Here is a 117,536-nt window from a genome sequence, read left to right as displayed (position 1 = left end):
GGTGATCCATTTTGAATTATTCTTTGTATACAGTGTAAGGAAGGGATCCTAAGTTTATTCTTTGGATGTAGGTATCCAGTGGTCCCAGCACCTCTTATTGAAAAGATTATCCCCATTGAATTATCTTGACATCCTTGTCAAAAATCTACTGACTGTAAGAGTAAGGATTTATTTCTATTCTTTTGGTCTGTTTCATTGATCTATGTCTGGCTTTATGCTGATACCACATTGTCTTGATTGCTGTAGCTTTGTAGAAAGTTTTGAATTCAGGAATTGTGAGTCTTCCAACTTTATTCTTTTCCAAGGTTGTTTCAAATTTTCTATTTCTTCTTGAGTCAGTTTTGTAGTTTATGTCTTTTTATAAATTTGTCTGATTCATCTAAATCACCTAATTTTTTGGCATAGTTGTTCATAGTATTCCTTTAAAACTTTTTTATTTCTGTAAAGTCGGTAATGATTCCCCCTCTTTCATTCTTGATTTTAGTAACCTGAGTCTTCTCTCTTTGTTTCTTGGTCAATATGGCTAAAGATTTGTTGATTTTGTTGATCTTTTCAAAGAACCAAATTTTGGTATCATTTATTTTCTCTATTTTTCACTATTCTTTATTTCATTGATTTCTTCTCATATTTATTTCCTCTGCTTGCCTTAGATTTATCCATAATATTTAAAATGTAATGTTTTCTGAATTATTTTTCACAGGACCAAGAATATCATTTGGTGAAAAAAAAGGATTTTTGTTACCAAATAGTTTGGGAAACACTGAATTTAATCATATTAAATCAATTCTATTTTTGATCTTACCTATGGAGCTTCCCAGGAACTTTGCTATTTTTACCAATATTGTGAATTTCCAAGAGGGACTTTAGTATTCAGAATCTTCACTATATATAGTTATTCAATGAGGAAACTTTTTTGTAAGGTAACTTTGGATTCTGGGATTTTGTGAAACTCTAAAGTTTCCTGAAGTTTTACCATGCACAAAGACTTTATATGGCTAAGATGTAGACTGACTGTATAATTTATCATCCAAACCAGCACACTTTTGAGACCAACGGGTGTGGCTACTAATAATTATGATGGAACAGCAGGTGTAAAACCTAAACAATCCTGGGTTTTAAACCTGGAGAGATGGCCTCACAACAGAGAGCTAGACCACCTGTGTTTGACCCCAGGTCCATCATATCCAGTCATGTGACCCCAGGGGGAAATTATAATAGTACTTCCTTTTGAGTTAATGCACTTAAAGAACAGCTTAGTAAGAAGTCTAACATTAGCCACTATCATCATCATCACCAGAACCATATATCATTTGGATCTAATGGATAGAGCTGAGATTGGGACCCCGTCTTGTTTCTTTGTTATATCTCCAGCACCTGAAACAGTGTGTGTGTGTGTGTGTGTGTGTGTGTGTGTGTGTATTACATTGCAGGTGCTTAGTAAACATTTCTTCAATGAATTCATACCAGTGAATAGATGAAAGAAATATGAGCACAGTAGGGCTTTAGTTTAAGAGTGGATGGCAGGCTTCCCTGGTGGGGCAGTGGTTAAGAATCCACCTGCCAATGCAGGGGACACAGGTTCAAACCCTGGGCTGGGGAGATCCCACATGCCGCAGAGTGACTAAGCCCATGTGCCACAACTACTGAGCCTGTGCTCTAGAGCCTGTGAGCCACAACTACTGAAGCCCGTGCACCTAGAGCCTGTGCTCCACAACAAGAGAAGCCACCACAATGAGAAGCCTGCACACTGCAACTAAAGAAAGCCCGTGTGCAGCATCAAAGACCCAATGCAGACAATAAATAAACAAATTAATTTTTTAAAAAAAGAAAGAAACTTTAACATATAAAGTCATGAGATTGTGTGTTAGTACATTACTGCAGCATAATCTAGGGTATTCTGACTAATTCATCTGGTTGAGTTGGAGTGAAGACCCAACGCAGCCAATAAATTATTTAATTAATCTTTAAAAACAAGAGTGGATGGCAATGTCAAATGCTGGTGAGGATGTAGAGCAACAGGAACTCATTCATTGCTGGTGGGAATTTTAAATGGTACAGCCACTTTGGAAGACAGCTTGGAAGCTTCTTACAAACTAAACCTACTCTTACCATACAATCCAGCAATCATACTCCTTGATGTTTTCTCAAACGAACTGAAAACTAATGTCCACACAAAAAATCTGAACGTGGATGTTTATAGCAGCTTTATTCATAATTGCCAAAAACTTTGAAGCAACCAAGATGTCCTTCAAACTCTGGTACATCAAGACAATGGCTCTATGGCTCTAGAAGGAGCACCAACAACATACCTGGCATACTTCTGAGCTTTTAAAAACAAACTCATTTAACTCTCACAACGACCCCTTGAGGTCGGTACTATTATTATCCCCATTTACAGATGAGGAAACTGAGGCACAGAGAAGTGAAGTCAGTAGCCCAAAAGCCAATCAGCTAACAGAGATCTGAGCCAGGTTGTGAACCCCAGCAGGCTGGCTCCAAGGCCCAGGCTCTTGACTGCCATGTGTTCTCTGTTTTTTGTGGACAGTACTTTACGGGTTGCAAAATGCGGTCAGACATGCACTATCTCATTTAAGCCTCACAACAACCATTAGAGGTAGGTAGGGCAGCTATTACTATCCCTATGGGGAGTGGCAATGAGGGGATGGCAAATGAGGAAACTAAGCCCTGAAAAGGTGGGTGATTTGTTCAAAGTCACATGATACACAGAACAGGACCTAGAGGCAGATGGGCTGTGTTCAAACCCCAACACTGTTACTGACTGGCCACGTACCATGGTCAAGTTAAAGCATACCTCTGTACCTCAGTTTCCCCATCTTAGCATTCTTATGAGGATTAAGTGCACTAATACATGGAAAGCACTTAGAAGGGTACCTGGAACCTGGGCTGGGACTAGAGTGAGGCAAACAAGGAACTTGCTTTGGTGCAAAATTTAAGGAGGCACCAAAAAACTTGGTGATTAAGATAAATGATATTTGTTATACCTTTTTTTGTTTTTTTGGCTGCGTTGGGTCTTCGTTGCTGCATGAGGGCTTTTTCTCTAGTTGCAGTGAGTGGGGGCTACTCTTCATTGTGGTGCACAGGCTTCTCATTGCGGTGGCTTCTCTTGTTCTCTTGTTGCACAGCATAGGCTGTAGGCGTGCCGGCTTTAGTAGCTGTGGCGCATGGGGTAAGTTGCTCCGAGGCATGTAGGATCTTCCCCAGCCAGGAATTGAACCCATGTGTCCCCTACATTGGCAGGCAGATTCTTAAGCAGGTACCACCAGGGAAGTCCTAATACCATATTTTAAAAAAATCAAAGTGATTGTTAAAACAAAAAACCCCAGGATGGATAAAAATATCCAACATTTTAAATAGAGAGGAGCAGTACTACAGACTTTAACTCTCGTCTCAGGCTCCAATAGGGCTACACATGGCACTGTTACTGACCCTGTCCTTACAGAAAATGTTGGTATTTTGTTCATTATGGATTTTTTGCATTCATTTTGATTTTTGTACATATTGCATTAGAAATATCATTTCTCCCAATCACGGGGATTTTTCGGCACCCCCTTCAACTTTGCCTGGCTTGCTTCCATCTACCTAGCCCCAGCCTTGTTTTGCGTAGAGGAAGCATCCCCTGCACGTCTGCCATTGTTATTGCTACTGAGGGCTAACTCTGCACCAGGATTGTTGTGAAGAGTTTTATAAATATCTATCAGCTCCACAAGAAGAAGAAAAACCAGAAACAAAGTTGGAAAGCAAGCGACAGGATGAGAGAAAATATTTGTAGCTCATACAAGCAAAGGATGAGTGCCCAAAATATCGAGAACGCCTACAAATTCAAGATGGGGGAGGGGATTAAGAAGGACAAACTACTAGATATAAAATAAATAAGATATAAGGATGTAGTGTACAGCACATGGAATGCAGACAATATTTTATGATAACTTTAAGTGGAATATCATCTATAAAAATATTGAATCACATGTTGTACACCTGAAGCTAATATACTATTGTAAGTCAACGGTACTTCAATATAAATAAATAAATAAATAAATAACCTTTAAAAAAACAACCACAAATTAATTTTTTAAAGGACAGATGACCCAATACAACAGCAGGCAAAGGAGAGAAACAGGCAATTCACTGAGAAAGGAAAACCGATGATCAACAAATATATGAAAAACTTTGATCTCACTAGTTATGAAATATACATTTTGCAATTGATGTTATCAAGCATTGGCAAGGGTATAAGGACACGGGATTATAAACTGATAGCAGCCTCTTTGGAGGGAAATTTGGCATACCTAGTAAATTAAAATTGCACACACCCTGCGGCTGAACTATTCTACTTCCTTCTACCCCAGGGAAAAACATGCCCACGTGCGCAAGGATGTTTATTGAGACTTTGCTCGTAATGGCAATAAACTGGAAACACCCCCAAATGTCCTTCAAGAAGAAAGCTGATAAAAAAACGCGATCTGGCCAGCAAGACCACTCCTACTAGGGGGCCCAGGTCTACGGTAGCATCTCCTCTCACCAGCCCTGATCTACAGAGGCCAGCTCCCCGGAGCTTTCCACCTGCACATCTCCCCTGTGCAGAGAAGTGGAGCATTTCCTGGGCCCATCTGCAGAACAGACTTGCAGGGCGGGGTTTCAGGGTCCTCAGGCTTACAAATCTGCTTTTCTGGGCCTTGCCTGCCTTCCTGCTTGGTCTGCTGGGGCAGTTCTGGCACTTCTACCACACACTATTTTTCAAGCTGCCCTCCTGGGAGGGTATGAGCATCACCCATCTCCTGGGGAAATGCCAAGGTATCAAATCACAGGAAAACACTCACCAGTGGTAAACTTGCTCCTATGCAACATCATGTTATCTCCCTACACCCCGCCCCCGATCCAGAGCCCTCTGGACCAAGTGCATCCACACTCTCCTGGCTCTGGTTGGTACGTACGAAACTGATGGTGCAGCCCTTCCAGTGTCTAATCCCCCTCCTCCCTTAGCAGCCCAGATCATCCCCCAGTGAGGCTGCACTGCAATTTGGCTCTTAGAGATGGGGGTGGATCCTGTTGGTTGGACCTCCTCGTCTAGAAGTGTTCAAGAGAGGTTGGGGACTTCCTAGGTGGTGCAGTGGTTAAGAATCCACCTGCCAATGCAGGGGACACGGGTTTGATCCCTGCTCTAGGAAGATCCCACATGCCGCGGAACAACAAACCTTGTGTGCCACAAGTGTTGAGCCTGTGGTCTAGAGCCCGTGAGCCACAACTATTGAGCCTGTGTGCCACAGCTACTGAAGCCCATGCAACTAGAGCCCTGCTCCACAACAAGAGAAGCCACTGCAATGAGAAGCCCGCGCACCACAATGAAGAGTAGCCCCCACTCACAGCAACTAGAGAAAGCCTGTGTGCAGCAACGAAGACCCCATGCAGCCAATAAACAAATAAATAATAAATAAATAAATAAAGGGTTTTTTTTTTTTAATGGTTGGAAGAGTGCTCAGCAAGACGCTGTCAACTCTAGCCTCTGCAATCACACAGCCCTGGGTTCAAGCTCAGGAGCTCAGCACTTCCTAGTCGTGTGGAAATTCAGTCACCTTCTGTGAGCCTCTGTCTCCGCATCTGTGAAGGGCAGGGAGTGGCACCGGCCTCATGGGGTTGTTGTAAAGATTAAGTGAGGTAGCACCTGAATAGCTCGCTGCAGAGCGCCTGCCTGGCTGGGCTGAGCCACTTAGCTGCGCCCTTCCAAACTTGAGATACTGTAAATAGGAAGACATGCTTCCCAGAAGCCAGTGGGGAATTGAAAGCAGTGTCAGGCATTGGGGGAGGGGAAGAAAGGGACTTGAGGGGGAAAAGGAAACATACACTGGGTTCTGTTGCAGCTGTGGGCTATGCCTGGGGTTCTCTCCAGATACTTCTCTGTTGCGGGTACCGTCCTGTGCACTGAGGGGTTAGTTAACATCCCTGGCCTCTACCCATTGGGTGCCAGTAGCACTCCCATCCCACTTTGTGACAACCTAGTATCCCCTGGGGAGCAAAGTCATCCCCAGTTGAGAACCACTGCTGCAAAACGAATTAAGCCTTCTGGTAAAACTGGGATAATAACATACTGATATCTGCCTTGTATGGCAGTGGTACAGATTGTGGTTATTATGATGTGTTTATTGAGCACTTACTACATGCCAGTGTCTGTGCTAATGCTTTGGCATTCATCAGCTCATCTAATCTTCAAGCCCATCCTACTTGCCACTGCTTCTCTCATCCTCACTGTACAGATGAAAAAACTACAACCTCCTCTCTTTTCTTCAAATTCAAACTCAACCAACACCTCCCAAAGGCCTGTTATGTGCCAGGATTTGGGGAGGTATTGTGCATGTATAATCTCATTCATTTCTGGGTGGATTCCACTAAATGGGAGGCAGTGGCTGGAGACTGGAGGATGAAAGGAAGAGAAGATCCAGGGCATGTTTCCTCCTCTCTCTGCCTCCAGCAGCATCTCCAGCAGCTGCCGTGTCTCCTCTGTGGTTCCAGCTCCTGCCATACAGCCCCTCCTTCATGGGTCCTGGCTCTGGCTACCTGTCCAAGCTTCCACCAGGTGGCCCAGGCTCCAACGCCACCATTAACACCAACCCCTGTCTTTCCTCCTCCCTCTACAAGGGTGGCAGCCTCTTCCTGCTATGGCTAATCACCCAGCTGCCTAATATGCCCTGTTTGGCTTCTCAGCTCTTCCATCACCCACATAACCAAGTCCCTGTATTATATTCCCTCAGTTTGAATACCTAGAGGTATTTCTGCTTCTCTGATTGGACTCTGACTGCTACAAACTGGATCTAGTTTCCTTCCATGCTCTTAGATCAGAATGATGAGCTTGGGCAATACATGGAGTATATCTCCTGAATACAAGAATAAACGTGTTTGATAAATGTATTAGTCAGGACTCTTGGTTGCAAGTGACAGAAAACCCAACCCCAAACACTTTAAGCAGCAAAAGGGAATTTATTAGCTTACGTAACTGAAAAGTCATGGGGATGGACTGATTTCAGGCACAGTTTGATCCAGGGACTCCAATGCTATTGTCAGCATGAACACGGATGTTTACAGCAGTGAGAAGGCCCATGTAAACTGTAAACTACTGTGGGAAAGGCTGTGAGTATTATCCCAGTGGCTTTTTCTCCCCTTCATCCTGAGTTAGGCACAGGGCTGTCTGAAATCAGACTACATTTCCACAAAGCAAGTGATTTGGTGATCTACCTAAATGGTCTACTTTTTATATTGCTCAGTAAAGACTTTAAGACAAAAGAAAAGTAAAGAATTCTTTTCATCATTACTTCACAAAGAAAGGACATTTAAGCACCACTAACCCCCTCCCCCAAAAAAGGGAAAGAGAGGAAAACATTAGAATAAACAGCGATTGTTTAAGTTTACAAAAATTTCACTACCTTGTTGTTTACCCCAAAGTACCATGAACTGGTTAAAAGAAAAAAGAAAAAACAAAACCAAAACCAAACAAAACAAATTCTCCTCATTGTCTAGCCAGGGTGTGTGTGCGTGTATATAGTGGGGGATGTTGGGCACCCCAGCTCTAGAAATTTCTGAGATGCATAAAAAGTGGTTCTTGCCCTAAGGAGCTTCAGGTTCCAAGAAGAAGAAGAAGAAAAAAAACCAGGATAATTGCTTTAATAGAGGCACGAGCAACAAGAGGACCCAGAGAGAGAAATTAGTTCTGACTGTGGGAAATCCAGGTGGGGAGCGGAGATCTGAGCTGGCTGAGATGAATTTTATGCGCCCATAAGTCTGGGAGATAATTTTTACCAGACGAGAGAGAATCTGCAATTCCTAGAGTCTTGGTACCTTTAGGAGCAGAGATTCTATTGCCAAGTAATCTCTCCCAGTTGGAACATTAATGAAAACAGTGGGAGGGTTTGGTCCCGTCTCCTCCTGGGCCCCAGAGGCTCTGAGAACTATCACCTCTGATAGGATCCTGCTTGGAAATTAGCCTTAAAGTGCCGGCCACCCGGGCAGGTTTGAGAAGGAAGCAGCAGCCCCCAGAACGGTCAGGAGACGTATGGGGTCCTTGCACCATCATGAAGGTACATAAGGTACCTGAGAGAGCAGACGTCAGAGGACTGGGCTCCGTGAGACTCTGAGACCCTGCGCCCCTTCCCCCACACCCAAAACCCCTTGGAGAATTCAGGGGTTACAGGGCAGTTGTAGCTGAACTCATTACGGGGAGGAATCATCCTCTTAGGTTTCCAGTCCCAAAGCTCACTGCTGGAAGCACAGAAATGAGAAAAGGCAGCAAAAGAGAAGGTCATAGATGGGGGAGGTGGGGTGGGGGGCAGTCATAAAGAGTATAGGGGAAAAGAGAAAAACAAACAAAAAAACAAATACTGTATGTTAACTCATATATACGGAATCTAAAAAAAATGGTACTGATGAACCCAGTGACAAGACAAGAATAACGATGCAGATGCAGAGAATGGATTGGAGGACACGAGGTTGGGGGGGGCAGGGGGTGAAGGGGAAGCTGGGACGAAGTGAGAGAGTAGCATAGACATGTATATACTACCAACTGTAAAATAGATAGCCAGTGGGAAGTTGCTGTATAACAAAGGGAGATCAACTCGATGATGGGTGATGCCTTAGAGAGCCGGGACGGGGGAGGTGTGGGGGAGTCGAGGGAGGGAGGGAATATGGGGATATGTGTATAAATACAGCTGATTGACTTTGGTGTACCTCAAAAACTGGTACAAGAGTGTAAAGCAATTATATTCCAATTAAAAAAAAAAGAGTATAGGGAAGAAGTGTCAGTCTATCAGAATCAGACTTGGCTGACTGCCACACAAGACTGGCAATGAAAAAAGAAAAAAGGAAATGTTTCCAGATTTTTTAAGATGGGCTCGTGGAAAACTGTGCTGAGGGAGATCTTTTCTGATTAGCTCCGGAGAATCAAATAAGCCAGTACCACACTCACGCATGACATAGCTATTAGATGTTCTTCTGGTGCCAAGGTAGCTCATTTGAATGATCCTAAGGCAAGAGGAGGAAGCCAAAACCTTTTTCCCCTTTTTTTTCAGGGAGTGAAATAGGACCAGGTGGTGAGTCCATCCGAACTGCCTGAACATTGGCGCCCTCTGATGGCCAATACATAAATTGCATGGAAGTTGAGGATGCCTGGGGAGGGGTGAGGGTCTTCTTTCCCTTTTATGAAATTTCGAGAAAGGCTGGATATACTAAGGCGTTTTGGAGAGGGTGGCATTGCTTAAGAGGAACATCCACTGGAAGGGGTAATCTTGGAGTTGGAGTCCATAACATCCTTCACCTTCTGAAGCCACCTTTTCCCGTATTCTCTGGCTCGGTAAATGGCCTCAGTAGCTATTTCCCCAAATAAGAAACATGGAGGTCGTCCTAGACACCCTACTCTCCCTCATCTTCACATTCAGGTAGTTCCTGACATCTGATCTTTTAATCTTCTAAACTTGAATCTACCTGCTTTTCACCCCCTCTCCTGCTGTGGCTCCGGTCCAGGCCACCAACCCCTGTCAGCTGGAAAACAACAGAAGTTTTCCTGTTTTGAGTATTCTCTCTTAGACCCATTCTAGCAGGGTGATCTTTCCCTTTGTTGTCGAATTATTTTTGATTAAATAGCTGTTCTGGTTACTGTGCTGCAGAACAAATCACCTCAGAACTTAGTGGCTTAAAACAATAATCAGTAGCTCTCGCTGTTTCTGTGGGTCAGGCATGCAGCAAGGGTGTGGTTTGGCAGCTCTGGCTGGAAATTTCTTCTGTGATTGCTGTGAGACAATGACCACAGTGACTGGAGCTGGGACAGTGGGAGCCAGAGCAGCTGGGGAGGTGGGGAGCTTAGCATCTTCCTCTCTCCACCTGAGCTCTCCAATGTGGGCTGCTTGGGCTTCCTCACAGCATGGCAGACTCAGGGCAGAGTGCCTGGTTACACGGCAACTCAGGGCTCAGGCACAAATGTTCCTGTGAGCAAAGGGGAAACTGAACCACTATTTATGATCTAGTCTCAACAATACATAGCATCACTTCTGCCCTACTCTGTTAGTTGATACAGTCTCAAAAGCCCACCCAGTTTCAAGAGTTGGGACATAGATCTCACCTCTCAATGGGAAGAGTGTCAAAGAATTTGTGGACATATTTTAAACCTGCCACAAGAACTAATTCTTGGTAAAAATTTTAAATATAATACAGGTGTCTTCAACCACCCTCCTCCCCGCCCCCCCACATTAGTGTATATGTTTATTGTCTGGCTTTCCACATTAGAAATTAAGCTTGATGAGGGTAAGGACTTGGGCATTTTGTTCACTGCAGTGTCCCCAGTGCCTGAAACAGGGTGAGATAACAATAGGGTGATGGGACAAAAGGAAGTGTCTGTCACTCTCCTCTCTGCCTAGATTAGACCAAAGCGTCCTCCGCCATCCAGCTCACTCCCTCCTCTGTGACTCTCCCAAACTCCTGCCCAGTCACTATATTAAGTTGCCACATCTTAAAACACAGCACCCTGTAGAGATGTGCGCAGCTGTGGGAGCCCGCCAGCCTGGATTCAAATCCCAGTGCTCATGTGAACCTGTGTGTGACCTTGGACAAGAAACCTCACAAAGCCTTAGTTTTCTCTTCTGTAAAAAGGAGGTACTGTTACTACGTATCTCCTAGAGTAGTGTTGAGTTAATTTAAGCAAAGCACTTAGAACAGCATGGCCAGGGGGAGGTACCATGTGTATTATCCACTATCAGCTCTCATATTTCTGCATTATTAGTTATTTTTCCAGTGTATTTTCTTTATTTTTAAGACAGCTTTGTTGAGCTTTAATTCATACATCATACAATTCACTCATCTAAGGGTTACAGTGGTTTTTAGTGTATTCACAGACTTGTGCAACCATCACCACAATCTAATTTCAGAGCATTTCCATCAGTCTCCAAAGAAACTCTGTAGCCATGCAGTCATTTCTCAAACCCCCTCTCCCCAGTGCCTGAAAACCCCTAACCTACGCTCCATATCTATATATCTGCCTATATCCATGATATTTTATTTCTTGTATTGTTTCACCCTTGACTGTGTCCTATTTCCACCCCAATTATAATAAAGCATAAGATCCCAGAAACCCTGCCTTCTTCTCTTTGGTGTCCCATCTTGAACTTCAAACTGTTCTTCATCTAACGTATATCTACTGATAAAGTAATAAACGGGTCCTTTGAGTGAGAACAAATACAGAACACCTGCTACATGCTAGGTAATGTGCTAGGTGCTTTACATACATTGACTTATCCTCACACAAACCCAAGAGGCAGGCACTGTTATTATCCCCATTTTACTGATGAAGAAACTGAGACACGAGAGGGTGAATGACTTGCCCAGAGTGACGCAGCCGGCAAGCAGGGAAAGTCAGAATTTGAACCCAGACCATTTATGTCTGGAGTCTGCATGCTTTACCGCTGCACCATACTTTCTCTTTTGAGGCCCTTGCACCTGGAAGGGCCACCTTGTCCCTCTGATTTATCTAAAGGTTCCTGTGGGGAACATGTGCCATGCTTTTGGCCACGCTGTCTATATTTGGGGGATTTCCCACCTCACTAGTGGCGGGCAGAGCCACGCCTGCTCTCCAGCCTCCTTTGCAGCAAGGGGCTGGCACGTGGCCTTGGCTTTGCTAATCAGCCACACCCACACTGGCCTTCAATTTAGAGGTGAGTGACGTGAAGAAGGCCCACCTAAAATGCATCTGGTAAGAGTAGCAGAGAGGCCTGCAGTTTGCAGAAGTGGGGGTCTTGGAGATGGCATCCCATATGCAGTCTTGACCGTGGAGCATGTACCCCAGGATGGTGGCAGTAGATCTTTCTGGGATAGCCCAGCAGTGAAATGTGGACATTGCATCTGGCTGCAGGGCCTCCAAACTTGATTTTCTGACCCTCCCAGAGTTTCTATCAGGTTCTCGGTATATTTTAATGAAACCCTTTTCTGCTTAAATTATCTAGAGTGAACAGGGTTGTTCACAATTCAGAACCTTGTCTGATACACTCACTGTCTAGGTATTGGTTTCTTCTGGCTGCTGTAACAAACTGCCACAAATGTAGTGGTTTACAATACCAGAAACTGAGTATCTTACAGTTCTGGAGTCCAGAAGTCTGAAATGTGTCTCACTGGGCCAAATTCAAGGTGTCAACAGGGCTGTATTCCTTTCTGGAGGCTCTAGGGAAGAACCTGTTTTCTTGCCTGTTCCAGATTCTAGAGGTGGCCCACATTCCTTGGCTTGTGGTCCTCTTCCATCTTCAAAGCCAGCAAGGGCATCACTCTGACCCCTGCTTCTGTCATCACATCTCCCTTCTCTGGCTCTTACTCTTCTGGCTCCCTCTTTCACATATAAGGACACCTGTGATTATGTGCAGCCCACACAGACAATCCAGAAGAGTCTTCCCATCTCAAGATCCTCAATTTATACACCTGAAACTAACACAACATTGTGAATCAACTGTACTCCAATGTAAAATAAATATTGCTTAAAACCCTCAGTTTAATCCCATCTGCAAAGTCCCTTTGGCCACATAAGGCTACATTCACAAGTTCCAGAGATTAGCATGTGGGTGGCTATCTTTGGAGAGTTACCAGTCTGTCTACCACAGCTGGGTTCCCCAGAAGCTCATTCATTCTGAGATAAGGATTTGGATGCATGTGGTTTACTTGGGAAGCAACAGTAGGAGAGAGGGGAAGTGAGACAGGGGAGGGAAGGAAGCCATGACAGTGTGTGCGGCCAGAGCTGTCTGCTCACCATTGAGTAGCTCTCCCCAGGATGTCAACCCACTGGACCTTCTGGTCTGCCCTGGGCTCAGCCAAGCACACATCTGTGTCCAGGGAGAGCGCTCAGGCCAAGGGTCTGGGATATTTAAAAACAGAAAATACCAAAACATCATGTAGCAGACACTGTCAGTGCCCCAGGCGTTGCCCTGGGTACTCGCCTCTCCTTGGCTGCAGGAGGCTACTTCCCATATGCCACGTTGCTTGGCCAGCCTGTGGGCAGGACACAGTGTCAGAGCTGATGCCCCCAGAAGCAGCCCTTAGGCAATGACGGGTGGGAAGTAGGTGAATGGATATCTTGCTCCCCCATCTCTTGGCTGGGATACCTCTGAGACATGCTACACTGGCTCCCAGATTTTTCCAGGGGATGGAGCCCCAAATGCTCTCAGTGGTGACGGGCTTGATATCATACCTGTGTCTGCTGCATCCCTACTCCTCCGCTGCTGTGTCCTGGCATCACCTCCCCAAACACACTTGAATCCTTGTCTGGGGTCCTCTTCTCAGGGAGCCCAAACCAAGATCCAGGGACAAACAGACAACAAAACCCCACAACTGTGGTGTCTTAAATATTTACATTGGGCAAGTGAACACTTTTTTAGTGCAGCTGGACGCATGGACACAAGCAAGCAGCATATAATTGCCGTGTACATAACCTCCTTCGGGGAGAATCTCGAAAGTCTACACTTGAGGCTTTCCCTAAACATGAGGCGCCCAACCAAGAGGTGCTCCTGCTTCAAGCCCCTTCCCCAGCCCCGCTGACAGGCATCAAGGAGGCTGCACTTGAGTTTGGCCTTAAAGTAGAGACATAAAATAAATTTGTTTCCAGGGGAGCAGTGACACACAGAGGCACTGTAGGAGCAGGGGCGGGTCACCCAGGACGGCTGGGCTTATAAAGAGGCTGTGTATCGTGGGAGAAACCAGACCGGCAGCTGGAAGGGCGGGTTGCAGGCACGGCCACAAGGGCCTTAAATGACTGGTGCTTGTTACCAAGTTGAGACATTACTCAGAGGAAAGCAGGAGTCAAAGCAGCCAGTGTGGGCTGCCAGCTTCACCCTCCAGGACTAGGTTCAGCTGTGAAAGATAGGGAACAGAATACAAAAGGTGCTTAGTTCTATCTCATGTAAAAAGCCAATGGGTCAGCATCCCAGAACTGGAATTGCACCCCAGAATCGGCATGACTCTCCAAAACGTCAGGGACCCAGGCATCTTCTCTCTTGTTGCTCGGCTGAGAAAAACTTCTGTCTCAAAGATGCCCTCATGGGTCCAACATGGCATGGCTGCTGGACAAAGAGGGCTGGGAGGTGGATGGCTAGACAAAATGCAACGTATCTTGTTAAATTTATTTACTTATTTATTTATTTATTTAGGCTGTCTCCGGTCTTACTTATGGCCCGCGGGCTCTTCATTGTGGCACACAGGCTTCTCTCTAGATGTGGCGTGCGGGCTCAGTAGTTGTGGCGTGCAGGCTTAGTTGCCCCGTGGTGTGTGGGATCTTACCTCCCTGACCAGGGATCAAACCTGCGTTCCCTGCATTGGAAGGTGGATTCTTTACCACTGGACCACCTGGAAAGTCCCTCGTTAAATTTAAATTTCGGGTAGACAGCGAATACTTTAAAAAATATAACTATGTCCTAATGATTGCATTGGACCTACTTATACTAAAAAAAAAAGGATTTCTTGTTTAGCTGAAATTAAAATGTAAAGGCTATAACAAATGACCCCAAACTCAGTGACTGAAAACAACACACATTTAGGCTCTCACAGTTTTGGAGGTTGGAGTGTAAAGCAGATCAGCGGGGTGGTGTTCCTTGCAGAGGCACTCAGAGCACTTGTTTCTCTGCCTTTTCCAGCTGCTAGAGGCTTGTGTTCCTCAGCTTGTGGCCCCACCATCACTCCGACCTCTGCTTCCACCAACACATCTCCTCCTGACTCTGATCCTTCTGTATCCCCCTTATAAGGAGTCTTGTGATTCCACGGAGCCAACAAGATAATTAGGATAATTATCCTATATAATTATCCTATTATAATGCCCACCTCAAAACCCTTAACTTAATCACATCCACCAAGTCCCTTTGACACTCTGACATAAAACATTCACTGGGGATTAAGAGGTGGATACCTTTGCGGACCATTATTATGCCTACCATAGAAATATAGAAGTTGCCCCCCCATAACTTGCTGATTAGATACGTTCTGTGAGCCCCAATCCAGCTCCCTCCCTCCATTCGCTCATTCATTCATTCATCCCATAAGTAGTTATTGAGCACCTCCTATGTGCTCTGGGCACAGAGCTGTGAACAGGACAGACAATGTCTCTGCCTTCACGGATGCACACTCTACCTCCGTTAATTATTCTGAAATGAAATTCATAGGTAATGAAGTCTTCCTACACATATAATTTTTTGGAAAAGATAACGACCTAATAGAGATGAAATAAAAGGAAAGCAGTGTGTAATTTGCAGATTTTATTTCAATGTATAAATGTTCAGGCACAATTACACTGAGATAATATAATAAAGGATTCAGCTGCTAGAACCTGAGTCGAAACCCCTAGATTACGACAGCTGCAAATGACAGGGAGTCATTGGGGGAACTCAAACACCATGGTTGGCCTACATGTTGGTGATGTGGTTTTGAAATGGTGAACAGCATTTGGTAATGTTCCAGAAAAAATAGTTTTCCCTTGAATTACAATCACAGTTCCATTCCTGGAAAGCTCAATATATATTAAAACCGCACCAAAAATGCTTTGTGATTATATGTAAAGCAGATGCAGGTTCTAGGCTCAGATCACCATCAACAGGTTTTTCACCTCCAGGAATGTCCAGTCCAGCCATGTGGGATGTGCGTAATTCTTTGCTATCTGGGAACATCCAGCTCTCTGCAGGATGTAGACAAGCATTCCTGCTCGCCCTATCATGACAATAAAAATATTTCCTCCACAAAATTTCAAAAATGTCCCTGGGGGTGATACTGCCCTCAAGGAGAAGCAATGATTGAGAGGAGCAGAGGTGCATAAGCCAAGCTCTTGACAGGACCAGAAAGCAATCCAGAGTGGCCGGAGAGTCCTGACGAGGAGGAAAGGGGGAGAGAACTGAGGCCAGAGAAGTTACCCGCAGTGAGGCACATAGACTCAATTCCAAGGGCAATGGAGAGTGATGGGGAGTCACTGCAGGGTTTTCAACAGGGGAATGGTAGGCTTGACCTTGTCGTGGGGGGCATGACTCAAAACATGTTATTCAGTAGGTTGTACTGCATCTTCTGAGTTTCACCCAGTTATTAATTCATCCACTAGTTCATTCAATATATGAAGATTAAGGAGTGTCTCAGTGATGTATGTACTGCTGTGTAACAAGCTACCCCCAAATGTAGTGGCTTAAAATAACAATCATTTGTTGTTTTCTCCGAATCTGTGGGTTTAGCTGGGCAGTTCCTCTACTGGTCTCACCAGGGTTTCTCAAGCTGTTGAATTCAGCTGGTGGGTCAGCTGGGGGCTGGGCTCAGCCAGGAGCGCTGGGATAGCAGGCCTTTCTCTCCATGGACTCTTCCATCCAGATGTTCCTGCACACCTGAAGGCCTCATGATGCATGGGTTCTGGAAAAGCACAGCCTCACTTCCACCACATTTATTGATCAAGGCAAGTCACAAGGGGGTGGAGAAACAGACTTCACTTCTTTTTTTTTTCTTTTTTTTCTTTCTTGAGATAACATTTATTCATTTAAAGCCAACCCTATTCCAGAAAAGCTTTTTTAAAAAAAATTTATTGAAGAATAGTTGATTTACAATGTTGTGTTAATTTCTGCTATACAGCAAAGTGATTCAGTTATACGTATACATTCTTTCTCATATTCTTTCTATTGTAGTTTATGATTGGATATTGAATATACTTCCCTGGACTATACAGTAGGACCTTGTTGTTTATCCATCCAGACTTCACTTCTCAGCAGGAGGAGCTGCAAAGTCTCGAGACAGCAGTGGAATTTATGGCCACAAAACCTTCTACCTGGCTCCAGACCAGGCCCTGGGGATTGCAGCCTGCCCGTCTGCGGCCTTCACCCTAGTCAGATGCCAAACAAGTCAACAAGTGAAAAAGGTCAGAAAGTGCTGCAGGGAGAGAGGAGCTACTTTAAACACGGTGATCAGGGAGGGCCTCCCTGAGATGTTTGAGCTGAGATCTGAGCATCTGAGCATGACTGCGTCAGAAGTTTCCGAGATTCCAAGAAAGACACTGTCCTTGCATGAGCCCAACAGCAACATGGCTCCCTTGGGGGAGGCGGGCAGCGTGAAAGAAGGGCTCCAGTGGACATCACCGACGGTGTTGTGATATTACTGGCAGTAGGAGAGAGTGGAATATCTGTCTCCTTACCCTCACTGGCAGGCTGTGTGACACTGGCCATCTATGTTTCTTCCCCTGTTTGACGCCCCCAAATGTGCCCTGCCTGACTTACTGCACTGGGAGGACCCACAGGTTTATGAAATAGATGGATATACTCCAGAGGGAGGTGCACTTGGGGTGGTCCTTGCTGGCAGCACCGTGCACAGATGTGGCACTGGACACAAAGAAGTTCCCTGCACTCGATGCCAGGAGTCGGGTCTACTCCAGGGACAGGAGGGTTGTGTGGAAGGTGTGTGTCTTGCCACAGGGGTGGTGAAATCCAATTTCTGGAGAGTGTGAATGAACACCCGCCCGCCTTCCCTTCCCCCCTCCACAGGCTCCTTTCTTTGCTCTCTCCCTCTCTCAGCCTGTTTTCTTGCCTTTCCTCCTCCCCCCTCACCTCCCTCCCACACCACGTCTTCCTCCACTCCTCCCCCTCCTCCTAACTCCCCCCTCCCTTTCTTTCTTTCCCTCTCCTCCTCTTCGCAGCCCCTTCTCTGCCCTGCTCCTGATCTTTCCTCCTCCTCCCTGCTCTCTCCGCATCTCCCCCTCCCTTTCCCCTCACTTCTCTCACCATCCACCTCCCCTCCTCTCACCACCTCACCCGCTCTTCCAATCCTCCTCTAGCTTCCTGTCTTTTCTCCTCACCTCCCCCGACTCCTTAATCGCCTCTCTCTCTCCCTCACCAACTTTCTTCCCATCCTCTCTCTCTCCCTCACCTCCGCTCTTTCCTCCTCTTACCCTTTAGCATCTCTCGCTCTCTCTTTTTTCCGGTCTTCTTATTCCCCTTTCTTCCTTCCTCTCCTCCCGTCTCCTCCGCCGGTATCACTCCTCCTTCCTCATCTCTTCTCTGACCCTGTCATCCCCACTCTCACGCTCCTCCTCATTGTCTCTCTCCTCACACCCCCATCACCACCCCTCCTCCCTTCTCTACCCACCCCTGCTCACCTCCGCAACTTTCCCCCTTCTTTTCTCCACCCGCTCCGCTCCGCTCCCCTCCCCTCCCCTCCCCTCCCCTCCCCTCCCCTCCCCTCCCCTCCCCTCCCCTCCCCTCCCCTCCCCTCCTCGCCCACCTGGCCCCGCCCCCCAGCCATAGGCCCCGCCCTCCAGGGTCACGGGGTCGGCGGACGTGTAGCGGCCCCGCCAGTCACGTGGTCACGTGACGCGCTCCAACATGGCGGCGCCGTGGGGCCGCGGCGTCGCTTCCTGACTGGGCGGCGCGGACGGACGCGGCTGGTGCCGGCGTGGACGCCGAGCCCGCAGCCTAGCTCGCCCGCCCGCTCGCGCCGTCCGCCCGCGGGGCTGCCAGCCCCCGCTGGGCCGGGGCCATGCAGGAGAGCCAGACCAAGAGCATGTTCGTGTCCCGGGCCCTGGAGAAGATCCTAGCCGACAAGGAGGTGAAGCGGCCCCAGCACTCCCAGCTGCGCAGGGCCTGCCAGGTGGCGCTCGGTGGGTGAGCCGCCCCGGCCCGGCCCCGCGCCGGCCTCCCCACGCCGGCCGTTAACCCAACCTGGCCTCAGCCCGGCCTCCTGGGCGCCACTTCCCTACGACCCCGAGTCCCACCCTCCCGGCCTCCTCATTATACCCCGGGGGAAACTAACGCCTTGACAGCTCGGGACTGGCCCAAGGTCACCCAGCAAGTTGGTGACAGCCAGGGCTGGATCGCCAGCCTCCCAGCTTAGGGCTTTTGCCACGACTCCTTGCCGTCCTGTTTCCTGATTCCTTTCCTCGTCACCCTCAGAAGCAGCAGCCCTTGCCCTTAAGTTTTTTCTTAACCTGGGTTCTGCTGGTTGGAGTTCCCCCATGTGAGCAGAGCAGGTGGGAAGAGCTGCCCAGCTGGTTTAGGGAAATCCCTGAGGCCTGCTTTGGAAGTGCCCAGTTGATGAATGTTTTCCTTTCATTTGGGGATCGCTCATAACTCCCTCCAGGAGGGAATGTAGAGGTTATCCTGCACCTTCCAGGTATTGTAGTGTGCGAGAGATCTGCTCGTCCCGGGCGGTCGGCTCAAATAGAGGGTCTGTCAGGGTAGAGACACTTGTCTATTTTATTCACTGCTGGATCCCCTGCACCTGCTACAGTGCCTAACACACAGTAGATGCTGATTGAATGGACCCACAGATGACTGAAAGAGGGGAGAGGTCTGATTCATCTCTACTTAAAACTTTGGTGGTTGATTCCATCATCAGCATCCTGTGTTTAAGTTTCAGTCACTCAACAAATATTTATCAAATGCCCACTGTGTACCAGGCACGGTGGCAGGCATTGCGGATACAGTGGGGAATGAGACAGACAAGGTATTTGCCCTTACAGAGTTTCTGCTCTAATAGGGGAGACAGAGTAAGTAAATTTAAAAATCAATGAGACATTTTTGAATGCTAATGGATACTTTTGTAAAAGTAATTTTTTCGTGATTACTTTTGTAAAAATTTTTTGTAAAAGTAAAAGAAGTGAGCGCAATGTGATATAGAGGGCCTGAGGAGTGCTTTCCATAGGGTGGTCAAGAAAGTAATCCTTTCTGAGGGATTGACATTTGAGCTGAGTACTGAAAAGCAAGAAGTATTCACTATGTGGAATTTCAGGAGAAGAGAGTTCTAGGTGGTGAGGATCAGTACATTTGACCAGAGTTGGCTTCAGGTTAATTCACCAGCCTAGTGCCTTTGGTTTGGAATCTGTGAAAAGACCTGTTTTCCCTAACAAATGACCGAGTAAATGGAAAGTTTGATTTTCTATCACAGAGTTTGAGGTTACCATTACCTTTCTCCCTTCATTTGATGCAAGGTACTTTGGGAGTCTTCTCTTGGGGCCTAGGAATGGGTTTGTGAACTTTGCATTTATTTCTCTGGGAAGAAAGCCATGGCTTTGATCAGCTGCTCAGAAGGGTCTGAGACTCCCTCAAGGATCAAGAACTATTGATATAAAGGTTGTTGTTGTTGAGGAAATCTGGAAACATGCTAGTCCTGTTAAACTGAGGATCAATTGGAGGAATTTCCTGAGATTTAGATTTGTAAAGCTTTTTTATTCAGAAAACCGAGGCTAAATGTTGGATATTGTCTTATCAGGAATGCAGGATAAGCACTACAAAGCAGTTTGTGAGTTAGGCAGCAGCCTGGTACTTACAACTCCGCTTTGAAATCTGCCTGAGTTCTATCCTCTCAGTGTTACTTTTAGTGAATTGTTGTGGAAGTTTCAAAGTAGTTATTTGGCAGAAAAGTTTTCCTTCCCCCTTCGGAAAACTTCACATCAAATTTTCCCCAAGTTGTATATCACTTTGTTGGAACCTACTTTTAACATCATTACATGGGTCATAAAGACCCTTAACATTGAGAGCTTTTTTTTTTTTTTAATTTTCTTAATTTCTTTTTTTCCCCACTGTGTTGGGTCTTCATTGCTGCATGTAGGCTTTTCTAGTTGCAGCCAGTGGGGGCTATTTTTCATTGTGGTGTGCAGGCTTCTCAGTGCGGTGGCTTCTCTTGTTGTGGAGCAACAGGCTCTAGCCACACAGGCTTTAGTAGCTGTGGCGCTCGGGGTTGGTTGCTCTGCAGCATGTGGAATCTAACTGGACCAGGGATCAACCTGTGTCCCCTGCACTGGCAGGCAGATTCTTAACCACTGAGCCACCAACGAAGTCTCCATTGAGAACTTTTTAGATATTTTTGGATCATATCTTTGTTGAGAAGTTTGGATTTTTCCAACCAAATTGCAGAATGCACATTCAGTGTTTTGGTAGTGAATTGTAAGAAATAGCCTATATTGGAAATTTAAATTCTCCATTAAAAATATTTTTCTTGTCAAATAAGTAAAATATCCCCTATAATGTTATTTAAGAAAAAAAAAAAGAAATGGCCTATAAAAGAAGTAATTTGACCACAGGTTAATTTAATAGCAAATTGTCGTGGCTCGTCATCATCAAATTGAGTAATTATTATAAGGGAACCTGTGTAAAGCATTGAGTTAAACCGGCCATCTTTTTTTTTTTTTTTTAAAGATAGTACTTGTGTGTCGTTGCTGTTAAATAAAAATGATTGCAGAAGAAAGCATATAGCAAAGTATCTAGTGATATTTCACTCTGCATCTTAAGGCCCAGTTTTGTGTCCAATAAAAGTAGCCGAAACAAGCCTGTGTGCAAGAAGTATGTGGCAAGTGTTTTAGTGATTGCCATGTATAGATTATCACTCATTTTGATAAGAGGAACTGTAAGTGACCCATCAAAGTTGAAATGCTAGACTGATAGGAGTACTTTCAGGAAACAGCTTCTGTGACCTTCCACCAGTGTGGCATGTTAGGGGGAGGGGATCGAGGATGCAGGGGCTGTGTAGTGTAGGGATTTGGTGTGTGTTCTCTGGACTCAAGACCATCTGGGTTCAGATCCCTTGCCTTCCAGCTTACTATCTTTGTGATCCTGGACAGATCTTATACCTTCCTGATGGGGTTATTATAAAAATGAAGTTAGTTGACATGTACAAAAAAACTTGACGTGTAGTAGGTGCTCTGTAAAGGCTAGCTCTGTTATTTATTTTTATTATTTTGAGCTGCGACAAATCACAGACACTATAAGCACCCTGACTTGATGTTCTTAACTTAGGTTGGTTTCTCGTTCAGGAATGACTTACTGCTCTATTTGATTTGTAGATGCAATAAATAAGAATGTAATTACAAGACTAAAAGGCTATGTTTATTAGAGTATTAACTTGCTAAGCTCAATGAAGACAGGGGTTGTTCCTTGTAAAAGCAGTGATTATCAGGATGGAATAGGTTTGGAGTAATCTCAGGGATTCATCTTCACTAAATGCCAAATGCATAGGTCGGGTCTGGGCTTAGAGGATCGTGGCCTTCCGGTCTCTACTGAGAAATCAACAGAGCCTGTGAGAGTGTTCATTACCCCAAGGACGTTGTTGCTCTTTACTTTCTTAATGAAGTTTTGATATATATTAATAATCTTAAACCTTTCAGCCCTCCAGTTGAGGCACATAATTATATTTTTAAACCTCCCTTTCACAACTGTCTTAAGAGCTGTTCTCTCTTGATCTCTTTAAATTATATTTGTGGTCTTAAACTCTATCAGTTTAGAGACTTGAGAAGATAATCTGAGTGTTTTAAATGGTGTGGAAAATTTTGGAAATCTCAAACTTTAACTGAATTGTTCTCACCATACTCTTCATGTGTGGTGAGATGCAGTATCTTATTTAATAATTCAATACCCACAAAGTGCCAAGTAAGGGCTAAATGCTCTGTAATTACCAGCTGTCATTAAACATACCTATATTTTTCATATGAAATTGAGTGACTGATTTTTACAGCAGTTTTAGATTCACAGCAAAATTGCATGGGAGGTACAGAGAATTCCCATACACCCCCCCCACCCCCTCCCCAGCCCAGACACACATAGTCTCTCCGTTACTAACACCCCTCACCAGGTGGGACATTTATATAGTGAAGAACCTCACGTTGACACGTCATTATCACCCAGTCAAGTGAGTGACTTTTTAAAATCACATGTTATGTAATAACTATATGATATCAACCAGATACTAAGCACTTGTGTTCTGGGCACAGTGCCATGTGCTTTACATGCAGTTTAGTTCTTACTGTTATTATCTTCATTGAGGCCTAAAGAACTTGGCCGACGTAACTCAGCCAGGAAGCAGTGGAGCCAGCCTGCCTCCAGAGCCCAAGATCTTAACCGTCACTACCATCGCTTCTCTGTAAGAAAGTTCTTGTGTTGTATAAAATACTCAGTGGAGTCATAAACAATCATTATAGTGCAGTGAAGTTTCTGTGCAGTGAAGTTTTGGTGATGTTTCAGTAAGTAAAGCATTCAGTAAGTAAAGAGACCATGTTTTTTGTAGTTGAATTTTGAAAGGTAATATTGGAAAGCCTCTAATCAAAAAGATCAGAGCTTTTTCTCTGCAGCTTTTTACTGCAGGTGTCTTTGGTTTAATTTAGGGACTAACAGCAAGAAAGAAATGAGGGTAAAGAGCTGGTTTCCCATAAGCTTCATTTGAGGTATTAAATCTTTCTGATTTATGACCTCTCTCTTTATCAGCAGTAAACTCCCTCTTATTCATTCTGCAGTTGTGACACAATTGATGTCCATCTTCGAGTACAGCAGGCAAAGGGAAACCAAGGCTCAAAGGGCAGCTTGCCCACATCTGCACAGCCAGGTGGGAAACAACTACAATATGTAGCTGACATATAAATCACAAAATCCACTTCTAGATTTGCTACTCTGTTTAATATATGGGATTTAGAGACAGGTGGGTCATTGGTGCTCTTAGCTTGAGCTGTTTTGGTGGCTCGCTGAAGGTGAAAACCAGACTGGGATTGGTTGAGGCATGAGTGGGAGGTGAGGAAATAGATGGTGAGTGCAGAGGACTTTCCCAAAGTCTGACTGTGCTGTGAAGGGGAGGAGGGAGATGTGGATCATGGGAGTTCTCTGGTTTTTTCTTTTTCTTTTTTTAAAGGTAGAAAAGATTCAAAGTTGTTTAAATGTCATTAGAACGAAGCCAGTTAAGGGAGTATATAATAGTTGCACATTAATATACAAAAAACACTCAGCACTCACATGTCCATATACTATATGGTAAATTGCTTTTTCCTGTGTACGACGCTGTTTTAACTTTGATGTGTTTGAAATAACTGTTCTCAGTATTAGGAGAAACATAAGTGCAAAATTTGAAAAATATCAAAAATATCCCTAAATTGTCATAAGTAAGGCTTTCAGTTGAAGTACAAAATAAAACCTTTAATGTTAGCAAAATCTGGCATTTTGATTAGACATCTTGTTTATAAGTGCTGTACATTATAAAAATTTTGAGAAATAACAGGGCTCGGGACCCTGACATTACTTTTTGTTGAAAAGCTTTATAATGATTCTTCAGGAGGAGCTTCTCAGTCTAGAAGCATCACTAAAAATTGGATTTTGATTATTGAAAAGCATTTATTTGTTGGATTGGCAGAAGATTCATTGGGAGCTGCCTTTGAAACTGTGCTTATTGATTAGTCTTGTGATCCGGGACTAATCATTTAGCTTCTTGGAGCCTTGGTTTCCTGGGATGAGAAAGGTGATAATACCTTGTGTCACAGGATTACTGTAAAGGTTGCATGAACTAACCCAATACATAACTGGCAATGGTACCTAGCACCTAACATGACCTACTAAAATTCAGAGCCATTGGTGTTACCGTATTTAAAGGAGAAGGAACTGAATACTTGTTCTCCTGTGCCTCCCTTATTAGTTGGTTTATGGACATCTTTGCCGGTCTCTGACATTTTGACACAAGTGAGGCAAGTGGTTGGAAGAATTTAGAGCCCTGTCCTGTACTTGTAAATCTCAGGGGAGACTCGAAGCAGTGCTGGGGAAAACAGTAAGACCATTCTTTATAGAAAAGAGCAAACTTGTGAAAACGTGTACTTAATCAGCAAGTACATGGAGTCTCCTATATAAATAGCTCAGAACTGTGTTTAGTTCTTACCATTTTCACCAGGCTTCGGGGGCCTGCCAGGAAAATACTTGACTTTCTTTCCAGCAAGGTTATCTTAGAAAATACTTAAATGTTTGCCGATTCATTCCTGCAGTCTTCCTGTAAGAAGCTTGTTTGGGTTTACTGTCTTGGTTATAAATGAGTCTTTTAGCTTTTTTGTTAGGTATTATAGACTTGTATAAGGGGAGAAGAGCCTTTTTGTGCTAGGATCTAGAATTCTTAAACTTCCCCTCAGTCCTAAGGAGTAATCAATGCATACTTGTTCTCTGTGTAGTCCTTTTGACTAAACCAGGGTGACATTCATTCAGAAGATATTTATTTGGGTGTCATACCTGGTGTCATGATGCAAGGAAAGTAAAACAAAGACCCTGTTCTCATGGAGTTTGCAGTTAATGGAGAAAAAGGGGACTGTTCAAATGATCATGTCCTCTGAGTCATACTAACAACCTGACAGCTCCTATGAAGGAGAGAAACCTGGTCCCACAAGGGGAGTGGACAAAGGGATGAAGGAAAGCTTCCCTGAGGAAGTCTTGAGAGCTAAATGATAAATAAAAATTGAATAGGTTAGGGTGGGAGGCATTTTGGCAGCAGAAGGGGGGTGGGTACAGCATATGTAAAGGTCCTGCAGCAGAGAGGACTATGACGGTTAAGGAAACTAAAAGATACAACTGCCTGTGAATCTACAGTTACCTCAAAAATTTTTTTAAGTTTTAATAATAATGTTTTAAAAAGAAACTACAAGAGGCCACTGTGTAGTTGGAGCATGGTAAATGAAGGGGGAGAGTGTTTGGGGATAAGGTGGGAGAGGTAGTCAGGGCCCCACCATGCAAGACCTTGGAGGTTATATTGAGGAGTGATTTTTAGACCAAAAGCAGTGAGATAACACTGCACAGTTCTAAACAGGGAAGAAAGTGATAGGATAAATAGGTTTGTATTTTGGAAAGATCACTTGAGCCATTATGTTCAGAACATCTTCACGGAAAACCAGAGGGAATGCCCAGGGACCATTGGGGAGGCAGTTACCATCATCCAGGGAAGAGATGTTGGTGGCCTGGACTTAGAGTAGTGACAGTAGAAAGAGAGCGAAGTGAATGTATTCCCCACTTGTTTAGAAGGTAAAACTAAGAAAACCTGTTGATGGATTGGGTAAGAACATGAGAAAGTGGATCGATAAGGCTGACTCTTAGTTTCTGACTCACCCAACTGAATGGTTGGTTGCATAGTTCTTTAAGATGGGAGTGGGAAGACCATCTGGGGAGAGGTGGGTAGAGGAGCTTGATCTGAGTTGGGACTTGGATGTATTGAGTTTCACCTGCCTTGGAGCATACAGTTGGACAGGTGGAATAGGAAGTGGATGGATGTACGAGCCTCGTGTTCATAAGACAGTCTGTGCCGGAAATCAAGTTTTGGGAGTCATCCGAACCCAGGTGGGAATTGAGGGTGCAGGTGAGGTTGCAAAGGTTTGTGGTGGGGAGGGGAGTGTACAGAGAAGGAGAGGCAGGAAAGCCTGGCCACAAGGAACCCCGGTCTGCCTGACTGGGCAGAGAAAGCAGAGTCTGCCAAAGAAATGGAGAAGAGATGGGGCAGGAAACAGAGGGCAGATGAGAACAGGTGCTTATGGAGCCAGAAGTTGAGAAAATTTCAAGGAGAGGGAGGTCAGTAAGGTCAAATGCTGCAGAGAGCTCAGGTCAGATGGTAACTGGAAAACTGCCCATCAGATTTAGACACGTGGGTCATGGGTGACCTTAGCTTGAGCTGTTTTGCTAGTGCAGTGAAGGTGAAAACCAGACAGGAATGGGTTGGGGCACACATGGGAGGTGAGGAAATAGATGCAACTCTTTCCCGGCTTTGGCCAGGGGTGTGAAGGAGAGGATGGAGATGTGGATCATGGGAGTTTGGGGTTTTCTTTTTTTCTTTGTTTAAAGGTAGAAGAGACTTGAACTTGTTTAAATGTCATTGGGAAGGGAGCCAGTGGAAGGAGAGGTTAAATAATGCAAGAAAGAGAAAGGACAGTTTATTCATTCAACAAATATTGAGTGCCTGCTCAGTGCCTAGGAATTCCTAGATGCTGGGGACTCAGCAGTGACCAGAACAGACCAAAGTCCCTGTTGTCACAGAGTTTATGTTCTACTGGGGAAGATGGAGAATGAGTGAACTGATACAAAGTATGTCAAGGGTGGTAAATGCTGTGAGGAAAGACTAGAAAAATCAGTGTAAAGTGAAAAAATAAAGTAGGTAAGGTGGGCCAGAATCACAAGGAGGGGTTGGGGTGGCAGTCTTAGGTGGCGAGGGAAGGCCTCTCTGGAGAGCTGACATTTGAAGAGCCATCTGAAGGAAGTGAGGAGCGAGCCTTGTGGGCTCTAGGGGAGGGAGGGCATTCCAGGAGGTGGGGAGAGCAAGTGCGAAGGCCCTGAAACAGAACAGACAACAAGTCAGCTGGGGCGGGCTGGGAGGAGGTGAGGTCAGAGGGATAGCAGGGGGCCAGATCTTTAGAAGCTTGGAGGCCAAGGTCCAGATCGTGAGTTTTTTACTCTGTGTGAGATGAGAAGCCAGTGGAGTTTTGCGCAAAGGAGCAGATGTTATCAAATTTACATTATGATGGTTATGGATACTCTATTTTGAGCAGATGTAATCTGATTTACATTTTAAGGGAATTTAAGGGAATCCCTCTGGCTGCTGTGTAGAGAAAGATGTGGGCCTGAAGGAAGGGTGAGAGCTAAAGCTGTGAGACCAGTTAAGAAAGAGGCTCTTGGTCCAGGTGGGAGATGATGGTAGCTTGGCCTGGGGTAATGGGGGTGGTCCAGCATGGCGAGAAGTGATCAGATTCCACATAGTTCCTCAGAAGGCAGTAGGGATAGGAGACTGCAGAGGTGGAGGGGCCTGACACTTTTCTAAAAGGAGTGAGTGCAGGCTGGGTAGAGAAGTAGGTCAGTTTGTAGATTGGCTAACAGGAAGTTGAGGGAGTCTCCTGTGGTGGCTTCTAATTTCTGCATGAAATAGGAGGCTGCTCCATTGGTTGTGAGTAAAAAGGAACGTTGATGATTAGGAGGGAGAATTGGGGTATTTGAAGAGAGTAGAGAAATGTGCAGTAGTCTTTGTGGAGAGTTAGAGAAGGTGGGCTTAACTGGCAGTATTGAGGGTTCCATCGTGGCAGGTGATTTGGGCCTTTATAGACCTACCAACTTGCCCTGTAGTCAAAGGTCTGGTTGTTAGGTGAAAACAGGAGATGGTCATATAATCTAAGTCTGAGATTTTGCCAGAAGTTAAGACTAAAAGTCAGAGGGAGTCAAGCCTGTTGTTTGGCTATCATTCAGATTCCTGTAATGGGATCCGTCCTGGAAAGTGGGAAAGGGGGAAAGTTGACAAGTTTGCCTTGTCAGGTCTGACAGGCCACAGAAGGGTCCTGTTGGGAGCAGTTAGTAAGTCAGCTGAAAGGAAGGCAAGTTGTGGGCAGAGAACAGGCAGGAGCTGGAAGTGGCACAGTTCCAAACAGGGACAAGATTCAGAGTGTGACCAGCCACACCAGGCTGACTTAGGGTGAAGGAGGAGGCCATTGGCGGGGGCGGAGGAGGAACTGAGGGCAGTGTAGGGAGAGGTATTTCAGATCAGATGTGTGAGGGGAGGTGAAGGTTCCAGGGGATGTTGTGGGGCTTTGGGGGAGTTGACCAGTGACAGCGTTGTTGAGGTTGGTCACGGTCATTGTTGAACTTAGCTTGGGAGTGGAGCAGAGAATGTGAGCTGGTGCCGAATTCATTGATGAATGGGAAGGTGCGACCTAAGAGGTTCATAAATGACAGCGATGCCCAGAAAGGATTTCCCGGGAAGACTTCGTGGCTTTTCAGCTGCAGTGGCCCCCCCTTCCCCCCTCCAGGTCTCCCTCCTTTCCAGCCTGCTTATTTATTGCTGCTAATTGCCCAGTTGGCGGTTAGGAAAGCAGTGCCTGTGAAGATGGCGGGCAATGAACGAGCAGGTGTGCCCCACCATCTGCTCCTCCTCCTTCACCCATCCTCCTCCTCCTCCTTGGCTCTGGAGCAAACAGCCTGCGTGTGAATCCTGCTGTGGCACTTCCTGGCTGTGCCTGTGGGCAGCTGACTTCACCTCTCTGTGCCCAGATTCCTCACCTGTGTGTGGTTAGGAGCTAAGTCTCTTGTCTTGAGTTGTAAGGAGGACCAAATGGGCACCTGCCCCTAGTGAATGTCAGTTGTTATGATGATGGTTTGTGTTCCACTAATTGTCTTCTTTCCCTTGGCTCTACGTAGTTCCGCTGATGGCACTAGAGATTTTGCACTATTACTGACTCCTGTTTTAAGATAAGAGCAAGAGAACTGACATTTATTGACCGCCTATGTCTGCCTAACACTGTCTTAGCCATTAATACTTTGGGTTTGTCAGGAGAATTACCCACACCCAGCTGCCTTAGTCTCTGCAGCATGTGGGGCTGCTTTTTATCATCCTCATTTTCTTTTTAGAGTAGGACATCAAGGTTCAGGGAGGTTTAATAACCCACCTGGCATCATTCAGCTAGTAGATGTCCATGCCAGAACCTAGTTCTGTCGGAATTTCCAACCCATTGTTGTCTTTCACCCCACCAGGCTGTGGCAGGTGTTCTGTGGGAACCCATGCCACACACCTTTTCCCTGTTTGTTTGTTTGTTTTTTCTGCCTTTTTTTTTTTTTTTGGCTGCGCCGCATGTGGGACGTGGGACCTTAGTTCCTCAACCAGGGATCAGGCCTGCCATCCCCCAGTGGAAGCACAGAGTCTCAACCACTGGACTGCCAGGGAAGTCGCCTGCCTCTTTCTAATGGAAAAAAATATTGTATTGTCCAAATATATCTAGAAACCAACTGTTAGTTCAGACTAAATGAAGCTAGCACCGTCTGGCCTTTTCCAGCTTTCGCGTGGCTCGTGCTGGTCCTTCTCTCACTCGCCCTGGCCTGGCCCCCACTAGTGCTGGCCTGGGTTATTAGCAGCAGCTTCTTGATTGGCTTCCCTGCTTCTGTCCTGTGCACCCTCCTGTTTATACTCAAACTGCAGCCAGGCAGATCTGTCAAAACATAGGTCAGCTCAAGCCCCTCCCCCACTCCCCTTCAAGGGCTTCCCATCATCTGGACCCCTACTGGGCCCGATGGAAAGGGTTTTTCAAATTTTTCAAGTTTTTTTCCTTTAACAAAGAGTCTCCTAGAGAGTGCAACAATTCCTCAAACTTGTGGGAATACTTAAGTATAGGTTAAGAAGACTAGAGGAAATCTGTGATCACGTGGCCTGTGACTGCTGTAGCTACTGCTTACTGTGGAGGGCCATGCCCTGCCCTGCTCAAGTCACACTGGCCCTTGTTCATGCCCATCGGAAGACTAGGGTGCACCTTCCTGGTCCTGTCCGTCAGGCCAGAAAAAGAGGTGGGGGGGGGGGTTACAGAGCCTGGGTCATAAATAGGCTCCCCGAGGCCGGACGGGGCTCATGGAGCAGTAAGAACACCAAGGCTTCCAACTGTGGTTGCTGCATTCATGCTTTGAATGAATGACACAAAACCAACGTTTATATTGTTTTGCATTTATAGGTTACAGAATAACTCGGCATGCTTATTTGAGAGCCAGGTTACCCAAGAGGTTATGCACACAGGCTTGAGAGCCTGATTTTCTGAGTTCAGGTCCCAGCTCCACCTCGCACTAGCATGTAACTGCTCTGGATCTTGTTTCTTCATCTGTAAGATTTAGCAGAGTTTGGCCTTGAACCCTGGTCCTCTGGCTCCTTAGTTACTCTTTGTAACAAGAGTTACTCGTAGTAACTCTTTGTCCAGGCAACATTTTGCTTGTATGAAATGTGAATGTTTTGTTTTCTGTGTGCTGGTCACAGTCCTTAAAAGCCACTTTTATCCCCAGTAGTTGGTTTTCTGCAGCCAGTGAAGTACTTTCTCCTCTATTCTTCCCTATCCCTTAAGACAAAGGTTGCAAACTGGTAGTCTAAGGTCAGGGCATCTTGCAAACCAATTTTATTTGAGCATATTTGTGGGGAGAGGAGAGGCATGCTTTGGGCTTCCGGGATCTTAGTTCCCTGACCAGGGATCAAACCTGCAGTGGAAGCCTGGTGTCTTAACCACTTGGACCACCAGGGAAGTCCCTGATCAAAACTTTTTTAAATAGTTGAAATTACTTCGAATTACAGTTGGAGCTTTCACTTAAAATCCAGATTTTGACTTCTGGAAAAATTGGAACAGTGGGCACCTCTGGGCTCAGTCAGCTTGCACTGAGACCCTGCTGCACTGCTTGCACTATTGGGCGGGATGGGGTCCTCCCTGCCCCTGATGTCTCACACCCGCTGTGTCTCTCCGGGAGGTTCCCTGCCTGTCCTACATAGGACTTTGATTTTATTACCCTCAGTGCCTCAGTGAGTAAGTAGCAGTCCTGGTGACTGATTCGTTGACTGGTGGATTGGCACCAGTGGTGTTCCAAAACAGACTACTTTAGAGCTCAGAGGTCAGCACAGACTCTAACAAAGGCCCAATTGCTTCAGATACACTTAACATCTAAACTTAACTCCAGTAAGGTAACCACGACTGGAAGGAACCCTTACATTTGAGTTTGGGCAGCAGTTCTGCATGTTGTTTTCTGCAAGTGAAAAGCTTGCCCCCACCCCCCCTCCCCACCCCTCCTGGGCTGGATTTCCCCAGCCGCTCCCCCAGCCTGGGGCCTCAGCTAGAAGAGGCCAGAGCTGCTTCCTTAGTGGATTCTTGTCCCAGAGGGGCAGGAACCACATCACAGAGCGCCCTTTAGCAGACCCTGTGTGTCACAGGCCTCACGGTACATGAGCGAAATGTTTGATATTAGTCATCTGGGTGTTTATCTTCTGTTTTCTTATGTGTGTAGTAAAAGGACATTGGAAGATTGGCTTGAAGATTAAAATTGCCACCTCTAGTGAGTCCAGTTACTTGGTTTTCACTTCCTAAAGGTCAGTCTAGAATAGAGTTGTCCAGGAAAAGGAAATTCGTCACTTCCAGAACTGTGTTCTGGAGTCGCTAGGATAACTAATGCTATCTTCAAACCACTGTCTCTCAAGAGATTGTGTAAAGAAGGCTGGCCTTTCGGAGATTATCTGAATACATGGCATTCAGGTAGACCTGCTTCCTTGGCCTGCTTTGATAATACCGTGAGCCTGCCAAGCCTGACACATAGGAATACACTCGAATAAGTGGACATGGGGGAATCAGGCGTGTTTAGATAGGATGTTCTTGTCTCAGTGGCACAAGATCTTGTTCTCCTGGAAATATGACTGTATCTTTGAGATTGTGACTTCTGAGTGTTGACACTGTATCCATAACTGTAACCATGTAGTTATTGTACCCTCCATGGTAAAGGTTTATAAATTAATTTTAATTCATAAAAAATATATATGCCTTAGCACAATAGAAATGTACTTACTGCCACTAAACTGTACACTTAAAATAGTTAATGTGGTAAATTTTGTTACGCATATTTACCACAATTTTTTTAAGTGCTAAAGAAACAATATATATGTATCATAGAAAAGGTGGAAAAGAGAGAAATATGATCATCCCCCTACTTAGGTAGCTTTCAATATTTTGTTATATTTGTTTTCTTTTATATACATATTGCACACTCCTAACACGCCTCTCTTTCTTCCCCACCAGATGAAATTAAAGCAGAAATAGAGAAGCAGAGGTAAGCCTGGGCACGTTCTCCTTGCTGCAGGGAAGTATGAAGGGAGTAGGTGGTGGCCGTGGGAACCCCTCTCTCTGCATGTTTTCTCATATTGCTGACCCTCAGGGGTGGCACACCCTCTCCTAGCATAATGCTGGGCACACGGCAAGACTCTGTATGTGTTTGAACTGATACCAAGTTAACAGGTCACTGGCTCAACAACTGCATATTTGGAGGAAAGGGTAAGGAAGTCAAGTTAAAGCTGTTGTACCTTCTCTTGACAGAAGAGGCAAAGCCCTTCTCTTTTATGTCATGCTTCCTCAGGCAGAAGGACAGCTTATTCAGTTAAGGGGCTGCTCTTCATCTTCGTAGTAACGAAGCCAGTGAGTCCTGTTTCAGAAATGCAGCTGTGATGTGGCAGGCACCAGCGTTCAGTCCAGGCCGCTGATGATACAGCTTACTCACTAGAGACCATGTTCTCTGCCTGTGGCCCCTTGGTGTTTTTTCCTGAAGCATGTGTTTAAACTTTTCATTGTCTAGCCCCACAGATGCAGTTTGCAGTCACTTTCAATTAAATGATTGCAAGTGGGATGGGAAGTTAGAGTGGGGGGTTAGGAAAAGCAAGCTCTTTTTTCTTTTCTTTTTTTTTTTTTTCATTTCCCCTCTCCGGCCCTCTCCTGCTTTTTTCCTAGGCTTGGTGCCGCTGCACCACCAAAGGCAAACTTCATTGAAGCCGACAAGTATTTCCTTCCATTCGAGCTAGCTTGCCAGTCCAAGTCCCCACGGGTGGTCAGCACGTCCCTCGACTGTTTGCAGGTACCATGTTTCAACTTGGTGGTATGGAGGGTGTTTTCTCAAGCCACAAGTGGTCCTTTACACAGGAGCTATGCCCGTGACCCCCTGGTACTTAGAATGCTTTCGGTGGTGGTGGAGGAAGGAGCATTTCAACTCATTCTTTATGGAGGTCTTTTGAGGGAGGGAAGAACCTCTTTACCTAGAAAAGACCTGAGAGAGGGCTGACCTCTTACCTAAAAAAGAAGTTATTTTCCTACAAGTATTGTATTGATGTCTCTCGTGTATGTTTTTCTAAATGAAACTTTTAGCATTGATTGGAATATTTGGTACATATGTGGACACATAAGATATTTTATGCAACTTCTCTATCGATGGTATTAATATTCATAATATCAAGTAAAGAAGTAGGTATAATCGACTCATTATTTGTGATGATAGTCTGTAAAATCGCTGTGAACACAGAATTAGCAAATCCTGAAGCATTGTTCCTGGAGGAAATACAGAGCTAGGTTCCTGTGAGCCTCTTTGGTCACATGTTCATCAGCTGATCAATACATAACTTTATTCTTTGTGTGTCTGTTTAAAGACACCTAATTTAAGATATATTGTTGGTTTGTTAGCATTGAACTCATGGTCAGCAGTGCTATGACACACGCCTGAAAAAAGCTGATCACACGTTATTTCTCTGTAGGGTACATGTTCTTAGCAACATTAGCACTTAGCACTGCACGTGGGGGCCATTTTAAATGGCGAAATCACCAACGATAAGGACAAAAATGTGAAAACCATGGCACTAAATAGATCGCAAAAAAGACACTGTTTATGGTATGAGAGCTGACACGGGAAGGCAGAGCGTCTCCCTGTTCCACCTCAGCCGGGAACTTGTGCATCGAGTGATTCAGATTTTTCAGTGTGCTGCGGGTGTCCGCAGGTGACCACAAAAGTGTCCCAAGTATTGATTGGGGACTTACAAATAAATTTTAGTGAGTGGGTACATTCACAAGTACAAATCTGTGAATAATGAGAATCGACTGTATTGAGAGCCATAAGTAACCTTGTGATAAATTACTTTTTACTGATGAAGACGCAGCCGTGGAGAAGTTAGGGTGACTTGTCCAACAACATGCAGATAGTGAGGGACATTAACAGGACAACAACTTGGGCTTCTTAATTCCCGGTCCAGCATTCTTATATTTTTCCTAAGATCTACTCATGAAGCTTCTGGTTACCTCAAAGAACATTTTTTTTTTTTAAACTCTTTATTGGAATATAATTGCTTTACACTTTTGTGGCCAGTTTTTTTTTCTATACACCAAAGTGAATCGGCTGTATTTATGCATATATCCTTATATGCCCTCCCTCCCGTAACTCCCTCTCACCCTCCCTATCCCAGCCCTCTAAGTCATCACCCATTATCGAATTGATCTCCCTGTGTTATGAAACAGCTTCCCACTAGCTATCTGTTTTATATTTGGTAGTGTATATATGTCAATGCTACCCTCTCCCTTCGTCCCAGCTTCCCCTTCGCCCCTGCCCACCCCGCGTCCTTAAGTCCATTCTCTACATCTCCATCTTTATTCTTGCCCTGTCACTGGGTTCATCAGAACCTTTTTTTTTTTCAGATTCCATATATATATGAGTTAGCATGCAGTATTTGTTTTTCTCTTTCTGGCTTGCTTCGCTCTGTATGACAGTCTCTGGGTCCATCCACCTCACTACAAATAACTCAAGTTCATTCCTTTTTATGGCTGAGTAATATTCCATTGTATATATGTGCCACATCTTCTTTATCCATTCATCTGTTGATGGGCATTTAGGTTGCTTCCATGTCCTGGCTATTGTAAATAGTGCTGCAGTGAACACTGGGGTAAGTGTTTCTTTTTGGATTATGGTTTTCCCTGGGTGTATACCCAGTAGTGGGATTGCTGGGTCATATGGTAGTTCCATTTTTTAGCTTTTTAAGGAACCTCCATGCTGTTTTCCATAGTGGCTGTAGCAATTTACATTCCCACCAACAGTGCAGGAGAGTTCCCTTTTCTCCACATCCTCTCCAGCACTTATTGTTTCTAGATGTTTTGATGATGGCCATTCTGACCGGTGTGAGGTGATACCTCCTTGTGGCTTTGACTTGCATTTCTCTGATGATTAGTGATGTTGAGCATCTTTTCATGTGTTGTTGGCCATCCGTATGTCTTCTTTGGAGAAATGTCTATTTAGGTCTTCCGCCCATTTGTGAATTGGGTTATTTGCTTTTTTAGTATTAAGCTGCATGAGCTGCTTGTATATTTTGGAGATTAATCCTTTGTCCGTTGCTTCATTGGCAAGTATTTTCTCCCATTCTGAGGGTTGCCTTCTTGTCTTTTTTATGATTTCTTTTGCTGTGCAAAAGCTTTTAAGTTTCATTAGGTCCCATTTGTTTATTCTTGATTTTATTTCCATTATTCTAGGAGGTGGGTCAAAAAGGATCTTGCTTTGATTTATGTCATAGAGTGTTCTCCCCATTTTCCTCCAAGAGTTTTATAGTGCCTGGCCTTACATTTGGGTCTTTAATCCATTTGGAGTTTATTTTTGTGTATGGTGTTAACAGGTGTTCTAATTTCATTCTTTTACATGTAGCTGTCCAATTTTCCCAGCACCACTTATTGAAGAGGCTGTCTTTTTTCCATTGTATATTCTTGCCTCCTTTGTCAAAGATAAGGTGACCATATGTGCATGGGTTTACCTCTGGGCTCTCTATTCTGTTCCATTGATCTATATTTCTGTTTTTGTGCCAGTACCATACTGTCTTGATCACTGTAGCCTCGTAGTATAGTTTGAAGTCAGGAAGCCTATTTCTACCAACTCCATCTTTCCTTCTCAAGATTGCTTTGGCTATTCGGGGTCTTTTGCATTTCCATACAAATCGTAAGATTTCTTGTTCTAGTTCTGTGAGAAATGCCATTAGTAATTTGATAGGGATTGTGCTGAATCTGTAAATTGCTCAAAGAACATTTTTTTAACCCCAATGAGCAACCTACAGCAATGAAAAGAGCTTGATACATTTAAAAAATTACAGTGGAGGACTTCCTAGGTGGCGCAGTGGTTGGGAGTCCGCCTCCCAATGCAGGGGACACGGGTTCCATTCCTGCTGCAGGAAGATCCCACATGCCATGGAGCAACTAGGCCCGTGGCCACGACTACTGAGCCCGTGTGCCGCAACTACTGAAGCCTGTGTGCCTAGAGCCGGTGCTCCGCAATAAGAGAAGCCACTGCAGTGAGGAGCCTGTGCACCACAGTGAAGATTAGCCCCTGCTCGCTGCAACTAGAGAGAGCTCGTGTGCAGCAATGAAGACCCAATGCAACCAATAAATACATAAATGAAAAATTAAAAAAAAAAGTTTAAAAAATGTGTTAAAAAAAAAATACAGTGGAGAGTTCCACAATTTACCAGTACTTTCTAGAACAGAAATAGTGCATAGGTTCTATATGATGATCGCTTAGAAGCTGTGTCGAAAAAATATCTGGAGCATCATCTGGAAAGAGTGCCGTGATCGATTGGTTATGTCTGCTGAGGCACAGGACTGCAAAGTGGCGGTGGGCATGCCACATTGTTGGCATCTCTAGTCTAATATTTACTCTATTAATCTCTCTTTGATATATCTGTACTTGAGAATTGATAACAATTTCTTCACAGAAGCCCCTTTTCCAAGTGAAAAGCCATTTTCTCATTCAATATAATTCTGTACAGATTGTCCTATGCAAAACACGTGATGAGCCAACAGTTTTAAAGTGACAGGCTCCAATCCTGCTCCCATCCTAAAATATCTGTTGCTGTGAACATTTTCTGAGGAAATTTGGCAGAAGTGTAATTTCAGTTGTTTTGTCCTTATGTTAATGGTGCTGACAGTTAACATTATTGATGTGCTAGACAATGGCTAATGTATTGAGCACTCAGCCTGCGCTGGGCCCTGTGCTAAGTGCTTTATCCCCATCATCATGTTTAATCTTCCCAACAGCCGTCTGAGGATCTTACTCTCATCCCCATTTCAGAATCAGTGAAACCGAGGCATAGAGAATAAAGTGACCAGCCCTGCCAAGTTCCCCTGGCCAGGCAGTGATGGGATTGGGTGGGTGTCTCGGACTTGTTTACCCCAAGCCCATGTTCTTAATCAGGGGTCCTTAAACCACAGCCATGAGCCACATCTGGCCTACAGCCTGCTTTGGTAAATAAAGTTTTATTGGAACATAGCTCCCTTAATCTGTTCAGACTGATATAGCAGAATACCAGAGACTGGGTGGCTTAAACAAGAGACATTTATTTCCCACAGTTCTGGAGGCTGGGGAGTCCAAGGTAAGGTCCCAGCTGATCAAGTTCCTGATGAGCCCTCTTCCTGGTTTGTAGACGGCCAAGTTCTCACTGTGTCCTCACGTGGCAGACAGAGCAAGCTAGGTGTCTGGCCTCTTCTTATAGGGCATTAATCCCATCGTGAGGACCCCACCCTCATGGCCTCATGACTTCAGCATAGGAATTGGGGAAACACAAACATTCAGTCCATAGCAACTGTGCCCTTCCGTTGATCTGTTATCTGTGGCTGCTTTCCAGCTACTGTGGCTAAGTTGAAGAGTTGGAACAGAGACCATATGACCTGCAAAGCCTAAATATTTAGCATGTGGTCCTCTATAGAAAAAGGCTGCTGACCTCTGCTGTTAACCATTACCCTGTAGTTCTGGCCTCTTTAATTAAAAATATACTGTTTTCTGGGAAATAATCTGTTTCTGAAACTCTGTGTTTGGATGATTTCTGATGGAAACATAGATGTCCTGCTTTACCTCAGTGACTTGAGTGCAGTACCTGTCTTGAGGCTTCTGGCATGTGGTTAGCTCTCTTTTTCAGAATGAAGTCCTCTGTAATTTGATAGGTACACTAAGATTTCTTTGGTTAGTGTACAAAATGCAAAATGTATTGTCCTTTTTATGACATTAGAAAGTGGCTGGGTGCTCCCTGGAATACTGAATGAAAAAATTCATTTCCTCTTGGGATTGGCCTTGCAGAGCCTGTTCGACTGGCTTTTCCCAGTGTGGGCGAGGTGACTTCTGCCTTGGAAATGGAGGGCCAGTGTCTAGGAGTGAAGGTTGGTTTTGGCAGGGCTGGAGCCAGCTGCGGATGCATCCATATTGTGCCCTGGGTATTTTAAGGCGTCCCTTTTTGAGCCTGGAGGGATGCTGGGGTAGCAGAGGTGCTTCCGGGTTTGGTTTGCTGTGAGTATAGAGCTCAGCGTTCCCTCCCCGACAGGGAGAAACCCAGAGCTTCCCTTGCTTCTCACTTCTCCCAAGTGATAAAGATTCTCCGTATTCCTTGCCTTCAGCACCTGGTCTCCACACAGTCCCCCGACGCCAGGACTAGGGGAAAGAGGGTTAGTTTAGTCTTGTCTAAACTAGTGAGTGATCTCCAAGTGTTTCTGGGCACATACCAACAACAGAAATTATTTTTGAGAATATTCTCTCAGAATATTCATATTTCTTCAATTATAAGATTATATACATGTACTACTGTTATTAGGTTACATATATTATAAACCATACAAAAATAAACCTTTTTAAAAAGGATATGACAAAAAAATAGAAACAGAGTTCTAATATTTTCTTTTCTGTGTAAGGCTATAGAAAACACTTGTCTAAGCCATCTGGTTTGTACCATGAGCATTATCTTTTAGCTCTTATTTCTAAAAGACTTTGGATTTTTTAATGCACATTTTAAAATCTATTTGTAATAAAATAAGTTGTACATCACTACATTCTCTGTTAGAAAAATTTCTTTTAGAACTTCACAAAGAGGGCTGAAGTCCCTCCAGCTGGTAGCCCCAAACCAAGTTGCCTGTTTAGGTGTATCATTTTCTCTCGCTCTTTTTTTTTTTTTTAACATAAATTATATCATTTATGATACCATTTTTCTGTAGAGAACCACATACTAAATATGTAGGCTTTGCAGGTCATATAATCTCCGTTCCAGCTCTTCAACTCAGCGGTAGTAGCTGGAAATATCATATATCATTTATACTTGTACAAATTTTTCTATGGCTTGCTTTTTACAACAGTGTTTTTAATGTCTGGAGAACACTGCCTGCAAATAGAGGGCATTCCTGTGGACTGGTAAATGATATGTTATGCCACCCTTTTTATAATCCCTCCCCCTCTAGAGGGGCATTGACAAGTAGCATCCCTGTGCAGGCAGCCTCCTTGGACACAAGTGTCAGTGAGCCAGCTGCCCAGAGGCCTCCCTCCTCCGTCCTTCTTCCCATCCTTGCTTCGCATCAGGAAGAAATAAGGCAGGAACTTCTACTCTCTCTCTCTGTCAGTCCCTCACAGTCCAAGCCGCCAGCATCTCCCCCCAGACAGCTGAGGTGGCCTCGTCATGGGTGCCCCACTTCCACTCCTGTTGCCTTCCAGCCTGTTCTCCACTCAGGAGCTGGGTGGAGGCTTTAGAAATGTATCCCACCGTGTTCAACCGTTGCTTACACCCGCCAGTACTTCTGCCTCACTCACTGTGCAGAGCACTTTCCACAAGTGCGCCTGCCAAGCATGCTCCTGCCCCTCTGAGAAAAAGGACCATCTTATCTCTATTGTACACCCAGTGCCCAGAACAACATCTGGCACAAGGAAGGGTGAGAAGGCAGAACTAGAAAGACCCCCAGGATGCAGGAACTCTGCTTTCCTCCGGCCCTGCCTCACAAGGGAGTAAAATTATACTTAAAACCCTTTTCCACTTGAACGGTAACGTGCCCTTTAAGGAGTGCAGAGAGGGGTGAATACTTCCAATCTTTTTTTATATTTGATTTAAACATCCGTAATTCACCTCCGTCTTTGCACCATCAGCGTTGGGTTCTGTGGGGCCTGCTTTTCAGCATTCACGTTTTAGGAGTTCATAGACCATCCCACTCATGACCCAGTGCTCAAAACGGACTTGAGTCCATTAGGCGTAAGGAGTCAGCAGTGTCCAAAACCAGAGCTCATTTACCAGGTGGCCGGCGCTGCCCTCCCAGGAAGCCTGCAGGTGGAGCAGCTTTGAGAGTAGACAAAAGGCATCTGGACTTGTGCTTCAGAAACTGACTTGAGCACCTCCTGCCTCCGTCTGGAGCTCTCTGGGGTTGGTATTGAGTAGCAGAGTGTGTGCAGGCCTCTCTCGCAGTCACTTGATCAGCAGTGTCATATTTCTGCTCCCGTCACTCTCTCAATCTGTTTATCTTTCTGCTTGGTGAATGGCGGCGCTTTTGAGGCTGATGATGGGGAGAAGCCATTGAGAAATGGCGTCAGGCCTCGGCAGCGCAGCATGTCTTCTGTCGCAGTGGTGACAGCACTGTGGATCGCCTCAGGAGCTGTGTCACTCTGGGCAGGTGGATCAAGAATGTGACGTGCCGGAAACCAACAAGATAAAGAACAGAACAGCGTTTGTCAGAGTCTTTACTGAGTCACTGGAAGCAGAGGGTGCCTTAGAATTCACAGATCCCAGAGGGGCTGTAGCAGATGAGTGGTTCTTTTTATCTGCTCAGCCATCAGAATAACCTGGAAGCCTTGGAGAGAAACCGCAGTTCTTGGGCTCCGCCTGACAAGTTCTGGTAGAGGAGGTCTGTGTTGAGGTCCAGGAATCTGTGTTTGTAACTAGCTCCCTCAGGTGACCCTGGATCTCAGCCAGGCTTTGAAACCATCCTGACCTTTGAGTTCCCTTCCAGCTCTCAGATTGTCCCTGATGAAATCCAGGTCAGGAGCGAGGTGGCCCAGGCAGGCAGGCAGCCCCTGTCCAAGCTGATCTGTCACCTGACTGAGAAGCTCATCTCTTCAGCCGCACGGGTGACATGCAGTTTGACAACGTAGGTGTGGAATTCTGTTAGTGTTTTTACTTTAGTTTTTGCAACAGAAAATATATTAACATGATTCAACATTCAAAAAGAATGAAAGCCTGCCCTACCAAATGTCTTAGTCCCACCCCTGCCCACAGCTGCTTAGTTCTCCCTGGCCTCAAGCAAAACATGTTATCATGAGTTTTTTATGCGTCTTACCGTTAGGGAAAAAAAAAGGTTTTTAACAGCTTGAGATATAATTCACATGCATACAGTTCACCCGTTTGAGGTACACAAGTCCGTGATTTTCGTATAGTGACAGAGCCGTGCAGCTGTCTCCACAGTCTAGTTAGAGACCATCTTTAGCCGCAGAGAGAAGCCCCGTTTGTGCTCGTCAGCAGTCACGCCCTTTTCCCTGGGTCCCCCCTGCTCCAGGCGGCCGCCTGATACTCTCTGTCTCTATTATGTGTAGTTTTTATATCCCTGCACTTTTTACACAAGTGATTGTGCCCTAGGGGCTGTTCTGCATGTGCCTTTTCCACTGGACACTCTCACCGTCATGGGCTCTTCTGCCATTGGGAGTCAGGCCGGATGCTGTGCTCTCAGGGTGCCTGTGCCACCTGCACCCACAGGAGGAGAGGGATCAGTGGAAACTGGAAGTTAAAGGCCAGGCCTACTCCTGCCTTTCACTGCGGTGGGCACCCTCATCCCTGGCCAGGCAGAAACTTCTCATGTCTGTGCTTTCTGTGTTTAGAAACTCATCGCATATGGGCACATCACCGGCAACGCCCCCGACAGTGGAGCCCCCGGGAAGCGGCTGATTGACAGAATCGTTGAAACCATTTGCAATTGTTTTCAAGGCCCTCAGACCGATGAAGGAGTTCAGTTACAAATAATTAAGGTATTTCTGTCTGTCTGCCTGGTCTGGATTTTAAATGAGAAAGCTCGTCGCCCTTGGGGATTTGGATTTCTAATTTACCATGTGTTAGTTGTCTCAGGAGGTGCTGAGCTGGAACAGAAAAATGTAACCATCACTTAGATCTTTTGTTAAGTGTCAGAATTGATTAGCGTGGACTGAGACAAGAAGAGTGGAACTAGGTGTGTTTTCAAAGTAAACAGTTCCGCTAATAACTAGGTAAATTGCTTGTGAATTAAATTGACTTCAAATCCTCTGCTCTTTCCCCTTGATATTCTGGATTCCCAGACTGCCATTTCTCAGCAGGTTCTTGTGTTGATACTTTTATCACCAATTTGCCCCTGTCCTCTTATCCTCCCTTTCCATCGCCCTGTTCCATTTCTGCTGCCAGGAATGGTTTGGAGTGGGGTGGTCCTGCCTGCTTGTCAGAGAACCGTTCAGGATGGGTGTGGTGAGCGTTTCAGATGCTAAATCCTGGGTGTACTAGCTTTGTGAGGGACGGCTCTGTGTTAGCTGCACCTTTCCTAAAGCTCCCTTGAAAACCCACCAGGAAATTGGGAAACTGACCCCACCCCCACCCCCCCATCAAAACGTGTATATTTTGTGATTGGCTTAGGTGAGATCCTGAAAGAACTGTCTGTGTTTTGGGATTTTTTAAAAGTAAGCTGGTAGAAAGCCCACATCAACACAACTTAAGTACTTTAAACAACTTGAAGTGTATAGAGTTAATAATTGTGTTTAAATTAGGAGCAGTAGGGAGTTGGCTTTTGGTACTAATCATCCAGTTTAATTTGCAGAGCCATCTTCTTAAACCAAACCAAATGAAAGTAAAGCCAAACCCTGTAGAAAAGTTTGGTTGTGAGAGAATGGGCTGTGGGTGCTCGTGAAGGTGAAGGTTTCGGATTTCTGTTTTAGGCTCTTCTGACTGCGGTGACATCCCCACACATTGAAATTCATGAGGGCACTATCCTGCAGACGGTCAGGACATGTTACAATATCTATTTGGCCAGCAAAAATCTCATCAATCAAACCACTGCCAAGGCTACCCTTACTCAGATGCTGAACGTCATTTTCACCCGCATGGAAAACCAAGTGGTGAGTGGTAGCAGTTCTCAGCTGCTGGGGGACGGACACCATCCCATGTTGTGAACTGTTTCATGTGTGGCCTTGGTGCCTGGTGAAGATTCATAGCATTTTAAAATTAATCCCTTCCTCTTCTGAGTTCCCTGCACTCTGTTTTTATCCTTGCTTTAAAAAGCAGAGAGAGAATCTAGCATGAGGTTTGAAATTTGCATTCAGAATTTGCTTTGAGTTTGTTGAAGGAGTTTATTTCCTTTTTTAAATTCTGTCCTGTTTAGAAATTTTTTTCCTTATCAAAACACTGAATCCATTTAGATTGAATCCCTTTTTTGTTGCCTTTCAGTTGCAAGAGGCCAGAGATTTGGAAAAACCAATCCATTTGAAACCCCAGTCCCCTGTAATCCAAGCTGCAGCAGTGTCCCCAAAGTTCAATCGTTTGAAGCAGGGCCAGGCACACAGCAAACCAACAACTCCTGAAAAGACAGATTTAACCAATGGTGAACATGCCAGGAGTGGTTCTGGAAAAGTGAGCGCAGAGAACGGAGACGCACCCAGAGAGAGAGGCCCGTCGCTGTCAGGTACGGCCCATGGGCTTCCCTATCCAGCAGTGATGGGGGTCATCCTGTATCCGAGGGGCAGGTGAATGAGTTGTCTGGTGTCATCACAGGAAACCTCTGATAGCAGCTCTTCTATTTCTGGGCCTCCCCCTTGACTTCCCCTTTGCTTTTCTCTTATGAAACTCAGCCAGCGAGGCATGGTGTCTCAGATTGCATTGTCAGTTGTGCAGTTCTCTCTGGATAGTTCCTGGGATGTATCTAGCCACTGCTACTTGATGTCAACTTCAATGCTGTGGGTTCACTCTGGAGCACTTGTCTCCAGGAGTTAATTGTTTGGGTGGTTGATCATTCAGTGTCTGTTTTATCTCCCCGAGAAGGACGAGGACCTCATCTGTCATGTGTACATAGGATCTCCATGTTTTGCGCACTGCTGGGCAGTTAGTTGCTATTTATGGACATCTGTGAAGGGAGCCAAGAAGTGGGTGGGTGGGTGGGTGGGCAGATTCATAGAGGAACAGATACACAGATAGCTTTGTTTTCTTCTTCTGAGACCAAGTACACTACTTGGTTGTGTTTGCTTTTTTAAATGAAAGAGATATCCCACACCCGATGGTAGTCTTAAGGTATATAAAACAATAGGCATGAAATTTGGGGTTGGGTTGTCATATAAGATTGTTTCTGAATGTTTGCATCTCTCTCTGGGCAGTTTGTACAAACCAGATCCTAAATTGATATATTTTTCAAGAATGTACCTTTTTCCCAAGTGATTCTGCCAAATAATTCTTCAGTCTAGTTGATGGTAAAAGTCACATAATATAAAACATACTATTTTACATATTTAACTGTACAGTTCAGTGGCACCAAGTACATTCACATTGCTGTGCAACTGTCACCGCCACCCATCTCCCAAATATTTCACCTTCCTAAACTGAAACTCTGTCCCCATTAAGCACTCCCCATTCCCCTTCCCCGCTCCCCCCTCGACCCCTGGCATCTACCAGTGTACTTTCTGACTCTGTGAATTTGACTATTCTAGGTACCTTGTATAAATGGAGTCAAACAGTGTTTATCTGCACCTAATGTATACTGGAAAGCATTTGTAAGGTTAACTTAATATATGTCCTACAAACAGCTTGTACCTCCTTTTTTTCCCCCTGTGCTATACGTAGGTTCTCAGTAGTTATCTGTTTTATACATAGTGGTGTACATATGTCTGACCCACCTTTATGATTGGTGTCATAGCATCTTCTGCCCCATTATTTTTAATGACCTCTGTTGATAATACATTCATTACCAGAAGGCCCATACCTGAGCAGTTTTTGTCCATCTGTAATTATCCAGTACTTGGCATAGGTAGGAACAGACCAAGTGTTGTTGCTGGAATGTTATTCTAGATCAGTGCACCCAAGGCAAGGATCAAAGAAAAAGTTGCCACAAAGAACTGTGTGTGTCTCAGGGTGAACTCTGCTGCAGGCTACTCATTCCCTCTGTCATGTGTCTGGGAAGGTGCTCAGCACGTCCTGGCCCACCCTCTGTATCTGTCATCATCTTTGCCTTATTAAACTCTCAGGGCAAGGACCAGGCAGGTTTTTACTGTAACCTTTATCAGACCGTGGCCAGTCAATAAATATCAATATTTAAACACACTGTAGTGAGTGTAGCTGTGCAGATGTAAAAGCAAGTCCCTTTGAGCTGCATTAAAGTGCTTCCACTGCAGCCCATTTTCCACACGGCAGCCCAAGCAATCCCTTAAAAGCATGAATTAGATCACGACCCTCCCCTGCTTAAACCCTTCATAGTTTCCCATCCCGTCCCATTCAGAGTGAAGCCTATGCCTGCCCCATCCCCACGGCTTCCACAGCCCTGTGTGGCCTGGCCCCGCCCACCTCCCTGTACCCTTCTCACACTGCCTTTCCCTTTGTTTGGGCAGCGTTTCTGGATCTTGAAAGTGAGATGCATGATCTTGGTGCCTTTGCACTTACTGTCCCTTCCTTGACCCCCCTTTGTCTTTAGGTCCCCCAGTTCTACCTGATCCCCCTCTCTGAAGCTCCCTGTTGCTCTGTCCCATCAGCCTCTTATTTTCCTCATAGCACTTATTACCACCCCAAATCACTGGAGAGTTTGTGTCTACTTGCTCCTGGTCTAAGCCCTCGGCCACCTTGTTCACTATATTCCCAACACCTGGTCTGGGGCCCAGCACATATGCTCAGTAAATACATTTGTAATGAATGGGGGTGGAGTGGGGATTTGATTTCTAAAATACGGTTTTGCAGAAACACAGCAACTTAAAATTCTGGTCTAACAAAGTGTGCTTTACACTTACTATATTGGTGTGGATTTTGTTGCCAGTATGATATACTCTGTAAGGCTTCTCCCAAGAACATGGGCATCAGATTGCCTGTAGAAATCAGACCGCAAACCTACAAATGGTAGGTCAGAATGGAGGTGCACTGTCACCCTTAAGAAGAGTGACTGGCTATCAGTTCTCCAGATGTGGCTGTAAAGAAGGAACGCGTCCTTCAGGAGAACCGGTGAGGAGCCTGGGAGACCTGGGAGGAAGGGCAGCCTGCGAGGCAGATGGTGGAGGTGCCGGCCAGGGGGACTCAGCGCCCTGGGCTGGAGTCCAGGCTGCCGAGGCCCCGGGCTCCAGTGCCTCTGTGACAGAGACGACACATCCAGCTCTCCTGTGGGGTCTATCCTGTGGAATGGCCATCGCGTCATTACCCCTGGCTGGGCAGTCGCGGTGCCAGGCACGGTGCTCGCTACCTGGGTGCTCCACATGCGTTGTCCTGTTTCACTGGGAACCCTTCCCGGGCCTTCCTGGGATAATGTGCCTCCCAGTGAAATCTCTGCGGATGACAGTTCACCGACAGACGAGAGCATCTTTCTCCCCTCAGCGATTTTTCATCCCTAGTTGATAAATTGACTGTTTGTCAGTCTCATCACCCTGTCCAAGAAGTGGATCAGATCACTCTTTGTAAATTCTCAAAATGAGATTTTTGAGCTTGCGACATGCTAGCTTATGTGAATTTTAGGGTGTGGCCAGCAGCCTTCCCTGGGGACCTCACACCCCTCCGATGGCCCAACTATTCTTGTAAATTTTGTTGAAAACAGCTTTATTGAAATACAATTCACTTTCCATAAATTCACCTGTTTAAATTGTACAGCTCAGTTCTTTGTAGTACATTCACAGAGCTGTGCAATGGTCACCACGGTCAATTTCAGAGCATTTTTATCACACCCAGAAGAAACCCTGCACCCATGAACAGTTGCTTCCCATTTTCTTTTAAGTTTATTTTTAACATTGTGACTTTTTAACTCCCAGCATTAGACTTTAGCATTTTTACATGTATACAGCTAATATTGTATGCAGCTGTTGTAGGTACACAGTTACTAATGTGTTCACAGATTTCTTAGCTCACTTTTTTCGTCTTGCATACCATTCTTTAAGGGAAAAACAACCCAACTCTTAAGTACCACAAAATAGAGAAAATGTATCCTCCCTCAGCCAGGGTGGAGGTTCTGATCAGACAGCCTGGGTTCAGATCATGGCTCCACCACTTAGTAGCTCTGTGACCTTGAGCAGAATCTTTAACCTCTCTGAGCATCAGTTTCCTCATCTTTAAAATGAGAATACAACTTGTACTTATGGGTTTGTAAGAATTAATGAGAGCAGTGTCTGGCACTCAGGGTTCAATAAGTGTTTGCTGTTACTGTCTTTCAGATAAGTTTCAGCTGAAAAAATGAATTTAGAAAAAAAAATTGCAATATTTCAGATGGTATTTGGATGTGAAGGTGATGGGAACAGTGCAGTAGGATAATATGAGCCTATTTTCCATGTTAATGATACCAAATCTTCTGCTTTAGGAATTTTATTATTCTTGTTGACCAAAAAAAGGGGATGGGGGGGCTTCCTAGGTGGCGCAGTGGTTAAGAATCCGCCTGTCAATGCAGGGGACACGGGTTTGGATCCCTGCTCCAGGAAGATCCCACATGCCGTGGAGCAACTAAGCCCGTGCGCCACAACTGTTAAGCCTGCGCTTTAGAGCCCGTGTGCCACAACTATTGAGCCTCTGTGCTGTAACTACTGAAGCCCACGCACCTAGAGCTGGTGCTCCACAACAAGAGAAGCCACGGCAATGAGGAGCCCACCCATCACAATGAAGAGTAGGCCCTGCTCACTGCAACTAGAGAAAGCCCGCGTGCAGCAAAAAAAGACCCAACACAACCAATAAAGTAAATTTAAATTTTAAAAAAAGGGGGGAGGGTGGGAGGAATTACCTGGCGATCCAGTGGTTACCACTCGGAGCGTCCACTGCAGGGGCATGGGTTCGATCCCTGGTCAGGGAACTAAGATCCTGTGTGCCGCACAACACCATGTGGCCAACAAAAATAAACCAGAAAAAGGTCTCAGACTAACACTTTATCAAAACAGCAAAATGAACCCACAGGTCCCCCTTCTTTCTGACTTGTTTCTGACGCAGCCTGCTTTACAAGGAGGCTTTCCAGCTCATTGGCTTACATTTTTATTAGCTGTGTAATGGACATTTATTTGGGAACAATAAGTTGCCCAGTGTATTTCTTACTGTTGAGGAACCATATTGGTGTGTGGCCAGAATGTGACAGCAAACGGCTTTGTGCCTTGGTTTTTTTCCCTTTAGTTTTCTTACACATTACTAAATGCTTGGATGCTGGACCTAACCAAAGCCTCGTTTCTAGGAAACAGGTGTGTGTCATATTTCACTGTCACCACCTGCTCACGCTTGCCCCTTGTAATGCCAGGTCTCCCTTCTCCCACTGTTCTGTTTCCCTAGCACTGTAGCAGAGAGTATAATTTACTTATTTATTATCCCAGCTCAGAGATAAGCACCACGAGAATAAGGATCTTTGATTAATTTTTATTTTTTTAATTGAAGTATAACTGACTTAAAACCTGATTATTAGTATCAGGTGTACAACAGTGATTTGATATTTTTAGAGGTGACACACTGTACAGAGTTATCACAATATTATTTATTGTATTTCCTGTGCTGGGCATTACATCCCTGTGACTTATTTATTTTATAAGTGGCAGTTTTAACCTCTTAACCTCCTGTACCTATTTTGCCCCATACCCCACCCCCATCCCCTCTAGCAACCACTAGTCTGTTCTCTGTATCCGTGAGTCTGTTGCTATTTTGTTATATTTGTTCATTTGTTTTTTATATTCCACATATAAGTGAAAGCATACAGGATTTGTCTTTTTCTGACTTACTTCACTTAGCATAATACCCTCTAGGTCCGTCCATGTTGTCACAAATGGCAAGATTTCCTTCTTTTTTATGGACTAAAGGACTCCCAGTGGAGTCAAGCCCCTTTCTAAGGAGCTTCCTGGAAGTCTGTGGCATCCCCGTTACTTAGGCTTGCCCCTCATTGGCTAGAACTGGGTCACATGGCCACTCTTTCTACTAGGAAGGCCAGGGAGTGTAGGCACAGCGCCTTCCAAAACAGAACGAGAGCGCTGTGAGGAAGAAGGATGTGAATTAGGTAACTAACTGGCAGTGCCTGCCGCAGGGGTTGTCCAGCTGGCTAGGGAGGGAGTGGCAGCGAGGGTTTCTTCTATCTGAACCTAGTCATGGTGTCCATCTTATTTTACTTGGGGACAGAGGCTGTGAAACAGGTAGGGTCTGGTACCCAGTTAGTAACAGCCAGGTGGTAGCCACTGGACTTCCCTATGAACCGGCAAAACCAGTGTTTTTTTTTATTTTGTTTTTTTTAATTTTTTTCATCTCTATTGGAGTATAATTGCTTTACAGTATTGTGTTAGTTTCTGCTGTACAACAAAGTGAATCAGTTATATGTATACATATATCTCTATATCCCCTCCCTCCTGAACCTCTCTGTCCCACCCTCCCTATCCCACCCCTTTAGGTCTCCACAAAAGATACATGTACCACAAAACCAGTGTTTTTAAGTATACTCTGAACCTTACAAGGATTTGATTTGATTTGGTTGTCTAACATTTTCACAGCAGGCTTGAACTTAAACACAGCAGACTTCTTAGTGGTCGTTACACCACCCAGGAAACCCTCTTCTGAGCCCTGCAGGCCATCCTGTCAGCAAGGGAAGTGGTCCACAGCTACTGTGGGGAGTCCTGCTGCTTCTGGGCCTCTAGTGGGTTCCTCAGCGGCAGCTCCCTCTGCAGGAACCTTCTGCTGGAGTCAGGACTTCCTGACTCCCCCACCCCTTCATAGCCTGAGAAGACTTTGATTTTGCACAGGGGCTGGTATGGATCAAGCCTGTCAAGAGAATGGGTTAAACACTCTTATCCCTCTAAAAAATGGTGATCCTGATGCTGTTTAAATGGAAAAACTGCAGTGAAAGAAAGGGAAGATCCATGTTGAAATGGAAATGTTATTTTTCTCTATAGGAGTGAAAGATAGTGAAGGCTTTAGCTGAAACGGCTTTCAACATGACTAGTTGGGAAATTTCAATATGGACTTAGTCTCCAAGGCCAGGCAGATAGCAGAAACGAGATGGCTTCTATCACGAGCACATGGTCTTAACGTGACTACGCTCTGCATATAAAATACACATGCCTAAGAAAAATTAACATTTGAGTACTCTTCAGGCATCCTTTTAAATGCTTTACGTGTTTTATCTTATTCAGTTCTCATAAACCCTGTGAGGTAGGTGCAGTTGTAATCGCCCTTGTTTACTGCTGAGGAAACCAAGGCTCAGGGAAGTTAAGTAACTTAAGTCCCCACATTGGGAAGTGGCAGAGCAGGATCTGAACCAGGCACACTGGCTCCAGAGCCCTCACTCTTAATCACCGTGTTGAGGTCACTTCCACAAAGGCACATTTTCTCTCAGAGATTCTTAAAACACCCTACCCTGTCAGCCTCCCATTTTTACCACTCTTGACAGAGACATGCCACTGGGCGTGTGTCCCTTACCTGCTCACTGTGCTTGGCCTCAGTGGAGGAGAGACAGTTGGGAGTGGCAGTGACCTAGGCAGCAGGACATCTGCAGGGTTCATGTCCGGGTTCCAGCCAGTTGGGGGCCCAGTGTTGCCAGATATTCTTTTTTTTTTTAATAGTGAGATCTAGATTTTTATGACGTCTGCCAGTTTTTAAATGTTCACAGCTAATTCAAAACTTTTAAGAAGCAGTGCATAGGCACAGCAAAGGAAGCAGTCAACAGAGTGAAAATGCAGCCTATGGACTGGGAGAAAATATTCGCAAACCATATATCTGATAAGGGGTTAACATCCAAAATATCTAAGAAACTCATACAAGAATAAAAAACCACAAATAACTGCATTGAAAAATGGGTAGAGGACCTGAATAGACGTTTTTTGAAAGAAGGCATACAAATGGCTAGCAGACATTTAAAAAGGTGCTCAACTTCGCTAATAATCAGGAAAATAGAGATCAAAGCCATGATGAGGTGTCACCTCACGCCTGTTAGAATGACTTTCATCAGAAAGAGTTGGTGAGGATGTGGAGAAAAGGGAACCCTTGTACCCTGTTGGTAGGAATGTAAATTGGTACAGCTGTTACAGAAAACTGTGGCAGTTCCTCAAAAAGTTAAAAACAGAACTACTTTATGACCCAGCAATTCTGTTTCTGAGTATGTAGCCAAAGGAGGTGAAATCAGGATCTGGAAGAGATAATCTACACTCCCATGTTCGTTGCAGCATTATTCCCAATAACCAAGATGTGGAAACAACATAAGTGCCCATCAACAGATGAAAGGATAAAGAAGATATGGTTATATACATACAATGAAATATTGTTCAGCCTGAAAAAAGAAGGATATCTTGCCATTTGTAACAACATGGATGGACCTGGAGGGCCCCATGCTAAATGAAAGAAGCCAGCCACAAAAAAGACAGATACTGCCTGATTCCATTTACATGAAGTGTACCCAGAGTAGTCAGATTCATAGAGACAGAGTGTAGAATGGTGGCTGGGGAAATGGGAAGATGTTTGTCAAGGGCTGTGAAGTTTCAGTTATGCAAAATGGCTGAGTTTTGGAGGTTTAATGTACAACAGTATGACCAGAGTTAAAAATATTGTGCTGTACGCTTGAAACTTGCTGAGTGTAGATCTTAAGTGTTCTCACCAGAAAAAAAAGTGGAGGGGGGGTGGGAAATAGGTAACTATGTGAGGTGATGAATGTGTTAATTGGCTTATTTGTAGTGTTTATTTCACAGTGTATACAAATAGCAAATCATCAGGTTGTACACCTCAGATATATATAATTCTTGTCGGTTATACCTCACTAAAGTTAGGGGGTGGCAGGATGCAGGGCGTAGACTAAACAGTGCACACCTGCACACCAGATGTACCCATAGCCACCACTTCACAGCCTCTGATCTAACTCAACAAGCCTGCAGCTCCTCTGATGAAATGTATTCATCAGGCTGATATTTCTTGGGCATTTAATGTATACAAGGGACTTTGGAATGTATAATAGAGATTAGAAACTGTCATCATATTTCTGTTAAGTCATAGCATCAGAGAATGTTGGAACTAGAAAGGAACTTGGAAATATCTAGTCGCGTGTTTACCAAATCATGGTCGAGACAAGATGATTTTAGATGGCTCATAGGTGAATGATTTTTATTTCAATAGTTGTACATTTGTTTTACACACATTCAGAAAGTATGATTAGTTTATGAAGCCTGTGATTTTGTGAATATTAATTATTGCTTAAAGTGAGTTAAAGAACACTTATGTATGTAATAAATAAAATAAGTGGTGCACAAAAATGGTAAAAATTATGAAGGTTGTATGAGAATGAGTGAAGCGTGGGTGATACTGATCTAGACTAAATCATCTTATTTAGATGAAGAAACGGATTTAGAAGATTTTGCTTGTGGTTCTGGACTTTTCTAACTTCCATTCAGGTTCTTTTTTTGCCCTCTAAGAAGAACATATAACATCAGTATTTTCCACATAAACTTATCCATTTAATTAGTTATGATGGTTTTATTTGTCAGTTAGCCCTCGGTGAAGCTGAAGGCTAAATAAATATCGACTGAAAAGAACAGCCTAAAAGTTGAGAGTTATGTTTTATTTGGTGGACAAACCTGAGGACTTAAGCCTGGGACGCAGCCTCTCAGATCACGCTGAGGAACTGCTCCGAAGAGGTAAGGGAGGAGCCAGGATATATAGGAGTTTTTGCAACAAAGACCAGGTAGTCGGAACTTCAGAAGATTACTGTTAACTAAAGAAAACCAGACATCTCAAGTTAATGAGTTTAGTACTTTTCTGTGTATGGGAAGAGGCAAGAGTCTGGGCTCCTTGAAATCATCCCTTTGATATGTACCTCAGCTATCCAGGGCCAGTGTCCTGTGCTTCCCCATCCTGAGTCCCCTCAGGGTGCACTGTTTGGGAGTGGCTGCAGTGGCTGAGGGCATGGCATCATTTGTCTCCATCCTGAGTCCCCTCAGGGCTCACGGTAGGGGGCGTCTGTAGTGGCTTGATGGCGGCAACATCCTTTGTTTACTGATAGGATATGTGGGGCAACATTTTTCATTAATGTGGGTTAAGTGCTCAATGGAAATGAAAATACTTGATGTTGCTTCTCCAGGACCAAGCACAGAACTCATAAAAATAGTGGCCTGGGGCTTCCCTGTTGGCTCAGTGGTTAAGAATCCTCCTGCCAATGCAGGGGACACGGGTTCGAGCCCTGGTCCAGGAAGATCCCACATGCCATGGAACAACTAAGCCCGTGTGCCACGACTACTGAAGCCCACATGCCTAGAGCCCGTGCTTCGCAACAAGAGAAACCACTGCAATGAGAAGCCCATGCACTGCAACGAAGAGTAGCCCCCGCTTTCTGCAACTGTAGAAAGCCTGTGAACAGCAACGAAGATCCAATAAATAAAAATAAATAAATTTAAAAAAATAGTGGCCTGATTGAAAATCCTCATTAAGGAAAAATTTAAAGGGTTATTTTGGTTTTATTTAACATGATGGCCTTTATGACAATGATGTTTTACAAAGCAATAATATTTACTTCAGAAAGTCTAGTCAAGTGCTGTTTACTAGTTCTCCCAAAACTACTTTTCTACAGAAACAACTGGTCCCGAACCTCTTCCACTTAAACAGTTAACATTTTACAGAATAATTCAACTTAAAATTTAGTAAGTTCTCAACCATCACGTTAGAAATCTTATGCTAAGTTCTGGGTGTACACGGTGGGAAAACGAAGCAGCAGAAGGCATGTCATTTTCCAAGGCTCTGTGGTATGCAGGGTGAAGGGACCAGATGACACTCCTTCTTCTGTTCTGCCAGGAACCAGAGCTGGATAAGATCCAGCTCCTGCCTCCAACCCTGGGGCTGGTGGAGAGCACCCTGGGCCAGCAGCTGTGACTCAGGAAGGAAGAGTGTATGAGACAGAGGGGTCTTAGTGTTCCACAGAGGGAAAACTGAGTCATAGCAGATGCCGCCTGCGAGTTTCCAGGTTTCCTGGGACACGATCAGATTTGGCTTTGGAGAGGGCTTTCTTGCACACTTGCCTTCCGACTGTGACTCTGGAGAACATTGACTTAATCTCCTTCTCCACCTTCCTTAGTTTTCCCTGGAAATGCCCACATGTCTGTGTTTGTGTTTGTGTATTTGGTGTGTGTGTAGGGACTGAAGATGGAGCCCAGGAGGTGGTGAAGGAGATCTTAGAAGATGTGGTCACATCCGCAGTTAAAGGTAAGAACCAGGAACCCAGCCTTTCTTCCTCCTTGTTCCTTCCCAGAAGTCCCCAGCCAGGCATTTTAGTGGAGGGGTGCCCACCCCCAGGGAATTCATGAAACTGAGTCTACCGTGTCCGCCCATCTTTCATATGGAATTCAGAAATTACTTGTTGTTAGTGATTGGTGTTATTCTCACTCGAGTTGGGTTCAAGAAACACAGTCCAACAGTGTTAGAGTTGTGGGTTCCACATGGAGATGTAGAGGGCCACTCCCATGTACAGCCCGGTTTTTCCAGGAGTGGGTGGGGAGCCCTGAGGTGGTGAATTTTCTTGGCCAGCCATTGATGTGTCCAAGGGACAGTCCCCATGTCAGTAGTTAGCAGATGCACAGGGAAGCTTTGTCAGTTTTGTTAGACTTCATTTATAACTCCCTCAGTTTTTGGTGTAGTTTCAGTGGAATTAACCTTGCAAAGCTCAGAATGACTACTGGATGATTTATCCTTTGTTTTTACCCAAAATCTCAGGTCAGTGGTTATGTGCTCAACACTCTGCTCCAGTGCCAATAAACCGTTAATGGGTTGAGAAGGCAATATATTAGTGGGTTGCAATCAGCATTTTCTAAATGGAAGAGAATAAAATGAAAATAGTTACAAACTAGATGTGTCGCATATAGTAACGTTAAGCAGTTTCGTGAAGTGTGTTTCAGTGATTTATTTATGTGCACACATGTATACTGGGTCATGGGTTTTAAAATGGATTTCTTAGTGAGGGTCGTGGTCAAAGAAGTTTGACCCGCTGCTCTAAGCCCTATCTTTTTGTTAATTTAGGGTACCCCCAAGCTATATTCATAGATTTCATTATTTGTTTAACGCGTTGTAGAAATGTCCTTAAAATAAAATAATTTTATTTCATACTTTTGGATTTTTTTTTCCTGGGGCCGGTATAAGAAGTCCTCACATAATGAACACCTATCTATCTTCATTGCCGTATCCCCCAGCCCTTAGCACAGAGCCTGGCACATGATAGGCACCCAGTAAACATTTGTTGAATAAACATATGCTTCGAAAACCGTTACTGAAGATTGTGCTTATTAAGTTGTTTGGTGTCCCTTAAATGTGTAATGATCCACACAGTAAATTCCTCATAGAGTTCAGCTGTTCTGCTAATCATCAGTTATGCTTTCTTTCATTAAATGATGGAATCTGTTTAATTTCCTTTTTCATACAGCTGCCAGGAAGCTCAGGTCTACATTTTTTTTTTCCTGTGACTGAGGCTTTCTATCATAACTATCAAACTCTTGTTCTCTAAGCTCTATATTAGTAGCCTTTTAAAAAAGTCTGTGCTTTTTATGTTTAGCTGGTTCTAATCTTCTTCGGAAGTAGGTTGGGGTGGGCAGGACTGCTATATTGCACAATCCTGGAGGCACCATTGACTTGGACCACAGTATGAAGGAAGCCACCTGGGATTGGGGATGTGGGTAATGGACACACAAAGCCAGAGCAGGGCAGTGGCTCAGAAAAAGGGAAAAAGCAGTAGCTGAAAGGTTATATGAATAACTTCTTGGTTTCAGGCCACCTTTTAGGGTAAGTACTGACTTGGTGTTGACTTCTGCATTGTATTTTAAAGAAGCAGCACAAAAGCATGGTCTGACAGAGCCTGAGAGGGTCCTGGGTGAACTGGAGTGCCAGGAACGTGCCGCCCCCCCAGCAGCTGAGGAAAACTCACAGACCAATGGGATAGCGGATGACAGGCAGTCCTTGTCATCGGCAGATAATCTGGTATGTTGGTGATCTTCCTATTAGGCTCGTTTTGATGTTTACTTTTTTAGAAGATACAGAATTAAATCTCTATCAGAAGAGGTGAGTGAAAACCAGCAAGCGCTGTTCAGTTATTTAGTCACACCATCCTGGCCTGATAGTCTTTGTGTTAGTAGGTTGCATCCTCAGAACATGCTAATGATGGTGGTATATAACGTTAGTAAACCCTTTTTATTCAGAATTTTAGAAACTTATATTTCCTGCCCTTTTTCTTTTGTCTCAAAATGGTGTACATTCATTATAGAAAAATAAAATATAGAGAAGGAAAAATAGGGAAATAGAAGTCATCCATAATCTTCTCACCCAGAGATAGCAGTTGTTAACATTTTACTTTTACTCTAGATTTTTCTCTCCCTCCCATGTTTTTTTTTTTTTATCACTTAAAGGTAGTAACACAACATACATACTGTTTCATAACCTGCTTTTTAAATTTAAAGTGTATATATATATATTTTTTATTTTGTAATCTTTTTTATATTTATTGGAGTATAATTGCTTTACAATATTGTGTTAGTTTCTGCTGAACAACAAAGTGAATCAGCTATATGTATACATATGTCCCCATATCCCCTTCCTCAATTTAAGGTATGTTATGAACATCCTTTCAGGCCCCCATAAGTGTGTCTGCTACATTCTTATTGTTGCTTTTTTTAGATAGCTTTGTTGTTCTCTTGAAAACACTATATATAAATATTCAAAACAGAAAGAAATATGATATTAACATCTCACGTGAACCCACTCCCTCTGTACCTTTTCACCAGTGTTTCTCTTTTAAATGATCTCTCTCTCTCTCTCTCTCTCTCACACACACACACACACACACACACACACACACACACACACACACCACACACACAGAGAGGAGCCTTTTTATGTATTTCTTTTTCCTATTCATCACCCTGTTTCATGAAATTTTAAAGCTGTTGATAAACACGATACTTGTTTATGTACTGTATACATATCTGTGCTTTATACATAAAAAGAATAAGATTTTTTCCACAGCCATCCCCCCCACCAACCAACTTTTGCACCTGTCTTAGTCTGTTTAAGCTGCTGTAACAGAATATTGTTTACTGGGTGTTGTGTAAACAACAGAAACGTGTTTCTCATATTCTGCAGCCTGGGAAGTCCAAGATCATGGTGCCAGCAGTTTCAGTGTCTGGTGAGAGCCTGTTTCCTGGTTCACAGACAGCTGTTTTCTTACTCTGTTCTTCTGGCAGAAGGGAGGAGGGCGCTCTCTGGGGCCTCTTTAATAAGGTCACTAATCCCATCCGTGAGGGCTCCACCCTCATGACTCATGACCTAATCACCTCCCAAAGGCCCCACCTCCAGATACCATCATATTAGGATTAGGTTCCAACATATGAATTGGTGGGGGGGGGGGGGCGGGGAACCCAGGCATCCAGTCTATAGCAGTCCAGTTGGGATTATATCATCCGCATTAAGAATGCACTTATAGGACTTCCCTGGTGGCACACTGGTTGGCAGTCTGCCTGCCAGTGCAGAGCCCTGGCCTGAGAAGATCCCACATGCTGCAGAGCAGCTAAGCCCATGCACCACAATACTGGGCCTGCACTCTAGAGCCCATGAGCCACAACTGCTGAGCCCATGTGCTGCAACTACTGAAGCTCGTGTGCTCCACAACAAGAGAGGCCCTTGCTTGCCACAACTAGGAAAGCCCAAGCACAACAACAAAGACCCAACACAGCAAAAAAAATAAATAAGGGGAAAAAAAAAGAAAGCACTTATAGAGACTTCCCTGTTGATTCAGTGGTTAAGACTCCGTCTTCCAATGCAGGGGGTTTGGGTTTGATCCCTGATCAGGGAGCTAAGATCCCACATGCCTCATGGCCAAAAAAAAAAAAATTAAAACATAAAACAGAAGCAGTATTGTGACAAGTTCAATAAAGACTCTAAAAATGGTCCACATTAAAAAAAAGAAAGAATGCACTTACCTAGAGATGTACTTAAATCCACACAAGGTATTTGTGTGTTATATACTAGGCTGCAACTTGCTTTGTTCATTCAACACTGTTTTATGGACATCTTTTCAGAACAGTAGTACGTATATGTCTACCTAATGTTTTTAATGGCCATGTGACATTCTATCATAGATTGCCATAATCTATTTAACCAGTTCCCTGTTAGGTTTTTGGGTTATTTAAGTTTAATCACAAGAGACAGTTCTACTGTGAACATCCTTGTAGATAGATCTTGTGTCCATCCTTAATTCTTCCCTTACGATAAATTCCTGCAAGTGGTATTGCTGGGTCGGGAGTTGGAAGCGTCAAGGCTTTTGTTCTTTAACATCAAATTAGCTGCCAGGAGGGCATCAGTGCTTGAATTCCTACCCATGTGGAGGCTCTCAGCGTCCATTTTCCCATTCCCTCATTAAAACTGGGTAGTAGCATTCATTCAGATCTTTGCTGTCTGATGGAAGAAAGATACTTTGTTAGTAATTAGTAGTAAGGTTGTTTTGGTTTGTCTGTTGTTTGCATTTTTTGGTGAATTGCTTACTCATGTTTTTTGCCTGTTTTTCATCCGAGAGTAGGGTTTCCATATTTCCTTAATGAATTATGAGAACTTTTTATATGTTGAGGATATTAATCTTTATTGTATGTTGCAAATATTTATTCTAAAAAAATTTTATGTAGCTTACATTTTAAGAGAAATTTATTTTAAAACACCTATCATTTTTTTCCCATTTACCCTGCAGTAGTATTCTTAGAAATACCTTTTTTATCCAAGCTAATATAATTACCTATTTTTTTTTATAGTTTAACCTTTACTCATTTATCATTTTAAACCATCTGCACCCACTTCTTGAAGGACAAGGAATGAGGTTGTAGAATTGCTGTAATGACTCCCCCATAAGCTTCTGTTTTGACATATTGTTTCCTCCCCCACATCCCTCACTTCCCCATTGAATAAATAATTTAAATTTTCATGAGTTAATTACATTTCTTAATTTTAAAAGTTATCCTTTTGTTTAGACCCTTTCATTTTTCTCATCTTGTTTCTAATCTTAGGAATCAGATGCACAAGGACATCCAGTGGCCGCCAGGTTCTCGCACATTCTGCAGAAGGATGCCTTCCTGGTGTTTCGCTCTCTGTGCAAGCTGTCCATGAAACCCCTGGGTGAAGGCCCCCCAGATCCAAAGTGAGCAGACAGCAGTTCTTGGCCGTCTATAACCCAAATGACCTACAAAGATCTTGGGGGCTCCAGGAAACCCCAGTGCCTTGTCCCCTGGTTGGTGTTAATGCAGGAATTTAGAGGATGGTTTTACACCTTCTTCAGGCTCATGCAGGTCCCCTAGTCCTTTCTTCATGAATATCTCTCTGTTCCCACCAACCAAGGTTATTGTGCCCAGTTTTGCCTTCCTTGGTTTATATGCTAAAAATAATCTCTTTGCTGAACATTCACCCTCTTTTTCCTGACTAATGAAGTTAATCTTCTGATGGGGGGTATTCCCCTGTCAGTATGCATACAAACCTCAGTTTCTTGCCCTGCTTGGAAACTTGCGTTTTGTGAATACAGGTGTAAGCCCCAGATGCAACTCAGAGAAGCCAGACTTTAGTGTTTAGGGTGTACCACAAGAATGGTAGTGCTGCGGAGGGTCAAAGCAGAAGTTCTGGAGCCGCGGGGAGTTGCATTCAGCCCTGGCTCACTTGAGACCAACTTCATGGCCGAATGAGTTACTGAACCTCATCTGGAAAATGGGAATATGGGAAGTCAGCTCACAGAATCAGTTACATGAAGCGATAGAATGACATCCTGAGGGCAGGGCCTGCTGCTTCACGGGAGTTTTATAGTCACTACTATTAACGTCGTTATTGTTAGTCTCTAATAATAACCCTCACTCTTCTGCTGAGGATATGATGACCATTAGGGAAAAGGCTCATGAAAGTTTCCCTTTCTTTCCATCCCAATGGAGCCTGAGACAGGTGGATGAAGAGCACTGCTCTGCTTGTCTCTAAAGGCAGAGCGGGACAGATGTTTCAGTCTCACATGATGGATGTGAAGTAATTGATACTATTAGATGAGTTGCAGAACCAGCTTTCCAGAGTCAGTTTGCACTTATTTTGCTCGTGCTATGTTCTCTGCTTCCTGTTGGGGGAGAAGGGAATATCAGTTGGCAGCTCTTCATTCTCCCAGGGCCTGCAGGTTCTGTGAGAACCCACCTCGTGCCATCTGCCCTCGTCCTCTTGACATTCAGGGACTGTTGCCAATTCTTAGCTCCCTGGCTTCTCAGAAAATCCTGCTCACTGGTAGAGGAGTGAGACCTTCTCAAGAAATGTCCCAAACGTCCTTTCTAAAATTTTACCTCTCAGTGCCGTCCTTGTCTTCCATTTCCTTTGCCAGATCGCACGAGCTGCGCTCCAAGGTGGTTTCGCTGCAGCTCCTCCTATCCGTGTTGCAGAACGCCGGCCCGGTCTTCAGGACCCACGAGATGTTCATCAACGCCATCAAGCAGTACCTCTGTGTGGCGTTGTCCAAAAACGGCGTCTCTTCAGTGCCCGATGTCTTTGAGCTGTCTCTCGCCATTTTTCTTACTCTTCTTTCAAACTTTAAAATGCACTTGAAGATGCAGATAGAGGTACGGACTCCAAATTGACTTCTTTTTTTTTAAGTTTGATGACACTTTTGCATGATGCATTAACTGCTGGTGGCATAGTCACCAGGAACTAGCGTTATACAGTCCACTTGCCGGTGCCCCAAAAAAGAATTTTTTGAGCAAGAGAATACCTTTTCATAAAAAGTTACTGCCTCCAAATCTTGTATACCTTTCATTTGAATCAAAGGTTTCAATTGTATGGTCTGTGTGTTGAGCTCAGTCCCCAAACATGTGCCTGTAAATTGTTTGGGATAACTTGAATTCATTTGCAAATTGAGATTCTCCATGAAAGTCCAGATTTGTGATTTCTCTCAAAAAAACACAACCCCCCCCCCCCCCCCCCCCCCCCACATCCTGCCTTTGCATGTGGCAGCTACTGGTGGTTTCTAAGGAGCAGCCACTCCCTCTGATGGGGCTGTGTTAGTTCATGGTGTCCCATGCTCTTAGCTCTTCCCACCCGGGGCCGGGGTTCCAGTGCTGGTCAGTGGTGTGTGTGCCCCCCTATCCTCCTGCCCCGGCTGCTTCACTCCTAGGCTCTGCCTGTTCTTCAGAGGCTTTGGGGGTTTTGAACCCTAATTTAGACTATTAATTAGTGTCCTCCTCTGTCTTCTTGTCATATAGGTCTTTTTCAAAGAGATCTTCCTGAACATTTTAGAAACATCAACAAGTTCTTTTGAGCACAGGTGGATGGTCATTCAGACCCTGACAAGGATCTGTGCAGGTATGTCCACCCTGAGGGCGCACATCCATTTGACTTGTCCAGAACCACTTTCGATGCTTTCATTCTCCAAAGTCCAGATTAAGACCTTTAATTCCTCCTTTTAGAGTTTTAATGAAGTGCTGAGAAAATCATTACCTTAAAAGCTACTGCTAACCTAATGACCAGCTCAGGCTGGTTCGCCCAGGACTTTCTGATTCTAACATGGAAAGCCCTACATCCTGGGAGACCCCCTAGTCCTGGAAAACCAGGACACTTGTTACCCTACCTATAAGCTGAACATGGTTTGTAAGTCCCAGGGTCCCAGGTATTGGTGCTGCCAAACCTTGATTGGATGCTAAGGTAAATTTGGCTTTCCCTTACACTCTACAGTTGTGTGGCTGTAAACCGAGCCTGTATTTGTCACCACACATCACTTCATAAAAGTTACACAACCTAAGAGTTGGATCAGGCAGTTGTTTTCCCTTTTTTGATGAGGAAAGCGGGCTGTTGAGAGGTGGAAGAAGCTGCCTAAGATTTCAGTTAGTACCAGGGCAGGCCTAGAAAGAGGACCTCCATGACCCTAGTCCTTCCGACATGCATTTCCTGAGTGAGGTGTGTCCAGCCTGAGTTAGTAATTCACTGGGAAAAGTTTTTGACCAAGGAATATCATTTAATAAGAAAACATAACTGCTCTCTGTGTTCAATCAGAATTTCTAATATCCGTGTGTTATTTCCCAAGATGCCCAGTGTGTTGTAGATATTTATGTCAACTACGACTGTGATTTAAATGCTGCTAACATTTTTGAGCGCCTCGTAAACGATTTATCCAAAATCGCTCAGGGAAGGAGTGGACACGAACTGGGAATGACACCGCTGCAGGTAAAAACACTGAGAACACTCATTAATATTTAAAGTTCATTCATTTCAATAAACATTTGTAGATCACCACCATGTGCCGGGCACTGTCCTTGGTGCTGGGAACACAGCAGTGAACAAAACACAGACATGCACGTCCGTGTGCACAACTGCTGTGGTCCCAATGCTTAAAAGCAGACAGTGAAGAAGTAAGCCACAGAGAAGAATAAAGCAGGGACGATAGAGAAGGGGTGTTGGAGGTGAGGATGGTGCCATTTTCAATGGGGTCATCAGGGTGGTCTCCCTGAGAAGGTGACATTTGAACTGAGATATTTGAACTGAGACCTGTAGGAAGTGAGTTCACCCTGTCACCTTTCCATAGATCATGTGAAAACAAAGTCCCAGACTCCAGTAAAGGTAAAGGGGGTTGCGTCTTGTTAGAGCGCCTACAGAGAGAATAGGGTTCTTAATCTGAGGTCTTTGAGGAAACTGGTCAGAAGATCTGTGAGCCACTTGGAATCATATATAGAATTTTTGGGTATAGACATTTTTCCTAGACGAAGGTCCAGGCTGCCATTAGATTTCACACAGAGAGCCATACCATTTTAGATGCTGTTTTGAGTCTAAAATATTTGTGTGTGTGTGGTTTTTTTTTTTTTTTTTTTTTTTTGGCTGCACTGCACATCTCGTGAGATGTTCCCTGACCAGGGATTGAACTTGGGCCCCAGTAGTGAAAGCCTGGAGTCCTAACCACTGTACCACCAAGGAACTCCAACATTTTTAAAGCAATTACAACTCAAATTCAACTTTTTGTTTAAGAAATCTACTTTAAAAAAATAGTATTTTTATTTACTTGCAGAGTAAGCCTTAAAATGGAATGCTTTTGTGGGCGTTTAGAGGATAATGGTTTGTCCACAATCATTCATTTGCTGCATAAGATAAGATTCTTTTCTCTTTTTTCAGGGTCACTAGTTAAGACTGTCTCTCTTTTTTTTTTTTTAAGGCATTTTTAAGTGTTTTGTTTTAATTTATATAAGCAATGAATGAGAACTTCCTTTTAAAAATCCAAATAATACTCTTTATTTTGGGAGTGCCAACATCCCATATTTTTGCTGCTAGGGAGTTTGTAATTAACACATTTAAAGATGTCCATGGTTTTGCAATGAGCCCTCAGTATTTATGTCACCTGTTACCTTGGGTTAATAGCACTGAATGTCAGTTTATCTCATGTCCTCACAGGCTTCGCGGAGCCCTCTAGATGTTTGCACTTAATTTTTTTTTTTTTTTTTTTTTTTTTTTTGGGCACACGGGCTTAGTTGCTCCGCGGCATGTGGGATCTTCCTGGAGCTGGGATCGAACCCGTGACCTCTGCATTGGCAGGCGGATTCTTAACCACTGTGCCACCTAGGAAGCCCTGTTTGCACTTAATTTATCTGCTGAGTCTCTGTGCCGTGTCGCTTTTGTCCTTTAGGAGCTCAGTCTGAGGAAGAAAGGCTTGGAATGCCTCGTGTCCATTCTCAAGTGCATGGTGGAGTGGAGCAAAGACCTGTATGTGAATCCCAACCAGCAGACCAGCCTCGGTGAGAGACCCCTGCTACAGCCCTCCCCCACCCACCTCCGCCATTCACAGTCGGCTACTCACAATTGTTGGGAAAAGCTATTCTGATATAGTTGTCTTAGAATTAGCAAAATACTTTGAGGAAATACCTGAAGTACTCTAAAGTTTCTGCTTTTTAATCCATCTGGAATTGGGGGGAATAGTGTGAGTCATGCTCTGACTTCATTGTTTCACACAGAGAGCCCATTACTCCAACATTTTTTTTGGTAGCCTTTCCTTCCCTCACTGATTTGAAGCACCACCTTTATGATAGATCAGTTCTTCTGTGTGCATAGGTCTGTTTCTGAATTTTCTTTTCTGTTCTTTTGATTTGTCTGTTCTTTCACCAAGACCACGCTTTTCCAGTGCCTAGAGTTATTAGTGAGTTTTGATACCTGCTAGGACAGGTCCCCCGTTCATTGTTCCTTAGTGTCTTGACTGGCTTTGCACTTTTATTCTTTCGTGTGAATTTTGGCATTAGCTCACCACGCTGCACAAACAAGTAAGTTGTTAAAGAAGCTGAGCGACATCGACGTGCTCGGGACGCTTACAGTGCAGACTTTATTGTTGCAGGTCTGGAAAAGGGAACCACAGAGCGAGGCCTCAGCTCAGCGTGTCTGTGTCCCGTCTGCTTATTTGGTTTCCTTTGCTTTTATGTCATTGCAGGTCAGGAGAGGCCCATGGATCAGGAAATGGGGGACGGGAAAGGCCTTGACATGGCGAGACGGAGCAGCGTGACGTCCATGGAGTCCACGGTGTCCTCAGGGACTCAGACAGCCATCCAGGATGATCCGGAGCAGTTTGAGGTCATCAAGCAACAAAAGGAGATGATTGAACACGGCATTGAGCTGTGAGTGTGGCTGTCACTCTGGCCAAATCTCTTGGGAACCTGGCATTGACTCCTCAAGACAAAATGCCTATTACAAGAGACCCGTGCCGGCATCTGTGGCTGGGCCCGGTCAAGCCAGGCTGAGTGAGTGAGTGTGTGTGTGAAAGAGAAATTTAATAGCTTTGTGTGGTTGATTCCTGGTCTTTTTTTCCCCCCTAATTAAAAAGAATTAAACCAGTTTAGAAAATATAGAAAAGTAAATAAAGCACGAATGTCAAAATCACTCACTCAGTTACTACCTAGAGGAAATCACCATTGGTAACATTTTTTTCTAACTATGTATTGTGAAAAATTTCAACATCTAGAAAAATTAACTTTTGCCATATTAGTGTTATCTATGTATTTTTTTTTTCTGAACCATTTGAAAGTAATTTGTAACCATCATAAAACTTCACCCGTACATTAGTTAAAAATAAGGACTTTCTCCCATATAACCACATCATCATCATTGTAATCACTGGTACATCAAAGTTTCTTTCCAGTCTTTTATACACAAAAATACATACACACACAATCTCACATCCTGTCCAGCTTTTGAATGATTAGTTAATTTCATAAACTCAATTTATTTTAAAAGTTGATGTTATAATACTCATTTATTAAGTGTTGATCTCATTTCTGCTCTCACCATCCCGGCATCACCCCCTGTCCCCCCGCCCCACAATCTGTTCTCCTGCAGCAGCTAAAGGAATCTTTTAAAAACTTACATCAGGTCTTATCACTCCCCTGCCTGTAGTCACTCCAGGTTTCCCATTTCCTCCTACAGCCCCATCCAACCTCCAGCCTCCCTCACTGACCTCCTCTCCTTCCAGTACTCCTGGGTCACGCAGGGCCTTTCAGTCCCTTGAACACCTCAAGATTTTTGCACCGTTGTACCTTCTGCTCGAAATATTCTTGGGTCTTTTTCATCCTTTGGGCTTAGCAAAGCATTTCTTCCTCAAAAAGGCCCCCTGTAGCCACACTCTCTGAACAGGTCCAAGGTAGGCTCTGTCCCTGCACCATGGTCATAGCCTGTCTTCACAGCCCTTGCCACAGTTCATGCTTTCATATAAAGGTCAGTCCCCATTGCACAGCCTGGTAAATAACAAGTTGAATTTATACATCAGTTAAGTTTGCCTGCCTTTAAGAGGAAATATAGAAGGAACAGTATGCTTAAGCACCATTAAAGGAAATCCCAAAGATGACAGGCTAGGACAGTTGCAGTGGGTCTTATGGACGTCAGAGATCCAGGCTCCTTTTATCTTTATGCTTCACCATCCTGAATACAGTTTTCATCTTCAGTGTTGCCTCATGGTATAAGATGACTGCTGGAGCTCCAGTCATCACACATATATTCTGGGGAAGAAGGGGAAAGAGTAAAAAATGTATACCTCCCAGACAAGTCAGCTTTGTAAGGATCCTTTTTAGAAGGATCTGTTCATCTTTCATGGACCTGAACTTTATCACATGGCCATACTTTATCGAAGAGAGGCAGGGAAATGTGATTTTTATCCCAGACAGTTGTATGCCCAGCTAAACATTTAGATTTTATTAGTGTTGGAGAAAAGGAGAATAGATATCGGGTGACAACCAGTGGATTCTGTTAGAGCTAGGTCAGAAATTAAAGGTGGAATTGAGAAAAGCTATCAGGACACACAGGACCTTCCTAGCTGATTATGGGATGACTTGTTCATGGTGTTACTGTAATTTGCCTCAAATGCCAGCTTTTTCCATCCTCCAGATTTTGAAATAAGCAACCTGTGTCCCATCTCTTCTTGAAACAGGTTCAACAAGAAACCCAAGAGAGGGATCCAGTATCTCCAGGAGCAGGGCATGTTGGGAACGTCAGTTGAAGACATTGCCCAATTCCTGCACCAGGAGGAGCGCCTCGATTCTGTAAGACTGGGGGCAGGGCGTGTGCCTGTGGGTTCTATCATGTGATTCTGAGACCTTAGTGACTTTAACCTAGATACTGGCCGACCCTGAGTGCAGTGCTGTTGTCCACACCTGTGCATACAGCCATCCTATGTATCCCTTTGGCCAGTGTTGCAAAAAGTTCTTTAAAGGGAATAAACCAGCCTCCTGGCAGGTGGTTGTGTGTTGTGGGAGTGTCAGAGCTAAAAGTGCCCCTCGGCTGCTAGAAGTTGTCCTTTCGGGTGCTCGTCTGCAGCTCACCTCCCTCCTGAGTGTGTCCCATCATTCCTCCACTTTTTAGTCTCCTTTGCCTCCTCCTGTCCCTTGTGGCTGGACAGACTGAACCTGGAATGGGTGGGTGGGTGGGCAGGCCCAGGGAGTCGCCCAGCTTTTCTAGCAGCCCAGTCTGTTCTGGGTGTTCAGAGCCAGGGCGTTCTGCCTCCCCTTTGACTGAAGTGTCTTTCACTGGGTGCTCATATTTGCCAATTCGTAGGTGTGAGTCAGTGTGTATGTTTCAGACCCAAGTAGGTGATTTTCTGGGAGAGAGCATGAAGTTCAACAAGGAGGTGATGTATGCCTATGTGGACCAACTTGACTTCTGTGAAAAGGAGTTTGTCTCAGCCCTGCGGGCATTTCTAGAAGGTTTCCGCTTACCTGGGGAGGCCCAGAAGATTGATCGGTTAATGGAGAAGTTTGCTGCAAGATACATAGAGTGCAACCAGGGGTGAGCACTATGTTTAAGTCCCTTCCACGCCATCTTTTTGCCTTCCCCAGAGCGTCAATCTTAGTGTGGTTGGGGGTTGAGTTGAATCTTCTTTAATCTGTGCCCAAGCTGTTAAAATTTCTGTTCACTGTGTGTCAGGCACTATGCTAAGGGATTATCTCATGTAAGACCTCACCGCAGCTGTTTATGTCACCTTCTACAGGAGATTGAGGACCAGAGAGGCTAAGTAACTTGCCTAAGACTGCACAGCTAGAGCCCACACTATTAATTATGACAGGATTTCAGTTTTATGAGTTGAGAAGAGGCACTCGGGCATCTCTTTCCTAATCAGGACTTAATATATGGTGTAGATCTCAAGGATTCTAGTTTTTATTTGATCTCATACTGATGAGCAGGTTACAAAAATGGCTCCATAACTAATAAAACCCCACCTAAGTACATGATTTCATCTTGGGCCTTTTTGGATAGATAGTTCATATTTGTGTAGGAAATGGAAATTGAAAGGAGAGCTGACCTTTACTAAACACCTCCTGTGTGCCAGCCATGCCATGAGTTTTACCTACATTTCATCTAATTAATGGTAAGCCCGGGAGTAGTAGCCCCGTATCATAGGTGAGGAAACGGGCTCTGAGAGAGTGAGCAACCTGTCCGAAAATTAATCAGCTGGAGAGTAGCAGAGCCAGGATTGAATATGAATTTGTCTGACTCAAAAAACCTCATGCTCTTTCCCCTGAACCTGAAGTTCAGAATGTCTGAATGTACTGTGAACATGATGTGGAAATTTTTCATAGGAAACATTTTGATAACAGTTTTGCCTCTCAGGTCAGCTTGGTTTTCATATTAATTGGTCCCAATCCTCCAAGTGCACAGCAAGCTGTGCCCATGAGATGGCATGGTCAGCAAAGGCAACATCTGATCATTTTAACCAAATGGGTATTAGAATTTGCTCTGAAGACATAATTAGATATTATTTACTTTAAACATATCTCTTATGTGGACCTAGAGACCTTGGTCTGTGTCCCCTAGTCAGTAAATATGTGACCTGATTAAATTTCACATCAGAATGCAGATCTTTTACTGTGTTCTTCAGAATTTCTCCTTCTCCTGTTGGGGGCAGTTTGGATAGACCAGTTTTTCTTCAGCCTCACATATTAGAAGGCTGTGCATCCCCAAGTTTTTGTCTTTCTTCTCTTGCCTACGGCAAAAAAAGTCAGACTTCACCAGCATATTGTTTATTAAAACAACATATGGGGGACACTCGAGGGAGGGTGGGGGGGGAGTCGAGGGAGGGAGGGAATATGGGGATATGTGTATAAAAACAGATGATTGAATTTGGTGTACCCCCCAAAAAATAATTAATAAATAAATAAAATTAAAAAAAAAACAACAACATGAATATTTCTGCTGTTACATATTACAGTGGATAAGTTAAATTTTAAACAGCTAATAACTGGGCAAGAGGTTTAATCATCTTTCCACCTGGTGCCTAGCACACGGTAGACGCTCTCAGGAACAGGACCAAGGTGAGGCGCGTGAAGCACTAAAGGGGCAAACTCTAAGGGGCCTCACTCAGGGTCACTCACTGTAGGGTCAGCACCCGGGAGTAGGGGGGCCTCGCTTGCCTCCCTAGTCTCTGGCCCTGGAGCCTCCTTAAGGATCTTCTTAAAAAATCGACTTGAGACTGCCTGATTCCAAGAAGTCTAAATCTGACGTGTATCCCTAACCAGCTTTTTCTATACTCTGGGTCGTTAGTTATCATTCAGTAATGATGAAAGCATCCCAAGGAGCATTCGGCCTGCTTGGAGCGAAGCACATCTCCTTGAGCACTGTACCCTCCCAGCCTCAGCTCTGCGTGTTCTCACATCTGGAATCTCTTTTTAAAAATTTTTTTTCAGGCAAACTCTGTTTGCTAGTGCTGATACTGCATATGTCCTGGCATATTCAATCATTATGCTAACTACAGACTTGCACAGCCCTCAGGTAAAATATTTTAATGATACATATACTGTAGTGGCTAAATAAGGAGCTTTATTTGGGCCATTGGATGTCTTCTAAATGAGTTCTTAATTGTTTTAAATTTCAGGTAAAAAATAAAATGACAAAAGAGCAGTATATTAAAATGAATCGGGGTATCAATGATAGTAAAGATCTGCCTGAAGAGTATCTCTCAAGTATCTATGAAGAGATAGAAGGCAAGAAAATTGCGATGAAAGAAACAAAAGAACACACGATCGCAACTAAATCCACTAAGCAGAGTAAGGTCTAATGGCAAATTATTTCTAATTTCTATTAATTCCAATTTTCAAGTGTATCAAAATGCATGATTAAGTTCCCTGGTGATAGATTTAATTTGCATACCCAGCTATCTGAATAAGAAATGTGATTAGTTATTATTATTACGTTGGCGCTTTCATAATATCACTTATTTTCTTGCTAGATTTGTAATTAGTTACAAGAGGGAATTTAAAATAATCTGAGAGCTAAATTACTCCCCAAAAATGTTCCTTAAAACTTTGCTGTAATACCAGTGGTGACTGTGCCAACCTTGATTACAATTCTCTTAGTTAAGACCCCTGTGAAGCTATCAGTTTCTTTATTTGAGAGGCAGCAGGGTGTATGGTTTAGAGCACAGGCTCTAGAGCCATGCTGCCTGGATTCAAGCCCCAGCTCTACTGCTATTAAATCTGTGACCCTGGGCAAGATACTTAATGTCTCTGTGCCTCATTTCCCATCAGTAAAATGGCTGAAGTGGTCCCCATGAGGAGGATTTGTGAGTTAATTGTTGTAAATCTTTTGAAACAGTGCTTGACACGTAGCAAGCACTCAGTGAGTGTCAGCTGCTGTTATTTCTTTGTAGGTGTCGCTAGTGAAAAGCAGCGACGGCTATTATACAACTTGGAGATGGAGCAAATGGCTAAAACAGCCAAAGCTCTGATGGAGGCTGTGAGCCACGCCAAAGCCCCATTTACGAGTGCCACTCACTTGGACCACGTCCGGCCAATGTTCAAAGTAAGTACCCTGAGAAGTTAGGACACAGCTTAGCCTGGTTCTAGAGTTGACCAGCCAGAAGCTCACCAGCCGCTTTATAATGGTGAAGAGATTGAGGAGGTGAAAGGCCAAGCCTGGCCGTTTCTTTCTGAACAGTAACTAAAGCGAGTCCTTCCTAGAAGCCCTGTGATGATGCTAGGGATGCCTCAGCGTGGACTCTACAGTCAGAACGTCCAATTTAAGCCCTGCCTTTGCCACTTTGTCGCTCTGTGACCTTGGTCAGATTATTTATCCTCTCTCTGTTCAACGTCTGTGAAATGGAGACAAGTGCAGGTGCTTCAGGGCTGCTGGCGGGATTGGATGAAGTAAGAGTTATTCAGGCATAAGGGACAGTTTTATTGTGACATCTCAGTGGCCTCAGGGTTAGTTTATCAGATGAAATTAGGTAGAAGTAAAAGACAATATCCTGAGGTCTTTCTGTTTTTTGAAATGTCTAGAAAAGATACACGTTCTAAATACACAGTACTTGTGTTTTCTCTAAGATGTTTTTATAGTAACTGTTAATATCCTGTTGGATGATCAATTCTAGCTTTTTGTGAGCTTTTATTTTCAAGGATTCACAAGAAACTTGGAAGAAAAAGTCTAAATAATTTGAATTAGGAAGCTTTCAGTAAACTAAGTTTATAGAACATAAGTTGCTTATGGATTTTACCTTGCATGCTGACCTCTGATTGGTGATGGATGCCTGCTGCACTGTGTAAAGGATTCTCAAACCCTGATTAGGCTCAGCAGGGAGTGGGGTCTCTGATTGATTAGTGATGTCAGCCACGAGCACAGGTAGACATGGTGGTGGCACACTGGCTGTGTGTTTGCCATCCTTCCTTTAGAACCATACGTTTAGGAAATGACGTGTCTGTAGTGATGGCTTGGACCACAGTTTAGGAGGAATTATTTTATGTTGTGAACGAATCAGAGTAGCAGCGAACTTGGCATCCTGGCTGTGCTCATAAGTAACAGTGTGGTATCTAAGTGCTCTTCCACGCTGAGATTCTAGATGTTAACAAAACCTTCCTTCCTTGGCAGCTGGTGTGGACGCCGCTGTTGGCAGCCTACAGCATCGGACTGCAGAACTGTGACGACACTGAAGTGGCCTCCCTGTGTTTGGAAGGCATCCGATGTGCAATCCGGATCGCCTGCATCTTTGGAATGCAGGTGGGTGTAAGTTAGCACAGCTCCAGAGATACTGGTGGGCAGTGTTCTTTCAGATTTGGCAAAATTTAGAAACTCTCAGACATTTCCAATTAGCCACAAACATCTCAGCAGACTCCTTACTCGTGCCCACTGAGAGGAAGCCCACGGATCCGTGCTGGCAGCAGCCTCATTAGGGGAAAAAATTGGAGATTTGGATCAAAACCTTCTTTGAAGGTAGGTGGGGTCCAAGCTACTTAATTGGATTTGACCAAACAGCCTTCCCATCCATCTGGCTAATTGCCTGCCCTGGTGCTTAGAATATTGTTTTTCCTTTTAAAATCAGCTTATTATTTTAATTTCCCTTATTTCCAGGTCTTCTCTGAGGGAAATAAATAGTTCAGTTCAAAACGAATATGTCTGTAAATCTTTCGAATCTTGAAAAATTGAAGCAAGTAAGCAAAATACAATTCTCAGACTGTTAGGAACTCAGGAAGCTGTCACTCCCATGTATCATTTTCTAAATCACTAAGAATTGGCACCCATTTATGTTGAAAAACTCAGTCTTCTGTTCCCAGACATTTTCTTTTGTACCAAGATCCCAGGCTTTGACATCAGACAATCTGGGTTTCAAACTGCAGCTCTGCTACTTCTCTAGCACTGGTCTAGCTAACTTCTCCCTGAGACACCCTTTATCTCCTCGTTTGTAAACTGGAAAAAATAGACCTACCTTGCACGATTGTTGTAGAAATTAGCATTTATGTGACCATCTTAGCATTCAGGAGATTCTTCCCCTACTCCCTCCAAAGGGAATGGAATGTGCACATCAGTTTGAGAGCAGCTGCAAAGGAGAGACTAGTTCTCAAATATGCAATAGGGTGTGGGGGTAGCGGGAGGACAGCAGCATGAAGTGGCTTGTTAACGTAAAGCCTGTCAACGTGCACACGGAAGGCGGCAGAGGCTCCAGTGCTCGGTCCCTTCAAAGTGAAAACGGCCTCGCTCAGGGCGGGACCTCAGCGTTCTCTCTCGTCTTCCCTTACAGCTGGAACGAGATGCCTACGTTCAGGCCCTTGCGCGCTTCTCCCTGCTGACGGCCAGCTCCAGCATCACAGAAATGAAGCAGAAGAACATCGACACCATAAAGACGCTCATCACCGTGGCTCACACTGACGGCAACTACCTCGGGAATTCCTGGCACGAGGTGTGTGTTTCTTTGAAAGCCTGGTGGTTGCCTTTTCTTAGTGAGGATGAGTCCCATTTTTCCTTTGATTCAGAGCCAGTCTGTCTTTGGTCGATTCCATTTTTCTTGAAGTCAAGCTTCACTTTAACTGGGTTTTGTCTCATTCCTCAAACACCTCACGTATCGGGAAGTCAGGCTCCCTGGGGCGTGGCGGGTGGAACGCCTCAGTTGCGCCACGTTGCAAGGTGCTCCTGTCCCTGGTGGCCAGTGTCCGCCCTGAGCGCACTTCTGTTGGGGCAGCTTTCTCCCCACTTTTCCGAAGTCCTTATGCACCTCCTGAGAGCTCTTACCACCAGGGAGTAGATTTAAGACAAAGCCAAGCACAGATGTAGAGAACAAACATATGGACACCAAGTGGGGAAAGCAGGGAGGGTTGGCAGGGAATGAATTGGGAGATTGGAATGCCAAATTGTACACTCTAAATATATGCAGTTTATTGTATGTTAGATGTATCTCAATAAAAGTTCTAAAAAAAAAAAGAAAAAATACAGGATTATCCACAAACATTAAACCACACATTATTCTATTGAGATAAAAAAAAAAAAAGACAAAGCCTGATTTCTCCTAAGTGTATCAAAAAGAGATGGTCAGCATCTACAATGAGCCACTAGGGAGCTTGCCTGTGGTTTCACGTTTTATTTAACCAAACTATATTCTAAGAGTTTCACCTAAGGAAATAATTATCCGTGTGTACAAACAGATGTTTGAAAGGTTGTTCATTGAAGTTTTAGTTGTTCAAGGGAAAGATTAGAAACAGCCTAGATGTCCCAACAATGAGAGGTTGCTCTTTTTTTAAAAAAAGTGTCATGCACCACTCTTTAGAATGTTGTGTGGCCGTTTAAAGTGATGTTGCTCCTAAATGCCCGTCAACAGATGAATGAATAAAGATGTGGCACATATATACCATGGAATGTTACTCAGTCATAAAAAGGAATGAAATTGAGTTATCTGTAATGAGGTGGATGGACCTAGAGACTGCCGTATAGAGCTAAGTAAGCCAGAAAGAGAAAAATACTGTATGCTAACTCATATATATGGACTCTAAAGAAATGGTACTGATGAACCCAGTGACAGGGCAAGAATAAAGATACATGTGTAGAGAACGGACTTGAGGACACGGGGTAGGGGGCGAAGGGGAAGCTGGGATGAAGTAAGAGAGTAGCATTGACATATATACACTACCAAATGTAAAATAGATAGCTAGTGGGAAGCTGCTGCATAACACAGGGAGATCAGCTCGATGATTGGTGATGACTTACAGGAGTGGGATAGGGAGGGTGGGAAGGAGTTGTAGGAGGGAGGGGATATGGGGATATATGTATAAATACAGCTGATTCACTTTGTTGTACAGCAGAAACTGGCACAACAATGTAAAGCAATTATGTTCCAATAAAAAGCTTAAAAAAAAAAGCACAATATTTTAAGGGCCTAGGAACAAATGTGCAAAAAGATATTGAAGGGACTTCCTAGGTGGCACAGTGGTTAAGAATCTGCCTGCCAATACATTGGACACAGGTTTGAGCCCTGCTCTGGGAAGATCGCACATGCCGTGGAGCCACTAAGTCCATGCGCCAAAACTATTGAGCCTGTGCCCTAGAGCCCGTGAGCCACAACTGTTGAGCCTGTGTGCCACAACTACTGAAGCCCCTGCGCCTAGAACCCGTGCTCCACAACAACAGAAGGCACTGCAGTGAGGAGCCACGCACCACAATGAAGAGTAGCCCCCACTCTCAGCAACTAGAGAAAGCCTGTGTCCAGCAACGAAGACCCAATGTAGCCAATAAATAAATAAAAATAATTAATTAATTAATTAATTTTAAAACGTCACAGTTAAAAAAAAGATATTGAAGAAAACATTTAAGAACAAGCTTTTAAAACTTTATTAAAGAACATAAAAGACCTAAATAAATGGATAAATGTATTACGTTAAAATAATATTGCTAAAAAAAAATAAAAAATGAAAAATAAAAAAATAAAAAATAAATGATATTGCTGAGGGTCTTCCCTGGCGCTCCAGTGGTTAAGACTTTGCCTTCCAATGCAGGGGGTGCGGGTTCGATCCCTGGTTGGGGAGCTGAGATCCCACATACCTTGCAGCCAAAAAACCAAAACATAAAACAGAAGCAATACTGTAACAAATTCAATAAAGAGTTTAAAAATGGTCCACATCAAAAAACTCTTTAAAATAAAAGTAAAATTGCTGAAAGGAAAGACAGCCAGACATTACATGCTCCCTGATGGAAGCACAGAATACCTCCTAAGAAATGTGTTTGCCCGAAACTCCAGCCTGAGTCAATTCAAGCTTCCACTGTCAGTTTAAAGGAAATGTAGGGGACAGAGGAGCACGGTAAATGCTATCATGAGAGTGCAGCCTGCAAATCCTAGGATATGACAGACACACAGAGCAGATGACCAGGTCTTCAGCAAATAAATGGCAAAAAAAATAGTAGATGGGGGGGGGTGCAGTGGACCTATGGATTAAAAGAGACTTTAGAGAAGAAAGCTAAAGATATTATTAAAGATTATCTAATACTGTGGAAAGATGATCACAGTATATTAAATAAAAAATCATTATAAACATTGTGAGGCATCGTCCCTTGTGCCAGACGTACACAGAAAATGAGATTTGAAAAGATAAACAAGGTTAACATCCTGTCTATGTGATAGAATTATAGAGGCGATTTTTTTTTCTTTTTTTCCTTAAATTGTGTTTTCTAATTTCTCTACCGTCTGTATGTATTACTTTTTGTTTTAGAGAGAAAATCTCTGAAAGAGTAGAGGTGAGGGCGTGGACAGTGGTGGGTACTGTGGTGACCTAGAAAGAAAATTGCTGTCAGCCTCCTCCTGCCACGGGGATCACGTGGTTCAGGGCAATGGCCCCGAGCCAGACGGCTGGAGTGCAGTCTGGGTATCATCCTCTTCCTGCCTGTGTGACATGGCAGGTTACTTAGTCTTTGAGCCTCATCTTCCTGTCTCTGCAACCTTCATAGGGTTGTTGTGAGAAAAAAAGGAGTTAATCTGTGGAAAAGGGCTTGGAACTGTATTTGGCAAGTAGTAAGAACTCGGTAGATGTTAGCCGTCACCGTCATCATTCTGGCCGTACCTCAGTCCCTGTTCACCCAGCCTTGCCTTTCTCTGTCACCACTCTGGAATATTCATATTAGAGAAGGTGGCGGGGAGGGGGTTGTTGTTTTGAGTTATGTGCTTTTTTTAAAGGAATAATTTCCTGTTTTCTGAGGAGTCATGATACCTAGTGAATCAATAAATAGCTGCTTTCTCTCCTAGAACTTTTTTTCTTTAATCTGAGAGAGATGGTTATGGTGGGGGTTCTGCCAGTTGCCAGGTATACAGCAGCATCTGGAAATGTCGAAAATGATGGTCAGAAACCTTGAGAAATCAGGTTGGAGTCAATAAGTCTTTGGCCACAAGTGTTATTGACATACTTGAGATTCCAGCTTCTGGAAAAAAGGAGGCCATTAGCAGTTTACTAGTAGTAATTTAATAGTATCATACCATGTGGAGCAGTCAGTGGGTGGCTCTCTCTGGTAGAATTAAGTACCTTTCTCAGTCAAGGGGAAGGCAGGTTATAAGTGAAAATATTCAGCAGTGCTCAGTGGTGTAGTGGAGTCCCATACTCTGGATTGGATTCTAAGGTCACCATGGAAAGCAAAACTCAACTTTAGTCAGAAGTCGCCATGGAAATTCCTTAGGAAGGGTTTACCTGGAGATCTACATGCCGTCCCTCAGTAAGTTTTAAGCAGCCAGTTTTTGCTCCAGTAGAAGTTGCAACCAACCTCTGTTCCTTCGGGTACGCTCGAGGTGAGAGAGGGCAGGCTCCAGGTGAGAGAGGGCTGGTGCACAGTGGTGCATTGTCCAGCACCTGAACCACCCCATAGGGCTGGGAGATGGTCTTTTCTCCTACTGCACACCCATTCCAGGGCACATTCTTATTTATTCAGCTAACCAAATAATAGTCACCAACTATTTTAAGTTGGAGATTTAGCCGCAAACAAGACAGAGTTAAACCCTGTTGGCTCTTAACACAGAGAACAAATATATGGCATAATGCCAACAAGTAGTAAGTCCTAAGGGGGAAAAAATGCATGGCCAGGGGATGCTGGCCGGGGCCGGGGGGAGAGGTGTGTGATATCAGGGTGGTCGAGGGAAGTCTCTCTGAGGGACATGTGTCTGAGCTGGGAATCTAAGGGGTGAGCCCTGAGGAGGAGTGTAAGGAACATGTTCAGGCATAAGGAACAGTAAGTGCAAAGGCTCTGGGATAGGACTAGATGTGTCGAGTTAAAGGAGCAGAGGGAGGCTAGTGTGTGTGTGCATCTGAGGGGTAGAGTGGAGGGGGCCGGGTGGCTGAGTCAGACTAGGTGGTGCACTTAGCGCGTGGTGGGCAGAATCCCTTGCTCCAGTCAGATGCTTTTCTTTCTTTATTGAGCCCTTATTAAATTTGCATAACTAAACATCTGTGCAGCATAACTCTGCTGTACCAGTTTTTCTTTTGCTCATTTTTTCTCTCCCTTTCTAATAGTAAAAAAAAAAAAAAATAGTGAAGTTTGTCCTCCAGACCCACATTCAGGGGCTTGCCTAGCTGGAACTAGGGAAGCCAGCCTGAGACCCTCAGATTTTATTCTCACCTGAAAAGCTGCGTGTTTCAGAGAACCCTTTAATGACTAATTTAAGATGGTAGTGCCCTTTTCAGCTGCTGAAGTGGGAACTCATCCCTTCACACCTTCTTTTCATCAGATCTTGAAATGCATCAGCCAGCTGGAGCTCGCTCAGCTGATAGGAACTGGTGTGAAGACGCGCTACCTGTCTGGGTCCGGGCGTGAAAGAGAAGGGAGCCTGAAGGGCCACACGTTGGTGGGAGAAGAGTTCATGGGCCTTGGCCTTGGTAAGATACCAGGCCCCCTGGCCGGCCGTCACAGATTCACCAGTTAACTGGCACAAAACCCTTCTTGCCTCATCAGGACTGTTCCATCGATCGTCTCTTCCTTATGGGCCAGCTGACAGTATGTTTGTTAATGGAAGTGGAAGTGCTGCCTCAGCTCTCTAAATTGTGATTACAGTGTCGAGTAAATGCCTGTTTTATCAGCATCAGCAGGGTGCATTACTTTTCTTTCTATACATATAAGTATGTTCCCTCCCTCTGTGTTGGAGGGAAAGCCATCTGGTATTCGAGGAGTGGATATGCATATCTCTAGATTTTCAAAGGTAGATTCAGCCTCTCTTCCATTGTTCGTCTTTTGTTAACCGGTATTCTTATGAAAGCAGAATTATTTCTGGCGATACATTGAACTGAGAGACCCTGTTCTAAGTGATATAACAATAATAATAGTAAAAAGGGTAAACAAACGTGCCAGGCCACATTCTAAGTGCTCAGTTTATATATTTCAATTCATTTAAACCTTGTAACAACTCAGTGAGATTGGGGCTAATCTCATCCCCATTTTGTAAATGAGGAAAATGAGGCACAGAGGGTGAAGTGACTTGAACAGGGTGACGTTATGAGAAAGTGGCAGAGGTAGGTTTCAAACCCAGGCCATTTGATGCAGAGAGCAGGCTCCTAGGTCCCGCGTACACTGCTTGGAATAGTACAGTATAAAAGCACAGACTCTGAACATGGGAGAGGGTAACAGCACCTACTTCTTGGCGGTGTACGTGAGGATGACTGGAATGACATCCTAGAGAGCGCCCCAGACTTCAGCAGGTGTAAACCGTTGCATGTTCTAGGAGCTCTGGGTTAGTATCGATCAGTTTGAGTTTGTTTTCCTAAATACAGACACTTAATACTATAAAAATGTTAAAGACGATTAAGAAGGGGAGATGGGTGGTACAAGCAAGGGAGCCCGTAGTAAGAATGTACTCTAAGGGCCAAAGCCTGAGTTTAGTTTTATTCTGTCATCATTGGGGAGGTTTTTTGTTTGTTTTGCCTGCAAGCCATTCTCACCTGTGTCTCTTGACTGTGCATATTAATGTCACAGGATACTTTGTTCTAGAGAGTTGACTGTTTTGGAGGCACTGTTGATGTTGTGCATTGTGTTTCAGGTAATTTGGTGAGTGGTGGAGTGGACAAAAGACAAATGGCCAGCTTCCAGGAATCGGTCGGCGAGACCAGCTCGCAGAGTGTGGTTGTAGCTGTGGACAGGTAACGATTGTCTTCTCCAGTAAAGTGGGACTGCCCAGTGGCTTGGCGTCTTCTGTATGGTCACCGGGTGTGAGTGATCCCTAATTTGTTTGACTGTTTTAAGTGTTGTCACTCCAGGCCACTCAGACTAAGAAAGGTGAGTAGTGACACACGTGGCCCACGACTACTAATTTCCTTCACATTCATTTGGATTTTGATCTTGAATTATATTGTAACCATTTTTAAAATTATTACTGTAACTTTGCCACCAAATGATGTCAGTAACAAGAGTTTTTCTTGTGCTGTTACGTTTTTTTGAGATATAATTCATACACCGTAAGATTTACCCTTTTAAAATGTACAATGCAGTGATTTTTAGGGTGTTCAGAGTTGTGCAGCCATCATCGCTCATTTCAGGGCATTTTCATCTCCCCGTAAAGAAGCCCTGCATCTAGTGCCGTCGCTCCCCACATCCTCTCCCGCCCTTCCTGTAACCACTAATACACGTTCTGCTTGTGTAGATTTGCCGATTCTGGACATTTTTGAATTGTCTGTTTCTCCCTTTTAATTCTATCTTTTTTGCCTCATGACTTTGGGGCTCTGTTGTTAGATGCATATATGTTTATAACTGTTAGGTTTTCTTGATAGATTAAACCTTTTATCATTATAAAATGTTTTGTCTCTAGTCGTGATTTTAGTTTCAAGTCTATATTGTCTGATATCAGTGCAGCTACTCTTATACTGTATGCTGTCTAAAGATTCAGCCATTTTTCTTGAATGAACATTTTTACAAGCCTTTGGTAATTTCCAGAGTTCAGGTCTGAAAAAGTTGACTGTTCAATTTTTGTCAGTTTCTTTGGTTGCTCTTATGGAGGAGCAGCTTTTTAAAGGTCCCCCGTCTGCCATTCCCACTGTCGTGACGTTCTCCACTATCATATTTGACTCTCCCCTGTCCTTTTGATGTGTCGCTTTTTCTTCCTATCCGTACAAGCATTTCTGCTCTCAGCTTAGCTCATTGACCAGTCCTATCCCTGTGATGCCTCGTTGTTTGCGTTAGTGGAAGTGCCAGACCTGAGATGTTTCCCTTCTGTCGTTTCTGAGTATTTAAAATTGAAACTACAGCTTCCAAATCTAATTTTTATTTTATTATATCTGGAATTTTCTTCCTAGAATTTTTACTGGATCTACTAGACTGGATGGAAATGCAATAGGTATGTATTTGACTCACCCATGACAACTACAGAGCCTCCTATTATAACTGTCTGGCCGTTACTAACGAGGCCTCGCGGGTGTTGTTGGGTCTGGCCTGTAGTTGACTTTGTCCGCTGGCTGTGTGCCGTGTCCATGGATGAGCTGGCTTCCCCCCACCACCCCCGCATGTTCAGCTTGCAGAAGATTGTGGAGATATCATACTACAACATGAATCGGATCCGCCTGCAGTGGTCCCGAATATGGCATGTGATTGGAGATCACTTCAATAAGGTAACTCTTCAAATTAAATTCAAAACAGTAGTGATTAAGTGTTTAGGTGCGTATACTTCACTTCCCTTGTGGAGTCAAAAACAGCTCGCAGCATACTCACATATTGATAGAACTCACAGAGAATGAATTAAAAATCCATTGGTATCTAAAATACTTTAATATCCCATATTTAGGATGTAGGCTCACACCACGAAAATCATCATAGGCACTGGACAGATATTGGTGTTTGAAAGCATTGCAAAATCCTGAAGCGCCTTCCGAATGACCAAAGGTTAGGTTATATTCTGTATACCAATAGTTCCACTATAACTGTCACTACTTCTTATATTCAGGCTTCCATTGCCACCACTCTTCTGAAACCTTTGTCAAGGAAACTAACATTTATTTAAATCAGAAACAAGCCAGAGGCGTCTGTGTTCTAAAACTGAAAACTACAGAGAGAAAGCCAGATTTTTCTCCACTAGAGGTTTCATTATATATGTAGAGACACATGCACATGTATGTTGAACAAATGAGATCAGAATATCTATTATGTACGTTTATGTCTGTATCTGTAATGTCATTTGCTTTTTAAGGGAAAACTAACAGCTTAATAACAGTTTCCTACCAAAACACATTTCATGATTTCAAAAAAGTTTTCTCAGGCCTGGAGATAAAGAATTATAATACAGACACTTAAAAATAGTGTTAATAAAAGACAGTTTAGGGACTTCCTATGTGGCGCAGTGGTTAAGAATCTGCCTGCCAATGCAGGGGACACAGGTTCAAACTCTGCTCTGGGAAGATCCCACATACTGTGGAGCAACTAAGCCTGTGCACCACAACTACTGAGCCTGCGCTCTAGAGCCCATGAGCCACAACTGTTGAACCCATGTGCTGCAACTACTGAAGCCCACACTCCTAGAGCCCGTGCTCCGCAACAAGAAAAGCCACTAAAATGAGGAGCCCGTGCACCACAATGAGGAGTAGCCCTCGCTCACTGCAACTAGAGAAAGCCCATGTGCAACAACGAAGACCCAATGGAGCCAATAAATACATAAATTAATTTTCTTTAAAAAAAGACAGTTTAGGGACTTCCCTGCTGGCACAGTGGTTAGGAATCTGCCTGCCAATGCAGGAGACATGGGTTTCATCCCTGGTCCCAGAAGATCCCACATGCTACGGAGCAACTAAGCCCCTGCACCACAACTACTGAAGCCCATATGTCCAGGGCTCATGCTCTGCAACAAGAGAGGCCACTGCACTGAGAAGCCTGCTCACCACAACAAAGAGTAGTCCCCACTCGCCACAACTAGAGAAAGCCCATGCACAGCAATGAAGACCAAACACAGCCAAAAAAAAAAAAAAAAAAAGTTTATCCAAAAGAGAATTGCTCTCTCTACTTTGAATAGAAGAAAATCATAAGAAGAAGTAATCTGCCATTGGGATATAGAACAAGCAGTAGAGCCCTAGTAAATGATTTGTAGTGTCTGCCAATTTCTGTGGTGTAAATACCGCACCATGATTGATGGAAAGCTAGCAATATGATGTCACTCAGTTTGAACTGGGAAGAGTTGGACACTGTTGACTCTCCTAGGCAGCCATGGGACCCCACTGAAATGAGGCACTGTCACATGCAGTCTTGCTTCTAACCTGGTCCATGAGCTTATCAGAGTTCTTTGTTTGCTTCCTTATCAGCTCTAAGTAAGGTACCTCCAAGCACACCATCTGTTTAACAGACTGAGTGCCTTGTACCAGGTAGTAGACAGACGAGGTCCCTGCCCTCATGGAACTCACTTGCATTTTATGATAAAATAACTGACGGTAAAGTGTCAGGCAGTGCAGTGTCCACCCTTTCCGGAGGTGACCTTTCTGAACCCTCAATGAGGAGGCGGTCACGAAAGCCTGCAGATGACCCACCCAGAGCAACGGTTTGTTGAGTGAATGGTAACACTGTCTCTAATCAGTCAGCTCGGCAACCATCTTTCCCGCCATTCTGGGTAAATAAATGCTTAGTGGACATCACTGATATGATCTAGTTTGAGAGAGAAAGTGTGAACCATTACCATGACTGTACCTTGTATTCTTGTCCAAGCCGATGACAAGCTTGGGATCTAGGCTGGCAGATAGTAATTAGACATTTCATGGTTGTCAACCTCAATACCAATATCTGTTCCATCTCATCAGTTCTGTTAAACACAAAGTTGCGGCAAACTCGGTTGCTACTCTGGGGCTCATCGTTCTTTCCACCACCTCAGAGGATGTTCCGCTTCCCCTTTGGAGCCAGAGCATATGAGAATCCTGTGGGTTTGAAGAAGCGGATGGCGGAGTAGAGCTCTCAGGATTCTAGGGTAGTCACTAAAAGCACCTTTGACCATCAGCACCCCTCAACCAGACCCTCCCCAAAGCTAATTATTTTTTTATCCATTCAGTGTATGGACCAACCTCAGAGATATTGCGGTTCAGTTCCAGACGAAAGCAATAAAGCTAATATCTCAATAAAGAGTCACACGAATTTTTTGGTTTCCCAGTGCATAAAAAAGTTAGGTTTACACCATATTGTAGTCTATTAAGTATGCAATAAAAAAAAACAGTGTACATACCTTAATTTTAAAATAGTTCATTGCTAAAAAATGCGAACCATCACCTGAGCCTTCAGTAAGTTGTAATTTTTTGCAGATACTGGCATCAAAGATCACTGATCACAGATCACCATAGCAAATATAATAATAATGAGAAAGTTTGAAGTATTGCAAGAATTATCAAAATGTAACACAGAGACACAAAGTGAGCATATTTTGCAAGCATGTTTAAGTAGATGTGTTTTGTCATTAAACTTAAAACTGTATAGCTCATAGCCAAGAAATAACCTTTTTCTTCCTCCTGAGATGTGTTTTCCCAGAGCATTTGTTTTGAAGGCAGGTTGTCCAAGTTTGAGGCTCAGAACCCCACATCCACAGCTGTTCCACTGTGCTGTTTCCCCCCACCTCCTCTTCCTGCTCAGGTTGGCTGTAACCCCAATGAGGATGTGGCTATCTTTGCTGTTGACTCATTAAGGCAACTCTCCATGAAGTTTCTTGAGAAGGGAGAATTAGCCAACTTCCGTTTCCAGAAAGATTTTCTGAGGCCCTTTGAGCATATCATGAAGAAAAACAGGTATGTGCATTGTTCTGGAAGACCCTTAGTCATATCCCCATTGGGGGTCTAAAAAGCTCTCCTAATACTAACCACACGATTCGTTTTTCTTCTCTTGTTGGTGGAAGCAAATAAAACCAGCAGACTGTGATTCACACCTATTGTCTCTAAGTAAATCACAGTGAGATCTGTGTGTAACCTTTCCCAGAGGGCAGATCACACAACCACAACTAGTAGAAATCTGTCAGGCATCCTCACCAGGGCTGGTGCTGAGGGAGTTCAGAGAAAGAGCCACTGCCAAAGCATCCTCGCACAGGGTCAGGAATCATGTGACCCAGCATTTCTGCCCCAGGGAGGTCATAAAAGAGGTCAGGACAGCTGTTCCTCTGAAGCAGTTACTCTGTTCATTCATTCACTCGGCCTGAATTTTTGGGGCCTGCTGTCTGCTACGTACTATTCTCGCTGCCAGCCATACAGCAATTAAGATGTAGTCAAAAATTCCTGGTTTATTTTGGCCCTGCTTTGATAATGAGTGTAGCTAAGAGATGAGTCTATTGGTATTCGTGACCCCATCCTTTCTACTTTTGTGTATATGAAATTTTCCATAATAAAATTGTTTTAAATCCCTGTTTATATTCCAGTGAGATAAACAAAAAATGTTTAGTAAGTCAGTGGTGATAACTGCTCTGAAGAACATTAAGTCAGGTAAGGACATGGAGTAGGAGCACTCCTTATATAGGGCAGTCAGCTGAGATGTGTTTGGTAAGGTGACCCTTAACCAAAGTGAGGAACAAGCCACTAGTAGCCGTAGGTGGTCTTGGGAATTGTATTATGAGCAGAGGCGCTGTGGCAGGATGTCCTTGGCATAGTTAAGGAGGAGCAAGGAGGCTGATGTGGTGGGAGTGGGGTGAATAAGGCAGAACGTCCTAGACGCTGAAGTCCCAGAGCTCGTAGGGCATCAGATCATGTTGAACTGTCAGCCTTTGTAAGCACTGAGGCTTACGCTCTGTGAGAGATGGAAGCTCTTGGAGGCTTTTGAGCAGAGAAGTGAGATGGCCTGACGTATTTAAAGGACCATCAGGCATTTATCCATGGAAAATGAGAAGCAGTAGGATTCACCAGGCGGCCGTCGTAGTTGTCCAAGTTTGGACCAGGAAGGTAGCGGTGGTGGTGGTGGGCACTGTGGGACTGGGTTCCTCATCCATTTGAAAGAGAAGCCTGTAACGTGTGCTGACAGATGCGCTGTGGTCATGAAAGGGAGACTGTCATGGGTGACTTTCGGGCATAACCCTTCATGTCTGTCTTTACCTCTAAAGGGTACACTCTGGATCTGTTGGGATCATATTTTTAAAAAAGAAAATGAAGGTTCACAAGTGCGAAGACTTTAAACCAACATGAGCCATTTGGGGGCAGCAAATAAAAAGGGCAGCAGGAGGTTCTCCTTGACATGTCTTTCTCTTGGTGTCTGTTCTTCACGTTACTGCTTATTTAAAGAGAACCAAAACTAAGCCTGTTCCAGAGTCTGGCATCACCTCTGATATCAGCGTATGCACAGAAATGCTCTCCTGCCCCGGGGGATACTGTCAAGAGTGGCTGAGGAGACTGAGGCCTCACTGGGCTGAGCAGTGTGCTCAGGCCTGCCTGGCCTGCTGGTGGCCCGCATGGCACCAGAATCCCTCCTTTCCTAACTCCAGGCCTTCCCTGCCCATCCTGCTGCTGCCCGCCCAGCATTGGAAAGGGGCCAGAAGTTTAAAATTACACATCACCAGCCACCCTCGGACACTGTTGGTGGACCTGTAACTTGCTGTAACGTTTTCAAAAGCATGTTAGCATTATGTGTCAAGAACCTTAATAGTTTTGTGCCCTTTGACCCCGTAATTCTGCACTTCTGTAACTGTCTCTTAAGGAGTTAATTTGAAATCAGTGAAATGTGAATTACACAAAACAGTTTTTGAAAATCCAGAAACCACCTAACTATGAGTACATGGTGGTGCAGCCCCGACGGGGAACATCGTGCACAAAGTGTATAGTATGGGAAATGCTTAGTGAGAAGGGCAGGTTATAGAACTGGACAGGTCCTGTAATAATAAAGATAGTGATGTAGTGTGTCTCTCCATATGAAATACCATATATCATCACATAAAAGAATCTTTTTCTTTATTTTTCCTTACATTTTCCAAACCATTTATTGTCGTCATATATTTTAACAGTCAGCAAAAACCATTTTCATAAATATGCATAGTTCTTGCCAACAAGTTGCTTTTTCTTCTGGGGGAGAAAACCAAGAATTCGTTGGTATTATGTGTTAATGTCACCTAGGTATGTAGTCAGTCCTCCGTTATCTGCAGGTGGCAGATTTTCTTTGTGGACTTTTAGCTAATTTTTAACTCTGTTTTGACTTTCTCCTTGCCTTCTCTAAATGACCTTTCCTGTTAGTATGGGTCCAGCAGACACGCCTGCGTGTTATCCTAAGCCAGATGAAGTTTGCAAGCCAAATCTGCCCTCCCAAAACCACTCTAATGACTTTCAAAGCTAGTGCAATAGAAGCAATAGGTTTGTGTTGCCTTGCTTCTTGCTGTTGGTGAGATGATAGTGTTCACCCTATAATCGTATATGTCTTAAAGACGTATGTGCTAATCTGTTGTAAATATCCAGGTAACAACCATGTTGAACTTTGCAGCTGCTGGCAGAATTATGAGTACATTAGTCTAAATGTTTTGGGCCAGAAAAATTGACCAACAGTGGCTTAAACCACAAGTTTACTTAACAAGCCAGAGGCAGGCACTCCCAACTTTGGTTCCATAGCCCAGGTTGTAAGCAAGGACCCAGGTTCTTTCCTTCCCTTTGGCCATAAACAGGGTGCTTTTTTTCCTTGACCTTATTGTTTCATGCTTGTTGGACGGAGACTTTAGCTCCAGGCCTCATGCTGTGTTCACAGTGGGAGGGAATAGAAGGGGCAGAGCCCACCATCACCATGGGAACAAGAGGGGAAGGGGCAGAGCCTGCCAAGTGTCCTTTTAAGACAAAAACAACCTTCCCGGAAACCCCTCCCCTCCCATGCCTGCAGATTTTCTCTCACATCCGATTAGTCAGAACAGGTCATGTAGCTTCCTTAGCTGCAAGGGAGGCTGGGAAATTGAGGTCCTGGCTCCTGAGACAAGATTGTCACATTGTCTTATGTGATTTATGATTGGTTCCCTGAGGTTGAGCGTGTTGCTGCCCAGATGAAATCAGACTTCTGTTATTAAGAAGGTGGGAAGATGACTGCTGGGTCAGCAACCAGCTGGCACATTGACTTATTGTTTTTTCTTTTTGTTGTCTCTATTGTTAAACGAATGTGGATTAGAACATGCATTAAAAAATGTTTTTTTAAAGTGCTGCTTCTAAGCAATGAGCTGTGTTCATTTATCTTCCCACTGTCCAAAGTACAGATGACATGGCTGCCCCATTCCTTCCTCAGGTCTCCAACCATCCGGGACATGGTGATCCGCTGCATTGCCCAGATGGTCAACTCCCAGGCAGCCAACATCCGCTCAGGCTGGAAGAACATCTTCGCCGTGTTCCACCAGGCAGCCTCGGATCACGACGGGAACATCGTGGAGCTGGCCTTCCAGACCACGGGCCACATTGTCAGTAAGTGTCTCTATTCCCTCCTGACTAATGTCCCATATGCAGGTCTAGAAGGGTGACCACTTATTTCCCGTCTGTTTTACTCCCCAAAGGGGCTTCCTTGTTTTAGCTACACCGTGATGTACTGATGTGCCTGGTGGTGCGCTGGGCTCTTGATATGTACTTAAACATGTGTTCAACCGCCCTAGGAAGGAAACACAGTCAACCCTCATTATTCACAGATTCTACGTTTGTGAGTTCACCTACTCACTAAAATTTATACGTCACCCCAGAACCGACAGAAACATGCATAATACAAAGTTATGTGTTAATAGGTTGCTGAAAGTATTGTAACCAGAGCCTCACAGGAACCTAACCCCCCTGTGTTCCCTAGGAGATGATTCAGTATTCACCAGTTCATTGTTCACAGCAACTTTGTGGCACATAAGTGCCATGAGTAACAAGAAGGGACTACAGTCATCCCTTTGTATCTGTGGGAGGTTGGTTTCAGGACACACCTTGGGTACCAAAATCTACAGATGCTCAAGTCCCTAAGATGAAATGGGTATTATCTACACACATCCTCCTGTATACTTTATTTTTTTTATTAATTTTTATAAATTTATTTTATTTATTTATTGGCTGCATTGGGTCTTCGTTGCACACAGGCTTCCTCTAGTTGCTGCGAGCAGGGGCTACTCTTCATTGTGGTGCGCAGGCTCTTCACTGTAGTGGCTTCTCTTGTTGTGGAGCATGGGCCCTAGGCGCGTGGGCTTCAATAGTTGCAGCACATGGGCTCAGTAGTTGTGGCTTGCGGGCTCTAGAGCACAGGCTCAATAGTTGTGGCGCATAGGCTTAGTTGCTCTGTGGTATGTGGAATCTTCCCAGCACAGGGCTCAAACCCGTGTCCCTGCATTGGCAGGCGGATTCTTTACCACTGTGCCACCTAGGAAGTCCCCTCCTGTATATTTTAAGTCATGTCTAGATTACTCATAATATGTAACACAACGTAAGGCTATGTAAATAGTTGCCGGGGTGCAGCAAATTCAAGTTTTGCTTTTTGGAACTCCCTGGAATTTTTTTCTTCCCTAGTATTTTCGATCTAGGTTTGGTTGAACCCACTGATATGGATACCATTAGTTTCCCCCATTTTACCAAAGAGGAAACAGGCACAGAAAAGTAGAGTAGGACAACCGGTGTGAGGTCATGCAGCTGGGAGGTGGTGGAGGAAGACTAACACCTGGCAGTCCAGCCAGGAGCTGGTGCAGGGTCCCTCCACTCTGCACTGACCACAGGTCCCCGGTCCTGCCTGTCATCATGTCACAAGATGTTTACTGGTCTTGGTCTTTGTGGAAATTGTAAGGCATTGGGTCAGCTTTTTGTTTTTTTGTTTTTTTTTTTGAGGTCTTTCAACTTTTCGTGAACTTTTCGCCACTTATATTCTTCTCAGGTGGTATTTGTAGGGTTTTGAAAACCTTCAACTTCTAAATTGCCCGTCACCTTTAAGCTCACTGACTTTCTTTATCTCACTTTATTTTCACAAGGTTCCAGCGAGGTAGCACAAGGTGTGGTCTTAGGGTGGAAGCGGCCAGGGAATTAGGGACATGCTCAGAACTGTAGCCAGAGCTTTGCTCAGAGCTTAGCTTCCATCAGGCAGGCCCTCTGGGTCAACGCTCCACACACATCCACGTTTATATCTTATGTGGTTCTTCAGGCTCCATTCTAAAACGTACACCTTGGCATCCTGGTGAAACCTGGTTTCCTCTTGGCTGTCCCCTCTCACTTCCTTAGGGCCACTTTTCTCCCTCACCACCAGCCTTTTCTATCTTCTGTCCCCTTACCCAGCACTCGCCTCACCCGAGATTATTTTATTTATCTACTGATGTAGGTGGTTACTGGCCATCTTGCCCATTGGAGCAAAGGCAGGAAATTTGACTGGTTACCTCTTTGTCCCCAGGGCCCACAACCACACTTTACATGTAGTCTGCACTCCATAAATGTTTGTTGAATGAAATGAATGTTTGGGCCTTTACATCGTCGCTTGAGCTCAGGAACTGGCGTAGTTTAGCCCAAGCTGTACTCAATGCATTCATGCCTGAATAATTTAATAAGAAACTCTGTCTTCCAGAGATACTGCCATGCTTTCCTGAAATTTTCACAAAAGTAATCATCTCTGGTATATGTGTGTGTATATGTGTGTTTAATCCTCATTTCTGAATCCTGGGCTTATAAAAAATGTGCCTCTGTTTTCACAGCAACCATTTTCCAGCACCATTTCCCTGCAGCCATCGATTCCTTTCAGGATGCTGTGAAGTGCTTATCGGAGTTTGCCTGCAATGCTGCTTTCCCTGACACTAGCATGGAAGCCATCCGGCTCATCCGCTTCTGTGGGAAATACGTCTCCGAGAGGCCTCGGGTACAGTTTTCCTCTCCTCGCTCATTTGGGCCGTGAGGGGAAAGGAGCCATGGGCAAAACGCCTTGCTCCTGGCAGAGAGCTTTCCAGCTCTTCTCTTAGAAATGCATATTTGCCCTAAACTAGGTATTTATTTCAAAATGCTGCCATTGCAGGAGTTATACCTTTTCTGTTATCTTGTATGTATGCACCTGTTTTATTCATACTAAACTTTTATATGGTATCTTCTACAGATTGTTTTTGTAGACGATAATAGTTTAGCTGTGAATTTGGGCAAAGCTGAAGAAGCTAGACATTTCTATTTGAAAGAAAACAAGCCTCCTTTTTAAGAAATGACATTATGCCACTGTGATGGAGCTGAGAAATCACATTTAAAGATCACCTTTTGTTTTCTCCTAAAAATGTTTAGGGTTTTTCTGTTATGTCTCACTTTTCTAAAGAGGCCTGCTTGGTTCAGCTGTCAGTGTCAAAACACTGAAATTGGGTGGAAACAAGCGCAACTAAACTGATGGCCTGTACCAATTCTTCTTAACTTTCCTCTACAGAAGTGTAACCCCTGAGATGATGTCTGGTCCCTACAACAGCTCATTAAGATGTGTTGATAACAAGAGCCACTGTTGACTGAGTACTCAACACATGTCAGGCAACATTCTAGGTCTTTTCTGTATATAGATTCATTTAACCCCCACATCAGACCTATGGGTTGGGTAATTATATCCCTATTGAACAGGGGAGTTAACCAAAGCACAGAGAGAAATTGTCTAATGTTAAATAGCCAGAGTTGGTAAAGAAATTCCATTACAGCTGCTTCAAGAGTGATTAAGGAATCCCAGAGGTAAGGTAGAAAGTGGGGCTTCACATCTAGACTGTGGAAAGATTGCCAGCTCCCAGCTTCATGACCTTGGGCAGCCTGCTTCTTCTCTTAGTGCCTCAGTTAACTCATCTGTAAAATGGGACCTTTCTTTCTACCTGCTTCATGGAACTGTTGTGAGAATTGTTAATCCATGCAATGCACTTTCACGGTTCCTGACCTGTAGCAACACTTAGTGAATAGTAGCTGCTGCCGCTGTTATTTTAAGTAACACCATAACATTCCAGAAAGACCTAAGATATTGAATCATCCTGTATATTTTGCTGTCACCATTTGACGCTTATTGCTTTTCCTGATGTAATACCTCCTGCCCCACTTGTGGTCCAGACTCTTGTGGTCTGCCCCACTCAGCTTATTCTAAAACCCACAAAGGTCTGTAGGTTCATAGGGGAGAAACTACTCATGTGCCCTTAGGACAGGCTTGTCTCTGTCTCCTTCCCATCAGACCCTTGCTGAATGGGCATTTTTTAGGAGAGGAAAGTATGCGGGCTTTAATTTTCATGTAGTTGTTTCAGTTCCTTCCTTTCACTTGCTTAGTCTGCCTCTGAGAGATGGTTCTCACTATAGGTGCTGCAAGAATACACAAGTGACGACATGAATGTTGCTCCTGGTGACAGAGTGTGGGTCCGAGGCTGGTTCCCCATCCTATTTGAGCTCTCCTGCATCATTAACAGATGCAAGCTAGATGTACGGACAAGGTAACCATGTCCCAGGGTGGAGCCCCTTCCTTCCATCACTGAATGAGCCTCAGTCCCCTGCTCAAACCCCCCGCCCCGGCCCAGGCTCTTCTGCCGTCCTCACTGCTTTCCTCTTCCCCTACCTGTTCCCTTTTCCATGCCTGGCTTTGTTTTCTCCAGAGGACTCACGGTCATGTTCGAGATCATGAAGAGCTATGGCCACACCTTCGAAAAGCACTGGTGGCAGGACCTGTTCAGAATCGTGTTCAGGATTTTTGACAACATGAAACTCCCCGAGCAGCAGTCAGAGGTGGGTGATGACTAAAGCGCTGCCCTGGGGAGGTGGGAGAAGAGCCTCGCTGGCCTTTGTCTGCATCTGGGGTTGCAGCATCATCCACAGCACACAGAAGCCTTAAATACTGAGCCATTTTGGGTGTGTTTTGAAAATGGAAACACCCTCCCTGGCCCTCTTCTACCAGTATCAGGTAGTGCTAAGAAATTCTCCCCATCCGGGGAAATAAATCCCCACTGCCTGCCCACTCAGCCCCAGGGCACTGGACCTGCCAGTTCAGCAGGCACCTCACTGGTCCTCTTACTTATTTGCTTCATATCGACTTCTGAACAGTCGGTAAAATGTGGACTCTCTCTCGTCCCTTTAAAAATCCATTAAAAGGATTTTTAGTGAAGTTACAGTTAGAGATAATGTTGGCAAATATTAGGCCTTCTTTTTTTTTTTTTTTTTTTTTTTGAAGAACTTTCGATGCATCTAGGGGTCTTTGTTATTTCTCCCCTAAGGGCAGATGGTCAGGAGAGGATATTCTAGCCCTAGATTTTTAGATGGGAGTGCAACTTTTTTACCTTTTTTTAGGAACAACTTTCCCTCCCTCACCCGGTATAAAAGGAGCATATGCTTAATAAGGAATATTAGGAGTATACAGAGAATTCACAGTTTTACCATTCCTAAATTAGACATAATGCTGTGGCAAATTTCCCTCAGTCTTCTACACGGTTCAGATGTGGTTGAGGTCATAGGATAGAGTTTTCTAATCTTATTTTAAAGTAATTTAAAGTTTTCTTCATCATAAAACAAAAAACAGGAAAACAAGAAAAAAATCTAAACACGCACAGTTTCGGTCTTCCACAGGTAACCACTGTTACCCCTGCAGATAGTTCTGGTGTGTGTGTATCATGTACCTTTTCTCTTTTTACAAAAATGGAATCCCACCTCACATACTTTTTAACTGAATACATGAGTATTTTCCCACAACTGTAACTGTGCTTCTCCAGTGTTTTTAAGGACCGCAGCACATTCCTAGCTGTAGATGTTCCATAGTCCATGGAAAATTATTTGCAGTTTTTCTTTCTTTAAACAGCACTAAAGTGAACATTTTTTCCAGCTACACTTGTACTTATTTCTTCACTTGTTGAGGGCAAGTGGCCTGTCAGGTTTGGGGCTTGCATGTTACTGAGGCTATTGACACGTACTTCTGAGTTGACCAAATACGTAGGTAGTTGTTCGCACTGCTGTCAGTGATGCAGGAGGGTTCCTGTTTCTCCACACCCACTCCAGCTCTTCAGATTTTAGTTTATTAAATCATCAATTTGATAGGCCAAGAGTAAAACATTTAAAAGTTTTTACCTGCTAGCGAGGTTCTGTATTTTCCTTCACTTCACTGATCATTACTTTTTTCTTTTATGAATTCTTTTCAAATCCTTAACCCATCTATTGAGTTATTAATTTTATTCCTATTGATTTGAGTTTTTTAGTATAAAAATAACATAACATATCCTTACATAAATTGTAGATGATTTTGCCCACTTGGTTCCTTTTCTGTTTTGGAAGATTTTAGCTTTTAAGCAACCCGGGTCATAACCCAGGTCTGTTAGTTTTTTCCTTTATATCCCACTTTGGGAATCATGCTTAGCAGCCCTTCCCTTTTCCAGGATTTTATAAATCTCTCTATATATTTCGTTTGGTAATTTCATAGCATTTTTATTTCATTTTATTTTATTTTTCAGCTTTCTGAGATATAGTTGGCGTACAGCACTGTGTAACTTTGAGGTGTACAGCATAATGATTCGACTTACGTGTATTGTGAAATGATCACCACAGTCAGTTTCGTTAACATCCATTATCTCATGTAGATAGAAAAGAGGAAAAAATTATTTTTTTTCCTTGTGTTAAGAATGTTTAAGACCTACTCTCTTAACAACTTTCAGGTGTACCATCCGGCAGTGTTAACTGTAGTCATCATGTTGTGCATTACGTACCAGGACTTGTTTATCTCATTACTAGAAGTTGTGCCTTTTGACCCCCTTCATTCAGTTCCCCCATCCCCATCCCCGAACCACAGATCTGATCTCGTTTTCTGTGAGTTTGGTTTTGGGTGTTTTTTTGTTCTTTGGGTTTTGGGGCTTATTTTTAGATTCCACATATAAGTGAGATCATACAGTATTTGTCTTTGACTTATTTCACTTAGTGTAATGCCCTCAAGTTCCATCCATGTTGTTTCAAAGGGCAGGACTTGCTTTTTTATGGCTAAATAGTATTCCATTGTGTGTGTGTGTGTGTGTGTATATATATATATATCACATTTTCTTTATCCGTTCATCTGTTGATGGACACTCTTGGCTACTGTAAATAATGATGCTATGAAAAAAAAAAGTGATGCTATGAACAGGGGTTGCATACATTTCTTCAACACAGTGTTTTCATTTCCTTTAGGTATATACCCAGAAGTAGAATTTGCTGGGTCGTGTGGTAGTTCTATTTTTAAGTTTTTGAGGAACCTCCATACTGTTTTCTATAGTGACTGCACCAATTTATATTCCCACCAGCAGTGCACAAGGGTTCCCTTTTCTTCACATCCTTCCAGCATCAGTTATCTTTTGTCTTTTTGATGATGACCATTCTAATAGGCATGAGGTGATAGCTCGCTGTGGTTTTGATTTGCATTTCTCTGATGATCAGTGATGTTGAACACCTTGTTGTGTATCTGTTGGCCATTTGTATATCTTCTTTGGAAAAATGTCCGTCTAACATTGTTTTTAATATTTAAATTTTTGTGTAAGGTGTGAATATTTAGCAAAATTAAAATTTTTTGGAAGTATCATTTTGGATGAGTGTTTAATATTCTGTCATATGGATGTACTCAGTTTCATTGCCACATTACTGAGTGTTAGTTTATGTTTGTGTTTACAGTATGTAAATACCAGTGTGGTAAACATCTTTATTCATAAACCCTTAGCCACAGATCTTTACTTCTTCAGGGTCCATTACTGAAAGTATTGTTACTGCATCAGTGGATGGGAACGTTTTTAAGACAGTTGATTGCCAAATTGCTTTTCAGAACATTTGCCAATGATATGTGAGAATGCCCATCTCGCCACAGGGAGAGTGGCTTCTTTTAAACATTATCTGTTGTTTTTCCAGAAATCTGAGTGGATGACAACAACGTGCAATCATGCACTTTATGCCATTTGTGACGTATTTACCCAGTTCTATGAAGCTTTGAATGAAGTTCTTCTTTCTGATGTATTTGCACAGCTGCAGTGGTGTGTAAAACAAGGTACTCTTTATGTGGTTAGGCATCACTTTTCTGGACATAGTCCTTAATGAGAGATTAATTTTTTCAGTATGTAAAGAAGCATGGATGTAATGCCAAGGAGTACAATGCATAATGTAATTGGTGAAAATGAGTATTTTTTTTTATTTAATCAGAACATAAAAACAGTGTCTCCACCAAGTCAGTTTATAAAGCATTTCTTTTAAGATATGATGTAGTAAATTTTATATTTTTAAAAGGTATACCTTTGCATATTACTATTCTTCCTACTTTTGTGTATGTTTGAAATTTTCTATAATAAAATGTTTAACTGTACTGTGGGAATCAAGATCAACAGCTTCATCAATGGACATTTTTGTTTGAGTACTTATGTGTTTATTTCAGTGTGTATTATGAAAAATACCAATGTAGCACATTAGACCTGGATCCCACAGATAGTTTTGGTTTAGGACATGACTTAATTTGGTTAAGGTTTTCAAAAAGTACGCAATTTTCAAGTAACTGATAAAACAGTTGATGGACAGCAAAAATTGGAAATGTAATGTTCGAGTGACTAAGTTTTTAGAAACACTGGTCCAGTATTTTCCGTCTCCCTTTACAATTTCTCTTACAAGAAGCCAGTTAATTAAGTAGCAAAATATTGACCTTCTTCCACTCCTAGCAATAAAGTATGATGAGTAATTTTACCTCCGTAAAGCCTACTGAAACTCTAAAAATTTTAATACCATCCGTAGCAATGCTTCATTAATTGGAAGCCAATAAGCCCACCAGTTGCATTGTCTCCACCTCACGATATGAAGCATCAGTGATCAGGCTGGAATTGAAATAGCACTTGAAGTTTAACGGTAGGTGTTTTATTTTGCAGATAATGAGCAATTGGCTCGTTCAGGTACAAACTGCTTAGAAAACTTGGTAATATCCAATGGAGAGAAATTCAGTTCTGACGTCTGGGATGAAACATGCAATTGTATGTTGGATATTTTCAAAACAACCATCCCACATGTGTAAGTGTTAATGTGATTACTGTTGTTTATTTCTGTGTTCAGTGGGTATTTTAAAGCTCTGGTTGTCCTTCACATTGATCATTTTCCTTCTCTTGCAAGTTTGCTGACATGGAGACCTGTAGGAATGGAGGAAGAGCCATCAGACAAACATCTGGTAGGATTTTTTTTTTTTCAGTTGTCTTTTCTCTGATCATGTATTACAGTAAGAAATTAAGCAGCCCAAAAAGTTTGTGCTTTTCTGATGGAAAGTGCGTAAAAAAGGTTATAATAACCAAACATTAACATATTTTTTAGAAAATATTGAAAAGTATTAAGAAAATAAGTCACTCAGTAAAAACCACAAAACATGTCTAGTTTTTTGTTTATGTGACTGAGTACACACAACCCACGTGTTTGTAATTTGGCCTCACTTTGTACTTGTACATAATGTATTACTTGACATCATTGTGGGGCATTTTTCCATATTCCTTTTTTTTTCTTTCTTTCTTTTTTTTTTTGGCTGTGCTGCGCAGCGTGTGAGATCTTAGTTCCCTGACCAGGATTCAAACCCACACCCCCTGCACTGGAAGCATGGCATCTTTATCACCAGACCGCCAGGGAAGTCCCTCCATGTTCTTAAATATTTTCTGAGAACAGCTTCTTTAGTGGCTGCACATTATTGTAATTTATTTAACAAATTCTCCCTTATTGGACTCACCTCAGTTCTGGTTTTCACTGTTATAAATATCGCTTTGGTGTAATTATCCTTATTTATTGCCCTCCTACATAAAGAGCGCTTTCCTCTCCACCAATGAAATAGTAGTCTTTATTTTTTGTGTACGGCCCTATAAAGAAGTTCAAAGAAGTGTACAGTATTTATCACTTTAAAATACTTTGGTTTGCAAGCGGGTTTGTCTTTTAGCTTCTATTTCCAAATAACTATAAAGCCATTAGATTTTTTTTTTTTTTTACAATTTTTTTTCTTTAAGCTCTTTATTGGAAGGCCATTAGATTTTAAAAGGTATTTGGGGACTTCCTAGGTGGCGCAGTGGTAAAGAGTCCACCTGCCAGTGCAGGGGACGTGGGTTCAAGCCCTGCCCTGGGAAGATTCCACATGCCACGGAGCAACTAAGCCCGTGTGCCACAACTATTGAGCCTGTGCTCTAGAGCCCGTGAGCCACAACTACTGAGCCCATGTGCCGCAACTATTGAAGCTCACATGCCTAGGGCCCGTGCTCCACAACAAGAGTAGCCACTGCAATAAGGAACCTGTGCACCGCAATGAAGAGTAGTCCCCGCTCACAGCAACTAGAGAAAGCCTGTGTGCAGCAACGAAGACCCAATGCAGCCAATAAATAAATAAAATAAATAAATACATTTTTTAAAAAAAAGGTATTTGGGACATAGCAACTTAAAAATGAAGCACATTATATAAACACTTTCTGTTTTTTAACTTTCTGCTGTTACCTTAAAAAAAAAGCTAGCTATGTACTCATTTTTTAACTTGGATCTCATCACAAGTTTGTCACACTCATCATGAAATCATAGTATGTAGAGAAATGCCATCTAAGTAGGAATCAGAAAATGTGAAATTTTAATGGGAGGGGGAAATAATTGAAATTTGTAATCTCTCGATGCAGCCTCTGAGAAATGCTATATTTACTTCAAGCTGGGCAAGATACTTAAATTCAAGTTGGGCCAGCAGTGTTAAAACAGGCACCTCTCTGCCCAAGAACTGAATTGTGGACCGAGAAATGAATGCTGTGTTTCTCTCTGGCTTACGTCTAGGATGTAGATCTGGACCGCCAGTCTTTAAGCAGCATAGATAAAAATGCCTCTGAGAGAGGCCAGAGCCAGCTCTCTAACCCGACCGATGACAGCTGGAAAGCGAGACCGTATGCAAGTAAGACCACTTTCTTTTATCGTTTTTGTTTTTATTTATTTATTTATTTTAAATAGGTAACACATTTACAGGATTCAAATATTCAGAAGGTGCAGAAAGGTAAGCAGGATATAAGCCTTTCTTACACCCCTGGGCCTCAGTCTGCCAGTCCCTTCCCTTGTGGCAGCCAATGTCACCAGTTTCCTTATGTATCTTTCTAGAGTCATTTTGCTCATATGCAAGCAAATGCATATCCATATACACAAGCATACAGTGTGTATCTATATTTATATGTGACTTCTCCTCCACTCCTTTTTATGCAAATTTTAGAATACTATGCTTGCTCGAAACCTGGTCAGAACCATGGCTTAGGAGGGGCAGAGAGGGGAGACAGAGTGAATAAAGCAGACAGGTAGTGAGGGCACCATAAACTTCTCAGGTGTTCCTTCACAGGCATTTCTGTTAACTGTACCCTTCTGAGATCTGTATTTCCTTAGAGGCTTTTTCTGTTTGTTTCGTGGCAGTTTTCCCCTTCATTGTTATTTAAAAAATAAAACAGTTTATATACACGTCAGCAAGCAAAAAAAAAAAAAGAATACTATGCATTATTCTTTTTTCACTTAATATAGCTTAGAGATCATTCCAAATCAGCACCTGAAGTGCTCTCACACTCTCTTGTACTATTGTATGTTGCCCCAGGTTGTAGATAAGCTATTACTTGCTTAATTGTGTTCCTACCAGTGGACATTTATGTTCTTTCCAGTCTTTTTCTGTTATAAACAATACTGCATTGAATCGCCTAATATATGTGTTATTTGTGATTTTATCTGTACAGCAAATTCCCAGAAATAGGATTGCTAGGTTAAAAGAGAAGTGCATTTGCAATTTTGACAGATAATTCCAGATCGCTGCCTATTAAGGTTGTACCTATTTACATGATCTTTGGGAACACCTAGGTGATATTTAGTCACTTTTGAGTAGTTTTAGTTTGCAAGTTTTCTAACCATGAGTGAAACTGAGCAGTTTTTCCTGTGTTTTAGAACCATTTCTATTTTCTTTTCTCTCAACCATCTGTTCATATCTTTCCCATTTTATACTGATTGTTGGTCTTTCTATTGGTTTGGGGGGCTCTTTATGCATTAGGGTCCCTTTTCTGGATATGAGTTGCAAATTACTTTCACTAATCTCTCTCTTAATGTTGCTTATGGTGTGTTTTCCTTTCTGTCATTAAAAAAAATTGGTTTCACAGTTGCAATGAGCTGGGCACGGTACTGTGTGTCCCACGTGTGTGCTGTCTGGTGATGCTGACACTCGCCCTTTGAGGGGTACTGTGTTACATTTGCGTGAACGGGGCCTTAGATGGCATGACTTGCCAATATGTAGTAGAGTCAGGATTCAGACCCCTTTGGCTGACTGAGAAATTGGAGCATTTCTTTAGTCTGGTCTTTTTAACGTTGTGGGCCCCATTATTTTTCTTCATAGCAGTTTCACCCTCTTCTCAACATACCAGTCTGTAGGTGTTCAGATTGATGTTAACTTCTGAAGCAGCACATTAGACAAAGCCCTGTGTGGGCACCATTACCTTCTGCAGGCATAAAAAATATGGAATCCATTCAAGAGGCGCCATGTTGAAGACTGACAGCCTCTTCCTCAGTGTCTGCAGCACAGCCAGCGTCTCCCCAGTGTCCAGGGAGAGACGCTGTTTCCTCATCAGCCCCAGATGAAGGGGTTGGCTTGTGTGGACATTTCTTTAAATGGAACCACTGAGTGCAGCAAAATGTTTATGCTCTGAGAGATGCCTGAGACTTGAGACCCCTGTCATTTCTCCAAGGAACAGTGCTTTGTTTCTCCTAGGCTCCCAAAGAGCAGCAGGCAGAATCTTGCACCACTTGTATTGTTTCCTTTCTTTCTTTTTATTTTTGGTCCAAGATGGTGTCATTGAATTGGCATAAGTTAAATGTACATCTGTTGCAATTCCACTGTATATTTTTTCAATTAAAACTAATTCCACCTGGAGAATTTTTATATGTATATGTATAATTTCACCATCATTTTCAAAAAGCTTGAAGATGACCCAACTCCTTTTTTTTATTTAATACTTTTTACTTAATATTTTCAACATTCCAGTTCTTTACCAACAAGTTGAAAGTAAGCTCTGCCTTTTTACTGTAGTCAAATCAGCTGACACTTAAGAAGTGCCAGGCATGGGTCATCCCTGAGCCCAGGGATTGAGAAGATGAGACATTAGTCAGAGTCTAGTCAGTAGGCAGAAACAGCACCAATAATTTGAACAGAGAAAATTCTACATAAAGAATTGTTAACTAGTCAGAGAGGGCTAACCGCTGAGAAAGGTAGGAAAAGACTCTGAGGGATATGGAAGCAGAAAATGTGGGAAGCAGCTACTACCTCCAGGGCAGACAGAAAGTGATTCAGGAACTAAGGACTTAAATGAGCCGCACCCCTTCCCCTGACCTTCAAGACTGATATTCAGCCCTTTGGAGAGTCTGGCTACTGCAGGAACCTGTAGCATCCTGTGGATAGAGCACAGTCCAGGGCTGGTCTGTAGGAACGACCCTTCGGGCAGCAGAGAAACGTGCCAGAGGACATGGGACCTGCGTTGCTGACTCCCTCCCCCTCTTCAAGTCTTTGCTCAGAGAGCACATTTTCAGAGAGAACCTTTCCTGAACAGCTTGTTTAAACTTGCAACCCCACTTTGACACTATCCCTGCAGTGTCCCCGTCCCTGCCTTATGTCCTCATTATTTGACATGCTGTAGCTCATGCTCAAATAGCTTGTTTACTGTCCGTCTCTGCCGTGGGAGCAGGGATTTTTGTCCACATTGTTAATGCCACAGCATCAAGAACAGTTCCTGGCACATAGTCAGAGCTCAGTGAATTCAGTACTGGCTGAATCATTATTAGGGTTAATCTTTATCATCTAATATAGATCAGAAACTGTTTGCCAGCCTCCTCATCAAGTGTGTGGTCCAGTTGGAATTGATACAGACCATTGACAACATCGTGTTCTACCCTGCAACGAGCAAAAAGGAAGACGCAGAGCACATGGTTGCTGCCCAGGTGAGAGGGACCCTGGAGAAGGGCATCCTTGTTCATGGGGAAGATGCAGTGGTGTGCTGGAGCCAGCTCGGACTGGCTCAATCCTCCCAGGCCTGCGTTCAGTGACAGGGTACTAGGAACTTATAATTGGCCACAATGGGAGTATTTATACCACTAAAATCACCAAACACTAAAAATCAGGCATTCCTCCCCCTCCTCTTCCTCTGAGAGCCAGTTTAGCAGCATACCACTGCTCAGATTCCAACCCCCACCTTGGTGCTCTGAAAAAAATGTGTTATTAATCACAGGGACTTTTCCTTAGAATTGAAACACAGTTTAACCATAAATAACTGAGAGGGAAAATATGTGGATAAAGGTACCAATTTTTCCTTCAGAAAGTGCACTTTTTGGTTTTGTATATGCAACCTTTTATCTATACGGTATGCTTGGAAACGGAATTCAGTGTCCAAAAGTTGGACAGTAACCTTCCACCACGGGTTGCAAACTTAAGTGCTTCAAGGGCTGGGAGATGCCGTGAGTGCAGGTGGCAGGCTGGGGGGACAGTGGGAAACCACCGAGCTCGAGCCCACTGGGGCCCAGCCACCTCCCAGCTCCAGGGGCGAGTTGCTGTCACGTGGGTCAAGCTGGGACTGTCTTCCAGTTTTTCAAGAGGAGTCAGAAATCAAGATTTTTTTCATATAGGAAATCTCTTGTTTATTAAATACTATAATTATTGATCAACAAAATATATCTGTGGACCAGATCCATCATAATGGCTGTCCTTTTTTGTTTTTATTTTTTAAGTATACAGTTCAGCGGTTTTAGTATATCACACAGTTAAGCAAACATCCCCACTGTCTACTTCCGGAATGTTTTTATCACTGCAAAACCATCAGCATCACTTCCTTCTCCCTCCTTGCCCCCGCCCTTGGCTATCTATTTTCTGTCTCTGGATTTGCCTAATCTGGATATTTCATATTACTAGAAGCATATAATATGTGAATGTTTGTGTCTGGCTTCTTTCACCTTGCGTAATGTTTTCCAGGTTCATCTGTGTTGTGGCATGTGTCGTTACTTCATTATTTTTATATATGGCTGAATAATAGTCCATTGTATGGCTATACTACGTTTTGTTTATCCAGTCATCAGCTGATGGACATTTAGATTGTGTCCACTGTCTGGCTATTATGAATAATTCTGCTATGAACATTTTGTACAAATTTTAATGTGCACATATATTTTTAATTCTCTTGGGTTTATACCTAGGAGTGGAATTGCTGGGTCATATGGTAACTCTTTGTTTACCTTTCTGAGGAATTGCCAGCCTGTTTTGCACAGCAGCCCTACTATTTTTTGTTCCCATCAGCATGGGTTTCAGTTTCTTCACATGCTCACCAAGAGTTGTTATTGCCTTTTTTTTTTTAATTATTATAGCCGTCCCAGTGAGTGTGAAGTAGTATCTCATTGTAGATTCTTTCTCATCTTTGGAGAAATGTCTACTCGAATCCTTTTTTGTTGGGTTATTTATCTTTTTATCATTGAATTGTAAGAGTTTATATTTTATAGATATTAGTCTCTTATCAGATAGATGTATGAATTGCACCTATTTTCTCCCATTTTGTGTATTGTCTTTTCAGTTTCTTGGTGTCCTTTGAAGCAAAAAACTTTTTAATTTTGATGAAGACCACTCTACTGTTTTTTCTTTAGTTACTTGTACTTCTAAAGTTACTTCTAGGAAAGCATTGCCTAAGTCAAGGTCACAAAGGTTTAGGCCTACATTTTCTTTTAAGAGTTTCATCATTTTAACTTTTACACTTAGGTCTTTGATCCATTTTTGAGGGTTTTTTTTTAATATGTTGGAAGATAGGGGGTCTGCTTTCATTTTTTTGCAGATAGATATTCAATTATCCCAGCACCATTTGATAAAAAGACTGTTTTTTCCCCATTGAATTGTTCTGACACCCATGTGGGAAATCTCTTGACCATAAATATGAGGATTTATTTCTGGATTCTCAGTTCTGTTTCTTTGCTCTGTGTGTCTGTCTTGATTACTGTAGCTTTTTCAGTAAGTTTTGAAATAGGGAAGTATGAGTCTTCCAACTTTGTGCTTCTTTTGTTTTCCCGAGACCACGTTGGCTTTTCTGTTATTTACATTTCCATATGAATTTTAGGATCAGCTTGTCAATTCCTGCCAAGATGTCAGCTGGAATTTTGATAAAGATTACATTGAATGTATAGATCAGTTTGGGGAGTATTGCAAACACTGCCCTTTTGTAACCTCTGGCTTATTGGGAGGAATGTGGTCCATTCCTGATAGGGCTCTACGAATATAAAATCCCTACTTATGTCCTTAATACGTCTAATATCTAATAACATGTCTAATAATCCCTAATTATTTTAGGCAACATGTTGAATAAAAATTTCTAGCATTCCATACCTATTTTTATGGTTTTTCCCTTCACATTTGAAAACACAGTTGTCACACTTATTAAAGTTCATTAATCATGTGATGAGGCTAAAGGTGCCGCTTGGGCTTTGCTTAACAGTTTCTTTCAGTGAGTATGTTTTGAGACTCATACCTTCTATCACATGTACTGCAGTTTGATTTTCTCATTTTCCAATTTCTTTATAAAATAAAAAAAGGACAATGCACTCCTACAGTGGAATAATTGGAGAAATACACACTCCGGTTCAGGCAGTGAAAGCAGTAGTGACAAAACTGAAACTCTGGCCAGCAAAGCCTGCCATCGTGCAAGAGCTCAGCATATTTTTTCACCAGCCAATGAGCAGAGTCTAAATGGGAAATAGTTCAGGGTATTGAGGAATGAAGTGTACCTTATAGAGAGGAGGACCTCTCAAGGGTCCTGATACCACAGTGTCCAAAACCATTCCGTCTTTTTTTACTTAGCTCTCCTCTCCTCCTCTTTCTAGCAAGACACGCTGGATGCAGATATCCACATAGAGACGGAGGACCAGGGCATGTATAAGTGCATGTCTTCCCAGCACCTCTTCAAGCTGTTGGACTGCTTGCAGGAGTCCCATTCATTCTCAAAGGCCTTCAACTCCAATTATGAGCAGCGGACTGTCCTGTGGCGAGCGGGTAAGGAAGGCTGCACAGCAGATGGGACAGGTGGTCACACTGGTCACCATCCTAAAACAGTAAAGCCTTTGGAAAATTCCTGGATTGGTACACACAGCTGGAATAACTTACCAGATATTTTCATGCTTGAGGGAGAAAGAAGGGAAATTTCATCCCAGTACCAGGAATGTTTCCTGGCACATGGGAGATTCTCAGTAAGTATTTGATGGTGAAATGAACTGATAGAGTTTAATTTTAATTGATCTAGCAAGTCAAGAAATTTTACATTAGGTTAAAATTGTACAGTTAAATATGATGATATAAAAAGTGTGGCAGTCTAGGACAAACAGAAGCATAGATAAGTTTTCTGAGGCCTTTAGGGGTTTTCTCTCCTACCTCCATAAGTAAATCCACAGTCCTGGAGGTGAGAGGTGGGGGGGTGTGTATATATGTGTGTGTGTGTGTGTGTAGATACACAGGTATGTGCAGGGATAATGGTAGTCATCTCATTTTGTGAACTTTGTACAAAAGTGATACTTTATATAATTTTTGTATTGTTACCATTACTTTTTCTCCCCAAATGCCTATTTTAACCCATAATTTAAAAATGTCATTTTTCTGTATAGCTTTAAACTATCTGTGTATTTCATGTCTTTGCCTGCAATAAGATTTCGCTTATAAAAGCGGTTTACACAGCTCTGTGGCTGATTGGTATTGCTTTGTTTAAGGAAATGTGTTCTTATATGTGCTTTGTGAAAAAAAAATCTAGCAACTCTGAAACATGCTGGAATTCTTAAGAGCTGTTGCACTTGAGAAGATGAAATGAATGGCTTCACCAGCCAGTGAGCAGAGTCTGAATGGAGAGCAGCTTAGGGTGTTGAGGAGCAAAGTGTATCTTATACGGAGGATGGGCTGTCAGGGCTGCCTTTGTCTGATGTCACAATTGAGCCGTATTAAAAATATGAGATGTTTCAGTATTTCCTAAAGTAACTCGATTAGGTTTCCAGGTGATTTCTCAGCATCACCCTGGAAGTGTGTGCTATTTATGTGACTATCTGATCTCTAGGTTTTAAGGGCAAGTCTAAACCCAATCTTCTAAAACAAGAAACCAGCAGCCTGGCCTGTTGTTTGAGGATCCTGTTTCGAATGTATGTCGATGAGAACCGCAGGGATTCCTGGGAAGAAATACAGCAGCGACTTTTAACGTAAGAAGAATGGTTTCTGATTAAATTTCTTACCTGTAATACATAAAATGCTTCACAATTATACTGTGATTTGAAAAGAGTAGGAGAAAAATACCTGCATGTGGACACCGTCAGAAGCTGTTTTCCTTGTTTTTTCATCCTATCTGGTGACTCTTCGATTTCACTTTTCTTAATGCCCTGAAGAGGGCAGGCCCTCGTTTCTTGCATTCATCCTTTCTTAAAGCACAGAAACATGGGCAGGGAAGAGTGCTCTGAGCTCAGAGTCATCAGGCTTGGACTGAAGTCCTGACTAGGTCCTCTGTAGAGCACTGTCAGCTCTAACATCCCACCATTCCTTCTCCCCAGGAGGAACATATTAGAATCATGTGGGTACCAGGATGTACCTGCTTTGTGCAGAAACGCAGCAGTGGGCAGGCAGTGGATGCCATTGAGAGAGCCCCCTGCAGAGAACTAGACCTTCGCCACCCAGTTTCTTGGGCAACTGCGAGCAAGATGCTATGTCTAAGTTTCCTTTCACTTCTTTATAAGATTTGGAGACATTAACATGCTGGCAACCATGCAGTAAGACAGACTCTCCTGCACCTTTGGGTTTTTCTGGAAGTCAGGGGGTGTTATTTATTTGTGTGTGTGTGTATATATATATATATCAAGAGGCTTAAAGTGTTCAACCTCTTTCTTTGACTCAGTAATTCCACTGCTAGGGAATCAGGATTCCCACACAGAACATTCATTGCAGACTTACTTATGAAGAGAAAAAATTTAAAGCAGCTCAACTGTGGAATGGATAACTACATTATGGTATATCCTGTGACAGAATATTATGCAGCCTTTAAAAATGGAGTTTGGGGGAACTTCCCTGGTGGCACAGTGGTTAGAAATCTGCCTGCCAATGCAGGGGACATGAGTTTGATCCCTGGTTGGAGAAGATCCCAAATGCCACGGAGCAGCTGAGCCCGTGTGCCACAACTACTGAACCTGGCCTCTGGAGCCCGCGAGCCACAACTACTGAGCCCATATGCCACAACTACTGAAGCCCGTGCGCCTAGAGCCTGTGCTCTGCAACAAGAGACACCACAGCAATGAGAAGCCCACACACTGCAACAAAGAGTAGCCCCCACTCGCTGCAACTAGAGAAAGCCCACATGCAGCAACGAAGACTCAACTCAGCCGAAAAAAAAAAGAAGTTTGGGAGAATTCCCTGGTTGCCTAGTGGTTAAGATTCTGGGCTTTCACTGCCGTGGCCTAGGTTCAATCCCTAATCAGGGAACTGAGATCTCACAAGCTGTGCAGCATGGCCAAAAAAAATAAAAATTTTTTTAAATGAAGTTTTTAAAAAGTTTTCCTTGAGGTGAGAACATGCTCATAATACAAGTTTCACCACAAAGAAACAGGAGGTAAAACCTTACATACTTGTGATTTTTCAGCAATGTTTTTTAAAAATCACAGACAAAAAAAATGCGAGGAAATATGCTGGAATATTGTCATGTATCCCTTAGGATGATGCAATTATGGGAATTCTTTTCTATAATTTTTTGCCCTTTTCAGTCATCTTACAATGAGAATATATAACAAGTCATAAACTGAAAAATGAATGAATTAAAGGGGACACCAGCAGCTCATCTCAGCTTTCATCAAGCCCGAAAGAGAACTATCTACATAGTCTCATAATGTTTCTCTAAAGGAGATAAATGTGTTTTTAGCACAACATGTTTTAAAAACAGCCGTTGTGTGTGATGTGGGAAGAAAAAGGGGATTCATGGTTAATTGTGGGTAACAGGTCTCGTTCTGATTGTGCTGCAGACCCTGATTGAGGCCCAGCCCCATGCCAGGCCTGCTCTGGGCTAATGCTTAATGCACTTGCTTCACCATGTTTCTTCACAACAGCCCCTTGAGTTTGGTACAGTTATTTCTTCCCACTTTACAGCCACGCAAACTGAGGCTCAGGGATTCGCTCAAGATGGCACAGCCAGAGCAGGTGCTCAGTAAATACTCATTGCAAGAATAAAAGTTCTTGCAACTTCCCTGGCAGTCCAGTGGTTAAGACTTCCAATTCAGGGGGCACAGGTTCGATCGCTGGTCGGGGAACTAAGATCTCACATGCCGCATAGTGCAGCCTAAAGATTTTTTTGAATGAATGAATGAATGAATGAATGAATAAAGAATTCTTCACTCCAGTGGAATGTGAGATGTTCCCCTTTTATTTGATATGTGCCCCACCCTGCTCTGATTCTTCTAGTGTGTGCAGCGAGGCGCTGGCCTATTTCATCACGGTGAATTCCGAAAGCCATCGGGAGGCCTGGACAAGTCTCCTGTTACTACTTCTAACAAAAACCCTCAAAATAAATGATGAAAAGGTATAAACAAGTAGTGTATCCACTGGGATTTGGGTTTGGGTTGGCTTTTTACTGAGACTTTGAAGTAACTACTTTCCCCATTCTTCCAAGGATGGTTATACCATTCTAGAAGCATCCGAGAGAAGTTAATTCATTATGAGCAGTGGGTGCCTGAGGTTACTGGGGCTTTTTCTCTCAGAGATCCCCAGTGGAGAAAGGCTGAAGTTGAAGCCAGTCAGGTTGCTGTTAAACAGCTACTGTGATTTTCAGTGTGGCTTTGTTGGAAAGAGAGGGTTGAGATTGTGAAACACTGGTTTAGAACTGGTAACTTGATCTACTAAAATGAAGGTTGACTTTGGCAGCAAGGCTGTCCCCAAATAATTTGTGTTTGGAGTTAAATATAATTCACAGAAGTTTTAATCTGCAAATTTTTTTATCTGCAAAGTTTTAATCTGCAAGCTTTCTAATAGCGAGAAAAAACACCAATATTATTTGCAAGAAGTTCCCCGGTGAGATGAATACTTTTGAAAAACTAGTGCCAAAAAATAGTTCCATGTCTAATTTCCTCTCTCTCTCCTTTTCTCCCACCTCAAGTTTAAAGCACATGCTTCAATGTACTATCCCTACTTGTGTGAAATTATGCAGTTTGACCTGATTCCTGAGCTCCGAGCAGTTCTGCGGAAGTTCTTCCTAAGGATAGGTGTTGTGTATAAGATATGGATTCCAGAAGAGCCATCCCAGATACCAGTGACCCTGTCACCAATATGGTAGCCCTGGGCCCTGCAGGCCACTGCTGCAGCTCTGCAGAACCGTCACCACGCCGCCTCTGCCTGGCACATCTCGGGAAGGGTCAGACCGTAGAAAGTCAGTATTGTGGAGCTCAGAATGGCCTGGATAAAAATGCTTCCACCAGAGTCCCTGACTAAGGCGTTGCAGTATTTCTTTAAACTGTTGCGTACCCAGTTAACACAGTAGGTGGGCAGTCTGTCTTATCTCTGTCATTCCACATTGTCACATTTGTCACACCTGTCGTTGCACTTGCCATCATTCTCAAGCAGAGTCCCGTGACTGGCTGTAGATGTTCTGTCAGAGAAAGTCGCTCTCCTTGAAAATACTGAACACAGCTGTGTAGGTTCGTGATTATTAGAGAGTATGTTAATAAAATTTCTTGTAACGGCTAAGTGCCACCTAAAATACGCTGGGTTTTTCTGTTATTTGAGCGTGCTAGAGAAGTTTGAATGTTTTTGTCAATTGTGAGTCACCTGTAGTTATATTAAAGGTAGGGGGAAAAGGTTTTTTTTTTCTGTTTTGTTAATGTCTGGGTGATTTTTAAAGCATTTTACAAAAAAGATACTACTGAGGATTTGATTGAAGGCAGAGTTTAGTAATTAAGTTAGAATTAAAAGATTACAAGATTTAAAAAACAAATGTAGTGCCTCCTGGCTCTCCCTGTTTTAGTAACTTGGGGAGAAAACGTCCAAAGGGAAAAGTAAACAATTGAATGAAGATTAGTATTCCTTGAAGTAAGTATTTGTGGAGGAGTATTAAAATTTCCAGAATACATTGTCCATCTAATATATGAAGTAGCAACAAAAATGAAGTAGTAATTTAAGAGAATTAATTTATATTTGAGTAAACCTTTTCTTTTTACCTCAGAATAGTGAGTGTACCAATGGTTAGTGTCCCTGCTTGGCACAGTCCCCACGCAAGGGACCTCGAGAGAGAAGGGGCAGTGGTCTCTGCAGGAGAAGGGTGGCTCCTGTGAGCCTCCCCAGCCACGTGTCATGGGTCAAACCCAAGCGGACCTGTGCTGTTGTGGGGCCAGCACAGCTGACCGTGACCTTGGCAGGAGGTGGCCTGCGTTCAGTGCTTCCGTTAATTTGAGCCAAGGAGCTGAGTTCTTGGGAAGGGTTAGATTCTGGGGTCCTTATTATGTTAATGATGGTGCAATACTCTTAGCTGCAGTAGAACTGAATTCTGGTGCAGCCTCTGTAAAAGTGGGTGGTCTGTGAACACCTGAGGCCTGCAAGTGGTAGATTTGGGAGCTGAATTTTTTGAGTCAGTGAGAAAGAACACAGGCTTCATCTCTGCCCTCTCATCCTCTGCTCCCCGAGAGCAGCTCTCAGCATGAGAAGCATCACAGAGTTATTAAAACATGCAGATTGCTACCTACACCCTGTAGTCCTGTAAATTGGGTTGTATTGATGTCAACTCTGGTGCCTTAGAAGTTAGTAAGTTGGGAACCTATCTAAACAATCGGATAGTTTTTCTTTATAGAGAAGGATTTCTGGTGCTTTTATTTACTAAGAGACCGATTTCTTAACTTTTTTGTGTTCTGACAGCCTTGAACAGTGTTTGGTTTTGGCCAGCAGTTCTCTGTCTACTTTTTTCTTTCCCCAAAAGTGTTTTCTTTCTCTACCAAAGAAAAAAAGAGCAGGTTTAGGTTTTCACGTTATTTACATACGTGAGAGAAGAGGGGCTATGGAATGTAGCAGGAAGGGACCGCGGGAGAGTATTTTACTGTGAATGGAAAATGTTAGCACACTTGACGTCCTGGTCCTGGAATTCGTCACCCACACGCTGAGACTTCCTCGCTGGTACTGTGGTTGGTCACAACCTCAGCGAGTCAGCCATCTCCATCGACATTTGCACTAAAGGTATAACTGGGGAGCACGCAGGTTTGTTCATACTTACATTTTCTGTCCAGCTGCATCCCGAGGTGGAGATTTTTCCTTTCCTTCTGAGGTTCTCATGTGATGTTTTCTTCACTGAATGTGACTGCAAGACTTTGCCACGAGTATTCCTGTTCTCTTTCATTTTTGCCTCCTCCTACAGAAGAGGAAATGTATAAGCGCATTTTGCTACTTGCTGGAACATTCAGGCTTGAATTTCTTTTCAGCTGTGTTTTTTAAAAGATTCGATTTTTGAATGAGTCATTTGAATTGTACCAGCATGGACCTTTTTTAAAAACTGGATGTAAAACCATTTAGGGTGATTTTTCTTGTTGGTGGACCATGACGTACAGAGGAAATCCCTTACCTCCAGTAATAAGCCATTCTAGCCTGAATTCTTTTTTGTGAGTGAATCTGTTCTAGCTCACGGTGAACATGGCTCATGCCACTCAAACACCAGTGAAAGGGGCTCGCGTGACCCCACAGCACCAGGCCAGGGGCCATTCATTAACAAGGTTATGGAAAAGAGCGACACATTTCCAAGGCCTTATTTCTTTCTCAGAATGCTTTAAGTGTTGATTATTTGTGCTGGGTCTCTAGAGAAGTTTTGTTTGTTACAATACTGCTGCTTTGAGCAATTTTGTTTTTCTTCATTGTCCTTTAGGGAGATCACCAGCTTTGGCATCTTAACAACAAATGGTGGATGGGAAATTTTATTTCTAATTTGCATCTTTAGAGTCAAATACACCTTTTCCCTATTACTCTTCGCGTACAACCAAAGAACATACATAATGGGAATTGTATAATATCTGGAAACATTTTCCTCTGAGAGGTGACTTTTGTACAAAATGCAAAAAAAAAAAAAACCTAAACTTTCTTGTTCTCTTGTGATTATGGCTATACATTTAGTAGTCTTTATAGTCATTAAAGGAACCTGCTGACAAATGCAAGTATGACCATCTCATTCAGATGTTTGTTGTTATGATGCAAATGGGTATTGGTTTAAACAGAACCTGGATCCTTAACACTGCATTTTCTGAATCCTATTTTAATATTTGTATTAAAGTAGACATCGCTTGAACTCATGTGAAAGCCTGGAGTTTTGCTATCAGCAGCTTTGTAGTTTGGGAAACAAAGAAACCAAAGCTGAATATTTAAAAGAATGACTATATATGGAAATCCTTGCTCTCAAAAAAAGACGCTCATCAAAAGTGTAGTTTTTCTCAGTGTTCTAATTTTTTAAAAATTTTATCTGCATATTTGCATCAAATATTTCTTTATGTGCAAATGTATGTTTTACCTCCTTTAAAATGCCTAAAAGTTAGTTAATAGCTACTTTTGTTTAATCTATACACAATGATTAAGTGCATTTAATATTGGTAATTTAATGAAAAGCATTCCTTGCCCAATGGATGTATACATTTTTGAAAGAATAAGCAGAATTATATAATATGAAATGCTATGTAAAGTTTTCTATGTAAAAATATTATGTATAATACTGTTAAAAGAAATATCCCATGCTTTAATCAGGTGGTAAATCAATAAAGTTTTAAAAAGTAAAGCTGCTTTTAATGTAGTAATTAGTGTATATCAAGCCATTTGTATATCAAACGTGATAATGTATATCGAGTTTTGGGTTAGTTCTTTTTTTTCCCCACATTTTGTGATAGCGCCTAGCACCAGAGCAGTAATCAAAGTAATAATGACCATTTACGATTCTTAATGTGCCAGACATTTGCCCTGCATACATTATCCCCTTTAATCCTCACAACCACTCCATAAGGTAGGTACCATCATCACACCCGGTTTTTTTTGTTGTTGTTGTTTTTGTTTTTTGGCCCTGTGGCTTGTGGGATCTTAGTTCCCCAACCAGGGATCAAACGCATGCCACCTGCAGTAGAAGCCCAGAGTCCTAACCACTGGACTGCCAGGGAAGTCCCATCACACCCCATTTTTTTATATGGGGCTCAGAGAGGTCGAGGAACTTGCCTAAGGCGACACAGCTAGATTTGACGTCCTGCAGCCTGACTCTAGAGCCTGCCTCCTAACCACTGCCCCACAGCACCTCTTGGTGCTTGTGAGAGCCATTAACTCCTGTCCCCATCCCTCTCCTCCACTGCATCTTTTTGGGGGGAGGGGGCGGTGCATAGTTTGCAGGATCCTAGTTCCCCAGCCAGGCTTGTCAGTGAAAGCAAGGAGTCCTAACCACTGGACTCCCAGGTAATTCCCTCCACTGCATCCTTGATACTCCCTTCAGTCCTTCCCTAAGGAGGAATCTCACACTAGGGAAGGGCTGTTTAATGTGCTAGAGGGCAGATGGATGTATAGATCCTTGGGGCACTGGCTCCAGAGGGTGGCGAACACAGCCCACTACTGACATCTGCTGGCTCTGGGGCAGAAATACAACTGTAAGTCCACATATTTCCAAGTTATATGTCAAGCTATAAGCTTTCGAATAAAACACGTCCTAACCTCCTTCCTTAACAAATATCTTTATAATACCTGCAACGCCAGGTTCAAAAGTCAAATTCTCAGGCTCTCCAGAGTTCCATGCCAGAACAGAGCAACAGGGGGAGCATTGGCCTTTGTCCTGAACCTTTCTCCTCCCTCCTCAAGCCTCAGCTTGCACCACAGGGCTTCAAATGTGTGTGTAGATATCCAGCTCTGTTCAAACCCTCTGCGAACACGTCTGCCCCCCCCAGTCACACTTCCAGCTTAGGGGCACTATTGCCGGCTGTGCCTTTGCTCTCAGGAGTAACCCAGGCAAGAGGTTTCCACAGATCCTAGGAGAGGGCTCAGGGCCTAAGGGTGGGGACTTCCAGGGTCCTCTGTGACTGGAACATGGTCTGAAAGGGGGTGGCACGGGTTCCAGGTGAGCACAGAAGGGCACCCTCTTGAGCCGTGGACCCTTCGCCTGTGGGCAGGGAATGGCTGGAGGAGGGCCAACATGGAGCCCTTTAGAGGCACAGGGGCCAAGGCAAGGGTCTGAAGGCTTGCCCAGGTCTAAAGTAGCAGCACCTGGGAAAATGGAGGGCTGGGGACAATGGGAGGGCATCAAGAATACACTCCCATAGGTCATAACAAATGGTCAAAACAGCTAACACTGTTGGGCACTATTTCCCAGGTGCCCTTTCATGGGCTTCATATGTATTGGCTCTTTGATCCTCACAACCACCCTAAAGCAAAGTAATATTATTTTGAGTTATAACTGAGTTATAAGTAACTTGCCCAATGTCACGCAGATGGCATTGGGGTCTTAACCAGGGTAGTCTGGCTCGTCCATGCTCTTAACTAGTATGATACAAAAGGATGAAAGAATTCTGGCAATAAAGGGATGCTGAAAGACAGGTCAATTACATCTCAATAAAACGGGGAGGGGAAGAGCCAAGAAATTGTTAACAGAAAGAAAGTACTGATATCAGACAAGAATTGGAAGAGGAAAGCTTTGAAAGGGCCGAAGAGGAATCTTTCACATTATCAAATGGTAGACTTCATCAAGAAGAAAGGGCAAGGGGGACTTCCTAGGTGGCACAGTGGTTGGGAATCTGCCTGCCAATGCAGGGGACACGAGTTTGATCCCTGCCCCAGGGAGATACCACATGCCTTGGAACAACTAAGCCCGTGTGCCACAACTACTGAAGCCTGTGCGCCTAGAGCCTGTGCTCCGCAACGAAAGAAGCCACCACAATGAGGAGCCTGAGCACCACAATGATGATTAGCCCCCGCTCACCGCAACTAGAGAAAGCCCGTGTGCAGCAACAAAGACCCAACGCAGCCAATAATTTAAAAAAAAAACAAGAAGGGCATGAACTGTTTATCCACCTAGTAGCTTCAGAATGTATATTAAAAGCAGACCAAAGTATCCTTTAACAATGACAAAGCCAGAATCACTATGGGAGACTCACATGCCTCTCAGAGAACATCAGACAAAGAACATCTTAAAAATAAGAACATAAAGGGCTCACATATTCAATGTTACCTATAGCTAATGTCCTAATTAGTGAAAGACCAAAGGAATTTGTACCACGTGAATTTTCCACCATGTGCACAAGAAAGGTGCCTCCATTTAAAAAAAGGTAAGAAACAACAATCTGACACATCTCAATTTTAGCTATCAACACTCTTCTGCACCTCAGCTGGGCTTTAAAAATGAGGCTGAGGACTTCCCTGGTGGCACAGTGGTTAAAAATCTACCTGCCAATGCAGTGGACACAGATTTGAGCCCTGGTCTGGGCAGATCCCACATGCCTCAGAGCAACTCAGCCCGTGTGGCACAACTATTGAGCCCACGTGCCGCAGCTACTGAAGCCCGTGCACCTAGAGCCTGTGCTCTGCAACAAGAGAAGCCACTGCAATGAGGAGCCCGAGCACCACAAGGAAGAGTAGCTCTCGCTCGCTACAGCTAAAGCCCGTGTGCAGCAATGAAAACCCAACACTGCCAATAAACAAATTAAATAAAATAATTAATTAATTTAAAAATAAATAAAAATGAGATTGAACCAAAAGAAAACTTGTTCTTTCCAAGCACAGCCAGATGTATCCATGCCCTTCTGAATCCAAATAAAATGTAAGAGTATCTTCCTCTTTTCAGAAAGTCTTCCCATACAGTATGTACATTATTTTATCAGGGTTTGGAAATGAAGAAAACTACATGCATACTTAGTTCTAGCTCCTGAAAATGGCTGAATTATTTTCTTTGGCTTCCAACACAGTAGCAGTTGCAGCAAACCTAAGAGTGTGTGTATCTGGTGGGGAGGGAGGATGGGGATTCCCAGGGAATCCTCAGGGATCACCCATACCCCACAGAGAATGGAGAGGGAGGACCCGCAAGCCTCTCCGTGACCCTCACCTGCATGGTTCTTGGAACTGCTAAGGGCAAGGGGAGAGGGCCCCACTGGAGCCACGTCCACAGACGTGATAACCTTGGTATAGCTTGTGGGCTTCCTACAGAAACTGGCAGTGATGCTAGACAGACACAAGATGCCAGCCAGCTTCCTTCCTGATTGGCTCTCAGGGATGAAAAACTATTAAGTCATCAGGGTTGCTCTCACCAGGACTACAGCAGAATGTCCAGGAAAGCAGTATGATCAAGATGATTACTTGTACTATTGCTGCAATGGTAAAAATACATCTTTCCCACCAGTGTCCTAATAACATACACCTTTTTCACTGGACTTCACCTATTTATATAGCTCATTTAATTCAACATTCAACAACTATTTATTGAACAGCTACCTTGTGCTAGGTGCTGGGGGTACAGCTGTAAATAAGAGAAAGCCCTTGTTTTAATAGCGTCCTTAGGCAGATACCGGGGGTGGGGAGGAGGACAATCAAAAAAGAGACAATTGGGGACGTCCCTGGTAATCCAGTGGTCAAGACTCCGCCTTCTCAGTTCAGGGGGCACAGGTTTATTCCCTGGTCCAGGAACTAAGATCCTGCATGGCGCGACCAAAAGAAAAAAAAAGGAGACAATTGCAGAGAATGATAAATACTGTGAACAAGATGATATAATGGAGCTAGAGCTGCCAGATAAAATACAGGACACCTGGTTCAAAGTGAATTTCAAATAAACACTATGATTTTTTAGTGTAAGTACGTCCCATGCAGTATTTATAATAAAACATTAGGCATTGCTTTTCTGAAATTCACATTGAGCCAGGTGTCCTGTATTTCATTTGCTAAATCTGGCAACCCTAAAGCTCTCATTATTGGGTGGAGAGGAGTGTGCAATTTCATTTGGAAAAAAGTGGAAGGCCTCAGTGGAGGTGACATCTGAGCTGGAATCTGAAGGTACAGAAAAGTCAGTCTTTCAAGGATCTGGAAGAAGAGCGTTCCAGAGAGGGAAGAGCACGGAGGAATGAGGTAGGAATAAGCTTGGAGCTTGGAAGAACAGAAAGAAAGGTGTGGTGGCTGATGTGAGGGTGGAGTGGGGGGAGAGGAAGGTGATGTGTAGGGTTTGTCGGCTGTGATCACAGATGTTGAGTAATTTTACCAAAAACGTTAAGAACTACAACCCTTTTACTCAGAGCAACTTTTTACATTTTATCCATAGGAGTTGCTTTTACATATTTGTAGCCAGGGTGCAGTCAAAGATAAACACAGCCAGACATTGTTAAGGTGGTGAAAACAGATTTTATTCTGTAACTTCTGGCAGTTGGGGAAACAGCTGAGCTCATTTGGGACTTGTGCAGAGGTGACTGTGCATTTTAAAAGGAGACTGAGGGAGTAAGGAGAGAACGGGCACTCAAGTAAAAAGTTACAGAGGGTTGGTCAGTGTAAATGTGATTGGGCCAGCAGTGTATGCTAGCTGGCAGTTATCAAAGTTAAGCTTCTAGCCTCCCATAGAGACTGGGAGACAGAGACTCAACCTTCTTAATTTCATTTCAAAGGAAGGGCTTTCAGATCCTTAAGAAAGACAATCCTCGGACTTCCCTGGTGGTGCAGTGGTTAAAAATCTGCTTGCCAATGCAGGGGACACGGGTTTGATCCCTGGCCTGGGAAGATCCCACATGCTGCCGAGCAACTAAGCCTGTGAGCTACAACTACTGAGCCCGTGTGCCACAACTACTGAAGCCTGTGCTCCTCAACAAGAGAAGCCACTGCATGCGAAGCCCGCAGAAGCCACTGCAATGAGAAGCCCGCACACCCACAATGAATAGCCCCCGCTCACCGAAACTAGAGAAAGCCCGTGCACAGCAATGCAGACCCAACACAGCCAAAAATAAATATATAAATAAATCTTAAAAAAAAAAAGACATTCCTGAAGTATAGGAGATACATATATCTCTAAAAGTAACAGAGGAAGAGTTCCTAACTATAAGCCCTTTTCAGTAAATGCTCTAAGAAAGGGAGGTTGGGACCCATCCTCAGATCTTGGTTATGGAAAAACAGTAAATTCTCCCAGGGGGAGTGAGCTTTCTCAGGCAGTTATGAGAGGGGTGGGAACACTGGGGTCATCCTAGGGACACAGCCTTATGCTGCTAGAAGCCATGTTCAAGTTTGGTCATCTTAGTGTAGAGGTTTGGATAGAGCCATCACGGGCTGAGAGCTCTGCTTTTCTCAGTACCTACATCATTTTGTTCTTATATTTGTTTCCTCGAATAATGACCCAATAGCGTGCCCTTCAGTCCCAGGAGTAGCAATTTGCTGGCTAGCAATTCCAAGGGATGGGCTCTGAGTGGAGACAGTGGAGCCTGTTGAAGGGAGGCAGAGGACGTGGCCAAAACTGAGTGTTGGTATTTCCATAAGTCACCATTGGTTCCTCTTTCTCGCACTCAGTGTGTCCTAAGATCTTATGGGCTCTACCTCTAAAATACATCCTGGAGCTGTTCACTTCTCTCCACGCGCACGAGGACTCACGCTAGTCCCGGCCTAACGTCTCTTTCCTGGATGCCTCTAGCAGCTTCCTCACTGGTCTCCCTGCTACAAGGTCGTCCCCCCATACAGTCCAAGCAGCAACTGGTGGACCTTTTAAAATATAAATTTGGTGGTCATTCTGTAATGGATGCACTTAAGACACAGTCCAAACACTGGCTTACGAGGCCTACGTCACCCGGCCCCTGCTAACCTAACTTCATTTCCTGCCATGCTCCACTTCACTCGTGAAGCCTCAGCCTAGCCAGGTCCTGCCTCTGAGCCTCTGCTACAGCATCATTGCTGCAGGCTAAGCCACAGCTGTCTCCTTGTTGAATTTCAGGTCGATTGTCACTTGTTTAGAGGTCTCCTCTGGCCATCCCATTGACATTCTACGTCACTGCCTGCCGTATCATTGTTTTTAAATCCTCTTCTCATAGCAC

At 43.6% G+C, this 117,536-nt stretch overlaps 1 protein-coding gene across 1 annotated transcript; it reads left to right on the top strand.

The window, feature by feature from the left end:
- Nucleotides 1-18,351: 18,351 nt before the first annotated feature.
- Nucleotides 18,352-111,301, top strand: ARFGEF2 (ADP ribosylation factor guanine nucleotide exchange factor 2). Its single transcript, XM_057701390.1, has 39 exons — nt 18,352-18,631; nt 32,309-32,339; nt 33,011-33,134; nt 41,682-41,828; nt 42,759-42,938; nt 43,267-43,501; nt 54,106-54,174; nt 55,784-55,935; nt 59,004-59,134; nt 60,338-60,572; nt 61,212-61,311; nt 62,030-62,169; nt 63,617-63,725; nt 64,409-64,592; nt 66,395-66,506; nt 67,043-67,248; nt 69,144-69,228; nt 69,332-69,503; nt 70,106-70,257; nt 71,320-71,448; nt 72,467-72,625; nt 77,417-77,564; nt 78,719-78,818; nt 79,968-80,008; nt 80,110-80,279; nt 83,263-83,414; nt 86,854-87,026; nt 89,258-89,418; nt 90,855-90,985; nt 91,145-91,274; nt 94,398-94,533; nt 95,396-95,534; nt 95,634-95,688; nt 97,302-97,416; nt 100,342-100,472; nt 103,383-103,551; nt 104,597-104,735; nt 106,972-107,089; nt 107,663-111,301. Exons 1-39 carry the CDS (start codon nt 18,511-18,513, stop codon nt 107,837-107,839), a joined length of 5,358 nt encoding a protein of 1,785 aa, XP_057557373.1. The 5' UTR covers nt 18,352-18,510; the 3' UTR covers nt 107,840-111,301.
- The last annotated feature ends 6,235 nt before the right edge of the window (nt 111,302-117,536 follow it).

Source organism: Hippopotamus amphibius, chromosome 12 (assembly GCF_030028045.1).
Source record: "Hippopotamus amphibius kiboko isolate mHipAmp2 chromosome 12, mHipAmp2.hap2, whole genome shotgun sequence".
NCBI classification, from domain to species: domain Eukaryota; kingdom Metazoa; phylum Chordata; class Mammalia; order Artiodactyla; family Hippopotamidae; genus Hippopotamus; species Hippopotamus amphibius.
This window is presented reverse-complemented; position numbering and strand designations above follow the sequence as displayed.

What these genes read in the sequence shown, in the direction of transcription:
- ARFGEF2 (XM_057701390.1), top strand. Translation starts at nt 18,511, where the DNA reads ATGCAGGAGAGCCAGACCAAGAGCATGTTCGTGTCCCGGGCCCTGGAG. An exon ending in TCGGGAATTCCTGGCACGAG is followed by an intron (nt 72,626 to 77,416) that starts GTGTGTGTTTCT and finishes TCTTTTCATCAG; the next exon opens with ATCTTGAAATGCATCAGCCA. An exon ending in AAAACAACCATCCCACATGT is followed by an intron (nt 95,535 to 95,633) that starts GTAAGTGTTAAT and finishes TTCTCTTGCAAG; the next exon opens with TTTGCTGACATGGAGACCTG.